This window comes from Jaculus jaculus, chromosome 12, assembly GCF_020740685.1.
Source record: "Jaculus jaculus isolate mJacJac1 chromosome 12, mJacJac1.mat.Y.cur, whole genome shotgun sequence".
Taxonomy (NCBI): Eukaryota; Metazoa; Chordata; class Mammalia; order Rodentia; family Dipodidae; genus Jaculus; species Jaculus jaculus.
In genome coordinates, this window is record NC_059113.1 from 13,401,366 (window position 1) to 13,539,929 (window position 138,564).

At 51.4% G+C, this 138,564-nt stretch overlaps 5 protein-coding genes across 14 annotated transcripts; 3 read left to right on the forward strand and 2 right to left on the reverse strand.

Moving 5' to 3' along the window:
* Positions 1–976: 976 nt before the first annotated feature.
* Pdlim2 (PDZ and LIM domain 2) lies at positions 977–18,115 on the forward strand. 3 transcript variants are annotated; one of them, XM_045131180.1, is made up of 10 exons: positions 977–1,088; positions 2,415–2,509; positions 3,239–3,390; positions 6,338–6,407; positions 6,520–6,668; positions 6,836–6,914; positions 12,677–12,759; positions 12,937–13,061; positions 14,918–15,035; positions 16,989–18,115. In XM_045131180.1, the coding sequence occupies exons 2-10, from the start codon at positions 2,417–2,419 to the stop codon at positions 17,164–17,166; spliced, it is 1,047 nt and encodes a 348-aa protein (XP_044987115.1). In that variant the 5' UTR covers positions 977–1,088; positions 2,415–2,416; the 3' UTR covers positions 17,167–18,115. The 3 variants fall into 3 exon arrangements, with proteins under 3 accessions (XP_044987115.1, XP_004665859.2, XP_044987116.1); XM_004665802.2 differs by having other exon boundaries at positions 978–1,088; positions 12,934–13,061; XM_045131181.1 differs by having other exon boundaries at positions 1,087–1,103; positions 12,934–13,061.
* Positions 18,116–24,020: 5,905 nt separating this feature from the next.
* On the forward strand, positions 24,021–29,475 carry C12H8orf58 (chromosome 12 C8orf58 homolog). Of its 2 annotated transcripts, none has more exons than XM_045131467.1 (7): positions 24,021–24,104; positions 25,591–26,063; positions 26,421–26,561; positions 27,140–27,236; positions 27,375–27,487; positions 27,695–27,801; positions 28,830–29,475. In XM_045131467.1, exons 1-7 carry the CDS (start codon positions 24,056–24,058, stop codon positions 28,936–28,938), a joined length of 1,089 nt encoding a protein of 362 aa, XP_044987402.1. In that variant the 5' UTR covers positions 24,021–24,055; the 3' UTR covers positions 28,939–29,475. The 2 variants fall into 2 exon arrangements, with proteins under 2 accessions (XP_044987402.1, XP_044987403.1); XM_045131468.1 differs by having other exon boundaries at positions 27,698–27,801.
* Positions 29,476–30,397: 922 nt separating this feature from the next.
* On the forward strand, positions 30,398–47,648 carry Ccar2 (cell cycle and apoptosis regulator 2). 3 transcript variants are annotated; one of them, XM_004665807.2, is made up of 21 exons: positions 30,398–30,525; positions 31,486–31,582; positions 31,800–31,891; positions 32,240–32,331; positions 32,524–32,638; positions 32,818–32,947; positions 33,128–33,224; positions 40,008–40,127; positions 42,109–42,331; positions 42,416–42,529; positions 42,813–42,976; positions 43,250–43,421; positions 43,657–43,887; positions 44,049–44,252; positions 44,860–45,001; positions 45,110–45,192; positions 45,502–45,648; positions 45,770–45,881; positions 45,963–46,151; positions 46,280–46,485; positions 46,892–47,648. In XM_004665807.2, the coding sequence occupies exons 2-21, from the start codon at positions 31,525–31,527 to the stop codon at positions 46,934–46,936; spliced, it is 2,736 nt and encodes a 911-aa protein (XP_004665864.2). In that variant the 5' UTR covers positions 30,398–30,525; positions 31,486–31,524; the 3' UTR covers positions 46,937–47,648. The 3 variants fall into 3 exon arrangements, with proteins under 3 accessions (XP_004665864.2, XP_044987077.1, XP_044987078.1); XM_045131142.1 differs by having other exon boundaries at positions 45,113–45,192; XM_045131143.1 differs by having other exon boundaries at positions 44,049–44,210.
* Positions 47,649–47,899: 251 nt separating this feature from the next.
* Positions 47,900–96,346, reverse strand: Bin3 (bridging integrator 3). Of its 3 annotated transcripts, XM_045131219.1 has the most exons (10): positions 96,250–96,346; positions 68,366–68,414; positions 62,123–62,163; positions 61,785–61,846; positions 61,579–61,593; positions 56,832–56,968; positions 56,299–56,339; positions 51,220–51,361; positions 50,960–51,094; positions 47,900–48,658 (listed from the first exon to the last, which is right to left on the reverse strand). In XM_045131219.1, exons 1-10 carry the CDS (start codon positions 96,255–96,257, stop codon positions 48,512–48,514), a joined length of 777 nt encoding a protein of 258 aa, XP_044987154.1. In that variant the 5' UTR covers positions 96,258–96,346; the 3' UTR covers positions 47,900–48,511. The 3 variants fall into 3 exon arrangements, with proteins under 3 accessions (XP_044987154.1, XP_044987156.1, XP_044987157.1); XM_045131221.1 differs by lacking the exon at positions 61,579–61,593 and having other exon boundaries at positions 96,250–96,345; XM_045131222.1 differs by lacking the exons at positions 68,366–68,414; positions 96,250–96,346 and adding an exon at positions 65,660–65,682.
* Positions 96,347–120,121: 23,775 nt separating this feature from the next.
* Positions 120,122–123,181, reverse strand: Egr3 (early growth response 3). 3 transcript variants are annotated; one of them, XM_004665808.3, is made up of 2 exons: positions 122,946–123,181; positions 120,122–121,600 (listed from the first exon to the last, which is right to left on the reverse strand). In XM_004665808.3, the coding sequence occupies exons 1-2, from the start codon at positions 123,097–123,099 to the stop codon at positions 120,591–120,593; spliced, it is 1,164 nt and encodes a 387-aa protein (XP_004665865.1). In that variant the 5' UTR covers positions 123,100–123,181; the 3' UTR covers positions 120,122–120,590. The 3 variants fall into 3 exon arrangements, with proteins under 3 accessions (XP_004665865.1, XP_004665867.1, XP_044987879.1); XM_004665810.3 differs by lacking the exon at positions 122,946–123,181 and adding an exon at positions 122,647–122,720; XM_045131944.1 differs by lacking the exon at positions 122,946–123,181 and adding an exon at positions 122,448–122,538.
* Positions 123,182–138,564: the final 15,383 nt, after the last annotated feature.

Below are 138,564 nucleotides of genomic sequence, written 5' to 3' on the forward strand. Positions count from 1 at the left end.
CCTGGCGATCCTCGCGGAGCCAATGACTCACCCCGAAGGCAGGCAGGTTCCAGCTGGGCTCACAGGTGTGCTCTGCAGAGTGGCAGGTTGGGATACCAACTGAAGAGGCGGGAGGCAGCTGTGTGGACCCGGAGATTTTTTTTTTTTTCTCCCCAGGGCAAGGGTTGCCAGGTACGGGCACCGAGAGAACAGCTGGCCAGATGGCTCCTCTTTCTTTCTTTCCTGAGCCAGCACCTGGGGTCCCCGGCTCTGCTGGCCTGACCTGGAGCCTGGCAGCGTGGCGAGGCAGGCAGGGTGGGGGGGGGCTGGTGGAGGCTGGGGCTGTCCTCACCTGAGGCAAGCCGGGAGGGAGGAGAGGTGCTTGGTGACTCGGCCAAGGGCCCTCCATCTCCTCCGAGCCCTGGCAGGCTTGACTGGCCTCTGAGGCCAGATCACATAGCGCTGCAGACACCAACTCGCTCTGGCCTGGCGGTGCCAAGCCCAACGGCGGGTCGTGCGCCCAGGACGAGTTGAGCAGGGCGGAGGGGCGGCCCCCAGCTTGGGATTTGTGGGTGCATCGGCATCATCGCAGCCAGGAGTGGGCGGAGAAGCCGGGTGGACGGCAGACAGAACAAGCCAGCGGGTGCCAGACCCGGGCCTGGGAGCGGGGGGTGGGCCGCTCCACGGTCCCCTTGGAAGTGAAGGGTGGTTCGCCGAGGTCCCCGCGGGAGGCCGATGTCCTTTGATCGGCACTCCGGTGCTCGCGCAGCCGGGAGGGTGTGGGCACCTCGGGAGGACGACCTGAGCCCCGAGGCGGCTCCAGGGCCAGGCTGTCTTCCCAGCTCCCCCGCAAGGCGCGGGCCAGGTGGCAGCGCCTCGGCTCGGCCGCACGGAGGAGGCGGCTTCCCGGGCCAGGGGCGGCGGCAGGGGCGGCCCCGGGATCACATGGGCGGAGACAGGTCCCGGAGCCCCGGGCGGGCTCTCCCTAGAGTCGGTCGGTCGGTCGGACGGACGGACGGCGGCAGCTGAGCTGCAGCGGCTGCTGGTACCCCGCGCTCCCTTCCTCCTTCCCTCCTTCCCTCCCCGAGCCCGGCCGCCCTGCCCGACAGGTGAGCCGCAGCCAGGTGAGCGCGCGCCCACCTGAGCACCCTCCGCGGGCCAGCTCTCGACTTGGGGAGGGGGGACCCTGCCCTCGGCCCAAAGCCCCTCTCCCTGCAGCCTGTGGGCACCCCACTGTTGGCCCGGATCTCCCCGTGACCCGGCCACTCCTCCTCCTGCAACCTCGGGCAGGGCCGGGGTACTTTGGCCTTGGTGGGAAGAAGGCTCTAGAACCGGGAGAGCCGGGCCTCTGGGGCCGTGCGGCCCGGAGTCCACTGGCCAGCTCAAAGGTCTGGGGACCTCAGGGCGTTCGCGGTCGTCCAGCGCCCAGCCAGGGACGTGGGGAGGGACCGCGGCTGGGCCTGGGTGACAGAGGAAGCCAATGTAGCTGGGGAGACCCGGCAAGCTTCTGGGTCCTGACGTTCTTGAGAAACTGGGCAGGACTTGCAGTCAGTCTCTGGATCTCCCCAGGGGCAGCCCCCCCCTCCCCCGGCATGGGTGCTGGACTGGGTGGTGCCCAGCCTGGCATTGCAGCTTCCTGCCTGGGTTGGCTCCTGGCTCCAGATCTCGAGGCTCAGGAAATCCTAGGAGGGCCTGGTCCGCAAGGACACTCCCTCGTGGGGCAGAGGGGGCTGTGGTCCCGCTGGCAGGCAGCATCTGCTGGCGGGCACTGGGGAGGGGGTGGGTGTGCCCACTGCGGCACATGAACCCTGGCTTCCTGGCTGGTGCTGTTCCGAGGGCAGCAACCCTCCAGAAGAGGTGGGGAGCGGCAGCTTGCCCACCCGCACCCCTTTGTCAGGGCTAGGCAGCCAAGTAGAGCCTCCCTCCGAAAACCTTGACCTGACCCCAGCCAGCCCCCCATCGGGCTAACTCCTTGCACAGTCTAGAAGGGCCACCCCTGTTCCTTGCTGTCCTGCTGTCAATCAGCCACGCTGTTCTCCTCCAGACTGGGGAGGAAGTACCTTGCGCTGTTGGTTTTGAGGACCGGAAGCAAGCCCTTGAGGGCCTTACCCTGGGTGCTGGAGGAGGGGGCTGGGAGAGAGGCGCTGCTCTATCTCCTAACCACCTGCTAGCCCCTTGGCACCCATCCTCCAAGTGCCTGCCTGGCAGCCTGGCATCAGAGACTGCAGCCATGGAATGGGGAGCTCGGTGTCACAGCTTCCCAGGGTTGGGGGGGAAGTGAGACTCTTGAATGAAGGCGGGACTTAATCACTTCCTCTACCGCCCCCACCTCCCAGCCCCTGCTGGGTAGCTCTGGGACCTGTCACCTCCCATCCCCCTTCTTCTTGGAGTACCCTGGGGGAGGCGGGCCCCACCTCTAGCCTTCTTTTCCCCAGGCATGGCACTGACCGTGGATGTCGTGGGCCCGGCGCCCTGGGGCTTCCGCATCACCGGGGGCAGAGATTTCCACTCGCCCATCATAGTGACCAAGGTAAGGGCTGGTTCAAGGAGATAAGGGGCTGCCCTCCGAAATTAAATTCATTACAGTAATTAAGTTCGTCTGCCTTGCTCTTCCTCGTGGATGCCTTTCTGTTTGGTTCTGGATTCCCAGGCCTGCTGCTGGAAATGTTGGCTAGGATACAGCTGGCCCTGTTGCCATGGGGATGTGGGGCACCCCCTCCCCACTTCAGGAAGGCTGTTGGGGTGAAAGGGAGTGGGCCAAAGAAGAACCTACCCTTTGCTTCTCTGGGCCTAGCCCAATACCTCCTGGCAGCCATTTGGGGTGGGTCTGTAGCCCCTGTGAGGTTTTGGCAGTTTCCACTCGACCGAGGCCCAGGCTGGGGAGCAGTCACGGGAAGGGTAGTGTGTAGGCAGCTACCTGCAAGGTGTGATTTGCTCGGGCAGGGTTCTCTACCCAGAAGTATTTCTAAGCTCAGTTCCTGACATCCTGCCATCACATTCCTTGGGAGGCCTCGGTTTGAATGCCAGTGGAGGAGGGGGGGCTGGGGTCCCACTTAAGCTTCAGAGGGATTAGCTAACTGGCTGGCTTGTCCATGGTGAAGGGCCGAGAAGGGGGTGTCAGAGGGTCAGTCCGGCTTCTGTGTTTCCTGGGCAGCAGGAGGAAATCCCTTCTGCTCGGTCTCTCCCAATCTCACCACTGTCTCAGCATGGGCGCTTAGTGCTGAAGCCTTACCGGGTGCTGGCTGCCTCACTCCTGTAGGTGACCGAGAGGGGCAAGGCCGAGGCCGCTGACCTCCGGCCCGGCGACATCATCCTGGCCATCAACGGGGAGCGTGCAGAAGACATGCTCCATGCTGAGGCCCAGAGCAAGATCCGCCAGAGTGCCTCACCCCTGCGACTCCAGCTGGACAGGTAGCTCCTCCACCTCTGCCCGGCCTGCCAACTGCTCCCCTGGCTCTTCCTTCCTCCACCTGCACACTGCCAGCCAGGCAGCCACCCTCGCTCCTGCCCACATCCCAGTGCAGCCCTAACGGGCCCTTCCTGCCAAGGCTCTTCCGGCACATCTTTGGGAAGATCCTGGGCTCTAGGCCGGCAGCAGGAGAGCAGAGGGGTTAGGGAGGGATGAGGGGGTGTCCTTGCGGCCAGCTGAATAAAGGTGGGCTCCAGGTTTGGCACGTAGCCGCAGGCGGGGTGGGGTGAGCTGGCACCAGGCACCTGGAAGCCCGGGTTTGACTGGTTCGCAAGAGTGTGAACAGGGAAGGGTGTGGGTGTAAAGTGGTACAAGACGCACTTCACACTGGGTCTCAGGACACTTGCCTCTGAGAAAGGGCTTTTGTGTAGATTCAAGTACAAACAGGAATTGGGGGCCTCATCATTCACAGGATTCATTATCTCTCTCCCCCCATTACTGTTCCTGATGCGAAGTATGAGTGTCTGCCGTATGAGTGTCGAGTCTGGTGGGTTGTGGGGGGGGGGGAACAGATGGCTCCTTGGGGTGCCAACATCCCAGTGAGTCACAGGTCAGGAATGTTGGGAGATCCCCTGGTCCAAAAGGTCCTCTGGGCAGCTCATCAAACTGAGTCAGATGCTCTCCATCTCTCCCTCTGCCCTGTGCCCTGTGCCCCGTGCCCCACTGTTAGGCTCGCTGCCAGCCCTGTGCCTGCATCTCTCCTCACCCGTGGTCCCACCTGTGGCGCTGCAGGGGCCGGCTCCCATGACCCTGGCTCCCTCCATGCCAGTCTACCCCTGAGTGTTTACAGAAATGGGACCCAGAGGAGGCAGGAACCTCATGGCATGTGGGAATGGGACCAAAATCCACAGGAGGCAGCAATCAGGGCGGGTCCTTCTGACGCCGTCACCACTCGTTCTCAGAGCCTTCTTGAAGGGACCTGGCAGTCAGGGAGGTGGGCCTGGCCAGCTCCGCACCAGGCAAGCCAAGGCTCTGGAAGTCTTCCTTCTTTCGCCCAGTTCCTCCCAGGAGCTCCTCCCTCCGCCCCACCCCCCACCCCAATCCCTCAGGCATTCAGAAGTTTTGGGGCAGGAAGCAGGGCTCTGGGCTGGACCTCCCCTCACTCTTACCCTCATCCTGCTCATCAGGGAGGCAAAGCCTCCCGCTGGCCAACCTCGCTGCAAGTGGCCAGATGTCCAAGAGTGGTGCGGTGTGCAGCCACGGTGCGGTGGTGGCGGAGGACGGTAGGCTTTCTGATGACCCTCCTTCAGCTTCCCCAGTGACCTCCCGTGCTAGGTTCCAGTGGCCCCACTGGGCAGCACTTTGGAAAGGTGTCTCCTGGGGTTAGAGGAGCCCTTTTGGTTAGCTGTCATTTGTTGTAGGCTAGGAGCTGGGCCTACTTGTCATTTTTTTTAAATTTATTTTTATTTATTTATTTGAGACAGAGAAAGGGGGACAGAGCGAGAATGGGTGCGCCAGGGCCTCCAGCACTGCAAACAAACTCCAGACGCATGTGCCACCCTGTGGATCTGGCTTCCATAGGACCTGGGGAATCGAACCTGGGTCCTTATTAGGCTTTGCAGGCATGCGCCTTAACCGCTAAGCCATCTCTCCAGCCCCCATACTTGTGACGTCAGATCTCCAGGACCTCTGGCTATGTGTCTGGAAGGGAAGCACAGGCTGGCTCCACCCTTTCTCTCGCAGTAAGGGTGCCTGGGGAAGGGACCCCAAGTGTCACCCGTAGTTTGACAAGCCCTGTCAGTGGAAGAGTGAACGTCTGGTCCAGCCACTGACAGGCTTCATTGCATTCATTCATCAACTCCCCCTCCCCAGAAGATGAAGAGGTGAGGGGGGCTGGAGATGTGGGTCAATGGGTAGAGTGCGTGTCTAGCAAGCATGAAGCCTTGAGTTCAAACCCCAGCACCTCATAAACCAGACATGGTTTACGGTGGTACATACCTACACTCTCAGCCCTTGGGAGGTATAAACAGAAGAAGCAGACGTTCAAGGTCAGTCTCAGCTACCTAGTGAGTTCAAGGTTACCCTCAGCTATATAGTGAGTTTGAGGTCAGCCTGGGCTACATGAAACTCTATCTCAAAACAAAGTCAAAAAGCACCGCTATCAACAAAGACGATGAAGGGCTTATTTTTTATTTTTATTGTTTGTTTTTCTTTGAGGTAGGGTCTCACTCTAGTCCAGGCTGACTTGGAATTCACTATGTAGTCTCTGGGTGGCCTCAAACTCACAGCAATCCTCTTACCTCTGCCTCCTAGTGCTGGGATTAAAGGCATGCGCCACCACGCCCAGCAATGAAGGGCTATTTCTAAGGAATTAGCCATCTTCACCAAAATTGATCTGCACAGCCATGCCAACCAGGGTCAGCCAAAAAAAAAAAAAAAAAAAAAGGCAGTAATGTGAGGTAATGTGAGACAGTTCTGATAAGGCTGAATTTATTGAACAATTTGCTGAAACTATGTCCTTTCTATGTCATGGAGTTGAACCCACCTCTCATAAGAAACGAAGCTGGCCCAGCGTGGTGGTGCACGTCTTTATTCCCAGCACTCGGGAGGCAGAGGTAGAAGGATCACTGTGAGTTCGAGGCCACCCTGAGACTACAGAGTGAATTCCAGGTCAGCCTGGGCTAGAGTGAGACCCTACCTTGAAAAACCAAAAAAAAAAAAAAAAAAAAAAAGAGAGAGAGAGAGAGAAATGAAGCAGGTCGTTGACAGGAGCTGTTGATTCTGAGCCTGGCAGTTAGAAGCTGGTGACTCCATGTCTAAATGTCCTGGGTACTTGGCTTAGTTGCGAGAGCCAGATCTGGGAATCGAGCTGCAGGATGGAGGGGAGGCCCAGCATGAGGGGAGGCCCAGCACCCTTGTGACGGTTCCCTCCCTTTGTTGTCCCGTCAGGTCTAGAGTTGCTTCTCCTGGGCAGACCAACGGCGATGGCTCCTTGGAAGTGCTGGCAGCTCGCTTCCAGGTAAGCAGGCCCTTCTGCCAGGAGCCCCAGGCCCTCTGAGTCCCCGTCCCCGGAGGGTGTGGCTAGGTGGGGCAGGACGGCACTTCCTCGGCCTCTCTCCATCTCTCCACAGGGCTCCCTGAGGACATGCCGTGACAGCCAGCCCTGTTTGAGGTCTGCCTACGCCAGCCCCACCTCCCTAAGCCCCAGGCCAGGCAGCCCCTTCACCCCACCTCCCACAAGCCCACTCGCCCTCTCTGGAGAGGCCATGATTGGTCGCAGGTGAGAGCAGAGGGTGGCCACCCTGACCACCTTGGCCACCCAGGCTGAGCCAGAGTCTTCAGTAGTTACATTTTGGGGACCCCAAGTTGTCCCCTTCTTCCCTCCTTGGGGCGGGCCATGTGGTGTCCTGCACCTACACCAGTCCCCCCCCCCCCCCGCCATTTCAGTTTCCAGAGTCTGACACACTCACCTGGCCTCGCTACTTCTGACCACTTACCCTATGGGGGCCGCCCTACAAGCCAACAGGTGAGGCTACCTGAGGGAAAGGGTTCTGTTTCCCATCCCACCGACTGCTTGGGGTGCCTCTGGGGTTGCAGGCAGCTTGTGATACCTGTGGGGCCCTTGGGACTATCTCCCAGCGACAAACATACCGCTCCCCTGAGCCAGGGAGGGCCACGCTCACTGTGCTTGAGGTCTTGCCCTGCTGGTGCCCAATCCCCTCTGTGCCCGTGGCCCCTCCTGCCCATGCTGGCCACCCTCCCTCCCACCAGCTTCCTCCCTTCCCAGTGTGTTTCTCTTGGGCTGTGGCTGAAATAGTTTCACTGCTGTTGTTGGGATGCGTCCCTCTCTGAGCTGGCTGTATCTCCCGAAGACATTCCTCCCCATTCCAAGCCCCCAACTCCCACCCCTAGCCCTTGGTTCTCCTCCCACTTGGGCCAGAGAACCCCCATGGGACTGTGTTTCTGCTGTGTGCTGCCCTGGGCCTGTTCTCTGTCTGTTCCCTTCTCTGCTGGGCCTCTCCCCCACCCCTGTCCCCCTGTCCCCGTGTCCACTAGTGACAGCTTGACACCCCCCCCCCAGTGGTATTTCTCCTCCCCGAGGGCAGTGGTGAGGAGGTGAGAGAGACGACAGTCCTGACCTCCTGCTGGGGACATGTCCCAGCCTTTGGGGTGAAAGGGATAAGGCCCAGCTGCTGGACTCTTACCTCTGGGTTGGTTCTGTGTTCTGGAGAACAGAGCCTTTGGGGTTTGCTGGAGCGGGGGAGTGAGGACTCTGGAATTGGAAGGGACAGGGCTGGTGACCAGCTGTGTGTCTGCCCCCTTGGCCAGCTGGGTGGGTCCTATGAGGAGAGGTGTGTTCTACAAGATGCCTGTCTCTAAAGAATTTAAGATGTGGTTGCCGAGATAAGCCAAGCATGCTGAACAATTTTGGAACAATTAAGCCAGCAGCAGTGCGGGATTAATTACAAAAGCAGGAGGCATTCTGGAAGAGGGAAGGAGAAACGGGGGCTGTGTGGCCTGAGAAGGCTTTGTCAGGAATGTTGCTGGACACTGGAGGGAGGATGGAATAGAGTTTCACTTAGAGAAGGAGAAGCAGTGGTCTGACATGGGGGGGGGGGGATGGAGAGGGACAGACATCCCACCCAGCAAGATCTGGCAAGTTTTTTGAGACAAGCCGGAAACGAACTTGGCCTGAGACTGGGAGACACATTCCTCTAGGCCACGCTGTCTCCTGAGGCTATCATCACACCAGGTCCCCGGTTGCTGACTTGCTATGGTGTCCTGGCCCAGGCAAGTAGGAATAAGGGTGGTGGTCCAGGCGAGCGAGCTGAGCTAGCGAGCAGCAGCCCCTGGGAGCTCATTAGAAATGGAGAACTCCCCGCCCCCACCTGGGCCCCAGCCTGCACCCAGGGAAGGAGGGAGGAAGAGGAAGGGTGCAGGACAGTGACCTGTGCTTTGGCTGTTAGAGGAGAGTGGCGAGCGGGTGGCGGGGACCCCTCGGCTCGTACCAGGGCTGCCGGGCTACTCAGAACAGGCGCCTTCCCCCCCTGCGCCTCGGAGCCTGGCTCCACGTCCTGCGCCGCCATCTCTGACCCCGAGATCCCCACCATGCTTCCTCCTTTCGCCAGCTGCTTTGTGCCAGGCATCCTGTGGGCTCTGGGCACAAACTTCTTAACCCCATTGGCCTTGTTCATGGGTGCAGGGGTCCTGGGTCCACGGCTCCCTCTTGCATCACTTCTTTGGGCATCTGAGAGGCTCCAAGTCACAGGAAGGAAGCGCATTTAGACTGGTTAATTTCCTAAGCGTGTTGACACTGCCCTGTCCCCACCCACCCCCACCTGTTGTTCATGACGATGATCTCCCTGGGCCCAAAACCATGCTGGGAGACGCACTCCCGAGGGGCAGGTGACGAGGGAGCCGCTTCCACGACTTGGAGGGGAACTGTGAAGGGTCCCCAGTTAGTGGCCTGGGATGGTGGTGGGAGGCAAGGGCAGGCCTTGCTTTCCAAGTGACAGTATTTGCTCCCCAGGAAAAGTTGTGGGCTGGAGCAGGCATGGGGTTAGGGGGGCCCTGGCTTTGCAGCTGTCTGGTGGCTGACTGAGGCTAGAGAGCTGGGGTGTAAGATGTCACCAGCCGTTTGGCAACTGCAAATGTCCCACTCTGGCCCTACCTTGGTGAGTCAATGACAAGAGACAATGTCACCTCTCCCCTAGGCTGGGAACCAGGATGTGGCTCCTGAAGGAGTCTGGGTAGGAGGGATGTCAGCCCTCCCTCCTCCTGGGCTGGTGTCCTACGTATGAGCTTGCTATCGTGCTTGGTCATGTGACATGGTCTTCTTGAGACTCTGAGGAGCTTTCCTGCAGTTTTCCTCACTATCCTTGGTAGCCATCCTGCCTCTGATGCCCAGGCAGCTTGGACTAACTGTGCCTCAGAGCACTGTAGCGAAGTACCCTGAAGGGGCAGTCGCTTAATTGGTAGAGTACTTGCTAGGCAATCACAAGGTTCAATCCCCAGTACTGCAATGGGGGGGGGGGGATAAAAAAAAGTCAAGAAGCACCAATAAATGCTAAAAATTGATGGATGAAATGTAACCAGGCTTAGTGGCCCACATCTATAATCCTAGTGCTTGTGAGGCAGAGGTAAGAGAATCTCTGCAAGGTGGAGGCCAGCCCCACTGTGATATCCTGTCTCAACACCCAAGACAGGGCTGGAGGGATGGCTTAGCTGTTAAGGCATTCACCTGCAAAGCCAGAGGACCCAGCTTCGATGCCCTAGGACCCACAAAATCCAGATGCACAAGGTGGCACATACATCTGGAGTTTGTGTGCAGTGGCTGAAGGTCCTGGTGTGCCCATTCTCTCTCAATCTCTCTCTCTCCCTCTTTTTCTCTCTCTCAAAAAAGAAAGAAAAAAAGAGCAAAGTAGAGTAGTACCAGCTGCTGCTTCAAGAGGGCTGGCAGGAAAGAGTCCTGGGCTATTTTCTGAAGATAGACTTTTTCACTTTTGGTTTAAGGTTTCATGCAGTGTTTATTTATTTATTTTGTTTTGGTTTCTGTTGTTTTCAGACAGTCTTTAGTCTTTTTTTTTTTTTTTCCAGGTAGGGTCTCTAGCCCAGGCTGACCTGAAATTCACTATGTAGTCTCAGGGTGGCCTCGAACTCATGGCGATCTTCCTACCTCTGCCTCCCGTCGCACCATGCCAGGCTTTTCTTTTTGGGGACAGAATTGATGCGCCAGGGCCTCAACCACTGCAATCAAACTCCAGACTCTTACACCACCCAGTGGGCATGTGTGACCTTGCACTTGCGTCAAGTGCATATGGCTTATGTGGGTTCTGGAGAAAGACTGGACATGGGTCCTTAGCCTTCACAGGCAGGTGCCTAAACCACTAAGCCATCACTCCAGCACATAGCACATGTCTCTTTTAAGCATATATGTATTTTTATTTATTTGTTTGACAGAGAAAAAGGGGCAGATATAGAGAGAATGGATGTGCCAGGGCCTCCAGCCACTGCAAACGAACTCTAGGTGCATGCACCATCTTGTGTATCTGGCTTTTGTGGGTCCTGGGGCATCACATCTGGGTCCCGTGGCTTTCCAGGCAAGTGCCTTAACCACCAAGCAATCTTTGCAGCCCTAGTGTCTCTCTATGTAGCCCAGGTTGGCCTGGGACTCACTATGTAGCGCAGGCTGGTTTTGGACTCAGAGTAAGCCTCCTATCGCAGCCTTTTCAGTGCTGGGATTACAGGCATGAGCCGCTGTGCTCAGGTCATGAAGGTTTTTGTTTTGTTTTTCAAATAAGGCAAAGGAGATTTATTGAGAAAAGGTGGAGAAGTCCCAACGTGCCAGGGAAAGAATGCTTAGGATTTCGGCTCACATCCAAAAAAGGAGAAAGAGAGAGAGAGAGAGAGAGAAAAAAAAAAAAAGGTTTAGCTTTCTGAGTTAGAACTCAGAGAAGCAGGCTGTGCAGTGAAGATCTGTGAACAACTGCCTCATCCAGTTTTGTTATTTTGTATTTTAGTTTATTTTTTATTTTTATTTTTTTAGGTAGGATCTCACTCTAGCTCAGGCTGACCTGGAATTCACTATGTAGTCTCAGGCTGGCCTTGAACTCATGACGATCCCCCTACCTCTGCCTCCCGAGTGCTGGGATCAAAGGCGTGCACCACCATGCCTGGCTCTAGTTTTTTTTTTTTTGATTTCTTTAATTTTGAGTTTATTTTTTTTCAGTGTAAGTCCTCATCTAGACAATCTGGATGAGCTTGGGAAAGGAGTATTGGACAACCATCTCAGGGCAGAGATGGGAGGAAGACAAAGTCAATTCTAAAATTCAGAGCCACAGAGGAAGCCAGCTGTGGTGGTGCACACCTTTAATCCCAGCACTAGGGAGGCTGAGGTAGGAAGATGGCTGTGAGTTTGAGGCCAGCCTGGGCTACAGTGAGATCCTGTCTCAAAAAAAAAAAAAAAGGGGGGGGTGAGGGGGTAGAACTGGAGAAATGGCTCAGCAGTAAAAAGCGCTTGCTTTCAAACCCTAACAACCATGGTTCAATTCCCCTATGTAAGCCAGATGCACAAAGTGGTACATGTGTCTGGTATTCCTTTGCAGTGGCAAGAGGTCCTGGTGCTCCTATTATGTCTACCTCTTTTTCCCTCGCAAATAAATAAATGCATAAAATTTTTAAAAAGCTACAGTGGCATAATGGGTCTAATTTAAAAAAAAAACGAATGAGCCCAGTGTGGTGGTGCATGCCTTTAATCCTAGCACTGGGAAGGCTGAGGTAGGAGGATTGCTGTGATTTCGAGGCCAGTCTGAGTGAATTCCAGATCAGCCTGGGCTAGAACAAGAGCCCACTTCAAAAAACAAACAAACCAAAAAACAAACGAAAATCACCGTGAGTTCAAGTCCACCCTGAGACTACAGAGTGAATTCCAGGTCAGCCTGGGCTAGAATGAGGCCCTATCTTGAAAGACAAAAACAAAACAAAAGAAAAACAAATACTTAAATGACCGCGGTGGTGCACGCCTTTAATCCCCGCACTCGGGAGGCAGAGGTGGGAGGATCACTGAGTGTGAGGCCAGCGTGGGACTAGAGTGAATTCCAATGTGGACGGCAACACGAGGGAAGAGGGTACCTAGGAGCAGGCCAGAAATGGGCCTTCAGGATTGACAGACCAGATTTCCAGGTCGAGAGCAAGTGGGGAAGCCAAGATGGATACGCAGCAGGGAGAGTGAGGAGCTCAGAACCTGGACCTCTTAGAGAGAGAGAGAGAGAGAGAGAGAGAGAGAGAGAGAGAGAGAGAGAGAGCAGCATAAGGCACTGAGAGCTTGTCCACCCCAGACTCTGGCTCCTGGGGGGCTTCTCCTTTTCCACTCCTTGATGTTTCCATGGCCTCCCCACAAAAGGATTGGTGCCCAGGTCTGGTGCCCAGGTCTGCTGCTGCTCCGTTCTGTAGAAGGGGATACTGAGTCCAGAGGGTCACATCTTTGAGGACAAGTACCAGTTGCAAGGACTGTGCCTAAAGGACGTCAGCGTCAGCGCGGAACCCACCCTCTGGTGTCGTTCTTGCCCAGTCCCGTTAGAACCCAGGCGTCTCTGCCCAGCTGGATCCCAGCATCCTTGGTGGTGCGGCTCTGAGAGCCGGGCACGGTGCCCATGGCTCACAGGCGGCCCGTGGGCCGGCGGGGGCCGGGCGCCCCCTGGCGTTGGCTCTGGGGCGCAGCAGCTGGTGGCGCCCGTGTGGCCTTCGCTGGACGCCGCTGACTCCTCCCTGGCTGCTCTCCTCCCACAGGCCGGCCTCGGCCGCGCTGGCGATTCTGCTGTGCGGGTGCTGCCGCCTTCCCCCGGGCCCCGGTCCTGTAGCCCCAGGTTCAGGTACCAGCCGACCCTGCAGGGGTGGGTGGACCCCTGGAGGGGGACAAGTGGTTGTTGGGTTCCCCCCCCCCCCAGAGGGATGGGAATCTCTCCACCCCTGAATCTGCCCATATTCTTCTTCGGGTCATGACACACCCCAGCACTGGGCCCTCATTCTCTCTGACCCCTCTCCAGCAGCGCGGACCTGGAGGAAGACTCCGAGGTATTCAAGATGCTGCAGGAGAACCGAGAGGCACGCGCTGCCCCGCGGCAGTCCAGCTCCTTTCGGCTTTTGCAGGAGGCCCTGGAAGCTGAGGAGAGAGGTGAGGCCCTGGGTTCTGGCAAGGGAAGGAGAGTCCTCTAGACTGCCAGGACTAAATAAGTAGCATTTCTTTTCTTTTCTTTTCTATTTTGGTTTTTCAAGGTGGGGTCTCACTCTAGCCCAGCCTGACCTGGAATTCACTATGGAGTCTCAGGGTGGCCTCGAACTCACAACGGTCCTCCTACCTCTGCCTCCCGAGTGCTGGGATTAAAGGCGAGCGCCGCCATGCCCGGCTAGAAATAGCATTTCTTAAGGGCTCATTTCTGGGCCAGAGACCAGAGGTACCTACTTCAAGCTCTGGTCCCAGTTGCTGCTTTTTTAAGGAGCTCATTAGCTAACGTCAGGGTTACCAGGTATGCACTCAGAAAGTGGTGCGTGGTGCCAGCTCAGCGTGACAAGGGGGGGGGTACTAGGCTGGGTCTCCAGGGAGGGCCTCTCGGAAGAAGAGAGATTTGAGTTGGCCCTTAAAACAACAATTAAGACTTCAACAAATGGGCTTAAGAGACTGTGGCCTGGCTGGAGCACTGTGGAATGTAGGGGCCGGCAGCCAGAGGCCTTTGGGTGTGGGCACGAGAGAACAGCCTGGCCTGGGAGCGAGGATGGTGGCCGAGAGAGCAAGTCATCATGGCAAGGGCTTTAGGAGGCAGGCTGAGGAGCGCCCTTCCCTGAGAGAGTCCCTCAGGCTGTCATGCCAGGCAAGATGCCCAGCAAATAATACAGATCGTGCAGGGTTACTGTCAGCTACCCATTTGCCCCCAAAAAACCACTGACAAGGCCGTCCGTGGAGCAGATATGTGCCCAGTGTGGGGACCAAAGGTAGTCACCTACTGTGACTCTTCTTCTGAGGAGCTCTGTTTATGGGGACAGATGGGACTGGGTGGCTCCCATGCAAGTAGATGCTGTGGTGGGAGGCATCAAAGGATGCTGTTCAGAGCAGCACACGGGGAGCTGCTGCCTCGGTCAGGGGAGGGAGGGAGGGAGAAGAGGGCAGGGCGGGCGGGGCGTTTTGGAATAGCAGCATGGCATGTCCCTGGAGGCTGGTTCCAGTCCTGCCGTGTGGCTCACAGAGCTGTTTGCAGGGACATGGGGAACTGGGCAAGAAGGGTTAGAGCAAATCCTACCTTTCCTGCCTCTGAGGTCTCTGAGGCCAGGGAAGAGGAACGCAGACGCAATTTGACTTTATGGGGTGCCTGAGACTCTTAGCTGAAGTGGTGACAGTAGCTGCCCAGTGCCTCTGGTCTCCATCCTGGCGTTTGGGTCAGCTCAGATGCAATGGCGCACGTACAAGCCCTTTCAAAGCTGTGCGAAGGCACGGTGGTGCTTCTGTGACCTGACATTGTCTGTTCATGTCACCATGACTGGCTTTCAGTAAAGGAAGACCTGCTTTGACTGTCAGACAGACACTTGGCACACATTCTCCCAGGTTGCTTTGGAAGGAGAACAGGCTTCATGCCCTCCCTTCACCTCAGCCAAGAGTCTGTCTTGGTCACTTTCCTCCTGACCTGCTTACAGACACACGTGAAAGCATGCTTTCTTAAAAAAAAAATGATTTGCATGTGTGTGTGGGGGGGGTGGCGGGGTGCATGCCAGGGACTCTTCCCACTGCAAACCAACACTAGATGCTTGTGCCACTTTTAGCATCTGGCTAACCTGGTAGACCGAGAATTGAACCTGGGGTCTGCAGGTTAAAGTTGCCTTTAACCACTGGGCCGTCTCCCCAGCACCTGAAAGTGTGCCTTTTGCGGTCAGGATGGGAGCAGCTGGGGAGAGACTGCGGGGGTCACTAAGTATAACGCAACGCCACCGTGGGCGGATGAATGAACTTTCATAGGTCTGTCCATCATCTGCCTCTCCCAGGTGGCACACCTGTCTGCCTGCCCAGCTCACTGAGTCCCCAGGCCTCCCTGCCCACCTCCAGGGCCCTGGCCACCCCACCGAAGCTCCACACCTGTGAGAAATGCAGTACCAGCATCGCGTGAGTATAGACGTGCCCTGGGGGCATGGGCTGGCAGGCAACACTGGGCGGTCAGTCAGGGGCCCTGGGGGGAAGCCAGCCAAGTGTCTTCATACTCAGAATAAGCGCCGGGTGAGCTGCTTCCTGCCCGTCCCCTCCCCCGTTTCCTCCCCTCTCCCCAGAGAAATGAGAAATGCTACTTTCTTTGGTTTCTCTGCCATATTCTTCCAGCCACTGAAAATCTGCCCCCAGATGAGCCTACCTCCTTCTGGAACCCTTCCTCCCACAACATCCCCGCCCCTCCCCATGAATTTCTCAAATACTGGCATTGAGGGTTGGGCGACTTGGTTTGGGCAAATCATGGTCTCTCCGGCTGCAGTTTTCTCATCTACATAATGCGATGGTGTCCCACCTTGGAGGAAAGTGAGAGAAAACCAGCTTGCCTGAGCGGCTTTCCCTGGAGCCCTCCTCCCAGTCCGTGGAGGGTTTGTGAAGCACAGAGCTCAGTCCAGACCCTGGGTGCCCTCCTCAGGAAGCCACTGGAACCGAGAATGTGCACTTCTGATTTTGTCACCTTTGTGAGGCTGCCAGTCCCGATCTAGGGCCACTTTGAGATTAAAATTCCAGGGGGTATAGATGGGTGTGTTGGTACATGCCTTTAATCCCAGTGCTTGGAAGGCTGAGGTGGAAGGATCACTGTGAGTTCCAGGCCAGCCTGGGCTACAGAGTGAGCTCCAGGTCAACACAGGATGGAGAGAAACACTGCCTCAAAAAAAAAAAAAAATCCGCCCCTGCCTAGGGGATGTCTAGGAATTTTTCCATGTGGGAAGAATGTCTGCCTGTTTGTTTGTTTGTGTCTTTCTTTCTTTCTTTCTTTCTTTCTTTCTTTCTTTCTTTCTTTCTTTCTTTCTTTCTTTCTTTCTTTCTTTCTTCTCCTCCTCCTCCTCCTTCTGTTGTTGTTCCAGGGTCTGCTAAGTAGTCCAAGCTAGCCTCAAATTGATCTGTTCCTGTCTTCCTAATGCTAGGATAACAGCCAAGCACCACCATTCCTGGCCCAAAGAATGACCTTTCTCCTCCTTCTTTTTTTCTTTTTTTTTGGGGGTGGGGTCTCACTCTGGTCCAGGCTGACCTGGAATTCACTATGGAGTCTCAGGGTGGCCTCGAACTCTTGGCGATCCTCCTACCTCTGTCTCCCGAGTGCTGGGATTAAAGGCGTGCGCCACCACGCCCGGCTCTTTCTTCTTCTTCTTCTTCTTCTTCTTCTTCTTTTTTTAAAAGTTATTTTGTTCATTTTTATTTATTTATTTTGAGAGCAACAGACAGAGAGAGAAAGGCAGATAGGGAGAGAGAGAATGGGCGCGCCAGGGCCTCCAGCCACTGCAAATGAACTCCAGACGTGTGCGCCCCCTTGTGCGTCTGGCTAATGTGGGTCCTGGGGAATCGAGCCTCGAACTGGGGTGCTTAGGCTTCACAGGCAACCACTTAGCCACTAAGCCATCTCTCCATCCCTCTTTTTTCTTTTTAAGAAATATTTTATTTATTTATTTGATAGAAAAAGAGGAAGAGAGAGAGAGAATGGGCGTGCCAGGGCGTCCGACACTGTAAACTCCAGATACATGCGCCACCTTATGCATCTGGTTTACATGGGTACTGCTGGGGAATCAAATCCGGGTCCTTAAGCTTTGCAGGCAAGCGCCTTAAGTGCTAAGCCTTCTCTTTCCAGCCCTCTTTTCTGCTCTTGATTAGGATTCCTGGTGGGTGTTTCGGGGTGTTGTTAATGCTAGTGTTAGGGCTGATGAAATGAGCGGCCTGAGGAAAGCTTGGGAGTCCGGCTCCCGAGAAGATTGTTGTGTCCCAGGTCCTGACTGTCTGGGACCCAGGCTCGCTGGGAAAGATGGCCTCATATCTGGTCTTCCTGTCCTCTTGTCGCTCTCCTGAGGTTGATGCCCCTCCCTCTTTCCCCCCTCCCCGCAGGAACCAGGCTGTGCGCATCCAGGAGGGGCGGTACCGACACCCTGGCTGCTACACCTGCGCCGACTGTGGGCTGAACCTGAAGATGCGTGGCCACTTCTGGGTGGGCGACGAGCTGTTCTGCGAGAAGCACGCCCGCCAACGCTACTCGGCGCAGGGCACCCTCAGCTCTCGCGCCTGAGCCCCGTGGCACTCCGCCCATCTCCACTCACAGCATCTGCACGCATGGCCATGTGGAGAGCAAGTTGGCAGGGAAGGGGCAATAGCAGGTGGTGGCTCTTACACGAACTAAGGTTGGGGACCCTGAGGCCCCTTTGTCCTCGCTGGGTGAGGCCAGGGCCTGGGACTCATCTCGGGCTGCGGGTGCCAAGGGCACTGCCACTCTCTTGGGCCTTTCTCCTGCAGGACAGGTGCTACGCTACAGGCTGAAGGGGCCACTGTGTTTGCTACCTTTATAGACAGGGTAGCACACAGGTGGAAGTGTCTAGAAGGAGAGGGGTAGGCCCCTGATTAATGATATTCACTATGCAAGATTTTTGACATATGAGCTCTATAATATAAATATATACACGTGGACAAAAGGACCTGGTGGTGTTCTTTTCCCTTCCCTGGCCCTTGGTAGGAGCTACTTGCCTCTCTTCTGCTCATTTTACCATAAACGGTCCCTGTTCACCTCCCTCAATCCCCTCTGGTACATGCCTTGGTGTAGAGGCTCCTTTCTTCTTTCTCTTTTTATTTTATTATTTGATTTTATTTTTACAGAGAGTAAGAGAGAGAGATAGAGGGAGAATTGGTGAGCAAGGGCTTCAACCACTTTTAAGTGCACTCCGCACGCGTGCGCCACCTAGTGGGCATGTGTGACCTTGCACTCACCTCACCTTTGTGTGTCTGGCCACCGTGGGATCTGGAGGGTCGAACATGGATCCTTAGGCTTCTCAGGCAAGCGCCTTAACTGCTAAGCCATCTCTTCAGCACCCCCTTTTTTTGAGACATGTAACCCAGGCTGGCCTCCAACTTACACCCTTACTGCATCAACCTTTTGTTTCTTGCCACCAGGTGTAATGGCTTGTTTCTTTAAGTTGGGATATGTGATTCTTTGACCCTTTTATAAAGATGCTCATTTATGTGAATGCTCCATCATTCTTGGAGGGGGGCGGGTTTCTTACCTGGATCCTTGGGAAGGAGCAGGAACAGAGGGGCAAGGGAGGGAGGGCTTCTTGGAAAGACAATCTCCCTCAGCCTTAGTAGGCAATGGGCTGGGCCTTCCCCCTCATTCTGTTAAGTGTGGATGTCCCCACACTGACTGAAAATGGACACAGATATACAGAGTGGGAAGGAGAAGGGACCCAGAGGTGGGGCTGGTGGAGGAACATGAGTTATAAAGCTGCATATGCCTCAGGTCATCTGCTCTGTTTAGAACAATCATTGATCACTAATGATAACCTTAGACTACAATACTGCAATGATGACCACTGTTCATCATGGGCCCGTTCTCTGGGCCAGGCGGGTCTGCTCACTCCTGCCCCCTTCCATGGGAAACTGCTGGTTTTGCTCAGTTGAAGAAAATCCTGTGAATGTGACCAGAGCTCTCTGCCCTGAGTATGGTGCATTTGAGAAAGGAGGGCCAAAAAGAGAAAAAAAAAAGGAAAAAGAGAGAGAAAGGAGGGTCAGTGATCTGCAGGCCTCTGCTTGTTATGGTGCTCATGTACATTATGTGTGGTGTTCATGCGAGAGCAAACGTGTGCATGTACTGGTACATGTGCACATATGTTGGTATGCATGTGGAGGCCAGAGGTCAACAGTGGGCGTCTTCCTCAGTTGTTCTCTCCATTTTTTTTTTTTTTTTATTCAAGGTAGGGTCTCATTCAAGCTCATGCTGACCTGGAATTCACTATGTAATCTTAGGGTGGCCTCGAATTTATGATGATCCCATCTGCCTCCTGAGTGCTGGGATTAAAGGCGTGTACCACCACGCCCCACAGCTCTCCCCATTCTTTTTTTTTTTTTTTTTTTTTAGTATTTTATTTATTTGAGAGAGAGAAAAAGAGGCAGACAGAGAGGCATGGAAAAAATGGGCATGCCAGAGCCTGTAGCCACTACAAATGAACTCCAAACACATGCGCCCCCTTGTGCAGCTGGCTTACATGGGTCCTGGTGAATCGAACCAGGGTTCTTAGGCTTTGCAGGCAAATGCCTTAACTGCTAAGCCATTTCCCCAGCCCATCCCCATTCTTATTTAGTTAGTTTGGAGCAAGGTCTCGCTGTAATTCAGGCTGACATGGAACTCACTCTGTAGCCCAGCCTGGCCTTGAACTCATGGCAATCCTGTTACCTCAGCCTCTCACATGCTGGGATTAAAGGCATGCGTCACCACACCTGTAGCCACCTTGTTTTATGAGTCAGGGTCTCCCATTGAATCCAGAGCTCGCTGATCTGGCTGGATAAACTAGACAGCAAACCTGCCAGATTTGACTGTCTCCGCCTCCCTGGGGCTGGGGTTACAGGAACACACCCTTGCCCCCAGCTTTTGTGTGTGTATTGAAGATCTGAACTCAGGTTCTCATGTTTGTTTGGCAAGGGCTTTGTTGCTAATTCATCTCGTAAACCCCTTAAGCCCCTGATTATTTGAGAGAGAAAAAGGGAGGGGGAGAGATAATGGGCATGCCAGGGCATCCAGCTACTGTAAATGAACTCCAAGTGCATGTGCCACCTTGTGCACCTGGCTTATGTGGATTCTGGGGAATTGAACCTGGATCCTTTGGCTTTGTAGGCAAGTGCCTTAACTGCTAAGCCATCTCTCCAGCTCCTGTTTTTTTGTTTTTTTTTTTTTAAACCTCATTCATTAACCACCCCCAGAGAGTTCTAACCCCAGAGAGTATTTCAGAAAGTTCTCCAGGTGTTATTAGATGTTCCAGCCAAGCCCCCTGTCACCCCCCCCACCCCCGTCAGCCTAGGAGGGAAGGCAGCCTGAACTTTATTATAATTTCCAAGGTAGGGTCTCCCTCTAGCCCAGGCTGACTTGGAATTCACTATGTAGTCTCAGGGTGGCCTTGAACTCATGAACTCGAGGCATCTGCCTCCCCAGGCTGGGATTAAAAGGCGTGTGTCACCACACCAAGCTCTGAGCCTTATTTTCACAGGAGATCAAAGCTGGCTTTGGAGGGTGGGGTCTGATGGCAGCCTGGTGCTACCTGGCACTTTGAGAAAAGGATCTTGGCAGAGACTGTTGCCTCCTTGGGCATCTGTGGATATAATTTACACTTTGATATAATCATCTCACCTTTTGTTTGGATGGCTGCCTGAGGATGAGCCTGTGTTTTTATAGAAGAGATCAAGGCAGGTTGATTAGCTGGCAGGCTCAGCAGTCTGGCAGCCAGAATGTCGGGGGTGGGGGGGGTGGGGGGGGGAAAGATGGTCTTTTTGGCACCACCTAGTGTCCAGTGCTGCTCACTCAGGGGGCATGCACACACAAGGAAAACTGGGCTCACTAAGTAATCATTATATTTGGGCTTTGGCATAGTGGGGATGCAAAAAGCTAAAGCAGGGCCGCTGGAAGACAGGGTGACCAATTAATGCTCAGCTTTAGAGAATTGGCTGCTGGGGGTCCTGAGCTAGGACTTGAGCCTTGAATGCCAGGTTCTGTTTGTACTTTGCCTTGAGGTTAAGTGACAGGTTGGGAAAGGTAGGTTGGACCGTTGATAAGGTTAGATTCCCCACCCAGAAAACCATGTGGGCCAGTGGTGGTGGCATAAAGCGTAGAGGAGGACAAGTGGGGCACAGGGACACCTAGGAAGGCTGAATGGACACTAGCTACAGTCTACCGCTGGCCCTTGTCCCTTTCTTATTTATTTTTATTGGTGTGCGCGCGTACACACACATTCATGTCAAGGCACATGCGTGGAGGCTGGAGGGTAACTCTGAGGGGTCTCTGCTCCGCCTTCTTTGAGACAGGGTCTCTTGCTGCTGCAAATGAACTTTGAGAGTGCAAAGGGAACATCAGACTACCTGGCCCATGGGCTCCCCTGGCTGTGCCTCCCATTGTCCTAGGCACATTAAAATCACAGTTGCTTGTCACTTGGCAACTGGCTGAGGAATTGAACCCCATCTGGCAGGCTTTGTAAGCAAGCACCTTTAACCGCTGAGCCATCTTCCCAGCCTCATTCTTTACTTGTATTCCTGCCCTATCTCCACCCCAAGCCAGCCAGCCATGAGTTCCCATTCCTCTGACCCAGGACACCCCATTGGTGCAACTGTACTTTGTACTTCTGCATTAAAAAAAAAAAAAAAAAAAGGCTAGGCGTGGTGGTGCACACCTTTAATCCCAGCACTCGGGAAGCAGAGGTAGGAGGATCACCATGAGTTCGAGGCCACCCTGAGACTACATAGTGAATTCTAGGTCAGCCTGAGCTAGAGTGAGACCCTACCTCGAAAACCCAAAAATAAATAAATAAATAATTTTTTAAAAAAGTAAGTTCAGAGCTGGGCATGATGATATACGCCTTTAATCCCAGCACTTGGGAGGCCGAGGTAGGAGGATCCCTCTGAGTTCAAAGCCAGCCTGAGACTACAGAGTGAGTTAGAGTGAGACCCTATGTTGGAAACAACAACAAAAAAGAGGTCAGATATGAAAGACTTGAGTTAGAAGCGGCCAAAGAAAGTATGTAATGAACCACCCTTCGGACAGCTGGGAGTGATTCTCTCAAAGTTATATGACAATGGCCAACCTAGAGCCCTCTGCAGGTACTAGAGATATTTTAGATGTTCAAATTGCACTGTCACATCTCAGTGACAGGCACTGCTGTCATCCTGTTCTACAGATGGAGGTTAAGTAACTGGCCCTGGGACTCGTAGCTGGTAAGGGGAGAGGTCAGGAATGAAACCACAGCCTGCCTCTAGGTCCTTCCCCAGGGCTGAGCTCAGCACCGAGTTTGCAGGAAGCTGGCTTCCTGAAGCCCGGGCTTCCCCACTGGATGCGGAAGGGCCAAAGGCAGGGATGGCCAGCTTGATGAACGGCTTTCCCGGGGTCATCTTCTGTCCCAGGAATCCAGAGAAGCTCGTCTTTGTGGGCAGTCCTTCAGCATCAGGCAGAGGACTCTCCTGGTGGAGGAGGCAGGAAGACAAAGGCAGCCGGTTATGCAAGGCCTTCGAGCTGAGAGGTGAAGGACTAGCAGGGTTCTGGACTTGAGACAGCCATAGACCATCAGAAGGCGGACGAGGAAGGAAGTCTGGCCCACTTTGTCAGATCAGGAACCCAGGAGAGGTCTATTTACTCTTGAGCTGGCCAAGCTACCACGAAGGGGTGGGGCCCGTGCTGGGAGGGGAGGGAGGGGAGTGTACGTCGGTGTGTGGGGGGGTTCTTTGAGCCACACACAAAGCTTTGTGCTGGGACACAGCATTCCTGCTGGCGTGGTTTCCTGTTTCTAGATGCATTCCTGTCGTCACGGAGAATACTTGGAATCTGGGCCCCACATTCTCCAAATTCACGGCAAGATCTGGCAAAGGCTCCCCCCCCCCCCACCACTTTTATCTCCCTAGCCTCACCTTGAAGGATAGAAGCCATCTGGTCTGGCTGGAGAGCTTCTTGCCCCACATCATCTTGGACAGTTCTGATAGGCCCGACATCCCTCATTGTATTTGGAGGAGGATGGGGGTGGGCAGCCCAAGGGACCCACGGCTACCAGGGAATGGCTTGGGTCCGAACACCAAGGTTTTGAAGACCGCAGGTAACAAGGATTCAGGCATGCTAGGGACTTGGCTGTGGGCGCCTCACTTTCCGGATTAAAAAAAAAAAAGTATATATTTATTTATGAGAGAGAATGCGAGGGCCAGGGCCTCAAGCCACCGCAGACGAACTCCAGATGCATGCGCCCCCTTGTGCATCTGGCTTATGTGGGTCCTGGAGAGTCGAACCGAGATCCTTTGGCTTTGCAGGCAAACGCCTTAACGGCTAAGCCCCAGTTTCCGGATTTTATAAAGTTCTAAAATCCATCACTGGTGCCTCTCTGCTGGCGGCATCAGCGGAGGGTGTTTGAGGATGGGTTCAAGAAGGAGCAAGAATGAAGAGGGTGGGCAGAGGGCTCTTAGCTAAGGACAGCTTCCTCCGGGTCCCCAGGGCCCTCCTCCCGCTACCCAGGTGCTAGTTACCACGTCCGCGAGCTCCTTTATCTGCCTCCGGGGGATTTGGGATCAGCTAAGATCTTCCCAGCCCTATCCCCTCCTACGAGAGGGGATATTTTCTTCCAATCCCCCAGTCCCATCAGGCTGTCACGTCATCGGCAGCTGTCTGGGCTCCTTTAGGATGGGGCGGGATTGGAATCCCATGGGGCCAGGAGGGCTGGTGGCTAGGGACCGGGAAACGGTTAGACTTCCGCCCAGCCTGCAGGCAGTCCCCGGGCTGCAGGCTCACCTCTTGCCCAGACCCTGAAGACTCGGCCATCCCCTAGCTTTCCAGAGGCACCCCGAAGATAAGAAAGGGAATTGGGCCAGGTAGTCCCGGACACCGAGCACCCCCGCAGTAATGTGAAGCACGCGGGACCCTTCCTCCTTTTTTTTTTTTTTCCTTTCCCCCTTTTCTTTCCCAGGCTTCTGACGGTCCCAAGCCACACAGCTGGGAGCGCCGGACGCTGTCCCCATCTGCCTGCACGTGGGGCTCCATTTCCTTCCGGGCTCCTGTCCAGTCCACCTCCTGCACCCGAGGGATCCAAGTCTGCAGCAGGAACCCAGCCCGCGCGTGCAGCCGGAGGGTCTCTGACCCTCGCCCACCAGCCCAGCCGGCCAGCGTCCCCCGCCCCTCCACCCCCACCCCCAACCCCAACCCCAACCCCAACCCCCGGACCGTCTGGACCCAGGGTCTTTGGCTCCGCCCCCAGCCAGGGCGGGGTGGGGGTGTCCCTCGACCCGTGCCCGCGAGGGTCAGCGCCCATCACCTGCGCGCCCCGCCCCCCGCGGGCCGTGTCTGGGGACCGCGCCCAGCTGGGCGGGGACCGGCGGGGCGGAGCCGCCCGGGCGCTGCAGCTGGGGCCGCGCGGGGATCGCCCCGGAGCTGCCGCGAGCGCGGCCCGGAGCGCGCCATGCTGGGTCGGCGGCGTGTCTTTGCGGTGGAGCCTCTTGGCGGCCAGGGTGAGTCGCCCAGCCTCGGGCCTCGTGGCCCCCTTTGCCCCGGAGTCGCTTCCTTCGCTCCCGCTCCGCCCCCCACCCCAGCCCCGTGGGAGGCACCCGCCGGCCGCGCACCCCCGCCTGCTCGCTGATTTCGCTCGGGACGCCTTGCACAGGACAGACTCGCGGGGTTTGCGCGACGCACCGGCCACCGCCCACATCCCACTGGTCACCCGATCCTCTGCTCTCTGCTCGCCAGTGTGGAGCGCCTCCCCCATCCTCCCTCGCGCCATCTGAGCTTTTCTGATTCCTCAGCCCCCCCCGCCTCCGCCAGCAGTCCCCAAAGCCCCTCGGATGGGCGCGAACCCCTTTACTGGTAACGGTGCAGGAGTGGAACTTCCTGACCTGTTTCCTGGTCCAAGGAGACCCGGACTGACATCCTGCTTGCTCCAAGGCAGCCTCATTGCTCCATTTCAGCAGGCACCCCAGACTGTATTACAGGGCCTGACACAGAGGTGACAATAATGGATGCTAGCCAGTGGAACATGGTGACCCAAACCTGTATCCTAACACTTGGGAGGTTGAGGCAGGAGGATTGCATTTGGGAGGTAGGGAGTTCATAGCTAGCCTGGGCTACATAGTGAGTTCCAGGCCAGCCTGAGCTACGGAGTAAGTAAGATAAGTAAGAGCCTGTCTCAAACAAACAAAGCTAACTTTTGTAAGAAGTTTTTTATTGACAATCTCCATGAAAATAGACAATATGCTTTGATTTTTTTTTTTTTTTTTTTGGATTTTCGAAGTAGGGTCTCACTGTAGCTCAGGCTGACCTGGAATTCACTATATAGCCTCAGGGTGGCCTCAAACTCATGGTGATCCTCCTACCTCTGCCTCCCAAGTGCTGGGATTAAAGGTGTGTGCCACCACGCCCGGCCTGATTTTTTTTAATTTATATTTTAAAAGGTTTTTTTTTTTCCCTTAAATGTTACAAAGTCATCGTTTCTTGCTTTAAAAAGATGATGAAAATGATGATTGTAGCCGCTGCTGTCATTTTTGTTTTGTGGTGTTGGGGATGGAACCCAGGGCATGGTGCCTGTATCACTGTCTTTACCAAGGTCCCTTTGAGCTCCAGGAGAGATTTAATCCTGTATCTGGATCCCAGGCTTAACTCTGTTCTTTCTCTCTTGGAGGGAGCCCTGTCAATTTTCCTCTCTTTGGGGGGCTTTTGGCTATCCACTTAGGTCTGGACATCTCAGTTGGACCCTCACAGAGGACTTGATGGGCATGACTTTGCCTATCACATAACCCAAAGTGCGGGTTCCTTCCCACTGACTCCAATCAGAGCTTCTCCCGAGGCGAGTCGGAACCTTATTTCCGTGGGGCTGTGACTGTTCTGTGTCCTTGCTTCATGACTGACCCAGGACACTCTTCCCTAGGGGAATGCTGCCAGCTGTCAGGAATGCTGGGGGTGTCGAGGGTAGCCTGCCCCGGCTGACGGTGACTCTCCTTGCAGATGGGGCCTGTGAGGACCTGGCGTACAGCTGTGTTGTGCCTGGGGTCACCAGCACCTACAGACGGATCCCAGATGAAGCTTACGGATGTTCACTGGACTCCCAGGAGGGAGAGAGCGCGCTGAAAGATCTAGAGAGACAAATGCCACTTCTTAAACTGGCTTCTCAGGACTCAGGTGTAGAGATGGTAGTTGGGGACAGCCCCCTGGCCATCTTGCCAGAACTTTCTCAGGACTATTTGAACCTTGAGCCCATGGGGAATCCTGAGCCTCCTGCTCAGCTAGACCGGCTGCTGGCCAGCCGTAAACTGAAGCAGGTGCTGGAGCGATCTCGAGAGCTCCCCGGTTTGTCTAGAAGGCGCCACCCTCTCTTGCTACCAAGCACGCATGTGTGTGCGACACCTGTGTATGCAGCGGGGTTAGAGCCCACGGAAGCAGAAATGGAGCTAGAGGATGCGCTGGAAGAGGCAGAGGGGGTGAGTGTTCACCTCAGTTGGGTGCAGAACAGGGTGGAGACAGCCCAGCTGTGGGGCTTTCGGGGACCCTCCCCCTCCGTTCTCCCTGGAGCTCTCTCGGGGTGGAGCATTCTTTGTCCCTAATTGACGGTTATGTCACTGCTTCTTGCTACACCCCACACCCAGCGTGTGTAGCCACCCCCACAGAGGAAGTAGGTAGGTATGGGTACCATGCCTAGTCTGGCACTGTAGAATCATGCGGAGTGTATGTTCCTTGGCCTGCCTGCTCTGCTCCCCTTTCCTGGTTCAGCATAGCCCGGCTTCCCAGTATGAGAAGCTGGCTGGGTCCCCAAGTCTCCCCTGCCTTGTGCCCCACAGGTGTCTGAAGTGGGGCCTGGAGCGGCCCCCTGCCTCTCAGGACAGGGTTTTCGCTACCTGGAACACCTGTGCCTGGTGCTGGAGCAGATGGCTAGGCTCCAGCAGCTCTACCTGCAGCTGCAGACCCAAAGGCCCCCTGCGGTGAGTGAGCGAGTGGCAGGGAGGGCAGCCTAGCCTGTCCAGCAAGTAGGGGAGGTAGAGAGGGCACCGGACCCCTGGAACTGCGACTGCCTTCCAAATAGCCTCTGCCTTATGATGAGCTTATTTTTATCTTTCTCTTTAAGAGTGGGAGTGGGAGAGAATGGGCTTGCCAGGACCTTCAGCCTGGTGCTAACCAACTCCAGCCGCGTGCGCCCCCTTGTGTGCATGTGCGATATTGTGCGCTTGCATCACTGTTTGTCTGGCTACATGGGACCTGAGGATTTGAACATGTGTTCTTAGGCTTCGCAGGCAAGCACTTTAACCGCTAGGCCATCTCTCCAGTCCTGGGTTTTTTAAGTATTTAATTTATTTATTGGAAAGAGAGGGGGTTAGATAGAGGCCTCCAGCCTCTGCAAATGAACTCCAGATGCATATGCCACCTTGTGTATCTGGCTTACATGGGTACTGAGGAATTGAACCTGGGTCCTTAAGCAGCCTCACCACCAAGTGCCTTAACTGCTAAGCCATCTCTCCAGCCCTCTAATGAGGTTTTGGTTGTTCCTTCTCTCCTGCCCCAGGATTCTGAAAAAGAGGATTTGGCTCCGCCACCTTCACCTGCCCCATGCGATGGGATGCAGGGGCCTGGAGAGTTGCTCAGCCAGACGAAGGAGATAGGTGAGCGGCAGTTGTGTCTTCTGTGTTCTGCCTTCTTTGTGTGCCTGTTCAGGGTCCCAGCAGCAGACCCCATGAGCTGTAGCTTGATTGGGCTGCTTCCTGATCTTGCCTCTAGGTAATGTGGTTCTCTTTCTGAAGGTGTAGGGGCAGCTGCACCCCCAGAGGTGGGAATGCTGTGCACCAATCCTCTCAAGCTGCAAGAGGTCCTGGTAGAACCAACTCTCAGCGCGCCGTGCTCCCAAGGACATAAGGTAGTGATGGATGTGTGTGGACAGGTGGTAGGATGGGACACCCGTGGGGATTGTTGGTATAGGTATCCAAAATCAGAAACTTTGGGAAAGCGACAAGATTTTGTTTGAAGCTGGATGTTTAGTCCTATGAGTAGTGATGGCTGTTCATTAGGGATGTGTATGTGGGGGCAGGGGTGGCTCGGTGTTGACCCTTTACCCTCTGCTCAGCAGGATCTCTCCCACTGGGACAAGGTCAAGGTCTTGCTCAATCGGATCCGCTGGAGGAGTCCTCAACACCCTGAGCCTCCTGCCCCTCCTGATGGTTCTGGGCCCATGTGAGTCCTGTGCCTCATCTACGTTAGGGCGTTTTAAACTGATGAACCAGGGTGTTACAATGGTCATTCCATTTGTCATCCCCATTCCTGTATTAGTTACTTTCTCCTTGTTGTGGCCAAATACCTGACAAGAAGCAACTTAAGAAAGGAAGGGTTCCTGTTTGAGGTTACAGTCCAACATGGCAGGGAATGGTAGCAGGAATTTGAGCAGCCAGTCACATTCACTGCACAGTCAGGAAGCAGAGGTAAGGAGCGCAGCTGCTGCTCAGGCTGCTTTCTCCTTTTTATGCAGTCCTGGATCAGCTCATGGCATGGTGCCACTGTTAGGGTGAGTCCTCCCACTTCAGTTAACCCAATTTATTTATTTAGTGGTTTTTCGAGGCAGGGTCTTGTTGTAGCCCAGGCTGACCTGGAATTCACTATAGAGTCTCAGGCTAGCCTCAAGCTCATGGCGATCCTCCTACTTCTGCCTTCAGAGTGCTGGGATTAAGGCTTGTGCCACCACGCTTGGCCAGTTAATTCAGATCCCTCACAGATACACCCAGAGATTTGTTTCCATGGTGACTATAAATCCTGTCAGATTGACAACGAGGAATTAACCACTGAAGTCCCTATGGAACTTAAGAGGCAAAGATAGTGTTGGAAGCGATGCTAGAAGAAACAGAAAGTCATTAAAATGTCTCATTCCTGGGTGAGGCTGAAAACTTGACAGGGTTGGAAATTAAAGCCACCAGGTGAGTAGATAACAAAGTCAGAACCAGATTATGAGAAATCGCCTCACGCCCACCCAGCAAGCCCTCCTAAACACTGAGATTTAGACCACTTCTCCTGGCTTGTGGGAGGTGCAAATGGTTTCACTGTGGATGAAGTTCGCCACGCTTGGGGGCCATATTGGCTAATTAGCTGTCCAGGAGGAAGAAGCGCCAGTTTGATCCCCCCCAGCTTCTCCAAGGCTGCTAAACAATGTGAAACAGCTGGGGCTGTTCTTTTCCTCCTCTAGCCTAATACCTCTTTTTGCTTTTCTATAGGACTGAGTCCAAGGACCTCTCTGAAAGTCCCCGGTGCCGTCCTCACCGGAAGACCTTTATTCCATCATTAGTGGTTAAGAAGCCACGAGCGAAAAACTTTTCTGTATGACGTCTTGGTGCACCTGAGGACACAGGATGGAGAGTGGGCATCATGGAAGACCCCCTCACCCCTTGTCTTGTTGCTGCTTTGCTGCACTGCCGGGAAAAGCTGTTGGTGCTTGCCCCTCTCTGAGGTGAGGGCTGAGTGCTTTGCTAAGCAGCCTGGCTGAGGAATCCCGCCTCCCCTGAGGTGCCAAGGTGTGGCAGCTGCAAGGCTCCTCCTCCTCCTCGCCAGAAATCCCTGGGCTTAGGCAATGTGAACTGACTTATTAACCAGGCATCCATAACATGTATATAGCACCTGTGATGTGTTTGGGTCCAGTATGTTGCAGATGTGTGTTTATGCACAGTGAAAGATAAAACTCTGGGACTCTTAGTACTGTCAACTGCCTGGACCCAACCACCATCGTCTGCTGGAATCATGTATCCAGAGGGTTCGTCTGGGTAGAACTGTGGTATGCTGGAGTGGACCCTCATTCCTCAGTGCGCTGTTACTGACGTGGATTTCTGATTTCATCCTCATACCTGACATGGCAGGCCTGGGACAGGGAATCCTGCCACCGCTGCCACTGTATTGAATCCTGCCCCAGAAGCAGGGCCTGCGAAGACTCTTGAGGAAAGGGGAAGACCAGGAAAAACGCGGGGCAGAGCAGAGTAACTTCAGGGTCGATTCTAAGTGGCTCAGTTCTGTACTAGTTTTTAGCATGTCAGAGCAGAAAGAAAAGTCCATACTAGCTTTAAAACCACGACTAGGTCTGTTAACTTCCGAGCCACAGCTTTGTACTTGGGATAACGCCTGCCCCTACCTACCTCACAAGCCTGTTATGAGGATAAAGTAACATTAAACTCTCTCAAAGTGTACCGTGACTGTTACCTGAGTAGCAAAGGGGAGGACGTGGGTGCTGGAGGCAGACTGGACTGGAGCGACGGAGGAGAGGCCACTCTCTCCGGACGCGACTTCGAGTAAGTCATTTCATCGCAGTCTGGTAGGTTTCACCGTTGAGAGTTAAAGCACCGACCCCAGGACCCGCTTCCCCCGCCTCCCCAGGCTGCAAATGGAGGGGCAGGGATAACGACGGGTGTCCCCGGCTTGAGTCCGATGGCACGACGTCTGTTGGAGATGGAACACGGATGCTCGTCTCAGCGTTGGTTCTTGCGGGGGGGGGGGGGGGAGGTTACCGGAGCGACGTCCGCCTGGGCCGCTCCCTCCCTCGCTTGCGTTTCAAGCGTCCAGCCCCGGCCGACTTTAGCCTAGGAACCATGCTCTGAGATCCTCGTTTCCGAGTGGGGGCGCTTACGCGGGGACACCACCGAGGCCTGGCTCCCGATGGCCGTACGTGATCCGGGGAAGGCGTACTTCCGTCGTCTTTCGTGGCCGCGGGGATGGCGGGCGGGTTGCGGGGGGGGGTGGGGTGGAGGGGGAGAGAGGGGGCAGAGAGCGGCCGGCGGAGACGAGGGAGGGACCATATCCGGGAGCAGCGGCAGCTTCCGACCAGTGGTCGCGCTTCCGGAGAGGCGTTTCCGGCGGCGGCGACAGCGGCGGCGGCGGTGGTTCCGGGTGTCTTTGTCCCCCCGGTGTCGCGGCCCTGGCCCGCAGGTGGGTTGGAGGCTTCCCGCCGCCCCGCCGCCTCTCTTTTGTCTCTTTCCCCGTCGGAGAGGCCGCGGGCCCCGGGCGGCGGGCAATGCCGCGGGCGGAGGAGGGGCCGAGCCCCCGGCGGGCCTGCAGGCTCCGTCTCCCTGGCAACGGCCTCGGCCCGGGGGCGGCGGCGGCGGCGGCGGCGGAGGAGGAGGAGAGGCCGCGCGCGCCGGTCCCCCCCGAGCCCCGGCCCCGAAGGGTGGGCGCGGGCGGCTGCCGAGGGCTGCGGGCTGGGCCGGGATCGCGGGAGCCCGAGCGAGGGCCGCTGGGCGCCTGGGCCCGCCGGACAGCTCGCTTCCCACCCGCCGCTCGGCTGAACAACGGGCGGCCTTCCGCGGGGGAGAGAGAGAGAGAGAGAGAGAGAGGGCCTACGCGACATCCCCGGCACCGGACCCTCCATTTCCCCCCCCCCTCCGGATCCTGCGTGGGGATTTTTTTTAAAAAACATATATATATATACATATTTTTATTTCTGGCGGATGTTTTTGAATGAATGAATGTCAGCTGGACCCCTTGCTAGCCCCTCACCCCGCCATCCTCCTTAGGGCTGGCAGGGGCACAGTGAGAGCAGTCGTTCAGTTAGTTGTTGGGAGACCGGGGTGTGTGAGGACCACTACCTGGTGCTGTGGCCTAGGGGCGAGCCCCCCCCCACCCCCCAATCCCTTGACCCCAGATCTGCAGTTTCCTCTTCTAGAAAACAGCGTGTCCCTATCTCCCACCACGGGCTTATTGTGAGGACAAACTGGAGCGACTGTAATTTCCCATTTCCTTTCCTGCTCCTCTGTTCCCTCTCCATTTCTTCATTCTCCAGGACCCAGCTTCCTTTAAGAGCCTGGCTTTCCATAAGACTCTCTACTCTTTCTGGGGATACATGGAAGTCTTCCGAACGAGCTGTTAACACCCGCCTTTTTCTAATTGAAGGTTTTCCCCCCAAGGCGTTGAAAGAAGACAGCATTCCCAATGTCCCAGTTTAAGCGCCAGAGGATCAACCCACTTCCAGGGGGACGCAATTTTTCAGGTGATCACCTTTTTTTTTTTTCCTACCTGACCTCACAATAGAAATTCCATATGCATTTTGGAGTTAGTTTCCAAAAATCTAGCTTTTTGGGGCTTCACTGAATGAGGAGAGGCTCATTGGAGCCATTTTCCCTTCTGGGTTTACCAGATTATCTGGCTTCCTTTAGTACTTAAGGTGGCAGGTGCAGTTCCTGGAGATTGCTTCTCTGTCCCCATAGGCGCAACTTCAACATCTCTTTTGGGCCCTCCTCCTGGCTTGCTTACATCTCCTGTGGCCACAGACCTGTCCCAAAATGCCAGGCACCTTCAGGTAGGTTGGGTGTCCTTTCTAGTGAGCTTATCCCTCGGACTACCCCAGCATGAATGGATGCCTGATGCATGTTATTTTCTTAGAGTGGTCAGCATTCTTATTCCCTGTCCTGGTAGTGGGCCAGTGTGAGGGTGCCTCTTGAGACTATAGAGAACTGAAGATCCCAGTAGTCTGCAAGCTAAGCCTTAGCTCATCCCCCTCCTCATTAGATAGGTTATGGCCTTCTTGCATCCTCCCATGGCAATCTCCATGCGTTACTCTGCTGGGTTCGTGTGACGAGATTGAGGCTGGAGTAGCTGAGTGTGATGGTGTGCTTACTGCTTTTGACTTAACCCTCTCCTCTTGCAGGGCGGGGAGAAGCAGCGCGTCTTCACGGGCATTGTTACCAGCCTGCATGACTACTTTGGGGTGGTCGATGAAGAGGTCTTTTTTCAGCTGAGGTAGGCCTGCTGGAAGTGCTTATGGGGTTCCGTCTGTCTCCATGCTGGTGGGGCTCCCTCTCTGGAGCCCATTGCTTTGTTTGTTATGCAAGGTGTGAGAGATCTTGGTGGAAAGGGTTTCATGGGGGCAGTCATGGGTGGCTTGTTCAGGGTCCCTGTGCTGATGGGGCCTCCTGGCTTGTGTGCTGGCAGTGTGGTGAAGGGCAGACTGCCCCAGCTAGGTGAGAAGGTGCTGGTGAAGGCTGCCTACAACCCAGGTCAGGCAGTGCCCTGGAATGCTGTCAAGGTGCAAACACTTTCTAACCAGGTACTTATTTTTCTTGCCCATGTGCACTGGAAGGGGGAGGGAGGGAAGGAGGGGAGTCCTATGCCTTGACCGATGGAAAAAATCCTTATTTTTGTTCAAGGGGGTAGGAGTGCATCTTTCTAAGGTAGTGAATATGCTAACCTTTGGAGCTGCTGAATTTCCTGGCTACTGTCTTGCAGCCCTTACTGAAGTCTCCAGCACCTCCCCTTCTGCATGTGGCAGCACTGGGCCAGAAGCAAGGGATCCTGGGAGCTCAGCCCCAGTTAATCTTCCAGCCTCACCGGATCCCCCCGCTCTTCCCTCAGAAGCGTGAGTGCTGTTGGCATGCATGTTGGGGTGTGACTCTGGGACATTAAGGGTGAATGGTCTTGTAACTTCCAGGCTGTTGCTCTCAAACTAAAAGTGGGTACATCTGTGCAGTAGGAGAGAAGAAGGGGGTGATGGACAGGTCATTAGATTTTTTTGAGTCTGGCCATTTCTTCCCTGCAGCTCTGAGTCTCTTCCAAACATCCCACACCCTTCACCTGAGCCACCTGAACAGATTTCCTGCTCGCGGCCCTCATGGACGTCTGGATCAGGGCCGAAGGTAAGAGGATGCTCAGAGGTTTCATTTCATTTCTCTCCAGGAGCAGTGTCCCTTTTTTGACACCTACATTCACTTTCTGCAGCTAGATCCTAGTACATTTCCTTTAAAGGCCAGTATGCTAAAATGTATATACCAACATTGTTACTTTATACCTTGGCTCAGCAAACTCTGGGACATTTCAGAATGTCAAACTGAAGTTGTTTGTTTGTTTTCAAGGTGGGACCTCACTCTAGCCAGGCTGACTTGTTACCCTGTAGCCCCAGTCTGGCCTTGAACTCAGAGTTAATTCTCTTACATCAGCCTTCCAAGTGCTTGGGACTAAAGGCATGTGCCACACCTGGCTTTTTTGTTTGGTTGTTTGTTTGTTTAGATAGTCTCATTATGTGGTCCAGGCTGGCCTCAACTCATGGTAATTCCCTTGCCTCAGCTTCCAAAATGCTGGTGTATGCCACCACATCCTACCCAGCTGAGATTGTTTTTCAAAGTAGGGTTTCACTGTAGCCCAGGCTGACCTGGCACTCATTCTGTAGTCCCAGACTGGCCTTGAGCTCACAGTGATCCACCTATGTCTGCCTCCCAAGTACTGGGATTAAAGGTGTGTGCCACCATGCTTGGCTTTTAATTTAATTAAATTTCATTTTCTAAGGTAGGGTCTCACGCTATCTTAGGCAGGCTGACTTAGAATTTACTATGTAGTTTCAGGCTGGCCTGGAACTCACAGCAATCTATCACTCCCTCTAGAGTGATAGGTTTAAAGGTGGGTGCCACCACAGCCTTCTAAATATTTTTATTTATTTATGTACAAATGGAGAGACAGGCAGGCACATGCGCGCGTGCACACACACACACACACACACAGAATGAATGGATGTGCCTGTAAATGAACTCCAGATGCATGTGCCCCTTTGTGCATCTGGCTTTATGGGGGTACTGGGAAACCAGACTTGCGTGGCTTGGTTTTTGCAGGCAGGTGCCTTAACAGCTGAGCCATCTCCCCAAACCTTAATTTTTTTTTTTCCAGGTAGGGTTTTACTCTAGTCCAGATTGACCTGGAATTCACTATGTAGTCATTCATAGGCTGGCCTCGAACTCATGGTGATATTTTTATCTGTCTCATGAGTGTGGACTGCTGGGATTAAAGGCATCACCGTGCCTGAGCTCAGCCTTTAATTTTTAATTTATTTTTTGACAACTTCCCTGAGTGTAAACAATATCTCATGATAATTTCCTCCCTCCCCCCACTCCCCTTTGAAACTCCATTCTCCATCATATCCCCTCCCCCTCTCAGTCTCTTTTTTGATATCATCATCTTTTCCTTCTCTTATGATGATCTTGTGTAGGTAGTATCAGGCACTGTGAGGTCATGGATATCCAGACCCATTTTGTGTCTGGAGGAGCATGTTGTAAGGAGTCCTACCCTTCCTTTGGCTCTTACATTCTTTCTGCCACCTCTTCTGCAATGGACCCTGAGCCTTGGAAGGTGTGATAGAGATATTTCAGTGCTGAGCACTCCTCTGTCACTTCTTCTCAGCACCATGGTGCCTTCTGAGTCATCCCAAGTCATTGCCATCTGAAAAGAGAAGGTTCTCTGACTAAAAGTGAGAGTAGCATTAATAAATGGGTATGAATGTGAAGAGAAGTGCTTACTAGGCAGTTTGGTGAGCATAGTATATACATTTAGCCAGATAGCAGCAGATATTACACCCCTAGGGCTCATGACTACCCCTGTTGTATGTTTTCAATATCAGGGATGTATTCCCTCCCGTGGAGTGGGCCTCCACTCAAATTAGAGGGTGGTTGGTTTCCCCCCAACAGATAGGCCACTATTGCACCTGTTGGCTCATTTGGCCTGGCTGGCCAAATATAAGGCTTGCAGTATCCACTGTTGGGTATCTTCACTGGTGATTTCTCTCTCTCCCATTGAAATGCTTGCGGCATGTCACCCTTAATTAAAAAAAAATATTATGTATGGGAACACCAGGGCTTCTTGCTGCTGCAAATGAACTCCAGAGGCATGCACCACTTTTTGTATCTGGCCTAATATGGGTACTGAGGAATTGAACCCAGGCTGGCAGGCTTTGCAAGCAAGCACCTTTAACTGCTGTGCCATCTCCCTAGCCAGCCCAAGATATACATAAAAAAAATTTTTTTTTGTTCATTTTTATTTATTTAGTTGAGAGCAACAGAGAGAGAAAGAGGCAGGTAGAGGTGGGGTGGGGGAGGGAATGAGAATGGATGCACCAGGGCCTCCAGCCACTGCAAATGAACTCCAGATGCATGTGCCCCCTTGTACAGCTGAATAACGTGGGTCCTTGGGAATTGAGCCTTGAACCGGGGTCCTTAGGCTTCACAGGCAAGTGCTTAACTGCTAAGCCATCTCTCCAGCCCATACTTTACTTTTTTGAGACAGGGTCTCATTTAGTTTAGGCTGGCTTCCAACTCCCTATATAGCCAAGGATGACCTTGAACTTTTTAATTTATTTGTAAGCAGAGAGAGATTGAGTGGGGAGAGAATGAGAATGGGTGTGCCAGTGCCTGTAGCTGCTACCAACAAACTCCAGATATATGTGCCACTGTGCATCTGGCTTTACGTGGGCACTGGGGAGTCAAACTCAAGTCACTAGGTTTTGCAGACAAGCGCCTTAACCTCTGAGCCATCTCTCTACCCCCCCCCCCTTTTCTTTTCCTCAAGGTAGGGTTTTAGTCTAGCCCAGGCTGACCTGGAACTTGCTCTTTAGTTCCAGGCTGGCTTTGAACTCACAGCTATCCTCCTATGTCTGCCTCTTGAGTGCTGGTATTAAAGGTACATGCCACCACACCTGCCTTGCTTTTCTTTTTCTTTTCATTATTTCCTATATTTTTTGGGGGGGGGGGAAATTGTTAAGATTAAGTTTAGATTGAAATGTTAAACAAAAAAAATTTTAAATCAGCGAGAGTGAGAGAAAGAATTGGCCTGCCAGGGCCTTTAGCCACTGTATTTGAACTTCAGATGCATGTGCCACCTAGTGCACATGTGTGACCTTGCACACTTGTGTCATCTTGCATCTGGCTTATGTGAGACCTAGAGAGTCAAACATGAGTCCTTAGACTTCATAGGCAAGTGCCTTAGCTGCTAAGCCATCTCTCCATTCTGAAATGTGCAAATCTTAAGTGCAGCTTTGATTCTCATGTTACCCTGCCCCCAGTAAGATTACTGTAGAAAGTTCTCTCATGTGGTTCTCTTTTGAAATAACTGTACAGAAAAGGGACCACCCTGTCTCTCACATGCCAGTACTTATTACATGGTAAGAGCTGGCAAAGCAGTCTAATGTAAATACTTCAAAGGAATAAGGTATAGCTCTGAGGCAAGGTTATACAGCCATCCCTGTGACCTGGGAAAGATCATTGTAAAGCTAAGTGGAGGCAGTGTTGTCTAGGATTGTTTTTCACACTGTCCACAATTTTTTTATTAAAATTTTTTTATTAATAACTTCCATGATTATAAAAATATCCCATGGTAATACCCTCCCTCCCCCCCCACGTTCCCCTTTGAAACTTCATTCTCCATCATATCCCCTCCCCATCTCAGTCTCTCTCTCTTTTATTTTGATGTCATGATCTTTTCCTCCTGTTATGCTGGTGTAGGTAATGTATGGCACTGTGAGGTCATGGATATCCTTGTGTCTGGGGGGAGCATGTTGTAAGGAGTCCTACCCTTCCTTTGGCTCTTACATTCTTTCTGCCACCACTTCCACAATGGACCCTGAGCCATGGAAGGTGTGATGAGAGATTACAGTACTGAGCACTCCGGTCACTTCTTTCTAGCACCATGATGCCTTCTGAGTCATCCCAAGGTGACTGCCATCTAAAAGAAGATTCTCTACCAGAAGTGAGAGTAGCATTAATATAAGGGTATGAACATTAAGAGACGTGCTTACTGGGCAACTTGATAAGCCTAGTATATACATTTAGCCTCACACTGTCCACTATTGAAACCCATTGTTCTGCTCTCAGTCCACAGGCCATACTTGACTTATATCCTTGTTTGATGTCTCTTTGTGTTCATTTTTTTTTTCCAAGGTAGGGTCTCACTCTAGCCCAGGCTGACCAGGAATTCACTATTTAGTCTCAGGGTGGCCTCAAACTCATGGCGATCCTCCTACATTTGCCTCCGAGTGCTGGGATTAAAGGCATGTGCCACCATGCCTGGCCCTTTATGGTCATTTTGCAAGGCCCTTCCCTCTCATTCTGTGAGCTTCATTACAGAACCACAGCAAGTGGCTTTTGCCATGTGGCCTGAGTACAAATTAGTGCTGCTTTGGGTTCAAATTCAGGTTCCTGTATTAGTTGTGTTTGATTGGCTGACCACCCGTGTTGTGTGACTTTGGCCAGGTACTGTCTCCAGTTAGAATGGGAACATGCAAAGTAGGAAGAGGAGCAGTAGGAATTAATCACTCTGGGAAGAACATCAATTTGTAGAAGATTTGGTCATGTTGTCATTCTGCATGGAGGCTCATAAACCCTTGGCTGTGGGATGCAGGGGATAATGTTGCCATTGGATACTGCTTAGCTGCTGATGTCTTCGATGGGATGGACTTCTGCTGCTGTGGCTAGTGATGTTGTCCACTGGCTCTGCCAGTCACAGCAAGGGTTTGAGCAACCTGGGGCTGCTGAGTCCTGTGTCCAGTGCCAGCAACATACAGTTTAGCTAGAAGTTAACAGCATTTAGTGACAGCTCACTGCAGTCCTGGGTTTGCTGAAGAAAAGGTGTCAGGACATGTTTAAAACTGTGCTTCCGGGCTGGAGAGATGGCTTAGCGGTTAAGCGCTTGCCTGTGAAGCCTAAGGACCCCGGTTCGAGGCTCGATTCCCCAGGTCCCACGTTAGCCAGATGCACAAGGGGGCGCACACGTCTGGAGTTCGTTTGCAGAGGCTGGAAGCCCTGGCGCGCCCATTCTCTCTCTTCCTCTATCTGTCTTTCTCTCTGTGTCTGTCACTCTCAAATAAATAAATAAAAATAAAAATAAATGTAAAACTGTGCTTCCGTTAGAACTGTGGGGCACTCATGCCCCGTAATGGTGAGAGGAGATGGTGCTTTTGGGACATGGATGCTTATGAATAGGAAGTGACAAAGCAGGTGCAAGAGCGCAAAAACTCTGTTACTCTAGCCAGCTCAGCCAGGTGTGATGGACGGGGAAATCGCCCAGGCAGGTTAATGGAAAGGATAGAAGCCTGATACACATAATGGACTATTACCTAGGCATTAGGACTTGCTGGTAGGTTTTCTGTCATGTGACATTGGAAAATTTCCTTTCAATCTGATATTTATTTATCTGTATGCGTATGACATATGTATGTATATGTGTCTGTATATGTGAGCACACGTTTGTACAGGTTCATCTGACATACGTGTGTGCACTGGAATCCTGTGGTTGGTGTTCATCTTCCTTAATGGCTCCCTACTTCACTTACTAAGGTGGGGTCTCATTTCAATGGAGAGGGCTGACTAGGCTAGTATGACTAAACATCCTGCAATCCCATCTCTGTCTTCAAAATGCTGGGACCACAGGCCAGCCACCATGCCCACCTGGCATTTACATGGGCGCTAGGGATCAGAAATCTGGTCTTCATTCTTGCATAGCAAGCCCTTTATTCTCTGAGCCATCTTCTCAGTCCTTTCCCCACCCATTCACTATATACTGATTAAAATACATAGTTTTTTTCCTTTTTATTTCAATACATAAGTTAGCTGTAGATACTTTATAAAGTTTTGAATAATTTATTGAAATTACTCATAAGTATTCATAAGTTTAGTAGTCAGAGGCATCTACTAAAGTATTTTCTTTTCTTTTAGGGTTTTTGTTTTATTTTGTTTTCTTTGGTGAGACAGATTCTCACTTGGTCCATGCTTGTCTGTACTGTGTAGCCCAGGCTGGCCTTGAACACATGGAAGCCCTCTTGTTTCAGCTGAGCAAGGGCTGGGATTACAGGCATGAGCCACTAGCTCTATTTTATTACTTGATTTCCTTTCAGTATTTTAAAGCGTTTTTTCCCTTCATAAATGAAGACTTCTGTATATATGCTATGGCTTTTGCTGAATGTAATGGTTTAAAAACCCATTTCTTTTCTCTTTCTTCCTTTATTTTTAATATATTTTATTTATTTATTTGAGAGAGAGAGAATGGGTGTGCCAGGGCCTCCAGCCACTGCAAACGAACTCCAGATGCATGCGCCCCCTTGGCTTTGCAGGCAAACGCCATAACCGCTAAGCCATCTCTGCAGCCTTTTTTTTTTTTTTTTGGAGGTAGGGTCTCCCTTTAGCCCAAGCTGACCTGGAATTCACTATGTAGTCTCAGGCTGGCCTTGAATTCACAGAGATCCTCCTACCTCGGCTTCCTAAGTGCTGGGATTAAAGGTGTGCACAACTATACCTGGCTGCAAATTCATTTTGAATGTTTCTGATATTCTGTTCTAAGGCATTAGCATGGCTTCCTTGTGTGTGGTTCTGGGAATTGAACCTAGGGTCTCTTGCACACTAGTCAAGTGCTCTATCCTTGAATCAAATGCCCAGCCCCACATGACTTCTTCACTGCTCTCCCTCTTCTCTGCTGTGCTGGGATACAACCCAGGGGCTTGTCCATGCTACGCAAGTGCTCTACCTCGGAGTGACCCTCCCTCCCCCAACCCCTATCCACTTCTTTAATTTTGAGAATTCAGATGTTTTCTAGTTCTTTCTAGACATATGTGTGCTGAATACATATTTCACAATGTGGTTTCTTCTTCCTGGTGATGGATCGACCTCCAGTGATGATTATGATTCCAAGAAGCGCAAGCAGCGGGCTGGTGGAGAGTCTTGGGGTGCTAAGAAGCCAAGGCATGACTTGCCTCCTTACCGGGTTCATCTCACACCCTATACTGTGGACAGGTGAGTGAAGGCTGGAGGGTGGGGCTGAAACTTGCCCTTGGACACAGTTCTGATGTTAATAAGATATGGTCCGTGCAAACATGTACATGTGTGTAATTCTGACAGCCTTTGTTTTATTTTATTATTATTTTTAAATCTAATTTAATTTTTTCTCAAATTTTTGAACATTTTCCACGATTATAAACAATATCCCATGGTAATACCCTCTCTCCCTGCCTTTTCCCTTTTGAAATGCCATTCTCCATCATAACTCCTCCCCATCTCAATAAGTCTGTCTTTTATTTTGATGTCATGATCTTTTCCTCCTCTTATGATGGTCTTGTGTAGGTAGTGTCAGGCACTTAGAGGTCATGGATATCGAGGCCATTTTATGTCTGGAGGGAGCATGTTGTAAGGAGTCCTACCCTTCCTTTGGTTCTTACATTCTTTCCACCACCTCTTCCACATTAGACCTTGAGCCTTGGAAGGTGTGATGGAGATGTTATTCAGTACTCTAGTCACTTCTTTCCAGCACTGACAGCCTTTATTTTAAACTAACCACTCCCAGAGGAAAACTATGGTATATACTATTGGATACCTTGCTTTTTTTCTTACTGTATCTTAGAATTTCTTCTATACTGTATTTAATAGTAGATCAGTCTTAGTCTTTTTTTTTTTTTTTTTTTGAGGTAGGGTCTTACTCAGTCCAGGCTGATCTAGAATTCACATTGTAGTCTCAGGGTGTCCTTGAACATATGCTGATCATCCCGTCTCTGCCTCCTGAGTGCTGGGTTTAAAGGCGTGCACCACTATGCTTGGCCTCATTCTTTTCTTTTAAATGCAAGAGTGAGAGTAGCTAAGAGAGAGAGAATTGGCATAGTACCACAGGCAAGCACAGAGGAGCCTGTCAGAGCTCAGAATTGCCTCTGCACTCTTGGGCTGCAATCAGTGACACCCCTGGTGACACATCCCCTCCAGCAGGATGCTGGTGACTTAAGCAGGAAGTTTAACTTTAATAAAAAAGAACTGAGGCTATTGGGACATACATTCAAAGTACTACACCAGTTCTCATAGGGATGCTGTACCCCTCACTCGGTCACCAGAGCCCACAGTGCGTCTTCCCCATACCTGTGCCAACATTGTCATCGCACCCTTTCAGTTTTGTAATCTCATTGGTAAAAAGTGATATGCTGATTTTCATTTCTTTAGTTAGAAGTGAGTTTGAGCATATTTTCATAGGCTTTTAAAAGTCATACTTACTTCTTTTGTCTAAGTACCTACTGATGTCAATTTCTGAGTTTTCTTTTAAAAATTTGAGATTTTTATTACTGACTTGTGAGGTGTGTATCAAGAAACCATGACCACTTCTTTTTTTTTTTTTTGGTTTTTCGAGGTAGGCTGTCAAATCTAGTTCAGGCTGATCTGAAATTCACTGTGTAGTCGCAGGATGGCCTCAAAAGAATGGTGATCCTCCTACTTCTGCCTCCCAAGTGCTGGCATTAAAGGCGTGCGCCACCACGCTGGGCTTACCATGACCATTTCTGTACCTTGTAGTGTTTCTTTCTTTCCCAATTTGACTATCTTTGCCACAGCAAAGTTATAAATTGCTTGGTCAAAGGGAATCCATCTTTATCTATAGGGAGTTGCTCTATTAGAAAGCCCTTCTTTCTTTTTTTTAATTAAAAAAATATTTATTTATTTGAGAGAGAGAGACAGAGGAAGAGTCAGAGAAAAAGACAGAATGGGTGCCCAGGGCCTCCAGCCACTGCAAATGAACTCCAGAGGCATGTGCCCCCTTGTGTGTCTGGCTTACGTGGGTCTCGGGAAATCGAACCAGGGTCCTTGGGCTTCGCAGACAGATGCCTTAACTACTGAGCCATTTTCCCACCCCCAAAGCCCTTATTTCTTAAACTGAAGAATTAAGTGCTCAATGTTGTTTGCAATTGTTTTTTCATGATTTAAGCCCTTGCTCAATGTGGGTTCCCTTGATGTCTTCCTGCAGCCCTGTCTGTGACTTTCTAGAACTCCAACGCCGTTACCGCAGCCTCCTGGTCCCCTCCGATTTTCTGTCCGTTCACCTGAGTTGGTTGTCGGCTTTCCCTCTGAGCCAGCCCTTTTCCCTCCACCATCCGAGCCGGATCCAGGTCTCTTCGGAGAAGGAGGCAGCTCCAGACACTGGTGCTGAGCCCAGCCCTATGGACAGTGACCCCACATACTGTTCCAAGGTCAGTTGACCTGGCTTCTGTTGGGGACTGTTCTCGTAGGGGGTGGAAGGTGGCTAAGCACGCGTCTCGTTCCCTTCTGCACAGGTACTGCTGCTCTCCTCCCCGGGCCTGGAGGAGCTCTATCGCTGCTGCATGCTCTTTGTGGATGACATGGCTGAGCCACGGGAGGCCCCAGAGCATCCTCTGAAGCAGTTAAAGGTAAGAGCTGTGCTGCAGGGGTCAAGAGGTGGTCCATGGTCATGTCCAGCACCTGCCACATTTTCAGCTTCTCATCTCCTGCGCATTAATATATAGAATTGGTTGGTTTCTGAACTGAAGTGTCTCTCATTTTATACAAGAGTGTAGTTCATAGATGTTCCCATTTGGTAGGAGTTAGTTGTCTGGTTGAAATGACTGGCCAGAGTCCCTCAGCTCCCTCAAGGCAGCCTTGCCTTGCTGGCGGTCTTGTGGATCTTTACTTATCCCCAGTCTCTCTCTGCAGTTTTTGTTGGGCCGGAAAGAAGAGGAGGCAGTGCTGATTGGAGGTGAATGGTCTCCTTCTCTGGATGGCCTCAACCCCCAGACTGACCCGCAGGTGCTGGTGCGCACAGCCATCCGCTGTGCCCAAGCCCAGACCGGCATCGACTTGAGCATTTGCACCAAGTGGTGAGTGGCCCTTTCCATGTGGCCAGCTTGCTGTGGGGTGTCAGGAGGCCTGACCCCTGCCCTCTGGCCCGAGTGCTCTGTTCCCAGTTACAGCTGCTCACAGATGACCCCAACTCATGCTCAGCACTCCTTACTGCCTTAGCACTCTTATAGTTGCTGTCTATTTGCTGTGTCTCCTTCCTACCCGGTCTTGAGGCTGTACGGCATAGGCAGTGCGGCACCCATGTGAGCAAGTCTTACGTGAGGACTCCCTTTTCCCCTTGCTGTGCACAGGTGGCGCTTTGCGGAGTTTCAGTACCTGCAGCCGGGGCCTCCCCGCCGGCTGCACACGGTGGTGGTGTACCTGCCAGACATCTGGACCATCATGCCCACTTTGGAGGAGTGGGAGGCACTATGCCAGCAGAAAGCCACAGAGGCAGCCCCCCCGTCCCAGGAGGCATCAGGGGTAAGGCTGGTCCTTTGAAAGATTCAGGGGAGCCAGGCACAAGTGGTGTATGCCTGTAATCCCTGTACTTGGGAGGTGGAAGTACAAGATCAGGAGTTCAAGGTCATCCTCAGCTACATAGTGAGTTCGCAGCTAGCCTGGGATACGTAATACTGTCTCAAAAAACAAAAAGTGCGGGGGAAGTAGGTGTCATTACCCCCCGACCTGGAGGGTTATAGCTTGGCTGTTTTCATAGGAGGTAGAATCTACTGAGCAGACCCCTGAAACATCGGAGCAAACAGCGGTCACTTCTAAACAGAACTCGGAGACAGCAGAGGCCACCACACAGCAAGACGTGGACACTGATCTTCCAGAGGCCCCTCCACCCCCTCTAGAGCCAGCCATCATGGCACGTCCTGGCTGTGTCAACCTGTCTCTCCACGGGATTGTGGAGGATCGGAGGCCAAAAGAAAGAATCTCTTTTGAGGCAGGTGTAGGAGCCTCCGGGAGCGCGTGGTGGGAGCAGCACAATGGTGGGGGCGGCACAGCGGGGTGGGAGCGGGGTGGGGGCGGCACGGCGGGGGGGGGGGGGGGCGGCACGGCGGTGCTCTCTCCCTGGTGCTCACGGCCCTGTGCGTCTTCTGGCAGGTGGTGGTGCTGGCCGAGCTGTTTCTGGAGATGCTGCAGAGGGATTTTGGATACAGGATTTATAAGATGCTGCTGAGCCTTCCTGAAAAGGTCGTGTCTCCTCCTGAACCTGAAAAGGAGGAGGCGGCCAAGGAGGAAGGGCTCAGAGAGTCCAAGGATGAGGTACAGAATGAGGGCACAGCTGCCGAGTCAGACGCCCCACTGGTGAGCCCCTTTCTCAGCTTCTGGCTGGCCTGTAGCCCACACACCGAGTACTTGGCATGCTTCTGAGCCTCACCTGTGCCAGGCCTTGTTGTTCTGAGCATCGTGCGCATGTGTTGCACTGCCCCCTCCCGTGCTCGCTCCTTGGAAGCCTGGGATGGACAGAGGCCCAGGGACATGAATCTCCTGCACATGGGCACACAGCGAGGAAGTTGTGCACCGGGGGTTAAGGGGAGGGAGGTGGCCCAGAAGAGGGGGAAGCCCAGCTGATAGGCCACGGCAGAACAGTAGTGCTGGCCGATGAGAATGCCTGAAAGTGGGTGCTGGAATTGCATGAGGGTGAGCTAGACAAGCAGGATCTTAACCATTTCTATAACATGAGCTCACTTGGCCAAATATTGTCATATACCATAATTGCTTCTGGGGCTAGTATCTGACTCTTGGGATGCCTAGATGTGTCCCTGGCATGCTCTGAATCTGAAGTGGCTAAATACCTACATAGCACATGGGTCACACTGGCAGCTTGGCACACTACTGATACTCCAATGTTAGCCATTGTTACTTTCAGTATTACCAGACTCAGTTCTTCCTCCTTTGTCTGCTTCTCTAGAAGGATGGGCTTCTGCCCAAACCACCCTCTTGTGGAGGAGACGAGGAGGAGAAGCCCCGTGGTGAGGCAGCAGAGGACCTGTGTGAGATGGCCCTGGGCCCAGACTTGCTGCTTCTGAGGGACGATGGAGAGGAGGAGTTTGGTGTGTCTTGTGGTGACAGGTTGCAGGCTCTGGGTGGTTTTCTGGGGCTGGCTCTTAGGGCTGTGGGTTGTTGTCCCTGCTTCATTGTTTAGCTTGAGATTTCTGTAGCAGGAACAAAGCTGGAGGACTCGGAGGTCCGCTCTGTTGCCTCCAACCAGTCAGAGATGGAATTCTCCTCTCTTCAGGACATGGTGAGACTGTCTGCTTGCTGTGCCTGGTGGTGGGAAGCTTGGCCCCTCTGGGAGAGGGGTACTTACTTACTAGTGACCGCTTCCTTTGGCAAGAGACCAGCTGTAGTTCTTGGCTTATGAGAGGGAGCCATTCAGGGCGTAAACAGGGCTCTTTGGTAAGGGGCTTACAGAGCCTGTAGCCTCTTCCCCAGCGTCCTGCTGTGAGGGTGCTTGTCGCTTTCGGCCCAGAGCTGACTGTAAGGGGCTGTGTGTGTTGTGTCCTTAGCCTACGAACTGTCCATAAAGCCTGTTCCTCTGCTTCCTTTTCAGCCTAAGGAGTTGGACCCCTCAGCTGTGCTCCCTTTGGACTGCCTTTTGGCTTTTGTGTTCTTTGATGCTAACTGGTGTGGCTACTTGCACCGGCGAGACTTGGAGCGGGCCCTCCTCACGCTGGGGATCCGGCTCAGTGCTGAGCAGGTAGCTTCCCTCACCCCACCTGTCCTTGTGCAGGGCATCCCTGAGCTCTTGCTAGGTGATGGGTGCTCCTGGGGCAGGAGTGTGTGCTCCTGAGCCATGGGTGTCCTGGTGTTTTTTGAAGGCCAAGCAGCTGGTCAGCAGGGTGGTGACACAGAACATCTGCCAGTACCGGAGCCTTCAGTACAGCCGCCCGGAAGCAGCGGACGGCGGGCTTCCCGAGGAGGCGCTCTTCGGTACGTGCCATGCTCCATGGCCGTGCGGGGCAGGGCTGGCCTGGGCTGCTCTCTCCTGAGACCTTTGCCTGTCTCTTCTAGGAAACCTGGACCTGTTGCCTCCTCCTGGGAAGAGCGCAAAAGCAGGTGCTGTCCCCACAGAACACAAAGGCCTGGTGCCCCACAATGGCAGCCTGATCAACGTGGGGAGCCTGCTGCAGCGTGCAGAGCAGCAGGACAGCGGCCGCCTCTACCTGGAGAACAAGATTCACACACTGGAACTGAAGCTGGGTGAGTGGCTGAGGAGTATGAGAGCAGGGGTCTAGGTGACACCACTCCTTAGGCCTCAGGCCCTTGTTCCAAGCTCCAGTCCTTGAGTGATTAGCAGTCTTTCTGGAATGCCCTCCTTCATCTTGCAGAGGAGAGCCATAACCGTTTCTCAGCCACTGAAATGACAAACAAGACACTGGCAGCTGAGATGCAGGAGCTGCGGGCCCGGCTGGGAGAGGCCGAGGAGACGGCGCGGACAGCCGAACGGCAGAAGAACCAACTTCAGCGGCTGCTGCAAGACTTCCGTAGGCGCCTGACCCCATTGCAGCTTGAGGTGCAAAGGATGGTCGAAAAGGTAAGGGAGGCTGGGCGTGGCAGCACACGCCTTTAATGCCAGCAGAGGTAGGAGATGGAGTTCAAGGTCTCCCTGGGACCACATAGTGAATTCCAGGTCAGCCTGGGCTAGAGAAAGACCCTACCCTGAAAACCAACCAACCAAAGCTCAAACCAAAACAGCAAAAAGAAAGCACAAGGTAAAGGGAGTAGGCAGGTGAGGGGTGGTTGTAACTCCTTTTAGTGAAGCCTGAGAGCGAGCTATGACCACCACGTGGAAGGCAGCCCAGGGTGAGAGCCAGCAGCCGCCTCTCCCTTGTGTTGGTCCACTCGTCCCTGGTTGCTTAGGGAACTATTGCTACTGCAGCCCTCTGCATCTTAGGCAGGAAGTTGGGAGCCGTCTTCATTTGTAACATGTGCTCACACAGGCCGACAGCTGGGTAGAGAAAGAGGAGCCGGCACCTAGCAACTGAGCACCTGTTCTGTGAGGTCTGTGATGGAGCCCGATGACATTAGAGCCCTTTTGGAACCAGAAAGCAGCTGGAGCAGGGCCTGGGAGCCACAGGCAGGGGTGGCTACGCCCTGTGCTCAGCCTCTGAAGGGGACATCAAGCCATCAGAGTGGGGCCTGTGCTATGTGGACGGATGTGTAAGGAACCCCAGTTCCAGCTACAACTAAATACAACATCTTTTGCACCCCTAGAATGTCATTTTGCCCTCAACCTTGGACTCTCCCAGGGCCCTTGTAGTCTTGTGCTGTCTCCTGTCCGCGTCCAGTGTATAGTATGACGGGAGGGAAAGGCTTTTCCAGCCCATGACAGGCCTGATGCCAGTAACTGAAAGGAACTGAAGTGGAGTCTGGTGGAGGCTGAGAACCCCTTTCCTCTGGACTGCAGAGTCCTGTAGGTTCCAGGAGCAGACTCCTGGGGGCTCTGAGGCCTTTTTGGCGTCGGAGCCCATGCTTGGAAAGCTGTCAGTGTTGGGTCAAGGTAGCCAATAGAACACTGTGTTCCAGCCACCCCAGACTTGCCAGAAGAAACCAGCACCTCTTTCTCTGGCTCTTGTGTTCAGAATGTGGTATTGGCTCTGGCCCAGCCCTTTTTCCTGTTACCCATAATTCTCGCCTCTTTCCATAATCTGTGGTTTCAGTTTGACTTTGTATATAAAGTTGTTGGGTTTTTTTTTTTTTTTGGCTTTTTGTTTTTTTAAATAAACCAAAGTCAAAAACAAACCAAATGTGTCTTTGTAGCTTTCCCTACACCTTCCAAGCTGCCTGTGCCCTCTGTCCTGCTGGCCCCCAGTTCTTTACAGAAGGTTCTAGAAGACAGGTAGGCCATGGGCTGCTACAGGTTGCAACTGAGCTTTCTGCAGAGCTGATGGGACCTTGAGCAAAGCTGTGGTAGCTCATCCCATGGCACATTATGGCATATTAGGTGGATGTTTTATTGAAAACTTTATTTAAAAATAAAATTGCAACAACCAGGTGACGAGCTTGAAAGCCTGTAGATCAACATGTGACATGCTGTGTGGTGGACAGCTGTAGGGTAAATGAACAACTAGGGCTTGACTCTGTACTGATCCAGCCTCTATCAAGCTGGCATGAGCAGCCTGCCGGGACTGGAGAACTAGGGCGTGTCCCAGGGCAGTTTGCTTCATCCAACATGAGTTCAGTACAGAGCCACTAGGGGCCAGTGGGCTCTTGAGGGTGGCTCCTTTGGAGGTAGATGTCCCTATAGTGCAAGCACAGCGAAGACCCAACTTACTGAGGAAGCCTAGGCCTTTCTGAAGGCTGAAGTTCCTTCTGGCCAGAGACCAAGGCATACTCTGGACGGTTCTGGAAGTTAAAAGGCCCCTGGGGTTTTTCTACATGCTTGCCTATGTCTAGGAGTGGGAGACAGCAGAGACACTTGGGTGAGGGCTGGTGAGGTAGAGTAGGGGCCACCTCTGTCCCCAACCTGCTGGCCAGTGAGAGGAGCAAGAGTGCATGCCTACTATGGGCAAAGACTTCAGAGAGGTCTGTGTCCCACGGTGTCTTAGGGATAGGAGGGCTCAGTCATCAGCCACGATGGAGAGGGCTCGGAGCTCGCTCAGTCTGGCCTCATTCTCCCGCTCCCGCTGCTCATCCGAGTAGCCTGGCTGGTCAAGCTGCTGGGTCAAGTCTCCAAAGATCTTATGCATTTCTGAGTAGTACACCACCTGGGCAGAAGGCAAAAGATGTTGGCAGGGACTAGACTCGGGTTCTACAAGGCACCTAGTTAGCACAGCAACTGAGGGGTACAAGCAGGGCCTGGGCCTGGGGGCTCCTGTCAGCTGGCTGAAGAGGTCCGTTTCTAAACAGTCCTGCCCCATCTCCCTGCCCTCATTCATCACTGGGCACCCTAAGAAGGGGTGAGCCACAGTTGAGGCTTTCTGGAATTTCACCTGCCGCGAGGAACACAGGACAGATGTCAGCAGGGCCTTGGGGGTTGGGAGTTGAGGTTCTGTCCTTGGGATCCTGGTTCCTGCTAACCTGGTATGGGCAGGAAGTACTATGCATTTAGGGATGGCCAGATTCATACATGGCCAAAATCCATCTGGAAAAGCAGCTGAGGTGTAAACAGGCACTGTGCCTGGGGTTCCCTACCTCTGCTAAGCTAGGAGAGAAGTCCAGGGCTTCTGTTCATGGGGAGGGAACATGTTAGGTAGTGGTGCTCAGAGGCCTGGCTCAGGTTTGCATGTTGTTAGGTGGGCACCAGCAATGTGTGTGGTGGGGAGGAGGGGGAAAGACACAAGAGTGAGAGGCTAGAAGCAGGCAAGAGACTAGGGTAGATCCACCAGCCATTTCCCCAGACTTGAGCAGGGACTTATCCAGACAGGACAGGGGCCATGTTTGTCTCAGTTCCCATTTTCCATGTGACATGGAAGCCAGCACTCATCAATGTTCTATACTCTTCAAGCACCACAGTGCTACCCTGACTTCAGGACTCCCCTCCCACCTGGAACTGGGAACTGGAAGGATAGCTGTGCAGAGGAGCTGGTGCCAAGTCGTGTCCTAGGAAGTCTCTAGATAACCCAGCTGGGTCCCCTGGACCAAATGCAGGGGCCCCCTAATTCCTTGCCCGGGCTATACTGCCTGGTGAGTCACCAGGAATGCTCACTTCTCCAGTGACTAATAGCAGCAGCAGCAGTGTGTGAGGAGGAGGCTGGCACAGGGGAGGTTGTAAACAGTCCTGGCTACCCTGCTGCTTGGTTACGGGGCACCCCTAAGTCCTCCTAAAGGTTCTGTCATGGGCACCCTGCAGCTGCCTCCATGGAGCAGGGGAGGGGAGGATAGGCACAGGGCAGCGCACGGGTCACTGAGGTTATGGCAAAGGGGGGTAGGCCCAGGTCTCCCTCTACAACCACTCCTCGGCAGAGGATGCAGCAGCCGTGACTTGAGGAACTAGGGGAAAAAAGGCTCCTTTCCTGCCTGCTGCTGCTCAGTCTCTCCAGAAAGCACGGGACTGAGGGCTTGGGCCACTGCACTAGCCAGTCCTAGCTGCGGTCCCAACCTCACTCAGGCTTCCTGGTGCCAAGCAATCAGCTATGGCTTTGGAAGTGATAATCAGGCTTTCTCTTGGGGCAACTGAGACTGTGGATGCGACTGAAATGCTGGCGTCCACTGGAGGGCGCCAGATGCCCAGGCAACTCAGAAACGGTAAGGCAGAAGATGTGGAAAGGAAGCCTTGCTTGGCAACCTGGTGGGAAGGAAGGGTGTTGTGGTCCTGATGCTGTAACTGGGCATCTGTGGTCAGCCAGGGCCCATGTGGAAGAGAAGAGCCCTGCTCCTGGTTCTGATGCCCTACCTCGCCCCACATCTTGCCAGTGGGAGAACCATCTAGTTAAAAGCTTAAAGCTTTTGTTTTGAGACAATGTCATACTCTAGCCCAGGCTGACATGGAACTCATTCTGTAGCCCCAGGCTGGCCTCGAACTCACAGTGATCCTTCAACCTCAGTGATTAATGGAGTGGGGAAGAGAAGGAAATGCATGCTACTCCAGTCTATCCTTTGGCCTGATCTGCCTCCCCTCCAGCTACCCAAGTAGCACCCCCACATCAATGTGCACTTGGCCTACTTGACACTGAGGGGACGGTCATGCCTAGTAGCCTGAACAGGTCTCTCCGGGGCTTAGGGATCCCTCCATGAGGCATTCAGGACGCCCATGGTCGCTGGCTAATACAAGTCTGTTGGGTTCTGAGAGACATTCAGTCTACAGACCCCTGGTTCCCTCATTCCCCACAACCGAGCTGCCAAGTGGCAGTTGAGGATGCTGCTAAGTGTGAGCAGAATTCAAGGAAGAAGGGTTACACACAAAGGAACCCTTATCCATCCGGGGACTGGCAGCAACGGAGGTCAGAGTCCAGGTCAGTGCCTGTGCTAGGGTGCCGGATGGCTTCTCATAGTTCCGGGTGTGGGGAGGTGCTGAAGGGGGACAGGTGCCCTGAGGGTGTGTACGATGACTGTCTCCTTGGTCTCACCTGTGCCCGGATCAAGGACTCAAAGCTGGGCTGGAAGTAGTCGAGGCGGCTGCCATAGAAACGCGGCATCTCGTCCAGGAGCTGTTTGTTCTTGGCTTCAAAGTCCTCCCGCACGGGCCGGAGCTCTTCTCGGGCCTGGGCAAGAGCCTGGATCAGGACTTGCAAGTGCCGGGGCAGGGTGTGGGTGGGACGGCCAGGGTTCTGGTTCTATGGGTCCTCAGGAGAGAACCTTGTAACGGGCTTCCTGCCCACCCTCGTACCTGATAGAGCTTGGCCAGCACCGGGCCCGTCTTCTCCTTCTCCTCGTACTTTTCCACCTTGGCCTGCAGCCTCCTGTAGTCCTGCAGGGCCTGCTCCCGCCGCTTCACTGCCATGTTGAGGCTTGGGAAGACGCTGCCAAACCTGCAGGGCACAGCCTGGTTGGACACAGACCTGTACTGATGGGTGCTTGGGAGCTCATTGCTTAGTTTTCAGAAACACATCGACCTGGGAGGCCCTGGAGCCCGAGCGCTTAGGCTGACGGAATGATGTAGCAAGAGGCACAAAGCTGAGGGCCCCTCCACTGGACCCCCATGGTGGGCTGTGAGGAGTGTGCCGCCTCCTTGCCCACCCTGAGCCTCACCACACTGCAGAGGACGGTAGGACTGGGGCACTCCTGCTCATGTGAAAACCCAAGAGACCCCAAGACCAGGGAGAGGCCGTGTGACTTGCCCAAATCCACAACTGGGCAGGGGGTGGTCCAGAAGACAACTGGAGTGTCCAGTTTCCCTTCCTACCCCACTGTGGTGCCATGGACCAGTAACAAATGAAACTGGAAACTTCTTCTGGAGTAGGGGCTCCTACACACATGGAAAAGGCAGAAATGCCGTGTTTTACCACTGAAAGGGAAATGGAAGACCATGGTTAAGAAAACGACTCAAGACCCTCCACCTATCCCACGTGTCTGTAACAGACCACGGCAGGGAGCACTCAGGAGTGTGCCATTCAGAAATGGCAGTGGTGTTTTCAGAGCCCTGGTCTTTGAGCCCGCCTGTAAGGTCCAGGCAAGGGTGTGCATTCCCCTTGACACACCTGAGGGCAGAAGGCAAAGCAACTGCGGAGGCTGGTTTTCTCTAAGTGAGAACTGGGGCGGCTCCCTTTAAAGCGATGCCCGGAAGTGCAGTAGGTGGCCTTTGTGCCACTGCGCCAGCTGGGAGTCCAAAGAAGCCGGTGCAGACTGGTCATGCTACCCAAAGACACAAAGGTCTGGTCACTTGGGTGGCACAGCTGACCCAGGGCCAGAGTCAGCTCATCCTGGAGGAGCCCAGAGAGGGCGACAGAGCAGGTGAGTAGGAGTCGGAGGCAGGGCTCTTCTCACTGGGACCCCACTCAGTGCCGAGGGGAGCTGGCCACGTGAGTCAGGGCTGAGGAAGGCGTGCTGGCGCACCCTGGCCTGGGAGTGTCTTCAGACGTTTAGACACCACCAGAAGCACTCGCCCAGTCTTCCTCTCACAGGCACAGGACCACAAACTTGGTACCACCTCAACAAATCGGCAGTCCACTGAAGTGAGCGCAATGGATATTTTTGCCAGATAATAGAGAATATAAACTTTGTCTAACTAAGCATTAAGTGCCCCAAGCAAGCCACAGACTCAGGGAGCAGATCACTGAGACAAAGGGCTTCTCCTTAGAGACCCTTCAAACTTGTGCCTGGCACATGACATGCTTACTACTTCCCTGAAAACGCTAAAGGACAGAGATTACTAGGACTTCTTTGGACCCTTATCCTCCAAGTATGCCCTAGGCAATAAAGCAACGTTTGATGACAGGCAGGAGATGCGGGGCTACTCAGCACTGTGTAAACTGGGTGAGGGGACCGGACCCCAGCAGGACACATGGTGTCCCACAGAGTGACGAAGTGATGGAACCGGGAAGAGTCAGTCATACTGCCTTGTCAAGGCAGCTGTGCGATGGAGTTGCAGCTGCTCCGGAGTCCTTCTCCCTTCCTGGGCAGCTGAACTGCGTTTGGCTACGGGGAACAGGTGCCTTGAGCCTGAGAAGGTGCCACACAGCCTCTCCCTCCACCCCAGGCGGGCAAGGGCCCCCAGCAGCTGCCCGATCTTCTTGTCAGAAGCAACCTGCTATTTGGGTGGACCCTGTGCCCGGGTGGTTGAAAGGACAGAGATAGAGCAAGACTGAGAGACGAGGAGGAGGCAGCGGGTGGACAGCTTTCTTGCTTTGGCCATAATCATCACCAGAGCTCTGCTCTCTGGGAAAGACTAACCCAGGAACCCAGCAGCACAGTGTGAGGGGCGCTGTATAGCTGAGGACTGGCCAGATACATGATGGCATCAGCAGCACCCATGCTTTAGCCAGTGGTCCCAGTTTCAGGACCCAAGTCACACCCACCAGGAATGTGAAGGAGAGGGACTTGGCGAGCCCACTAGGACACAGTGGTGCAAAGCACATGGGGAAATGCAGAGCCGAGGCGTTACAGTACTGGGGGGTGTTTGGGTCTTCAGGTCGCTAGCTGACAGCACAGACTCCTCAGCAGACTGTCCGTGAGCCACAGTGGGAACTGGGCTGCTGCTCGGCTAGCGGCACTTGACTCTTGGGGACACCAGGTCTTAGAGAACTTTATCTTTTACAATAGCACCACTCAAACCGAGGTTACAGGAAGCCATTGTAGGTGAATCACTAACAAAAGATCCTCAGGGTGTCCTTGAGCCTGTGGCTGGCATACTCTGAGGCAACGGGCAGGTGTCACGCTCTTCTTCATCTGAGGGGGGCACTGACACCAGTGAGAGGCCGAGTGCAGCCTTCCTGAGGAAGGGGACGGGAGAGCTCCTGGTCACTGCCCTGCTGAGCCTCTGTCTTCCCAATTTCTCCTTCTCAGCCACAGGCGGGTCTCATTAGCCCATGTGGCAGACAGGGCTGCGCTGTGCTGCGACACTGCCCCCCCCCACCGCCCCGTATGTAGATGAGTGAGCAGAGGCTGGTCCCTGTGCCTTGATCCCTTCCAGACTTAGTTGTGAGACCCCCATTAAGGTTCCTGTTGACTTCCCAGCAAGAAGGACGGGGGCTCAGTTCTCAGGACAGGAAGCCCATGCTTTTACTGGCCTGCTCCAAAGTCATGAGGCGGAGAAGTCAGGTCCTCTACTAGTTTCTGTTGTCCCTCAATAACCAGTGGGGAGAGGTGGGTCAGTTTCCCAGTCCTGCTCTGACTGGACCTGCCTGTCCACTCAGCCCATCCAGCCCCGCTGTCTTGCTACTAGGCCCAACTCCACCGCTTCAAGGAGCCAGCTCTCTTTCCACAGGGGGTAGACAGGCCAGTGGGGACGGCTGGGACACTTTCCCTGCTCAGAGCACTAGGGCTCAATCTCCAAGCTGTAAGTGCCTGGGTCTGATTCACAGTTATCCTCAAGGAAGGCGAGGCGGGGCTGGCCCCCAACAGATCCAACAGAACTTGATCCAGGAGGCACCCATTTCTTGCTTGGCCTAAGGTTCAACAACAAGCTAGCTCGCCAGGAAAGCGAAGCGTAGGGTGAAGAGGGAGCGAGGAGGGAAAGAGGCCGGCTGGGAGGTGGGCTGGGAGCAGCCGGCTTGGTGGGGAATGCCTGCCATTCCTCATCTGTGCCCACACAGCCGGGATCGTCCACCCACCAGGAAAGGGAAATTGAAAGCATCCCCATCCGACATGTGAAAGGCCCGGGGACCGGGGGATTAGAGGCCAAGCCCCCTTGGGAGAAGGCTGGGGGCGGCAGGGTGGCCATGTGGCCGTGATCCTCATCAGAGGACAGGAAAGCTGCAGTTTCCTGTTTCCGGTGCTGGGGTCCCTGGGAGCTCCTCTCCTGGCACAAGGAAGCGAGGAGGAAGGAGGCAACAGGCAGTGGTGGTTTATGTGGTCAAGGGGGGTCGCATACTGGCCCTGGCCGAGGGATGCAGCAGCCAGCCAGAGCAGCTAGGGCCAGGGCTCACCAAGAGGTCAGCAGGTCCACGGCGGAGATGGTGGCCGCCCCCTCTGCCACGCCTCCACCTTCCTGGCAGGTGGTGGGCTGTGAGCAGGGTGGGAAGCAGCCGGGGTTTCTCTCCACTTGGCTCCAGAAGCCTGGGATCCGATTTCAATGCCGCCTCGTTGGTTGTGAAATCGAGAAGGAGTCACCCCCCCCCCCCCCCAGTTCTCCGCTCTGGAAGCTCTGGGTGCCTGTGACTGCCTCTGGCCCACCAGAGCCCTCTGTGAGCAAGCGGTCTGCTCTGCCAGGGATCTGAGCCTGTCTTGGAGACCAGGTCTAAAAGCCACCAACAGTGGAGTTCATTCTGTATCCACATCCCCATGGGGCCCTGGCAACATGGGCTGAGCTCTAACTGAGGGTACAGATGATGCCCAAGCTGGGCAGGCTGGCATGGGAGGCAATATGATAGGCAAAAGCACTTCTGGGGCTAGGCTCAGCCTTGTGGCGGGTGCAGGGAAAAAGTACTGGTGAGGTGAGGAAGGCTTTTCCTAACCCCACCCCTGAGCCTGAAAAGGGAAGGAGTAACTGTAATACCCCATCACCAAGGACTGGAGGATCAAAACCTGCTCCCCTCATCTCCCTCTGACCCGAGCGTGGCCTGATGATAGTGAACCAGAGCCTCATTACCCAGCCCTGGCAAGGCAATTGCTAGGGACCACCACAGCAGAGGTAATAAAGCGCAGCTGCTGGGCTGGAGCGAGAGCCTTTGTAGGTCAAAGCCGGTGGGAGAGGCTAGCAGAGGAAGCACTCGGGAGCTTCAAGGCAAGGCTGCGGCCAGCCTCCTCCCCCGGGGACCCAGGGGACGAGCCTGTCTGATCCTTGACCAGGGCCTGCTCCACCAAAGAGGAGCCTCACAGAAGAATTCCTGGCTCTCACAGGTCGTGAGTGAGGGGACCTTCCCAGGCAGGACGCTGCTGCTGCTGCGCCCTTCCCCATGTGCGGCCACCCCCATGGTCCCAAAGCGGAGTCCTGCAGGCAGCTGCGTCCCAGCCTGGCTGCGAGATGAAAGGCCTTGCTCACGTCCGCTGAGGGCTGGCCAGCATCGCCCTGGGTGGGGGGGAGCATGGGGGGATGGGGGCTAGCCAGAAGCAAAGAGGGAGAAAGGGCCAAACGACCACCAGAGCAGTGGCTAGTATCATAGGTGTCCACAGTTTTTGTCCCAACAGTGTGAGCAGTGGCAGTGCCCTGGTACTACCAGGAACCTCAAACCCGGGCCAGGATGTGCAGTCGGTCTTCCTGCTCTTCCCCAACACCAGAAGCCTAGGACAGGCTGCTAGACATGCTCGTTGGTCCCTAAGTAGCCCCATAAGTGCCTTGAGGCCCATGTCCCTGGATGACCTTACTCACTTTTTCAAGGGTTCAATCACCGTCTTTTGGATCTGGTTCACCTGTCAAAAGAAATATCCAATGGTACCAAATCGGGGAGGGAGGGAGATACTCTCCCAAAAGAGGCGGCTCCAGCTTCTTTGAAGACAGTCCCAGTAGGGCCTGAGAGCTGGGGAAGAGGGGTGCAGGGGACATGGCCCTCATTTTGCTGCTGGAGATGGAGAGGACCCTAGGAGGAAGGTCTGAGGGCCTCGTCCTGGCTCAGGCTCGCAACCTGCTTGTTTACTGTGGATGGCTCGGTGGCAGGGAGGCCCTGCACACTGTCCCGCTCCCGTGTAGTCCCAGGTGGTCTGCCTCAGGAGCCATGGGGAGATGGCTGCTCAGCCTGGTTTGGGAAGAGCTGGGAGTGGGCTCAAGGCTAACAAGCCTCAGAAGGCTGAGTGGCCCAACCAGAAGCTGCAGCCTGGGGCAGCCTCAGACCCACAGGTACCACACCCAGCCAGGCCTGGACAGGGTGGAGGAGCACTGTTCACCCCACAGGAAGAGCCAGTCACCTTCTCCTGGTTGAAGGCATCCATCCGCTTCATGGCAGTGTCCAGAGCTGTGACCATGTTCAGAAAGTCCTGGTCCTGCTCACAGAGGGGGTTGGAGAGTAGATCCAGGGATATCTTCACAGCAGATTTGGACATGGCTGGAAGAGGTCAAAAGATTAGCTTTCAGAGGGTCAGGGTCAGCTCAATGCTCCCATCCTTCCCTAGCCCAGAGGCCCGATCCAACTACCTCTGCCCATGCCATGGCCACCACAGTAATGGGGTTCCACAGAACCATGTTTCCTATCATTCCTGGTATCTCACACTGTGCCACACAGATGACAAAACTCCAAACTCTGATGTATACTAGGATTGCCTAGGTGGAAAGCTGGAAACCACAGATTTCTGGCTCCAAAGACACCAATTCTGGAACCCAGAAACCTGCACAGTAGCTGCAGGTGGCCATTTGGGATTCTTGTGTATGAGGACCAGCGCTCTAACTTATGCCAGGGGTGGCCTGCTCTGACTGGAAAGGTACACAAGGCAATGTCTTTAAGCATCATGGGAGTCCAGGAGTCCTAGGTAGCTCCAAGCATGATGGAGATCTGCTGGTAACTTTGAGGTTCTTGGTCTCATACTTGTTTTCAGGTCTCCATCATTTCAACATAAAATTGTTGAGGGATTGGAAAAGGGCCTGGCAAAGGGCCAGTCTGGCTCTATACCATCATACCAGTTTCTGAGCACTTCTGGCTGAATCTTGGAGCAGAGGCAAGATTTTGAATTTTTAAAAAAATATTGTTTATTTATTAACTAGCAGAGAGAGAGATAGTGTGGGGACTGGGGAATGGGCACACTAGGGCCCGCTGCCTCTATAAACAAACTCTAAATGCATGTGCCAACTTGTGCATCTGGCTTCATGTGGGTACTAGGAAACTGAACTTGGGCCTGTAGGCTTTGCAAGCAAGTACATTTAACCACTCCCCAGCCTTGGAAGGGTTTTTTGTTTTTTTTTTTAATTTACGGGGGCTGGAGACATGGCTTAGTAGTTAAGGTTTTTGCCTGCAAAGCCAAAGGACCTCAGTTCGATTCCCAGTACTCACATAAACCAGATGCACAAGGTGGCGCATGCACCTGGAGTTTATCTGCAGTGGCTGGACGTCCTGGTGCACCCATTCTCTCTCTTTTACTCTGCCTCTTTCCCTCTCTCAAACAAATAAATAAAGATAAAATATTAAAAATATTTTTATTATGTATTTTCAAGGGGAGACAACAGGAACACACACCAGGGCCTCTTGCTGCTGCAAAATGAACTCCAGACACGTGTGCCACTTCTTGCATCTTGCTTTACGTGGGTGCTGGGAACTCAAACCCTGGCCATTAGGCGTTGCAAGCAACAGACTTTAACTGCTGGGCCATCTCTTCAGTCCTGCCCCCGCCCAACACTGCACTTTATATCCCAGGCTGGCTTGTATTCACCGTGTATCCTCCGCTGACAGGAAACTTACAGTGCTCCTTCAGTATCAGCCTCCCAAGTGCCGGGATTAAAGGGGTGTATCACCCCACCTGGCTTGAATGTATCTTTTTTATACTTGTGTGTCCCTAGATTTAACGTGCTACTGACTTTAAAACAAACTGTCATTGTATAAATTCTTAAGAAACTAAAAATACTGCCAATCACATCAGGCCATACTAGCAAGTATTAGGAAACTGTAATTTCAAGGATGTTAAATTGAAAACCTATCTTAACTAGGCATAAGAGGTAGGAAGGCCTGCCTCTCAGCTGATGGTGGGTGCCATCCACCCGCTATCCCGTGCGAGGAGCGAGCAGCCCAAGCCCAGTTCTGGCTCCCTGAAGAAGGGCCTGCCCTTTAGTGTGCCTCATCCGGGCACCTCAAGCCAGCCAAATGGGACCCTGCCCGAGGGGCTGCTGGCCTGGTGTGGAGGCTGGGAGAGGGTGCAGTCACCCAGCAAAAAGGGCCAACTATGAGAAAAGACTGGAAAAGCAAACTTGCCAGAAATGTTGAAGCAACAGAGGAAGGAACACTTGTTTAAATCTGTGCAGTGACTTTGTAGGTTTAGGAACAAACGGTATGCATAACTTGATTTGATTATGAAATGATCACATACAACAGTCAAAGATAATAAAAACCACATAAAGCTGGAACCGTTTCTGAAAAATGGCTACTTTTCTTTCAATATTTGATGAAAAAAATCCCAACAGTCATGGATGGGAGAAGGCGTCCTTCCACCTCCTTTCCTCTCCTAACGCCCTCACATCCTCAGGCCTCTGTCTGCTGAAACCACAGGAAGCCCAGAAGCTGTGTCTGCTCAGGCCACCGCCCTCAAGAGTGAGTCTGGAAGCCACCACTTAAGTATGCTGAGAATGTCCTGGGTCTCTATCCTAGGTCACACATTTCCTGCCCTTGTAGGGACTGGGCAGAAAGACATGGCCAGCATAGCATGACCTGAGGCCAGCAGTCTTTAAGCCTTTCAGAAAGTGAGGGTCTTGGGCACCCTTGGGTCTCTGGAGTCCCTCTAAAAGCCATATCATTCTTCTGAATGAAAGATCTCATCTTAGAATATTGGCTGGGAAGATGTAGATCCTGTCCTAGGAGCTCAGGAGAATCTGAGGTCAGAAAAGGTATCATTCAATCCTCCTCAACTACTGGCTCACAGTGTATTCTTGACCTCACTGTACGAGTGTCAACTGGGAACTCAGCAGGCCTTCCTACCTCTTATGCCTAGTTAAGATAGGTTTTCAATTTAATATCCTTGAAATTACAGTTTCCTAATACTTGCTAGTATGGCCTGATGCGATTGGCAGTATTTTTAGTTTCTTAAGAATTTATACAATGACAATTTGTTTTAAAGTCAGCAGGGACACATTTCCAAGCCTCATTCTAGACCCAATGAATCAGAAAGCTACCGTTAAGCCTGGCATCCGGCACTGTCACCAGCCCACCAGTGACCCAGGCCACCCATGTGCAAGACCCCCGGGCACACTCTCTCCCAGGGAAGCTCTCCTGCCAAAAAGCTTTCTCCAACTTTGCTCTGCTCTTCAATCTGTGGCTAGTGACTATGAGTCATCCTCAGTCCCCATTTTCCTGTTAGGCAACCAGGTTTTCTGCAGTTCAGGCCTCCTCAAAGACCCCCGATGTCTAATTGGTTCCAGCCACCCACTATGAAGACAAAAGCCGTGCTTCATTCCCACTCTGACAGCACAGCTGTCTGAGAAGGAGGAAGTAGCAGGTCACAGCGACTCCCTTGCTGAAAGGCAGGGAAAAGTGATACGATGCCAGGCAACTCAGACCTGAAATGCGTTCAATACATCAGTTCCTAACCCTGACCGTGGCTTGGGACGTGCCTACTTTGAAGACATGAGGGGTCAGAGTGTGGTGCAGGATGTCTGGGCCAGCGCATGTCCTCAAGGTTGGCCATGGCATAAAGCTCTAGGGCACAGGCCGAGCATGGGTAGGCAGCTCTGTTGGGCTGCACAGATGTGTGGCTGCTCCCAGCAAAGGTATGTCTCCTGAGCATCAGCTTTTCCAAGTGCCCTTTACAGGAAAGATACGTGTGTGCATGAAGAACTGGCTGAGCCTTAATATCTGGACCCAGATGGGGGCAAACCCCTCTTTGTGGCATCTACCAAGTGTTTGCTTTTACACTGCATACCAAGTGGGACCAAGATGGGCCTTCACTTCCAGCCCTGTGTTGCCTACTATCCTGGGGCTTTCTGGTTAGCAGGTGGAGACCACGGCCCTGCCCCCGTGCGGCTCCAGTCAAGAGGCAGCCAAGCGAAACTGGGCTGGGCTGGGCTTCTGTGGTGAGCCTTTGCCCGAGTCCTGCTAGTTTAGAGTAGGCCGAGGACCAAGTGAGGCATGGGCAAGTCCTTCTGCCCAAGACAAGTGACGGAACAAAGTAACTGCCTCCTTCATAAGATGGACTCCCGCCAATCTCAAGTTCAGAAGACGTGTGGGAAGTGGAATTTCTCTGTGTCGTCGTGTGTGGTGTGGCTCAATGAACTTGGGATGGAGCCTCAGCCCTACTATGGCCCTTTACGTTTTTGGTAAGCACGGGCAGTGGGACAAAGCTCAGCTCTCAGCCCTCGCTGATCTCTGCTGAAGGCCCCGTTTCCCCGGATGCCCCTGCAAGCAGCGCTCCTTCATCTCTTCAGACACAAGGGCACCTCCCGAAGGAGGCTGCTCTGTCCTACCCACCTAAAGCAGCAGCTTGGTGCTCTCTATTCTTTTATTTTTCTTCATAGCACACACAGTTACATGCTGTCACAATACATGTTTGCTGACTTTTTTTTTTTTCTGGATTTTCAAGGTAGTATCTCACTCTAGCTCAGGCTGACCTGGAATTCACTGTAGTCTCAGGGTGGCCTCAAACTCATGGTGATCCTCCTACCTCTGTCTCCCCAGTGTTGGGACTAAAGGCGTGTGCCACCACACCCGGCTCTTCCTCCTTTCAAACAAAAACAAGATCTCTCCATTCATGAACCCTCCCTAAAGCCTGGTTATTTCTTGGCACCTGCTGGCCTCTCAACAGACTTTCTGTGCCCTCTGTAATGATGGGGTAACCATGAGGTTTTCCTGGTTCTATAGTATACGTCAGGCTCCCACTGAGATGTGCACAACCCTTTCAGCTGCTGTCTCCATGGGAAGGCCATGCTGTCTTTCCCTCTGGTCCTGATGTAAGGCACGGAAGACTCTTGCAACTCGAAGCTTCTCATGACTGTAGTACTGTCCCAACAGGAGCCCAGGAGTACCTGCTTGTACACCCGCTGTGGAGGAGGAAGAGGGGGACAGGAGCATTGTGGGAACCGATCTAGACAGGAATGTTGACGTAAGCAAGCTACTTCCTAGGGACGGTGCTTAGTGTTCTCTAAGTGTGGTGACTTCAACTCAGCTCCTGACGGTGGAGGAAGAGGCCCCCGACCCAGCAAGCACGGAGGGCGCGGGCAGCGCCGCCTACCCAGGTCAGCATCGGTGCTCTTCTTCATGTCCTTCTGCAGCCGCTTGGTCTGCTCTTCCAGCCTGCAAGGCAGGGGCGAGGGTGGACACGTGGCCTCACGGCACTGACCCCTTCACCTCAGCTAAGCCCTTCAGGGAGGACGGGCCTTCAGCGTCTACAACCCAAGGCCAAGCACCCAGAGGCTACATATTAATGCCACTCTACAGCCAGCCATCTGCTGGGGGAGAGCTGGCGGCTGGGTGACCCGGGCTGCTCTCAGCTCTCAGGTGCTGGTGCGTGCAGGCCTGGTGGGAGACCCCCAAGCCCCTCCCCCTCATCCTTCTGGAGCTGACACTCACTGCTGGAGTTTTCCATACTCCCTTTCGAAGTCTCTCTCCACCTGTAAGGAGAAAGACAGCTCCATCAACGGGGCAGGGACAGCACGATGGAAAAAGTCTCCCAGCTTACTGCAACTTGCTCAACACCCTCCCCAGCCGGCGGAGAACAGCACCGTCCAGTTCCCACAAGCCCCAGCAGATCATTAACAACACAGTGTCCCTGTGTTCCCAAATTAATTAAGTGTTTGATTTGGGGAGAAGGCTTCTCTTTCCAGAGGGGCCCACTGGGCAAGTCACTACATATTGTACCCCTGCTGTTACTGTGGGGAGAGAGGTGCCAGGCCAGTGCCCTTTCCTCACCACAGCTCTGGTGGCAATCAAGGTGCTCTGTGCCTGGACCCCACCCAAGGAGGCAGCAGGACACAGAGGAAGGGTGGCTCTGGAGCAGGACGGTCGTGCCATGCACTTGCTGTGAGGCCTGAGTGCACGCCCTCTCTCCGCCTTCCTCACAGGCCCTGCTTGCTTGGTATGGGTTGTGGGTAGATCCAACAAGACGGAGGTGGGAAGTTTGTTTTAGAGTGCAGGGTCTTGTTTGGCCCTTCAAAATCTTTTCTTGAATTTTTAAATATTTTCTAAATGTATTTATTTATTTGACAGAGAAAGAGAGAGAGGGAATATGAGAATGGGCACGCCAGGGCCTCCAGCTACTGCAAACGAACACCAGATGCGTGTGTTCCCTTGTGTAGCTGGCTAACATGGGTCCTGGGGAATTGAACCTGGGTCCTTTGGGTTTGCAGGCAAATGCCTTAACCGCTAAGCAATCCCTCCAGCCCAAGAATCTTGAAGTCAGTCTAGTCCTCCCCCAGCAGGCAGTGGAGGAAGGGGGCTCAGAGCTGGAATGAGAACAGACGGGGGGAATATGGACTCTGATAGCAGTGTCAGAACCTGAAAAAAAAACAGCTCATAGCACATGTCAATCTCACTTTCTTTTCTGGCAACATGGAGTAATTTCACTTGATGCTCCTGTGGCCTCGGTGGCTTGCTTGCTTAGGGGCAGGTGCCTGGCTCAGGTGGCACCTCACAGTGAGTCTTCACATTCCTCTCCTGTTCATCACAGTGGTCTAGGGATGCAGACTGGCTGCCAACCCATCAGTAGAGAGCAACAGCTCAAAGAAGCTGGGAAGTGGCAGCCAGGTCAGCCTTGATGTGGCTAAGTGAGGTGTCCCACGCCTGTGCACTGCCGCACTACTGTGGCCCCTTCACACCTCAGAGGTCATGGTGGTGGAGTGGTGTTTTCCCATGTTAAACGCACTTATTTCCAGAAGGATGAAACAAAAACTAAGCAGCTCTTAGTTTCTGGCTGAAGCTAAGCTCTCCCAGAGACGCCCACTGGTGCTTGCCCCTTTGGAGTGTGTGTGGAGGGGTGCTTAGCCCTGTGCTGCTGCCTTTGGCTCCCAGCCCTCTCTTTTGCAATGCCCAAGTGTGCTGCTGTGTGGGATGCCAGAGAACACCTGCCTGGCTGGGGACTGCTTGGACTTGCACGGAGAGGGCCCTCAGGTTCCCGGCCAGGTGGGATCCTTCTGCGGGCTGAGAAACCTGCAGTCTCACGCTGGAATCAGAAGTGCACTGGGGCGGGCGTGGGGTCCTCCTGCCTAGGCCACTCAGTGCTGTTTGACACTAAGAAGAGACACGCCAGGAGCCAGATGTGGGCTGCTCATGCAGCTCGCAGGTCCCGTATATTTCTCTATAGGCGACAGACCCACTGGGGACAGGACCACAATTCCAGACCCTCAGATCAAGGCCAAAGAAATAAAAGGAGGGCTGGGGAGATGGCTGAGTGGTTAAGGTGTTTGCCTGCAAAGCCTAAGGACCCTGGTTCGATTCCCTAGGACTCACATAAGCCAGCTGCACAACGGGGTACGTGTATCTGGAATTCGTTTGCAGTGGCTGGAGGCTCTGGCGCACTCTTTCTCTCTTCCTCTATCTCTCTCTCACTCTCAAATAAATAAATAAAAGTAAAATAAAGTAAAAAAGAAACAAAAGGACACACTGAAGTCACATTCTGAGGTGTATGTCTTTGAGGGAAAGAGCCAAGTGGAAAAGATCTGAACATCTTTGAATGCTTGATGCCTTTGCCAAAAAGGCAACTGGAGCCCAGTCAACAATACAAGTGTAAACACATGTGCACGGACTGTCACGGGGCCGGGCCGGGCCGGGTGGGGCCAGACTGTTGAGGTTAGCCCAGGGAGAATCAAGCCCCAGACGACTGCCCTCAGCAGTACCCTGCATTCTCTGGGGCTCAGGGTGCAAGGGAGGGGTAGTGCCTAAGCCGGTCTTGGCACACAGCAAGAGCTCAGCATTTGCTAAATGAGTGAACAGACTGAGTCCCCTCCAAACTTCAATTCCTGATGAAGGTAAAAAGGAGGCTGTAGGAAGGGCTGGGGCTCTGATGCCATGGACCAGGCATGTTAGGTCACGCAGAGGTGGAGGGAGCGTCTGAGACCATGCTGGGGGAGGCGCTGGTGGACAGACCCTTCCCCTGCACCATACTCCCGGGTGAGGGAGGAGGGAAGCTGAGGTCTGGGAAACGTTCTCCCAGTATGGCCACTTGTACTTGTCCTGCCTTTGCAGAGTGACCACCTGGCTAGGACTCTTGGCATATGCTTCCCTTTGTCACAAGACCCTGGGAATCATTCTTTGCAGGACCACCACAAGCAACGTTTCCAACAGCTCTTCTGCACTACAGGGGTGCGTATGTGTGTGTGTCTGTGTCCGTGTCCGTGTGTGCCGTGTGTGCCGTGTGTCCTTCCTCCATGCTAAGGCGCTCCAGCCACTTTATGGGGCCTGAGGGTCCAGGGAGCACTGGCAGAAGGTGCACATCAGGAGATGGGGTGCTTCTTTCCTTCTGACTCAGTGCCACTGGTCAGCCCCCAAAGAAAACATGCCATTCCCACCCCAGCCTTGACAATCCCAGAACGCATGTTGGTAACCTGGGCACAGGCTGGCAATGAGAACCAAGACAATACTTTCTTTGTGGCTGGCAGGTGGGTGCCTTGAGCCAAAAACCTCCTGAAACTCTCTGAAGATTAACATGAGCATTTCTTCCCATGACAAGAGTGCCATGACTTCCAGTTATCCAGGTGGTCATAGCTGCTTCCCTCCCTGTGTGCGTCACCGCTATCTGGTGGCAGCTGCCAGAGACATCAAGTCAGCTGCACAGCCCAGGCCTGTTCTGGGACCGGAGGCGAAGAGTTGACCGGGAAGATGCAGGTTCCTGATACCTAGGCTTCAGCACTCTGGGAGCTGAGCAGGCAAACAACTTCATTTCAAGCCCTACCTTGGCTCTGGCTTCTGGTGAGAGATCAAAGGCCTAGCCCACAACTTCACTGTATTGAGGAATGAAGTTATTGGCCCAGGGGATGCTTAATGGCTTTAGCTTAAGCCAAATCAGTTGATCTCCCAAGGCAGGGGCTGCCTCTGGGGGCTTCTTACGGATCAGGAACTGGATGAAGAAACTTCTATGCACATATGTGACATGAGTCCTGGGGTCATGCTCACCTTATACACAAGGAACTGATGGCGCAGAGAGGCTAAGGCTTGTTCCCAAGGTCCAAACAGTGTGCCTCCTAAGCTGTGATCACTACTGGATGTCTGCTTGGTGCTGGGGAGAGGGACAGGCAGAGAAGAGAAAGGAAGCCAAGGGACCGTGCTCTTCCTGGGAGTCTTTGCTACTTCTCATAGTAAAGGACCCATGAACCCTCCCATGATGAACTTGTGTCTATGAAGCCATGAGCTAAGACAGTTATTCTAAACAAAAAAAAAGGACCCAACACCTTTCCAACAATGGACTCTGTGGGGAAGCAAAGGCCATGTGATGAGGGTTGTGGTAGCAGGAGGGATTTAAAAAACTAAAAAAGGGCTGGAGAGATGGTTTAGTGGTTAATCGCTTGCCTGTGAAGCCTAAGGACCCCGGTTCGAGGCTCGGTTCCCCAGGTCCCACGTTAGCCAAATGCACAAGGGGGCGCACGCGTCTGGAGTTCGTTTGCAGAGGCTGGAAGCCCTGGCGCGCCCATTCTCTCTCTCTCCCTCTATCTATCTTTCTCTCTGTGTCTGTCACTCTCAAATAAATAAATTTAAAAAAAAATTTTTAAAAAAAAGTAAAATAAAAATTTTTTTTGACACCTTCATACATATATTTGGTACATTTTGATCTTTTCCCCAATATTACTTTCTCTCTTCTGCTTTTCACTAAAACCTTCCTTCCTCCCATTAGATTCCTATGCTCCTTTCATGTTTTTTAAAAAGAAATATTTAATTTTATTTATTTGAGAGACAGAGGCCAATAAAGAGAGAGACAGACAGATAGACAGACAATGAATGAATATGGGCACACCAGGGCTTCTAGCCACTGCATACAAATTCCAGATGCATACATCACTTTGTGTGTCTGGCTTACATGGGTACTGGGAAATCACACCTGGGTCCTTAGACTTAGTGGGCAAGCGCCTTAACTGCTGCTAAGCCATCTCTCCAGCCTTTTTTGTTTTTTAAATCCACTAAGTTAAATTAAGGTTGCTTGCATGATATTGGTGTGTTATTTACTGGTGGGTGGGCAGCCCACCAGTGGCTGTATCACTAAGAGATGTGACTTTCTTCCAGCAACCATCAGTTGCCACTACTTATTCTGGGAGGTGTGGGTCTCACAGACCAGATGGAAAGACTTTTGTCTGTTTTGGGTAGTGAGTGATGGGAATATAAGGCCCTTCCTAAAACCATTTCTCTTTTAGATGTGCCATAGATTACACTCTAGAGACTCAAAGCCATATTTCCCCACTCCTTGGAGCTGGCTAGAGCCTGGCCTTTGCACACCAGGATTCTCTGAGTTTCAGCTGAGAGTCTTCACAGATGGTCAGCCCTGGCCTGGAGGTGACACGGAGTCTGTGTGGGACCTGCCTTTGCATATGGTAGAAGAGGACTCTTTTAAGTCGAGCCCAGTTCCATTCATGTGACCTCACTTTGGTCTTCCCAAAGATGGAGGTACTGGTCACATGTGTACTGAGCTTCCTGCCAAATGAAAGGAGGACCTTTGCTGTAATTCCAGAGCTGGGCCAAGGAGGGAAGAAGGAAGACAAGGAGGAATGTCAGGGGACCAGGGGATGGGACAAGGGTCTCTACTGTGTGGACAGTGCTGGACTTACTTGGAGCTGTCCTGGGAGAGGCTCTTTCTCTACATGACTACTCACATTAAACCCAGGGCCTTGCTCAGAATTGTGGGTGAAGGGCTAAAGAGGCTGTTCTGTACTGGATCTTTTTGGAGGTCAGCATAGCCAGAGCAGGTAGAGGACTAACTAGAGCCTCAGACTGCAGCTCTAACTCCAGCCCTGCAAGAGAGGGTGTGTAGACATACCAACATCCTCACTGCTCTATGGTCTGATTTTCCTCATCAGGCAAGATCCAGTAGTGGGACCAGATGAGCTCCACGGGCTCAGTTCTAAGCTTCTAGGAATCTGCAGCTCTTCTTCTCCCATCGCAGAGGTAAGAGGGATGAGTACTATGTACTGAGTGCCCAAAGGCAGGTGGGAGTTACCACCCCTTTCTCATGGAAGAGATTATACTTGGTCATGAAGACAAAGGTACCTGGGCCACCTGACAGGCTGCCTAGTCATTTATGCAGCTAAAGTGATCAGAAATAATGATGTGGGCCTGTCCTGGGGGTGGGGTTATGTTCTAGGACCCCTCAAGAATAGGAATGCTCTGACACCAAGCTTCCTCCATACCTTTGTAAACCATGTCCTTTTCCACTTGCCCTTGGGTAGGGAAGCAGCCAACAGGACCCAGGTCAGGAGGCCCCTATGGGTCTCACAGTACTGACCTCCCAGCCTCAAGGGGGTGCTCAGTCAAAACTCAGGTTCTGGGCTGGAGGGATGGCTTAGTGGATGAGGTGCTTGCCTGCAAAGCCAAAGGACCCACGTCAGCCAGATGCACAAGGAGTACATATGTCTGGAGTTTGTTTGCAGTGGCTGAAAGGCCCTGGCGTGCCCATTCTCTCTCTCTCAATCTCCCTCTTTCTGTGTCAAACAAATAAATAAAAATAAAATATTAAAAAAAAAACCTTAGGTTCTGGGCTAGGAATGTAGCTCAGTGGTAGAGCACTTGCTTAAGCATGCATAAGGCCCCAAGTTCAAGTCCCAGTACTGAAGAGAGGGGTGGGCTGGGAGTTCAGAAGGTAGAATTGAGATTCAGAGAGAGAATCAGGTTACTCACTGTTTTGGGAACAATCTGTTTCTTTGGCTGCCCAATTTTGAAAGGAATCCTGTAAGAAGGGGAAAGAAAGGGACGCTGTGAGAAACAAGGAAGGAGGGGATGAAGGGTGGCCTTTCTGCCACACCTGCCTTGATTCTGGAATCATGTTCCACATAGGCTCTTGGATACCACCTCCTGCCTAGAACATCTTTTCTATTAATGGTCTGTCACTTAAATACACTCAAAAAGGGAGGACAGGAACGGTAGGCTCCCAGAGGAACAATCACTCTAAACACAGAGCTGCAAAGTGAGAAATTACAGTCGATATGACAGTTGTCATTCTTGCAACTATGCCTTTAAAAACCCTGTAAGAGGCTGGGCGTGGTGGCACATACCTTTAATCCCAGCACTTGGAGGCAGAGGTAGGAGGTTCACTGTGTGTTTGAGTCCACCCTGAGACTACATAGTGAATTTCGGGTTAGCCTGGGCTAAAGTGAAGACCCTACCTTGAAAACAACATAACAGGGCTGGAGAGATGGTGTAGTGGTTAAGCACTTGCCTGTAAAGCCTAAGGACACCGGTTCAAGGCTCGATTCCCCAGGACCCACGTTAGCCAGATACACAAGGGGGTGCATGCGTCTGGAGTTTGTTTGCAGTGGCTGGAAGCCCTGGCGTGCCCACTCATTCTCTTTCTCTCTCTGCCTCTTTCTCTGTCTGTAGCTCTCAAATAAATAAATAAAATAAACAAATAAATTAAAAAAAAGAAAACAATGTAACAAAACAAAAATCTCCCACAAGGCCACTTATCCCTGTAAGAGGTATTCCAGCTTCCCTATGGTAGCACACTGTGGCTCTGCAAGTTTCTTGGAATGCTGGGGAGAAGTGATAATTTATAGGGATATTTGTGAATGGCTGAAAGTCAACAAGATCTCAATATGGCTAATGTGGTGAAGAGTCTGCCATGCAGCCCAGGTCTACCTTGAACTTGCTGAGCTCTGCCTACCAGATTCCCCTTTGGTAAGCTCTTGTCATGGTAAGTTCTGCCTACCAAACTGCCCAGTCTAACACAGGGAGATCAAGGGACCAGGGCCTGGAAGCGGAGTACCAGTGCAACCTCTGCCCCTGGAGCAGGCTGTCCCATGGTGACAGCTATTGCCCTGTGACTGGCTGGCTTTCCTACTCTGATGAGTGGATTAACCAGGCAATTTAGAGGCTTCCTTCAAGGCCTGACAATCCTATGAGCCTAAGTTCCTAAGAAGAACTGCATGGTGGCCAGGTGAGAAAGCCACCAACCCAGCGGTGACAGAGATGGTAGTCTATGCCTCCCTACACCTGCCTTGTACGCAGGCAGGCAGGGAGCGAGTGACTCTGGGGTTAGCTCAGCAAAGGGTCTTGAAGCCAGTCCCACTCGGCACTCTCCTCTTGGCTCTTGGACGTGGGCAGAGGTTCTTCATTCAACTCTTTCTACCCATGCTGCCCTCCACTCCCCCCTTCTCCTAAGCCTGCTTCCATCTGGCCCAAGCTGACCAACACCGCCGCTAACCCCAACAGTATAATTAACCACCGATAATAACCCTGGACAGTGATCTGGTGGAGGGGATGGGCCAGCCTGAGTCACAGTAGTTTAAATTTAATTTCTGGAGGACATCCTGTTTGTTGTTAACCCAGCCCCATAATTTGGGGAGAGTTAACCCTTTGGGGCTGGCTGATTCACGTGGCTTCTGTAAACAAAGCATCTCAGGCTGCATAATTACCAGGCAGAGGTATGCTATGGACCTGGAAAGGGGAGAGAGAAATGAAACTGCTGCTACCCTTTCTCAGATCTGAAAAGGAAGCCTCAGGGGGGCTGGGTCTTCTACCCAGACCCCATCATGTTCCCCAAGATTGGGGATGGGGGCTGATGGTCGGTGGTAAGTTGGAGACACTGCAGGCAGCCCGAGCTCTGCAGTGCGCAAAGCTCTCAGCAGCAGAAAGCCTGGTCTCTGCCCCACTGGCCTTGTCGTTTGAGTAAGTCAACCTCCTTGGAGCATAGTTTCTTCAACTATGAAACCAAAGATGAGGAAGAACGAGCCCTTCTGCTGATCTATAAGGAATCTCCACCCCAAGAATGTGGAGAACAGGATGTGAACCCTAAGGAACCCTCAAAGCGGCCTTGCTGAGTCTGGCATGACAGACCACAAACCAAGGAGACGGGAATTTGGGGTCCACTGTCTGCAGGGCCACAGCTTCCCTAAGCAGTATCTTAAAATCACAGAACTGTGGAAACTTCAAGTTGCTGTATTTTATTTCAGTTCAACCCTCTCATCACACAAACAAGGAGGCAGACTCTAAGCAGTTCAGTGACTGGCCCGGCTTCACTGCGCTGCCTCCCATGCCACCAGGGGCCCCATCTTCTGGCCCAGCTTCTCTCTGCCATTCACAATTCAGTGTTCTTTTCACATGGATTTGTTAGGTATTTGATCAAAATGCTCAGTGTGGATCAGAAGGGGATCATGGTTAAGGCTCTGAAAACAGAGTTGGGAATATAGCCCAGTTGGCTAGAGTTCTTGCACAACTCTGTTTGATCTCTACCACCACATAATCCCAGCACCTAGGAGGTAGGAGGAGGAGGACCAGGAGTTCAAGGCTATCCTTGACTACACAGTGAACTGGAGGCCAGTCTGAGCTACATGAGACCTTGTTGCAAACAACCCAAAAAGTCTGGAAGGTGTCGTTCAGGTTGTGTGCTTGGGCGGAGACAGCCTGGCGATGCGGAATATGCACACGGACCTGGGACTCTTGGGTGTCTACTCCAGCTATCTATGATTACAAGTAACCTTTCCATATTTTTTCAACTGGCTAGCTCAAAAGCTATGTCTGGGCTGGAGAGATAGCTTAGCGGTTAAGGTACTTGCCTAGGAAACCTAAGGATCCAGATTTGATTCCCCAATACCCACGTAAGCCAGATGCACAAAGGTGATACATATGTCTGGAGTCCATTTATAGTGGCTACAAACCTGACATGCCTACTTGTTCTCTCTCTCAAATAAATAAATAAATATTAAGCCAGGTGTGGTGGCGCACACCTTTAATCCCAGCGCTCGGGAGGCAGAGGTAGGAGGATCGCCATAAGTTCAAGTCCACCCTGAGACTACATAGTGAATTCCAGATCAGCTTGGACTAGAGTAAGACCCTATCTTGAAATACATAAATAAAAAGCTATGTCTACCTGCTAATACACCTTTTAAGACTTTTATTTTAAAAACCCATAGATATACAGAAAAATTGTGAATTATAATTCCTATGTCCCTATGCTGTTTCCCCTTTTATTAGCATATTGTATTAGTATGGAACATTAGTCATGATCATGAACCATGTGATATATTAACGTCTGATTACATTTGAGTTCTTAGTTCCCCACATCCTTTCTCAGTGCTAGAAGTCCACTCCGGTCTTAATATTACACTTAACCCTTAAGTCCCCTTAGGTACTTCTTGGCTGCAGCAGTTTCTAGACTTTCCTTGATTCTGATAATGAGTTTTTGTTTGGTTGCTGTACTTTATTTCCGAGGCAGGGTCTCACTCTAGCCCAGAGTGACCTGGAACTCACTCTGTAGCCCAGGCTGGCCTCAAAGTCACAGCGATCCTCCTACCTCTGCCTCGGCCTCTGCGATTAAAGGTGTGAACCAGCATGCCCTGTGCTAACTTAAGTCTTAAGGAGCTCCTCAGATGTTTTACAGGCTCCTCCCACTGGGATTTGCCAGTGTTTCCCTTCCACCTAGATGGGGTCATGGGCTTGGGGAAGGAATACCAGAGAATAAAGAGCCCTTCTCATCACAGACACATGCTATGGACATGGTCTTCTCACATGGCCCTGGAGCCCTAGGCTGAGGCAATGCAGTCACTTCCCTCGCACAATAGGAGGGCTGATTCCCGAGTTACTCAGCCCCCCACTACATCAGTGTGAACCATGGGTGCTGATTTCATGCTCTGGGGTACTGGCAGTTAGCTCCTATGACCTTGCACTTGGCTTCTGTGACCTTCTGACATATTCCCATCAGTGGTGAGTGTTGTTTATCACTTTATTTATATATTTTATTTCTTTGAGAGAGAATGTGTGCACACTGCAAACGAACTCCAGATGCATGTGCCATGTATGTGCCTTGTGCATCTGGCTTACATGTGCTGGTGAACGGAACCTGGGTTCTTAGGCTTTGCAGGCAAGCTACCTCCCCAGCCCATTTATCACTTTCTGAATTTAGCTACAAGACGTGCTGGGCTCACCTTGGCCCCTTCCTGCCCCAAGTTTCATGGTGGAACTTAGGTTAGCTTCCAGCATGTCTTATGACTTGGTCCAAATCTTTTCTTGGTCTTCTTTCTCCCTCACCCTAAGCAGCGACCTGGCTTCAGTCATGTGGCCACTTCTTAATTTCTTGTACCTACTCTCCTTATCATTCCCTGCCCCAAACTGGGACGTCTCCCACTGCGTCACCAGAGCACCAGAGCAACTTGGACTGGGCAGGGAACTGGGACATATGGCCACACCTCCCTCCTTCTGGCTTACTGTGAATTGTTCTCCAGTCTCCAGTTGTCTACCCTTAAAGAGCACTTGAAGGGAAAAGGACTCCCTCTCAGCCATTAGCTCATACCTGAGCCATGGCCAAGGTTAATGTCTTTGTGGTGGTAATCATATTTTTTTAAATATATTTGCAGATAGAAAAACAACTGAGGCAAACAGGCAAATGTTACAGTGGTCAGTTTTGGGTGGTAAGAATAGGATGTTTTCTTCTTTGCACTTGCCATATATTTTTTTTTTTCAAATAAGCTAAAAACAACTCTTCATTTTTTTCCCCTCAACTACAAAAATAGCACTTGATCAGTGTTACAAACCTGGAAGACATGGAAAAACACAAATGGCAAAACACACCCAAATACACATGTATCTCAAAGTAAGAATCAACAGGAGCACACAGAATTACATGTATGTAGCTGGGTGTGGTGGCGCACGCCTTTAATCCCAGCACTCAGGAGGCAGAGGTAGGAGGATCACTGTGAGTTCAAGGCCACCCTGAGACTCCATAGTGAACTCCAGGTCAGCCTGGGCTAGAGACCCTATCTCAAAAAAACAAACAAATAAAAAAAAAATTACATGTATGTGCAGAGGGGCATATATACATATGCAGCTGTATTTCTAGAACTTTCCAAAAGTGAAAGAAGCAGGTAACAGGAATGTTTTCTATATGTTTTACATTCTGAGGTCAGCATACAAAGGAGTAGGGTTCATTGTGTCTCCTTCATACTGTCGCTGATTTGTTCTCACTTGTTCCGCTCCCTGGGCTGCCCCGCAGCTGGGTCCCTTTCTTCCCTCACTTACGTATTTCATTACCTTCTGTATTCCCGCCACCTCCCTTCAGACCTTTTCTCCCCCCTCACGAGTTTCATGACCTACAAACACACATATATAGACAAACATAATTTCAAGTTTAGGTTTTGCATGACAGAAAACATTTAACATTTGTCTGAGCCTGGCTTGTTTCATTTAACATCCATTTTTCTGAAAATGTCATGATTTCATTTTTCTTTATGGTTGTATAAAACTTCACTGTGAATATGTACCACATTTTCCTTTTTTTGTTTGGTTTTTAGAGGTAGGGTCTCACTCTAGCCTAGGCTGACCTAAGAATTCACTATGTATTTTCAGGGTGGCCTTGAACTCACAGCTGATCCTTCTACCTCTGCCTCCTGAGTTCTAGGATAAAGGTGTCTGCCAGCATGCCCACCCGACAGAGAGAGAGAATGGGTGCACCAGGGCCTCCAGCCACTTCAAATGAACAACACCTTGTGTGTCTGCTTTACATGTATACTGGGGAACTGAACTAGGGTCATTAGGCTTCTCAGGCAAGTGCCTTAACTGTTGAGCCATCCCTCTAGCCCACAATAATTTTTTTTTATTTGCAATGTGAGGGGGGGGACTAGAGCTAGAGTAGGGGTGCACTGGGGCCTCTTGCCACTGTGAGCAAACCCCAAATCCACGTGTCACTTTGCGTACTTGGCTTTGCGCAGGTACTAGGGAATTGAACCTGGCCAGCAGACTTTGTAAGAGGTGCCTTTAACAGCTGAGCCATCTCCCCAGCTCTGTACTGCATTTTTAAAAAATTTAATTTTTGCCAGGCATGGTGGTACACGTCTGTAATCCCAGTACTCGGGAGGCAGAGGTAGGAGGATTACCGTAAACTCAAGGCTACCTGAGACTACAGTAAATTCTGGGTTGGTCTGGGCTAGCATGAGGCTATTTTGAAAAAAAAATTAATTTTAGCCAGGTATGGTGACACATGCCTTTAATCCCTGCACTTGGGAGGCAGAGGTAGGAGGATCATTGTGCGTTTGAGGCTACCCTGAGAGTTCTGAGTGAATTCAAGGACAATCTGGGCTAGAGTGATACCCTACCTCAAAAACAAAACAAATAACAAACAAATGTATTTTGATTTTTTTATATAACAGGTTGTGCACTTGTATCCCCTCACCCTGGGAACTCTCTGTGGGGTTATGGAAATCACTGTGGGGTCATGAAGGCCTCAGTTACATACTGCATTTTTAATCCATTTGTCTGTTGGTAGACATTTAAGTTGGCTCCATTCCCTGGTTATAGTGTAGAGCTAGTAACTTGGATGTGTGTTTCTGTGGTATGGTGACTTATAGCCCTTCAAACATGTACCCAGGAGTGGTATAGCTGGATAATACAGCAGGTCTATTTTCAGATCTCTGTGCTGTTTTCTACAGTGGCCGCACCAGTTTACAGTCCCACCAGCAGTGAATAAGGGTTCCTATCTTCCCACATTTTTGCCAACATTTGCTGTCATTTGCTTACTTGTGATACACAAATACACTTTCATTATCCAGACTTAATTTTTCTTTTTTGTATTTTCAGATAGGGTCTTGCTCTAGTTCAGGCTGTCCTGAAACTCACTTGGTAGACCAGGCTGGCCTCAAACTCATGATGATCCTTCTACCTGGGCCATAGCCAGTCCTTCTTACCTTTGAGACAGGTTCTTGCCATGTGACCAGACCGCATGACCTTCCAGCTACCCAAGTGCTGGGATTCGGGTTTCTCCTCCTTTCTCTTTCTCTCTCTGACTCCCCCACCCCCACCCCGTCTGCTTCCTTCTCTGTCTTCTGAGATACGCTTTGTCTTGTCTTGAGCTTCTGGGCTCAAGCGATCCTCCTCAACCTCCCAGAGCTGCAACCAGGGGTACATGCTGCCATGTCTGGCCTTCACCCTGCTGGAGGCAGAGGCATATGGTGAGAATGGAATACTAATTTCATTTCTTTCCTACATAACTCACTATTGGCCATTTCAACTCTCTCTTCTAAACGTGTGTCACTCTCATGCACTCTTTATTATTATCTCCTCTTCCGTTCTTACTACAGCCTTTGCCCTGATCCAATCTGGACTGGATGCCTCTTACCCTTACTGTGCAGACTTTACATATAAAACTTAAAAAGCTACTTATTTAAAGAGAATGAATGTGTATAAAAGTTGCCTCTTGACTCTTCAAATGAGCTCCAGTCTCATGCATCACTCTGTGCATCTGGTTTTATGTGGATACTGGGGAATCAAACCTGGGTTGGTAGGCTTTGCAAACAAGTGCCTTTTTTTTTTTTTTAAAAATTTATTTATTTATTTGAGAGTGACAGACACAGACAGAAAGACAGATAGAGGGAGAGAGAGAGAATGGGCGCGCCAGGGCTTCCAGCCTCTGCAAACGAACTCCAGACGCATGTGCCCCCTTGTGCATCTGGCTAACGTGGGACCTGGGGAACCGAGCCTCGAACCAGGGTCCTTAGGCTTCACAGGCAAGCACTTAACCGCTAAGCCATCTCTCCAGCCCGCAAACAAGTGCCTTTAACTGCAGAACCATCTCCCCAGGCCTAAATATAAAAGTTTAAATTCTACCCAAAGGCTAGTTTGACTAAGTATAAAATTACAGACTAGGGCTGGAGAGATGACTTAGTGGTTAAGGCGCTTGCCTGTGAAGCCTCAGGACTCATGTTCAACTCTCCAGGTCCCACGTAAACCAGACGCAGTGATGCAAACATGCAAGGATGCACATGCACACAAGGGGGCGCATGCGTCTGGAATTTGATTGCAGTGGCTGGAGGCCTGGCGTGCCAATTCTCTCTCTCACATAAAAAAAGGCAGGGCTGGAGAGATGGCTCAGCAGTTAAGCGCTTGCCTGTGAAGCCTAAGGACCCCGGTTCGAGGCTTGGTTCCCCAGGTCCCACGTTAGCCAGACGCACAAGGGGGCGCACGCGTCTGGAGTTCGTTTGCAGAGGCTGGAAGCCCTGGTGCGCCCATTCTCTCTCTCTCCCTCTATCTGTCTTTCTCCCTGTGTCTGTCGCTCTCAAATAAATAAATAAATAAAAATTAAAAAAAAAAAAAAGGCAGTCTGGCCAGGCGTGGTGGTGCATGCCTTTAATCCCAGCACTTGGGAGGCAGAGGTAGGAGGATCACGATGAGTTTGAGGTCACCCTGAGAGTACACAGTGAATTCCAGGTCAGCCTGGGATAGAGTAAGATCCTACCTTGAAAAACAAAAAACAAAACAAAACAACAACAAAAAGCAATCTGTTGGGCTTGCCTCAAAAAAAAAAAAAAAAAAAAAGACAAAGAAAGAGAGAATGCAGACTAGACATAATTTATTGAGTGTGTATACACCCATATATATGCATGTGTATATGCATGCACATGCATGTGGAGATTGAAGGATAATGTCATCACCTCTTTTTGACACAGACCTAGAGTTCACCAATTAGGGTAAACTGGCTGCGCAGAAAGCCCCAGGGGTCCTCTTGTCTTCACCACAGTACTGGGATTACAGGCATGCATGGCCACGTCTGGAATTTTACATAGTTATGAGGGACTGAACTCATGGCCTCAGGCTTGCAAAGCCAACACTTTACTGACTGAATTACCTCCCTTCCCCAGTTCTCTACCTTTTTTTTTGGAGATAGTTTCTCTATGTATCCTAGGCTCTCTTAACTCATGGTGATTCTCCTGTCTTAGCTCCTGAGTGCTGGGATTACAGGTGTGAGCCAGTATGTCTAACCATAGTTTCAAAGGCATTACTTTGTTGATTTCTAACACCCAGTACTAAGTCCCAGTGAAACTGATAAAGCACTCTGATTTCTATTTTTCATGTGACCTATTTCTCATTTTCTTTATGTAAGCTGATAGAGTCATATGTTTGTCTTGGTGGTTAATTTCATTCTTATTTTTTTCTTAAATATTTCATTTATTTATGAGAGAAGGGGAAGCAGATGACAGAGAAAGAATAGGCACACCAGGACCACTAGCTCCTGCAAACAAACTCCAGATGCATTGCCACCTTGTGGATCTAGTTCTATGTGAGTACTGGGAAAATGAACCTGGGGCCTTAGGTTTCACAGCCAAGACACTTAACCGCTATCTCTCCAGCCCCTGATGTATAATTTTATAACAAGCCTTCCAAGTCTGTTTTCATCCACTGTGCTGTGTGTTACAGGGCAGTTTCAACTGGGCCAAAATACTTTATTGTATTAATTTTTCTTCCATGTTCAGTTTCTTTCTGCTGCTACTGCTGTAATTTGTTTTCCCAAGGTAGAGTCCCACTCTAGCCCAGGCTGATCTGGAGCTCACTCTGTAGTCCTAGGCTGGCCTCAAACTAACTGCGATCCTCCTACCCCTGCCTCCTGAGTGCTGAGATTAAAGGTGTGTGCCACCAACCCGGGCTTCATTTTCTTTCTTTCATTTTAAACATATCTTATTTTTATTTATTTGAGAAAAAGGAGGGAAGAGGGAGGAAGAAAATGGGCATGGGCATTTCAGAGCCTTTAGCCACTTGCATACAAACTCCAGATGCATGCACCACCTTGTGCACCTGGCTTACACAGGTCCTGGGGAATTAACTTTTGGCTTTGCAGGCAAGTGCTTTAACCACTAAGCCATAGCTTCAGCCCTTCATTTTCTTAATTTAATCTTCTAACACTTGAAAGAAGTTTGTTCATTTATATTTTTCTTAAATTTCATAACTTTAATCCTGATGAGATGGCTTGAATTTAGTGTGTTTTGCAAAATGAAATCCAAATGTCTATAAAAGTACCTGCCACTCTTTCCTTACACTGTCATTTCCCTCTGAACCTTACTCTGCCTTCATGCACAGATGCCAAGGCGGAAGTCCACACAGTTTCTCTTGCACATATATTTATTTATTTTGCTGTGTATTTTTATTTCTACGAGCTCTACTTCATTTTCAGGATGTTCCTTTTTTATGGTGTCCTGCTTTTATTCCACAGATGTCCTCTCTCTCAGGATCCTGTGAGGGCTTAAATTTCTTCTCCTTTATAGTCCCAGTGGCTTCTTTTCTGTCCTTTTTTTTTTCTTTTTTTTTTTAGTGCTTTCCTTGGTGGTGTGGTAATGCTTGCTTGCCTGTTCACATATATAAATATATGACTAGGGGACAAAAGAAAGCCCACTAGAAGTTCTCAGGACGTGGGTTGAATATGACCACTGTGTGGATCTGACTGAATATTTTCCCTGTGTTAGTTACTTCACCATTGCTGTGAATAAAAATACCTGACCAGAAGCTACATAAGGAAGGAAAGGGCTTAATTTCTTTACGTTTCGAGGGGCATGGTTGATTACGGCAGGAAGGCATGGCTGCTCAGCTTCTCACATTGTAGCCAGAATTAGGAAGCAGAAAACAAACAGGAAGTAAAGTCAAGCTATAAAATCTTTTCTGTTTTTTTTTCTAATTTTTAAACTTTTTGTTTGTTTGTTTGTTTTTTTGTTTTTCGAGGTAGGGTCTCACTCTGGCTCAGGTTGACCTGGAATTCACTATGTAGTCTCAGGGTGGCCTCGAGCTTTCAGCGATCCTCCTACCTCTGCCTCCCGAGTGCTGGGATTAAAGGTGTGCACCACCATGCCTGGCTTTTTAAACATTGTTTTTTTCGAGGTAGGGTTTCACTCTAGTTCAGTCTGACCTGGAATTCACTATGTAGTCTCAGGGTGGCCTCGAACTCATGGCAATCCTCCCACCTCTGCCTCTCGAATGTAGGGATTAAAGGCGTGCGCCACCATACCCAGCTTTTTTTTTTTTTAAATGAGAAAGAGAATATGAATTGGAATGCCAGGACCTCCAGCCACTGTAATCAAACTCCAAATATGTGCCATCTACCTTGTGTGCATGTGAGAGACCTTGCTCATGCGCCACCTTTTGCGTCTGACTCATGTGGAATCTGTGGAGTTGAACATGGGTACTTAGGCTTTTCAGACAAGCACCTTAACCTCTAAGCCAGCTCTCTAGCACCCAAAATCTTTCTTAAAAAATTTTATTTAAGAGAAAGGGACAAGAAAGAATATGGCATGCCAGGGCCTCTTGCCACTGCAAACAAATTCCAGAAGCATGTGTCACGTTGTGCATGTGGCTTCATGTAGATACTGGGCATTAGAACCCAGGCCATTAGGCTCTGCAAGCAAGTGCCTTTAACAACTGAGCCATCTCTTCAGTCCCAGGCTACAAAATCTTTTGACCTCCTGCCCCCCACCCCTGTGGCTTTCCTCCAGCAAGACTCCACCTCCTAAAAGTTCAACAGTCTTCCCAAACAGCCCCACTAGCTGGAGACCAAGTATTCAGACACACAAGCCTATGGAGAACATTTCACATTCATCCACAATGCTCCCTGGTGTCAGTATTGTTCTAGTCTTCTCTTCTACAGAAGAATCTACCTGTCTACCACACTGGAAATAAAGGACCAGCGCAGCATTCTGGGAATTCAGAGAGTGGAACACATGTGTGTGCACGTGAGTATGCGCACATGGAGGAGAGGCCGAGTCTTGGCACGCCACCTGTGGATAGACACGTTAACCTCCTGAGTTCACTATGGTGCTCCTACCCTTGAGTATGTTAATCGTCTCTGAGGTAGGATGGGGATTTGTGAGCCAAAGCTCACAGAATTTTGCAGCATCTTTAAAGAAAAGCACAAAATTCCAAATAGAAAAATAGGCATGAAAGTAAAATTTATGTTTTCTTATGTGGGGGGGGGGGAAGGAGAGGGAGAGAATTAGTACACAGGGCCTCTAGCCACTGCAATCAAACTCCAGACACATGCACCACCTTGTGCGCATGCATGACCTTGTGCGTCTGGCTTACATGGGTTCTGGGGAGTCCAGCCTGGGTCCTTAAGCTTTGCAGGCAAGCACTTTAACTGCTAAGCCATCTCTGCAGCCTGAAAGTGAAATTTAAATTTAGAAAAGAGCTTAAAAGATAAGTTTTAAAAGCAGACAAGTGATACAAACACCAGGAAATTAAGAATAACCTTGTATTGTATGAACGCACAGCTTGACCCAGCTCTATTTTATCCTGACTTTGGTGGCTGCAGTCTGTGATTGGCTCTTCATGTGACAGAGCTGGGAACAGAATTTTCTCAAAGTGAAGAGAGATACTTCAGTTTTTCTTCTACTATGGCTGACTGAAGTTTGTTTTCTACTACTGACATTTAGAAAAGCTCCCCCACCCCCCAGCTTATTGGTTACACATAAATATAAATTTTAGGATTACTATAAAATTTAAGAAGATATCATGTTTCTTTCACAAACAAAGATTTCCAGGCACATTTTAAGATTTCTTGGACAGTGACTAATCTTCAATGCTCTTTGAATTAGTGACACTAACCAGTTTCTCACTGATGTCCCTGTAGGAGTGCGTATCATGAATTCTATTATCTTTGTTGTGCCTTTCATGCTAAATCTACCAGAAATTTCAATGTCCTAGCAATGTGCTCAGATGATTTTTCTCCTTTTTCATGAAATGGATTACCAACCATCATTCCTATTTAAAACTGATTTCATCCCTTTACTAATTATTTTTTAAAATATTTATTTACTTACTTACTTAAGAGAAAAGAGGCAAATAGATAGGGAGAGAGAATGGGCGTGCCACTCATTGCAAATGAACTCCAGATGCATGTCCATGTTGTGCTTCTATCTTTACATGGGTATTGGAGTATCAAATATGACTGTCAGCCTTTGCAAGCAAGTGCCTGTAACTGCTAATCTCTCTCTTCAGGCCTTCTATTTGTTTTTAGAACCAATTGTCTTGTTTGTGTGTGAGTGGCACGCATATACATGTTCACAGGCATATATGCACATGTATGTGTGTGTGTGTGTGCACGTGTGTGGAGGACAAAGGTTGACACTGGCTGTCTTCTTTGATTCTACTTTACCTGTTGAGGCAGGATCACTTATTTGAACCCAGAGCTTGTCAATTCAGTCCAGTCTAGCCAGCCAGCTTGCCCTGGGAAACCTGTCTTTGCCTCCCAAATGCTGGGATTGCAAGCATGCCATCATATCCACTTTTTTATGCAGGTGCTGGGGATCTGAGCTCCAGCCTCACGCTGTGTGGCGAGCCTTCTGTCCATGGAATCATCTCCCATCACCACCCCCCCGGGTTTGTTTGCTATACTAGGATTACACCCAGGGCTCCAGCACTCAGCGATGTTCCCAAGTCTTCCCCTTTAGATTTTAGATAAACTAAAGATGACTTCAAAGATACTGTTTGTATACTTCTTCCAACTCAAAGTCGGTGATTTCTCACTTATTAAAAAATTCCAAAAATGGCCAGGCACAGTGGTGAACACCTTTAGTCCCAGCATTTGGGAAGCAGAGGTCGGGGGATCACCGTGAGTTCAAGGCCAGCTTGAGACTACACAGTAAATTCCAGGTCAGCCTGGACTAGAGTGAAACCCTACCTTGAAAAACAAAAATCCAAAAATAGTCTTTACAAATGTCAGCTAAAATAGTATACTTTTTTTTTTTTTTTTTTTTTTTTTTGAGGTAGGGTCTCACTCTAGCCCAGGCTGACATGGAATTCACTATGTAGCCTCAGGGTGGCCTCGAACACACGGCGATACTCCTACCTCTGCCTCCCGAGTGCTGGCATTAAAGGCGTGCGCCACCATGCCTGGCTATAAAATAGGATACTCTCAACTCCCCACTTCTACCCCAGGAAAGTCCAGGCAACTCTGAAGCTGACCATTTTACACCCTGGTCACAAGCCCCTAAATAGATGTATAACTAGCAAACATTTCCCTCATCTATGGGTTCATTAATTTTCATTTTCTTTTATTATTTATTTTCAAGGAGAGAGGGAGGGAGAAAAAAAGAGAAATGGGCATCCGGAGCCTCTTGCCACTGTGACTTAATTCCAGATACATGTGCCGCTCTGCCTCTGGCTTCATGCGAGTACTGGGCAATCAAACCCTAGCCATCAGATCTTGCAGACAAGCATCCTTAACCACTGAGCCATCTCTCCAGCCTTAATTTTCATTTTCTAATTGAACGAGATCTTTATGAAAGTTTTTTGTCCTCAAAATTTACTTAGTTGAAAGAGTACGTTAGTGAGTATAGGCGACCAAGGTCTCTTGCCACTGCAAATGAACTCTAGATGCATGTCCTATTTTGTGTGTCTGGCTTTATGTAGGAACTGGGGAATCGAACCTTGGCCAGCAAGCTTTGCAAGTCCCTTTAACCACTGAGCCATCTCTCCAGGCCACTTCATGAAAGTTTTAATATTTAAAGATATTTATTTTGTGAGTGTGTAGTATATGCGGTGTGTACAGTGTACGCATGTGTGTGCGGATGTGCGTGCCCCACATGCACCTGTGAAAAGGTCAAAGCAGAACACAGGGTGTCTTCTTCCAGCGCTCTTCCACTGTTTCCTTGAGACAGTCGCTCACTGATCCAGGAACTGCTGTTTTCAGCCACACTGGCTGACAAGTGAGCCCAGTGGTTCTCCCGTGTCAGCGGCACTGGACACACAGGCATGCATGCTCACCCCAGCTTTTTGTTTTTGCTGTTTTTGTTTTCCAACGTAGGGTCTCGCTCTAGCCCAGGCTGACCTGGAATTCACTATGTAGTCTCAGGGTGGCCTTGAACTCACGGTAATCCTCCTAGCTCTGCCTCTCGAGTGCTAGGATTAAAGGTGTGCGCCCCCACGGCCAGCTCTGTACAGCTTTTTATGTGGGTGCTGGGGACTGAACACAGGCCACCATGCTTGTGTGGCAAGCACTCTTACCTGCTGAGCCAGTCCCCATCCCAAGTTTAATTTTTTTTTAGATTTATTTTTATTTATTTATTTGAGACAGAGAGAGATAGAATGCATGTGCCAGGGCATCCAGCCACTACAAACAAACTCCAGATGCATGCGTGCATCTGGCTTATGTGGGACGTGGAGAATCAAGCCTGGGTCTCTTGGTTTTGTAGGCAAGTGCCTTAACTGCCAACCCACCTCTCCAGCCCCCAAGTTTTAGATTTTGATGAAGTAGTAATTTACCTGTTTTTATGTGTGTATCATATTTAAGAATCCTTTGCCAATAAAGATTTATCTCTATATTTTCTTCAAAGATATTTATAGTTGGGCCCTTCCATCTAGGGCTTTGATCAATTTTGAGTTGTTTATTTATCAAGGTAGGGTCTCACTCTAGCCCAAAGTGACCTGGAATTCACTATGTAGTTTCAGGGTGGCCTCAAACTCATACCTCTGCCTCCAAGTGCTGGGATTAAAGAAATGCACCACCAAGCTTGGCCTTGAGTTAATTTTTATTTATATATTTGAGGGGGGGAGAGAGGAGAGGCGGGGGGGGGAGAGAGAGAGAGAGAGAAAGAGAGAGAGAGAGAGAGAGAGAGAGAGAATGGGCATGCCAGGGCCTCTAGCCACTGCAAACCAATTCCAGACACATGTACCACCTTGTGCATCTAGCTTACACGGGTACTGGGTAATCGAACCTGGGTCGTTAGCTTCGCAGGCAAGTGCCTTAACCATGAAGCCAGCTCTCCAGCCCTTGAGTTAATTTTTGTACATGGTGTTATAAAATAAAGTTCCAACTCATTCTTCTGCAAATGGCCATCTATCTCGACAGGTTAAAAAAACACAAACTCATTTTTCCATCAGATTATTTTGACATCCTTGTGGAAATATCAACTGATCATATATGTAAAGTGTGTTCTGGGGAGCTGAGGAACTCAGTGGTTAAAGGCACTTGTGATATGGTTTGATTCCTTAGTATCAATGAAGCCAGATGCAGAGGGGCACATGCATTTGGAGTTCGCCTGGCATGCCCATATTCTTTCTCTGTGCTCACAAATAAATAAAAATATGTAAAAAATGTTTGAACACTCAACTCTATCCCATTAATCTGCATGTCTACCTTTATGGCAGAGCCGCGTTACCTCACTGACTGTAGCATTGGAGTAAGCTGTAAGACTTGGGATGCGTGTCCTCCAACTTTGTTCTTTTTGGTTAAGATTATTTCGATTATTCTGTGTTCCTTTCAGTTCCATGAGAACTTTAAGGCTGGGTAAATGGCCCAGCAAGTTAAAGGTGTTTGCTTCCATGTGACTTAAGTGGTTTATTTTTTATTCTTCAATCTTTCCTGCGCTTAGATTGCAGGTGTGTGGCCAGTGAGTCACTGAAGTGTTCTGGCAAAAAGAGCAGGCTATTTAGCTGTGATGTGTCCACATCTTGCTTTCTGATCATGACATGATCGTGACATGATTACCCTGGTAAGTATTGTTCTAGGTTATCCCCAGATTTTCAGTGAATGAATGTTTAATACATCATTACTAAGGGCCACCTTTTCTGCCAAGCACTACTCTAGGCTCTGGGGATATCAGGATGAACAAGACAGACTCATTCCATGATCTCATGGAGCTTAGAGTAGAATTTCATCCCCACAGGAAGCACTGGATGAATGATGAAATGAATGAATAAAGGCCCTGGACAATACCTACTGTGATTCAAAGATAAAACAAACAACCCCTCAACCCTACTCTTAGACAAAGCTATATAAAGAACAAAGGGGCTGGGGAGATGGCTCAGGCGTTTGCTTGCAAAGCCTGCTGGTCCTGGCTTAATTCCCTGCACCCATGTAAACCCAGATGTACAATGTGGTGCATGTATCTGGAGTTCGTTTACAAAGGCAAGAAGCCCTGGCACACCCATTTTTTTTTTTTTTTTGTCTTTCAGTATTTTTTTTTTTTAAAGAACAATGAAAGATAACAAGTCTCTGAGCTCTTAATCCAGTGTGATCAAAACTAAATGATGAGAAATGTCACCAGTCAGTTGGGGTCCACAGTTGGCTTCTGGACCCAGAAGCAGAGAATTGTGCTGTTATTGTTTGTTTGTTTTCCAAGGCAGAGTCTCACTCTGGCCCAGGCTGACCTGGAATTCATTATGTAGTCTCAGGGTGGCCTCCAACTCATGTCATGCCTCCCAAATACTGGGAGTAAAGGTATGCGCCACCACATCCGGCAAAAGAAATATTTCACTCGCTTTTTATGGATTCTAATTGATTCATAGGTGTCCAGTAAAGATTTTTCCCCTTTGAAATAAAAAAAGAAAACAAGAAGAAATATTTCAAAGAACCTGAGGTTGAAGGGAGAGAAGGCTCTTGAGTTTATTCCAGATGTGACCCCACTTGGCCAGACACCTGGAGCAGGTGCTGTATGGAAGGGTAAGATACTCCCTGACGCCAAATGGAGCCTTCTTCCAGGAAGGCCGAGGAGGGGAGTGAGAGAAAGACAACAGTAGCCCAGCGGCCCTTCACCAGGCTCTTCTGCCTCTCCCTCCCTCTCTGTGGCGCTAGTCACCGCTGGCACGAGGGGCGTCCTCAGGAGAAACAGCTGCTCTGGGGGGGGGGGGGCAAGGGCTCAGTGACAGCATCGCCCATGTCCGCTGCAGTAGCTACAGGGCACTGCTAGGTCCCCCGGTGCTGGCAGTGACGGGCACTGGGCTCCAGGGCTCCTCTCCTCCTCTAGCTCCCCCTGGGGAGCAGAGGAAGAGTTCTGGAGAAAAGGCAGGGCTTGCTCCCCAGAGAGCCTCTGCGTTCTAGAAGGAACAGGAGGCCCGGAGCTCTCTGCCTTTGGAGCAGGCGTCCCTGGACGTGGTCCTGCTTGCCATTCCACAAACACGAGCGCCAGAGGGCAGGAGAAGGGATATTTTGGTTTCAGCAACAAAATGGAGAGAACAGGCCTCTGCCCCCAACAGGCCCCACCTCAGGAGAGAAAAAACTTCTGTGTGGACAGAGGGGCTGGGAGGGGAGGGTTCTATTTTCTTTCACAATAAAGGAAAGTCAACAGGATGTTCCTCTGAAGCTACAAATACACTTTTGAAAACAGCAAATATCTCCATTAGCAGCACACTGCCAGTTGGCTAATTCTGTCTGTCTCAGTAAAACCTTTCCAAAAAAGCTCCTGTTCTTGTGTAACGTCTATTTACAAAAACAGCGTTTTTGCATTTTTGATTTGCTAGATTTCTCAATTTTTTTGTTTCCTCACCCTCTCTACTGCAGGGGCAGAGACAAGAGGCAGGCCCAGATGGCAGTGGGTGGGGATCCCCTGGTCACCCCGGTACATCTCATCGCTCCATCCCTGCCTGCCTTGGGAATGTCCACCAGTCTCATGATACAGAGGAAGGGAAAGACGTTCCCCTGCCTTTCACATTGGGTTTCTGGTCACTGGAGTCTGGGCTTAGCTTTGGGTGGAGAAAACCCCCAAATGATTCGGGCTACCTTGTCCTGTACCTTTCTGGTATCTCCTGCTTGGCAAGAGATACATACCCTGGTCTTGAGGGGAGGGGGGTGAGAAGGAAGGAGGGCTGAGCAGAGTAGGCGGTGGTTGATAGTGGCTGAAACCCTGGCTCCCCAGGGAGTGGTCTGGGCCTGAGTCACTGTCTCGGCAAGAGCGGGAAGGTGGGCGAGAGGCAGCAGCTTCCGCAGCCTGCGCGGCCCTTCTCCCACCCTTCTGTGACCGTCCTCGGTGGCGCCTGCTCTGGTCTGAGGCCCACAGGCCACCACCACCTTAACAATCACAGAGGGCCAAGGCAGGCGTGGTGGTGTCATGAGACCCTGCAGAACAGCTTCTCTGTGCAACCATCAGCCACTGTGCTGAAGGCCAGGGAGAGTTCAGCCTCAGGGGAACAGGAGAGACCCCCTCAGAGGGTGAAGACCTGGGTGGAAATGCTCCGCCTCAACGCCTTTGATGGCAGCCTTGGGCCCCAGCTGTCCTTCCCCAGCATTAGCTGTCTCCCAGACTAGAGCACACAAGGCACAATCCTTGACTCGCCATCAGTCCAGAGGCATGCATGTGATTAAAAATAGAGGGGGGCTGGAGAGATGGCTCAGTGGTTAAGGTGCTCACGTGCAAAGCCCAAGGACCATGTTCGACTCACCAGATCCCACATAAGCCAGATGCACAGGGTGACACAAGCGTGCAAGGCCGCACATGTGCACAAGGTGGTGCACGCATCTGTCTGGAGTTCGATTGCAGTGGCTGGAGGCCCTGGGGTGCCAATTCTCTCTCGTGTTCTTTCTCTCATAAAGGCCTGATTGTGTACTTGGCTCATTTGTTAGTGGTCAATCTGCTGGTTCAGCTGCGATCCTTCCTTCCCTACAGCTCCCCAGGGTGCCCTCTGAAGAGGAGTCAGCGAATGACAGCATTAAGTCATATGCACCAGGAGACCATGTGACTAAAGTGACCATTCATCAAGTACTTGATCTGCCAGATTCTGGCCCCTTAGCTCACTGGAAGTGCTCTTCCTGAACTTCACAGGATGGGCATCGCTGGAGGGGGATGGATGCCACAGCCAGAGAGCTGGGGTTCGAGTCCTGGCTAAGCCCACCACCAGCTCTGGCACTTCACCTGTCTCCCCAGCTTCCTCATCTACAAAGTAGGCAATCATCTACTTACCCTGTCGGGCCACTGAGGGCTAAGCACGTTTAAACAGATTCTGACATGGGGTGGGTGACCTGGAAAGATTCGCTGTGAGGGTGGTGGCAGTGGTATTCTGATGATGAAGACCAAAGGGAGGCCCCGAGTGGGAACTGCCTGAAGTGACCCACATGTAAGAAGACCTTGAGGAGTGGTTGGGAACCCTAAATTGCTTGCTTGTTTATTTGGAGGTAAACAGCTGCCCCATATAGTAATGTACCACAACCAGGCCCAAGGCATCCAACAGAGCACCAATTTCTTCCTAATTAGGAGGAGTTAGGACAGAAGTTTGGAGGCAAATGTAGCACCTGCAGGTTGAGAAGAGAAGATCCAAGGAGGCATTTCATTATTATTCTAGCTCTAAGAAGCTCCTAGTGCCGGGGCTGGGGAGATGGCTCAGTAGGTAACGTGCCTGCCACGCAAGCATGAGGACCTGAATTTGATTCCTAGCACCCACATAAAAAGCCAGGCGTGGCCACGCCCACCTGTAAACCCAGTCCGGTGGTGGTCACAGACATGAGGCGAATCACGGAAGCTCACTGGTCAGCTAGTGTAACCTGCGGGGTGGGGGACACCCAGCAGCTCCAGGTTCAGTGAGAGACGCCATCTCAAGCAAACACTGCGGTAGGAGAGGACACCTGACATTCTCCTCAGGCCTTCACATGTGTGAGCACAGGACGTGTGCACCCGCGCGCACACACACACACACACACACACACACACACACAGAACTAGTGTCTGACAGACAAATGAATTTTCGTTCTACTCTGTAAGTCAGGAGGTACAGGCAATGGCCTTCCTAGCTGATAAAGAGGGAGAGAAGGGCCGCTGAGGACAGGCTCACCCTGTGCGCACACCGGCTTTCCCTGCCGCCTAGCAGTGCTCGGAGCAGACGCTGGGGAGCGCCAGAGCAGCTCTGGGCCTTCGAGGCACTCTGAGACACTTCTGCTTCTGTCTCCTACTCTTGAGAAATCCCAAATGGCCACTTTTCAGTTTGTCTGCTGAACGCTTGGCCCTGGAAGGCAGCGGTAGAAGGAACAGGTCTGAGAATGGAATCCGAATTCCAGACCTCTTCCTAGGTCATCCCTCCCTACTAGCCACCAGGGCACCCTTTCTCAAGCTGTGGAAAGTGAGGTCTGTATTTGCCTAGATTAAAGACCGAAAGTATCATGCAAGGTTGCAAACACTCAAAACACTGTACAAAACTACTCATGTGAGTACCACCTAGCTTTGTTAAATTCTTTTTTTTTGTAATCTTTGTGTGTGCATGTGTGAGTGTGCTCATACCATGGTGTGTGTGTGCACGTGGAGGTCAGAGGACCTCCCCCTTGCTTGAGGCAGGATCTCCTGCTCAGCGTCCTGGGAGTGGGTGTGTGCACGCCATCTCGCTGCAGGCCTTCCGTGGGTTCTGAACTCAGGCTACCCTGCTAGTGCACAGGCACTTTTGCCCGCTGCCTCAGGCTAGCTTTGTCAAATTCCAATACTCAGTCACTCTCCTTCAGACCTTCCTCTTTTTCAAGACAGGGCCTAAGGTAACCCAGGCTGACCTAGTACTAGACAGGTAGCTCAAGGTGACCTTGAACCTCTGATCCTCCGGCTTCCACCTCCCAAGTGCTGGCAGTGCGGAGACTACAGGCTTGTGCAGCCACATGGGCTCCCTCACTCGCTTCAACTGGGTTCAGGGGTACAGGCAGTGGTTGCCCACTCTCCAGCTGCTGCTGGGCATCTGTAGTGACGCTGTGTGTGTGTGTGTGGGGGGTGTCTCTGGGAGCTGGTGGCTGTGGTTTGTGGTTCCAACCGCCTAGGCGCTGCACAGCATCCAGTTTGCCTCTTCCACACCCCACATCACGGCACGCTTCCAGTCTGATGGACAAAATGGTATCTGTGGCTGGTTTAATCTGCTCTTTGTCATGACTAGTAAGACTGAACATCTTTGTATAACCATTTGAGTCTTCTTTCCTGGAAAGTGACGGAAAGCTGCACAACTTTCGCTCTGTACTGGGGACTGAATCCAGAGCCTTGGGGATGCTAGGCAAGTGCTCTACCACTTAAGTCACATCCCCAGCCTTATTTAAAAAAAAATTATTCTGAGGTAGACTCTTATTATAGCCCAGCAAAAACAGCCAAACAAGCAACCTATCTTTAGCTGCTGGAATCAAAATGTTAGATCGTAGTCTGGACGTCTGAAACCATATTCCTGGCTATTGGTATCCATACAAAATACCTTTCACTTTTTGTGTGTGTGGTTCTAGAGTTCCAACCCATGGCAAATAGATCAGTTTAAACTACATACATATGTCAAAGCAGCCATAAACCAGCTGAGATGAGTCATTCTTTAAACCATGGAAAAGAACAAAATAGAAAATACTGGAGGGCTGGAGAAATGGCTCAGTGATTAAGACCATTTCCTGTGCAAGCACAAGGGCCTGAGGAGGCCAGAGACTGCTCAAGTTCAGTCCTCAAGGACCCCCATAGACATGGGCATGTCCATGGGTGTTTATAGCCCTAGTCCCACATGAGGAGAAACTCGAAAATTGCCAGAGCTTGCAAAAAACAAACAAACGAAAAACCCCAACCAGGATCACTAGGACTCTGGCTCAAGAAAGATCACTAGGACGAAGAGCAATAGAGCTGGATATGTGACAATATATGGTTCCACTATGGCCACCGTGGGGGAGTATACCCTACCACAGGTGGGTGCCACATGGGCACATATATATGCATACCCCACACACAGAGAAAATATTAGAGTATTTTGCATATATACTATGTGAAACTTCTATTTCAAGTATAAATATGTGTGTTGTCAAAAATATTTCTACAGCTGGAGAGATGGCTTAGTACTTAAGGCACTTGTCTGCAAAGCTTAAGGACCCAGGTCTGACTCCCTAGAACCCACATAAGCCAGATGCACAAAGTGACTCATGCACAGGATTCACATGTGCACAAGGTAGTGCATTCGTCTGGAGTTTGCAGTGGCTAAGGCCCTGGCCTGCCAATTCTCTCTCTCATATAAAAAAAAATGTAAAAAAAATAGAAAAAAATATTTCTAACTGCAAGATGTAGTTAAAATTTTTGGAAGTCTTCATCCATGGGCCTCCATGGCTTCCTTCAGTCTCTTTTCTGAGCTGTCCTGTAGGCTAATGCCAAAACAATCTAAATCATTGCTTTTTCCATGCCATTTCCCTGCTCAAAAGCCTTCAATTTTCCAAAGGCCAGGCTCAATGTCAATTTCTTAGCATGGCATTGAAAGCGCTACAGAAAGCGGTCCCAATCTAGAGTGCCAATTCTCACCAATGGAACCTCTGCCCAGCTGTTATTTATTGTGAATTAGCCTCTTGAATACTGTTCCCACCAAATACTCCCCATGCCTCCTCTCTCTACTTACCCTTTCTATGCCATCCTTCTAACTTCAATCTATCCCTCTCGCTTTCTCTCTCTCTCCCTCCCTCCCCCTTGCATTTCCACCATGGAAACAGCAGGCACTTGCTAGGTCAAAGTTCAATTAAAATTACATTTCCCATTTGAAGTCTTTAGTGATTCCATGCTGACATCTAATCCTCAGTACTTTCTAGACACCAATTAAAGACAAACTGACTCTCAGAGCCTTCCTAATGTATATTGTCAATGCTTAATAAGCATTAAATCAATAAATATTTGTTAAGTATTTCATACTACACAAGTGCTCTTCAACTTTTGACAACTTTTGACTTTTGTTATGTACCTGTCAACACATCTCAAGTTAAAAAAAGCCTAAGGACTGGGGACATTTGCTCTGCAATTTGGATCCCTGACACCCACATCAAAAGCCAGGCATGGATAGGTTGATACTGTATATATGTAAGTACAATGATTGTGATGGGGAGGTAATATGATGGAGAATGGAATTTCAAAGGGGAAAGTGTGTGTGGGGGGGAAGGAATTAACATGGGATTTTTTTTATAATCACAGAAAATGCTAATAAAAATTTAAAAATTAAAAAAAAAAAGCCAGGCATGGAAGCACACGCTTATAACCCCAGCACTAAAGGAGTTGGAGTCAAGAGGATTTTTGGGGCTACTTGTCAGCAAGTCTAGCTGAAAAATGCCAAGCACCAGGTTCAGTGAGAGACCCTGTCTCAGGGAAATAAGGAGAGTGACTGAGGCCCCTTGATGTTCTCCTCTGATTTCTGCATGCATACATGCATGCCCGCACACACGAGATCTTGAGTGGCAAAGGCATTTCTAAACCTCATCCCCCACAGGACATCTTGCCTACTGCACATGAGCTGCTGACCTTTTAGACCACAGGGCTGACTGGGACCTGCAAACTGAGCCTGAGGAGTACCAACATTTAAGGGCTGGATTGAGCAGAAGAGCCTAGAATGTCAGAAGAAGGTTGCCTCTGCAGTCAGACTCCACGCTTCCCAGCACATGTGGCGACAGCATCTGCGGGGTTGTCCACTCGGGGAGCAATGACCTGGGCTTGAATACAGTGCTCCACTTCCTAGTTAGTCCAACTTACCTGCACTGCCTCTAATTTCCTTCCTTCCTTCTCACACATCTGGACATCTGGGTGTCCAAGGATTTCCTCTACTGTCCTCCACATCACTTATAAGACTGTGAAGTTAAGTGGACACAAGGACAGTTACAATTCCTGGAGAAGACAGCTGAGCTAGACTAAAGTCAACATCCACCTACTTCCCATTCCTTCCTTCTTTTTTGACGTGTAGTGTACTATGCACAGTGTATGCACATGCCTGCCCTGGATGCACACACATGTAGAGATGGTAAGTGCTCTCCTCTATTGCTTATTGCTTTTTTTTTAAGGGCCTCCAGATGCATGTGCCTCCTGGTGCGCACGTGCCTCCTGGTGCGCACGTGCCTCCTGGTGTGCACGTGCGGCCTTGCACTGGCACCACTGTGCATCTGGCTCATGTGGAACCTGGAGAGTTGAACATGAGCCCTTAGGCTTTGCAGGCAAGTGCCTTAACCAGTAAGCTATCCCTCCAGCCCTTGCCTTCCTTCTTCCTTTGTAAACTATTTTTATTGAGTTGAGAGAGGATGCCAGGGCCTCTTGCCACTGCAGATGAACTCCACACACATGCACCACTCTGTGCATCTGGCTTGATGTGGGTACTGGGGCACTGAACCCTAGATAGCAGGCTTCACAATCAGGTGCTTTTAACTGCTGAGCACCTCCCCAGCCTTCTGCTTTAGGTCAGTGTGAGAAACCCTAAGTCAGTCTGGAGCTTGCTGTTTATTGGTTACCCTCCAGCTCATGGTCCCCTCAGGGTTGTGTCACAGCTATGCATGATGATGCCTGGCTTTTTTTTCTTTTTTCTTTTTTCTTTTTTTTTTTTAACATGGGTGTCAGGGATTGAACTCAAGTTCTCATGATAGCTCAGCAAGCACTCTTACCCATGTAACCCCTGAAGTCATTATTCTTTTGTTTTCGAGACAGAGAGAGAAAGATGTGTCAGGGTCTCTAGCTACTGCAAACAAATTCCAGATGCATGTGCCACCGTGTGTATCTATCTGGCTTACGTGGGTTCTGGGGAATCGAGCCTGGGTCCTTAGGCTTCATAGGCAAGTGCCTTAACCGCTAAGCCATCTCTCCAGCCCCTGAAGTCAATATTCTTAGTTCTACTTAGGTCTCTCTCTGAACCATACTAAAAGCATACATACACAGGAAGAGAGTAGACAAAGGAAGAGAGAGGAATGAAAGGAGGGAGAGAAGAGACAAGTAGATCTGGTTTGGAGGCAAAGAGATGAGTGATCTGCGAGGGGAATAATGAACGCTTTTTTTCCCATAAGAGATCACTGGGTGACTTTGATGAAAGGCAAATGGGTGGGTGGGTGGTAGTTGGTAGTGCAGGTACCCACTAAATAAACGGGAGTGGGCAGGCTGCCTGCAAGGAGGAAGCAGAGAACAAAGACCTCGCACTCTTCACGCAAAGTCCACAGTGTGCAAAGGGCATCAATATTGGACATTTCTCACTGTGACATTTTGAAAGCCCAGCCTAGCCGGGAACAATGGGTACCCTTTGGAGACCATGGGCCATGTACCCTGAGGCCTTATTTAACGATGCCTGGCATAGTCCGTGGACTTGGTGAACTTGACCTTGGACATCAGCCTCCCATGATGGCTCTACGTCACTCTGGTCTCTTCCCCTACTGAGAATTCCAGTCTTAGATGAATGGATGGATTCATTTTGGGAGCAGGAAAACCACTCTGGGAGTGAATCAGAAGGACCCAACCCTGCTGCCCTTGCCAGCCATTGAGCTAGGAACTGAGTGCGATTGTGTGCCCAGGCGCCCATGTTGGTCCCCTCTCAGAGAGTGAGGGTCAGGGTCCACGCAAAAGATGACGTTGAAGACCTCTAAGGAGGAAGAGAAAGGACTCTCAGCTTTTGGGGACAAAGCTACTCTTTTGGTTGTGACCCGAAGCAGTCTAAGGAGGTACCAAGATACATATGTATGTACTAGGAAATTAGTTCTTCAAAATCTCAGCCCCGACAGACAGCTGCAAATTTCAATTCTCTCCACCCTGATGGACTTCAGGAAATGGATGGCTTGGTTTTCAGTAGAGAAACTTTCTGAAAGACAGGTGGAAACAACTTGTCTCCGATCACCCTCAGAACCATTTACTGCTCTACTCTCCTTCCAGCGAGGGATGGAAAGATCAATTCTGCTTTGAGAAGCATACGTACCAGCCTAAAGAGAAAGCATCTGTAACCCTCTACTTTTCACTTTGAAAAATTAGGCAAGAGAAGTCCAAAGATTCAAGATGTAGCAGGCAAAGAACACATCTCCATCACAAAGCTGAAGGCTAATGCTTAAAAGAGAAAGGGAATTAGAGAACTGCCACTTTTCCCATCACTGGCTAGGTTAACACGAGACACAAAAGTTAGTTATTTTTCGGGCTCCAGTCCCTTGCTGACCTTCTGGAGCAAAAGGAGGTAGGATGAGCCATTCCGGCTTCATCTTATTTGGGCTGACGGTGGTCCATCGATCAATCTTGGGGTAAGCAGCAGGTGGAGAAAGGGACAGAAAGGGTTTACATCATCCATTAGACAGCTAGCTACCAGTGGCAATGACTGACATCAGATATTTGTGGCCAGAACTTAGGCTCCATTGGTGGTCAAGTGTGAGAACCTTCCAGGAGGATGCCCTATTAGTTTCACTCTCAACTGATTAGCATGCACTTGACTTGCGTAACAAGCTAGATCCTGAGGACACCCAGGCAAACATGCTCCCTACGTGAACAGAACTTGGGCTCTAAAAAGGTTGACTCATTTTGTTCACTTCTGGGGGTCAAGTTCTCCATACAAGGGATTCACACATAGTCTGAACTTGTGGGTTTGGGTTGTGCGTGTACAGGCTCGTGAGCCTGATGGTGAGGCATTGTCCTTGACTCGGGGAGTCTCGAGGGAAGCCCAAGGCAAGCAGGCCATGGCTCTTGCCCGTCAACATGAATAGTTTTGTCTTTTGGGCGGAGAGACTTATAGAATCCACCAACAATTAAACATTATGAAGTACCCAACATAAACCAAGTATCCCAGAGCCCCGCATCACCTGTAGGTGTGGCACTGCGACCCTAAGGCTCCTTGGTTTCTTTTCTCATGGCATGACAGTTCCCATAGCGGTTAAGCTTAACTATGTCCACTTCTGGAGGAAGAGCAGTGGGTCACAGCGTGGACATAATTCAACTAGGCCAATCCTACATTCAAAGGGTGTGTGTGTGTGAGGGGGAATTCCTTCCATGGAGATGCAACCTCTTTCTTCAAAACCCAGTGCTGGTGGTGCACAAGCCGGTTATCTGAAGGCGGATGTGTTCTGCTCACTGAACTGGGCCAGGACTGGCTGGCACTGGGAGACCACAGCTCTGCAGCCGACCGGCACGCTGGACGATAAAACCCACGGGAGCGAAGCGGGTCCCCGGCTCGAGCTCGGGGTGGGGGTGGGGGTCTTTGAAAAAGAGGAGGGAAGAGAGAATTCGCTGGCAGGAAACGGGGTCCGGCGCAATGGAAGAGCAGGTAGGGAAAGAGGCAGGCTAAGGGCTCCTCCGCCTCCCCGCAACGAGAACGGCCCCGGGGCCCCGGGGGGGCCGCGGAGCGGGGCGGAGCGCGGCGCGGGGCTCACTCACCAGCTCATGGTCGCGGCCCAGCGCCGGCCGCCGCGCTCCTCCGCCGCCTCCCGGTGCTCGCGGGTCACTTCCGGATTCAGCGAGTCTCCAGGAAGTGCCGTCGGCCCCGCCCCCTCCGACCGGAAGGGGCGGGGCGGGGCGATCGGGGGCGGGGCCTGCGAGTTAACCCTTCGGCCGCTGGGTGCTGGGAGCGGAGTATCCCCCGCAGCCTTTCTGTCCGACGGGAGGTTTCCGACCCAGAGACCCTAACCCCGGGGGATGGGGCGTGGGAGACGTGGTGGGAGAGACCTGACGTGTGCCTTTTAGATGTCGTATGCTGCACGTGCATCGCAGCTTTACAAATGGGTCTCTCTCCTTTTTTTTTTTTTTTTTTTCTTCCCCTCTGTCAAGATGGCTCAGGGCTCAAATAGAAGCAAAATGGGCGCTTTTCTGGATGGAATATTCCGTGGATTTATTTAAACGAGAAGACTCAGAGATTCGGGCGTGGTGACACATGCCTGGATTCCCAAGCTTCTTGAGGGCTGGGGTTGGGGAACCGTGAGTTAAAAAAAAAAAGGGTAGTCTGGGCTACATAGCAAGTTCAAGGCCAGATTCTGCCTCAAACAAAACAGAAATCACCCAGAAGCTATCAAACCAAACGAAAACAAAAGTCAAAGGACGAGGAGGAAGAGGAAGAGGAGGAGGAGGAGACAGCACCCTGGCTTCCCTCTGTGGTCTTCTCTACAAAGCCTAATGACAGGAATGGTCCCATTTTCTATGCCTTCATTTAATGAATACTAGATGAATTTCTACATTGTGCCAGGTACTTAACAAACCCATGAAGAAATACTGATCCTGCCCCTACACTCTCCCAGAGCTGTATTTCTTTAGGGAGGGGTAAGCAACCAATATTTCTCCTCCTCCTACTAGATGGGACAAAACCAGGTACTGAGGCAACCTGTAAGAGACCCCTGAGCTTGCACATGGGGTATCAGTGAAGATGTCAAGATCTAGAGAGCCAATGAGGACACCAAATCCTGCAGAAAACGAGGTCAAACCAGATGAACTGGGTTTGAGGCTTAAGAAGGGCCCAGGAGAAGGAAACTTAGCTAAGAAGAAAACTGAGGCCCAGGCAGGCAGTTAATTGCCTCTGGTCTCTCCAAGTCAGATGTGATTCATTCAGGGCTATAGTCTCTCATCAGCTGTCTGGGGTGAATTATATTCCACAACCCAAGTAGCTTCCCGTCTTTGGAAACAGAACAGTGGGCAGTGGGGGCTGACACCCCTACCACAAAACAAACAAACAAACAAACAAAACCCTCCAGGAATTGTCTTTCTTCAAATGTACCTCAAGTATTTCAGGAGCTGTCTGGGGAGCAGCCAAGCCCCTGAACTAGGGGGGAAGACATGTATTCTGTGTTCTGAACGCCTGGGATGCAGGCCTCAGATGAGGAGGAGGAGTAGAGGGTGGCTACAGGAGGCAGTCTGTCATCTGTGTTTGCTGTTTCCATTCCTGGGGAACTGTGGTTTAATTTTAAAAGGTTTTCCAATGGGTGGTGGGTCGCAAGCACATCACACAGATGAGCTTTTCCACCATCTATTCCTTAGGAAATAGACACACATACACCAGAGAGCAACCTTGGAGACGGCAGACACATGAAGTCCCTAATGGGCCGCTCAGGCATTAGGCATGGATGCATAGACAGTTGGTCCCTGCTGCCTTGTAGAGGGTGAGATGGATGGAAGGGGGTGCTGGGTATTTATGAGTTTTCCTGGCATTTCAGCACCTGGATGACTCTGCCACCTGTTTCCTTCTTTCCTCGTATTCAGCTTCCCTCGGATATTGTCTAGAGTGATAAATATTTCCAAAAGTATTAGCTTAGGCCACTGCCATACTCCAATGGAGCTCTGTTTGGAGCCTGTAGGTTGCTGTATCAGATGCATCTTGTAAGAAAAAAATGGGTGAGTTCTGGATTAGTAGAGTTGGAATTCAGCATCCTGTTGTCTCTTTGGCACCATGACTGATTTCGGACAAATCATATCCTTTCCCTGGGCCTTGGTCCTGTCATGTATAAGATAGGTGGTGGATACCACCGCTGAGGTCTCCCCGCATTCAATTTCCAAATCTACTGTTACGTTAACTGTTGTGAAGGGGGAGAATGAAAAAGCAGGCGAGGAGGGTCCTGAACAGAGAGGCCAGCCTGGAGAAGTGAGCAGGTCTGAGATATGGAAGATTTCTGGAAATGAGGCTATGTATGAGTCTTCCAGAAGGGAAGCATTCAGCTGAGGCCCAGGGGCTGTCTGTTTACTGTCTACCTCAGCCCTTTAAAACTGTTTTAATTTAATTAATTTATTTGAAAGACAGAGGCAGATAGATAGATAGACAGACAGACAGACAGATAGATAGATAGAGCAAGCAACATGGCCTCTATTCACTGCAAACGAATATGCACCACCTTGTGCATCTGGCTTCCATGGAAGACGTGTGTTCTGTGTTCTGAATGCCTGGGATGCAGGCCTCAGATGAGGAGGAGGAGTAGAGGGTGGGCTACAGGAGGCAGTCTGTCATCTGTGTTTGCAGTTTCCATTCCTGAGGGATTGTGGTTTCATTTTAAAAGGTTTTCCAATGGGAGGTGGGCCGCAAGCATATCACACAGATCAGCTTGTCCACCATGCTATTCTTTTTTTTTTTTTTGAGGTAGGCTTTCACTATGTAGTCTCAGGGTGGCCTCGAACTCACAGCAATCCTCCTACCTCAGCCTCCCGAGTTCTGGGATTAAAGGCATGCTCCACTGTGCTATTCTTTAGGGAACAGACACACATGCACAAGAGAGCAACCTTGGAGATGGTAGAAGATATGAGTCCTGGGGAATCGAACCTGGGTCCTTAGGCTTTGCAGGCAAGCGCCTTGACTGCTAAGCCATCTCTCAAGCCCTACCTCAGACTTTTAACACAATCAGTAAGCCCTTCTAGGTGACTGGGGAGGGTGCTGGCATCCCAGAGTCTTCATGGGAAGCGTCTATTCTGATCTGTGCTTGCCTTTCCCGCCCCTCAGCAGGAGAAGTACTAGGTTGAGAATGGACAGTAAGGCTTCCCGCTGTCCTGTGCACCCTGAGCTTCCCTCTGTGAACATGTCTGTGAGTAGTGTTGATCCCTGGGGAGCTGTGCACAGGAACAAGTACAAACCTCCCACTGTTGTGACAGGCTTGGCCTGAGCTAGGTATGTTGGTGCACACCTTTGATCCCAGCACTCAGTAGGCACAGGTGGATCACTGTGAGTTCAAGGCCAGCCTGAGAGTACATAGTGAATTCCAGGTCAGCTTGGGCTTGAGTGAGACCCTACCTAAAAAAAAAAAAAAAAAAAAAAAGGAAAGAAAAAGCTTGGCCTGTAGGCTTAGGAGCTAGGTCTTGCCTTTCTATAACCAAAGGACAGCACAATATAGGTTGACCCTGCCCCTACAGGGGAGGGCTGGGAAGAAGCCAAGTGGCTTCATAGATAACGCTTCCTCCCCAAATGTCTGGGTTTAAGGAGTGTTCAATTGGCAGAGTTCTACTTCATGAGCAAACCTGCCATCACACTACCTGATTTCTCTTTAGAGATCTGTGTGTGTGTGTGTGTGTGTGTGTGTGTGTGTGTGTGTGTGTGTGTGTTCTACTAGAGGAGACCATTGGTGTCCAACTCCATTACTTACTCCATTGTTTCCTTTTTTGGGGGGAAGTTTCAAGATAGGGTTTCACTCTAGTCCCGGCTGACCTGGAATTCACTATGTAGTCTCAGGGTGGCCTGCAACTCACGGTGATCCTCCTTCCTCTGCCTCTCCAGTGATGGGATTAAAGGTGTGCACCACCATCTTTTCTTTTTTTCCTCCCTCCCTCCCTCCCTCTCTCTCTTTCTTTCTTTCATTGTTTCCTTGAGTTGGAGTCTCTTCACTAGTTCTCGAGCTTTTGGCCCCAGTGATCGTCTAATCTCTGGGGCTGTGGTTACAGATATGCATGGCCACAACCAATTATTTACATGGGCTCTGGGGAATCAAACTCAGTGGTCTCAAGCTCTCTTAGGCCCCGCTGATGCTCTTCTTGAAGCACTGTTAATTGCTGAGCCATCTCGCAGGAAACTTTTAACCTGGGAATGTAAATGCTGGTGCTCCCCACGGAGCCTCCTCTTGGGTGTGCCCTAGCCTGCTCGCTTCCTTGAAGTCTAGGCCTAGGCCGACTCTTTTACCATGCCAGCACCAAAGAGCCTCCCTGTAGCCAATTAAGACCCAGGCCCATGGGTATCTCCATGGGTTCCCTTCCCTGCTCAGCAAGGAACAGTGAATCACAATTCCCTATGCAGCCGGGACCAAGGACAAGGGAGGAAGAGCCAAGATAAGAATGTCAAAGTGAAAGCCGGGCGTGGTGGCGCACGCCTTTAATCCCAGCACTTGGGAGGCAGAGGTAGGTGGATCTCCTTGAGTTCGAGGCCACCCTGAAATTACATAGTGAATTCCAGGTCAGCCTGGGCTGGAATGAGACCCTACCTCAAAAAAAAAAAAAAAAAAATCATTGTGAAAGTGTATGGGAGATGAGACGTCCACATTGACTGTCAAGGTGAAGGTTAGTGTCATATCTAAAGCCAGGGTGGCAGGCAGAGACCAGGGCTAAGAATACCTGTCTAGATCTTGGCTCTGCCTCCAAGTGGCTTGAACGTTCCTTCCCCAGGGCCTCATTTTTCTTGACTATAGTATGAAGGATCTGGGATAAGTCTGAGGTGGCAAATGGGTGTTATTTCCATTATTACTGTCCATTATTCACTGCCTAGAGTGCTCTGTGAGGATTTTGGGGTGATGGGGAAGTGTGACTGGTTAGCAATGTCTGTCTTGAAATGAATAAAAGGGATGTAATGCTACATATACTACTTTTTAATTTTGCTATATTTATTTATTTATTTTACAGGATAAGGTCTCACTCTAGCTCAGGCTGACCTGGCAGTTGCTCTGGAGTCCCAGGCCGGCTTCAAACTCACAACGATCTTCCTAAATGCTGCGATTAAAAGTGTGCGCCACCATGCCCAGTATGTGTGTTTGGACACATGTGGTTGTCAGTGTAGGACAGAGGATAACTTTCCAAGCTTGGCACTTGCTTCTTCGTTTGAGGTGGCACCACTGTTGTTCAATGTTGTGCTGGTCTACAAGCTTCTGGGAAATCCTCCTGTCTCTGCCTCACTTCTCTCTGTCAACATGCTGGCATCACAGAAGCCCACCATGGCTTCTGGTTTTTACATGGGAATTGGGGATACGAACTCAGACACTCAAGCTTGTGTCCCAAGCACTTTATCTACTTAGCAAAACTCCCCAGTCCCAAATGTGATTATCTTGATAATGATTTCATTGAGCATGCATAACATGCTAAGTAAATTCTAGGCAATTGATACTCGATCCTTACAACAATCCTATGAGTTAGATATTACTAATATTACCATTTTACAGGGGCTAAAACACAGTTATAGAGTAATGGAGCAGATTCCAACCTGGGCAGCCTGGCTCTGAGTCTTTTGGTTCTAATTAATTTATTTATTTGCCACAAGGATCTATCTATCACCTCTCATTGATGATTCCAGAAATGCCTGCCACCTCTGATCACCTGTGGCTCTATGGCTCTGTCAGGGCAGAGTGAGGTCTCCAGCCAGTGAGTCAATAAAGACAGAAATATTAGGGTGACATGGGGGGAGGGGCAGCATGTGACCAGGCACCTAACAAGATCTCCTCCCCCCCCCCATTTTTATTGTTGGGTTTTTTTGGGTTTTCAAGGTAGGGTCTCACTCTAGCCCAGACTGACCTGGAATTCACTATGTAGTCTCAGGGTGGCCTTGAACTCACAGCTATCCTCCTACCTCTGCCTCCAAATGCTGGGATTAAAGGCGTGTGCCACCACACCCCACTTTTTTTGTTGAAATTTTTATTTATTTATTTGAGAGCAACAAAGAGAAAGAGGGAGAGAGAGAGAGAGAGAGAGAGAGAGAGAGAAAGAGAGAGAGAGAGAATGGGCGCTCCAGGGCCTCCAGCCACTGCAAATGAACTCCAGACGCGTGCGCCCCCTTGTGCATCTGGCTAACATAGGTCCTGGGGAATCGAGCCTCGAACTGGGGTCCTTAGGCTTCACAGGCAAGCGCTTAACCGCTAAGCCATCTCTCCAGCCCTGAGAACCACTTTTTAATACCCGTCCTTCCGTTTGGAAAGCTGGGGCCAGCAGGCTGGGAGCAAAGAGCAGCTCCTGATTTGGCCTGGAAGACCTTTCAGAGAGCCCACAGCCCAGCTGGCAAGCAAAGCAGGGCCAAACAAAGGTGTGGAGGGTGTGAGCCAAGCGCCCCAGGCGGGAAGGGCCCTACCTCAGACCCACAGGGTGCTGCCAGGACCAGCCTTGGTTCCTCCCAGCAGCCGGAGCCTCTCAGCTTGCATTTCATGGTGGTGCCTACTGTGGGCTTTTTTTTTTTTTTTTTTTTTTTTTTTCCCACTCTGGGAGAATGACTAACTTTAAGGACTAAAAAAAAAGTGTTTTGATTACACTGCCTTTTTACCAACTGGGAGCATTAGTCACCGTGGATTGCTGCAGATAACGGGGAAGGCAAGCAGCATTCCCCCTCCTCCTCCTCCTTCTCTCTGATTAGCTCACAGGCCCAGGGAGGAGTGAGAGGGAGTGGGTACTGGGAGGGAAAACAAGACCCCCCCCCACTACAATGTATTCCCTAGGCATCACGGTGGGGTATGAGGTGCTAGGTTGGAGCCAACAGCCCTCTGAAGTAGGCGCCCGTCCACAGTAGCAGGCTTATTGGGGACATCAAGCAGAAGGGCCACTGAGCCATGGTCAGGTGGCTCTGGGTGGCCCATTTTCTCCCTCTCCTGTTCGGTCCAGGACAGATGAGGAAAGGAAAAGTGGGCAGGAGTCACTGAAGACAGGGGTTGCTGAGATGGGACTTGTGGGATCTGTGCTATGAGGCTGATGCTAAGATCATATTGTGGTTAGCAGCTGCTGCCTTGGGTGAGGGTCCTCAGGCCTCTGGCTAGAATTGAAAAGTTCTTGGCAGGGCAAGCTGGTGCCCACACCCCCTTTCCCACATTGCAGCATCCTCCTTTCTCTGGTCCTAAAAGGCAGTCACTATTTGATATGTTGGTCTGGTCTTCTCACCTATACTGCTTTCTCTGCTCCCACCTTGGTGCCCTGGGATGCGAGGGCTAAGGTGGATCTGCTTGACCCTTTGGCCCAGGGTGTCAGTTCTGGGATCTTGCGGGGACAGCCCCACTTCAGGGCCATGCCAACTCTGTCTGAGTTTGAAGCAGATTCGCAGCCCATTCTCCCTGCTCTGAAAGGAAGCACTTCACGTGAGTGACCCTTCATATAGCTGGGCCATGGGTATTTGTGTGAAGGATTCCAAGTGCCAGGATCAAACTGTGTATTTTTCTCTACCAGTGAAGAAAAAGGCAGAAACATGGCTTTAGTTCAACCCCCCCCCCCGCACCCCCAGTGGCAGGGTGTTGGCTGCACTTGGTCGTCGCTGTTGAGGCTTTACTTCTCAGAAAACATCCACAGGTGTTTAGTATTCTCTGGTCTCCAAAAACTTTGGGACACATGGGGTTCTCCTGGAGAGAAGATGCCTTTGTAAGATGCTCCCCAACCCCAGGGACACAGCTGCTAGGGTGTGTCCAGGCTCCAAGGTCATCTGTGTCTTGTCCCCCCTCCCCCAGCCTTGGAGTCTCTCTAGCTTTGTTTCCTGAGTAGCTTTGTGGCTGGTATACGGAGCTGCCCCCATCCCCACTCTGCCCTTTGCAGTGTTCCCAATAACCATAAATACCATCAGGGAGTCTGGATAGCACCAGGCAAAGAAATCATTCTACACATACTAGATAATGCATTCTGCTTAGCAACTGAGTGAGGCAGCTCCTTCACTGTCTTCCTTTCTACAGATGAGGAGGTTGAGACCAAACTAATTGTCCAAGGCCATAGATTTGGCCATGAGAAAGGCCAGGCACTTAAATCCAAGCTGTGTTAGAGTGGAAAAGAAAGTAGCAACAGGTGTTTATGGAAGCCCACCTTCACACATCACTCCCCGCTTGCTGCCTCCCTGGAGAAGGTGGGTAGAAGGTCAAAACAAACCCCCTTTTGCTTGGCGACTGCAGCACCCTTGGGTGAGCTTGCAGCTGGAGTTTCCTCCAATGTAGGAAGACAGAGTTTGGGCCGGCTGTTGGGAAGTAGAGTATTTCAAGTCTCTTGTCTCCGGTTAGGATAGCCATCCACCCCCAGCTGAAGCCATTGGATGCCCCAGGGTTGCACAGCTCCCAGAAGTGGTTCTTTCCTAGGGAATCCTTGAAGGTTCTCCCCCCACCCCACCGCATGGTGAGCTGACCAGGATGTGGGCATGACTGCCCTAGCCTGACCTTGCTCCAGGCCTGGCTGCCCAGTGTCTGTCCCCTGTCGCTGTGGGCGAGACAGCCCCCAGACACCGGCAGGACAGGTGGCAATTATCCCCGGGCACTGATTACACCACAGGGCCGGCAGTGCCTCAAATAGCCCAGAAACCCAGCCTGGTACAGCTGGTGGGGGAGGAGAAGGGTCCTACTAAGAAGGAAGGGGAAGGACTGAGGTGCATAGAACGTAGATGTGTTGGGAAGGGATAAGAGGGTAGGAGAGGATTTCGTGTCAAGGATTTCTATCTTCTGGGTAGTCTAGAATGCTGAGAGAAAGAGAGAGAGAGAGGGAGAGAGAGAGAGAGAGAGAGAGAGAGAGAGAGAGGGAGAGAGAGAGAGAGAGAGAGAGAGAGAGAGAGAGAGAGAGAAATGAGATCCCAGCAAAGCAGACTAACCCACAGTGATTGGACAAGACACATGCCATTCAATCAGGCCACCGTGAAAAGGTGGTGTCCAGCATGATGGGCATGTGGAGAGGGTCTCACTGGTGTAGACAAGGAGCCAGTTGTACCACTGAGGCAGGCTATCCTCTAGCCCTAGGCTACAAGGCTGATTTGGGAAGGAGGCAGCTACAGGGAAGGAGGATCCCCCAGTCTGGGAATGCCAGGTGAAACCATGGCTGTCCTCAGACCTTCTTCCATCCTCAATCACCCTTGACTTGGCACAGGAGTATAAGCACCCAGCCCCAGGGTCTTCCCTCAAGGTCTCCTTCAGCCAGAGGCAAAGCCGGGCAGCTGTAGGCTCCAATGGCAGGGACCTGTTGCTAAGACCAGAGCGTGTAGATTGAGGGTCTTGTTGTAGGACTGCTTAGGGCAAGGAGTCACTCCTCCAGCCCATTCTGCTCCCTCCACTCTGAAAGTGTACTTGTTCCTGCAACCCTGACCAATCACAGAGACCCAGAACCCTGGTGACTGGCCAACAACAATACAGAGGGCCAAGAAGGAAGGAGCGCTCATTTTATTTTATTTTATTTATTTATTCATTTGGTTTTTTCGAGGTAGGGTCTTACTGTAGCCCAGGCTGACATGGAATTCACTATGTAGTCTCAGGGTAGCCTCGAACTCATGGCGATCCTCCTATCTTCCTCCCGAGTGCTGGGATTAAAGGCTCGCCTGGCGAGAGCTCATTTTCTTTAAAAATTTTTATTAACAACTTCCATGATTATAAAAAAAATTCCATGGTAATGCCCTCCCTTCCCCCCACTCTCCTCTTTGAAACTCCATTCTCCATCATATCCCCTCCCCATCTTAATCAGTCTCTCTTTTATTTTGATGTCATCATCTTTTATCTATTATGATGGTCTTGTGTAGGTAGTGTCAGGCACTGTGAGGTCATGGATATCCAGGCCATTTTGTGTCTGGAGGGAGCACGTGAGAGCTCTTTTTTTTTTTTTTTTTTTTTTTTTTTTTTTGGTTTTCGAGATAGGGTCTCACTCTAGCCCAGGCTGACCTGGAATTCACTATGGAGTCTCAGGGTGGCCTCGAACTCACAGCAATCCTCCTACCTCTGCCTCCCGAGTGCTGGGATTAAAGGCATGTGCCACCACGCCCGGCAGAGAGCTCATTTTTTTGTAGCAAGTGGTGAGGTTCTGTGGACTGGCCCTGAAGGTCACTCAGGTAGGGAGAGAGATAGGTTCCTTTGGGGATCCATCCTGAGGATGGCTTCTTATGAGGCCTGCTTCCCTGTGAGCAGCACGGATATCCAAAGCGGCAGCAGGAAGGGGACATCAGCTGAGGCAAAAATGGAAAAAGAAGCTGCCTTCCCAGAATGCTTTGCTTTGCTCCTTGTTTAAGTGCAGATTCCCATGCAGTGACTCCTCCCTTTCCACTGGGAGGTTTTGTGGCAGCTTTTGTGGCAGCTTCCTCGGGGCCTGTCTGCGGAGAGAGGGGCTGAGCTGCTGCCCCTCATCCCAAGCTCCAGCTGGGGGGATATCGGGACAGGGCTTTCCGTAGTATTCACCAACGTGGGTAATAGGAAGGGCTGTGACTCCAGGTCTCCAGATATGTCTAATTGAGAAGGTGGCAGTGACCCATGGTGCACTCCAGCCCTCCATCTGAGGGACTCCACCCAGCAGGTGCACCTGCTGGAAAGCCACCTGTGAGTTATGGGGCCCAAGGCCAGAACAGGAGGCTGGCAGTGGTGCCCAACCACCCCTCCCAGCAGCTCTGCTAATCCAAATAAGATGGGGAAAAGGCAGTGGGAGGAAATGATAGTTTCATGGTTATTTTCAGAAAGGAAACAAAAAAAAAAAAAAAAAAAAAAGCAAACAGGAGCACACCCTGCATTTTGGTACAAAATCTAGGAGTCTCAGGGAAAAGAACCCACAGTTCTTCCTTCTTCTCATCCCTCTTACCAGATGCTGGGGAGGGGCATCCTGGGTTGTAGGGGGCCCCAGGATGCACCCCCTCTTTGCAAGTAAAGGGAGGTGAGGGGCTACGGGAGACATGTGTGGGAGAAGTCAGCAAAGACCCTTCTGACAAAGGCCTCTGGAGAAAGCAGGCATCTTTGTCTGGTGGGCTTCCAGGGGCCACCCTTTGGGGTGGGGGGATCTGGTGGCAGGTTCTAGAGCTGCGGTTTGTAGAGCTTGGTGCAGGGGTGCGGTTGGTGGGTTGAGAGGGTGTGTCTCGGTGGCACAGTGCAGGGAGAGGAGAGAGAGGAGGAGGGGTGAGCTGGAGTGTGGGTGCTCATGTGAGAATGGAGTAGAGCTGCTGCGTACATGGGTGTGTGTGCGCATGTGTGCTCAGGGTGTGAGCAAAGATTGGGGCCTGTACAGCCTGGGATGCACACAGAGGGGTTTGTGGAAGGCCCTACCCACTCCAGGACTGTGTGAACAGAAGGTGGAGTCTGGTTTCTTGTCTATAGGATGGAATCTGGGCTTTTCTCTCTAACCTTTGGATTTTCTTGGGACGCGCAGGATGGGGTGGGAAAAAAGCAGTGACCTGAACTCATGGGAGTTTTGTTTGCAGGCCTGGTTGGTGTGTGTTTTATTTGTTGAGATTTCTATAGAGAAGTGTGCAGGGACTCTGAGAATAGGAGGCTGTGTATGGTAGAGAGATATTGGCAGTATGGATAATAGGGATGTAGTGGGTAAAGAACCCCAAGTGTTTGTGAATGAGATGGTGTGTGTGTGTGTGTGTGTGTGTGTGTGTGTGTGAGAGAGAGAGAGAGAGAGAGAGAGAGAGAGAGAGAGACATGCTGTGAGGTCAGGAGACCTACAGGAACTGGGAAAGAACCCTGGGAACTTACTGGCCTAGTGTCCTGCCTTGAGGCAGGAGAGGTACCATTATCCCTATTTTACAGATGTGTCATCTGAGGCCAAGAGAGGTTCATGGCTTTGTCTAAGTTTCCATGACTGGTCAGAGAAGGATGTGGGCGTGGAGATGGAGAGTGAGCAAACTCAGGCTTACTGTTGGGTGGTCTGGAGGGTGACAGGGCCCATTTCAGGGGAAATCAGGGTGGGACTGACACTCAAGAAAGTGCTGGTCCTGAGGCCCATGGGTTTTTGGAGCTTGTATACATGGGAAGGATGGAGCCTGCTGAACCTGCCCAGCCCTGGGACCTGGAAGGGCTGGAAGGAGAAGGAGGTAATGACTCAACCTGTCCGACACTGGCTTGACCTAGGGGAGGTTGGGTAATGCGGCAGACGCCACAGTGGGGTAAGGCTGGAAGAAGTGGCAGATGCTGGAGATAAGGTTGTGAGGGCGTGCCAGCAGGGAGGGGCCACGGGCTCTGGCAGCTGCGTTTGGGAACAGCACATTTGGGCTTTGGGGATAAGGAGAGCAGTGAGGTTCCCAGCACTTGGGAGAGGCAAAGGCTTGGATGGTGGGTTGGGGTTAACATCCAAACTGTGGGGCTCCCAGTGGTAAAACTTCTCAGGTGAACCCTAGGCAGAGTGTCTGAGCCTTCCAGGGCCCTGCTGTTCCCATACCATTGTAGTCCAAGGTCATGAGGCTGATCTGGGCACTGTTGGCCACTGCTGGGCATTTCCAGCCTAGGGTTGAATGGGACCTCAAACTACAGACTTCACTACATGTCATTTTCTATAACCTTTTCCAGGAAATATGATAGAGGATGGGTTTAAAAACATATTCCAAGAAGCAAGCACAGATCAGAACATTCCCTCATGAGCTCAGGGCAAAAAGAACATGAGTCAAAGAGTGAGGTGCAAAGACTCAGAGCCCCAGGAAGCCAGGGGAGCCCCTGAGATACCCATGGAGGACATAGTGGTGGCTCTGAGCCGCAGAAAGTGGGATATTTGAGTCTGGGCTTTGCATGGTATTTCTGAGTCTGAGCTCAATCCCAGCTGTGAGGTGGAGAGACAGAACTTCTGGTGATAGTGCTGGATGGGCCCACTACCAAGGTGGCTTGCTTTTCTGATAGGGACTTCAAGAGCCAGAGAGGGCCTGGGACTTTTCAGATGTCACACATCTTTGTCCTAGTGTTTGAGCCAGGATGAGAAGCCAGGTTTCCTAATTTCTGAGGCAGTGGAGCCCAGAGGTAAACACCTATTGCATGATATACCTTTTCATTGGATGGAGATTTCAGTGCCCTAAAACCCAGAAGATTCGATTTCCACAGAGAAGCTGGGATTGTTCTTTGGTTTGTCACCTCTGAGCCATCTGGAATCTATGTGGTTTGCTCACCTGACCTGCTGAGAGAAGTGACTGTGTTCAGACCTGGTGCCTGGCTCCACCTAGAAAGTCTTCTCAGAGTATTCACCCGCAGAAATGCCCCTGCCTGCTTCTCTCAATGGTCTTTGGGTTTCAGGGTTAGGATAGCTCATTTCATAATTTTACATTCTAGTGGATCCTTTCCATAAACAACGGCTATTACAGATGGGGATCTAGGCTTAGCCACGTGAAGAGATTGACTTCAGGTCCATACATAGGGACTGAAGAAACGGCTTTGTCTTTGATGGCGAGGCCTGTTCTCTGTCACCAGCAGTGGCAAAGGAGAAGCAGGGGGGAAGGCCGAGGAACGGCAACACAGACTAGAAGTGCTCTGATGAAGATTGTCCCACCTCAGGTCCCATATCCTAGAGGTTGGCTCTGCTTGGTTCAAGCAAATCTGAAGATGGAGGCTCCTTCCTCAGCTCTCCTGTGGCTCCTTTGCCCCGTAGTCACAAGTAGCCACCAGAGCGTAGCACAGGGTTATGCCGTCTGGGTTGGACAACCTCCACTGAGCCAGATGGGTACATGCTAAAGATGTCACGCTGTGTGTTGTTTCTTGGGGCCCAGAACCAGTAGGATCTTTCTCTTCCTTTTTCAAAAAAGGAACAAAAGAATGAGCATCCCACAGGGCAGCAGGTCAGGATCCTGGTGGCTCTGCCTGGGGTGAAGTGGGACAGTTCACCCAGCAGCCCCAGCATAGCATCCCGCATGTAGGAAACAGTGTGATAGTGGTTTTCTGACTGTGGGGGACTTGGAGGAGGACTTTCCAAGATATTCCAGGAACTCCTCTCTCCTCCCTACCTTCCTCACCCTTTGCCTTCACACCTCTCACCAGACCTTGATTCTGATACCTTCCTATCAAGAACAATGCTCATCACCATTCCACCCCAATGTATTGAAACCATCTGCATATATGTCATGCCTATTGTCCATCCCAGGTCCTCAAGGGCAGAGGTGTCTTGTTCATCTAGTGTGGCCACCTTCCTCCCTGGGTGCTAAACACTGTATCTGGCTTAATGCGTTTTCATAAATGGATGGATGGATGGATGGATGGATGGATGGATGAGCTCTCAAGCAGTTCTGGATTGCCACATTGCCAGGGAAAGGTGGAGCCCCTGCGGAGCTTTTGAAGAGACATGAAATCGAAGGCCCAAAACAACTAGGGATGAAAATGCTTAGACAAGGCTATAGAAATAAATCCACTACATTGAGATTCATAAGAATCTAGGGATATGGCAAGGAATACATTGTAAACTAAGTTATTTTAGGGGTGTCCCATTTTGCGTGTTCAGGACTCAAAGTACGGGTAGGGAGATGATCATCTTGGGCACCTGCCAGCTTTGTGCCAAGGCAGGAAACTCAACCACTGTAGCCACAAATAGGCAAAGGAGAGAACTGGCTTTGCAGGAGGCATTTCTGGAAGAGGAGGCCAAGGGACAGTCCCACTCCTAGGTTGGGCAGCAGGAAGAAACATCTATCTCCCTAGGAACTTGGCACCTAGGCAAATGTCAACAGGATGATGGAAGGTTCGCGGGCTGTGGCTCTTGGAGGTAGCTGTTCTGGTTTTCTATGACCAAGCTGGAGTTTAGGAATCACCAGGCATCTCTGGCAAATCAGACCTGAATGTGAGGCTAAGAGGGTCACAGTCAGAGGGCTGGGGGAAGCAAGCAGAGGGATGTGGGCTATGGAGGTGGGAAGGGGAGAGCCTGGGAAGAAAGGCAAGGGAACCTAGGGACAGGCTGGGGCTTTGCCCAGAGGTCCTGAGGCTTCCTCTAACCATTTGTCTTCGATGTTTGTCGGCTTCTCCCTCTTTCCTTCCTCCCTCACTTCTTCCTCCCTCCCTCTTTCCCCCCTCTCTCCTTCCTCCTTTTCTCCTTCCTCCCTCTCTCCTTCCTCTCTCCTTTGCTGTACATGTCTGTGAGTGCATGTGCACACCCCACGTGAGCTCTTCCTGGTGCCCCCCTCTATCACTCTTCCTTCCACCTGACCCCCTTGAGACACTGTCTCTCACTGGACCTGGAGCCTGTGTCATTGTTCGGTTAGGTTGGCTGACCAGTGATCCTTCTGTATTTACCCTCTACGGTGCTTGGGATTACAGGTGTGTGCGGCTGTGCCCAACCTTTTTACACTCGCGCGGGGGATCGAACTCAGGTCCTCATATTTGCACAGCAAGTGTTCTCAGGGGCCAAGCGCCCTCCTCGGCCCTGGGTGGGTTTCTTGTAAAGAGCTGCCATGAATTGGCCCCACACTACCGCTCTGACTTTACCTCCTGTGGCGGACTTTCTGTCCAACCACGCTGGCTCCCAGAATTCCTTTGAGCCAAGATACCATCTCCTTGGGACCTTTGCACTTTGTCTGCAGGCCTGGGTCTGTGTGCACACTCTCTTACTTCCTGGGCCTGTGCTCACAGGCCCCCTCCCTGGGAGGCCTCCCTGGACCACCCATAGTGAGTGGTAAATCCCTCCCTCCAGCACTCCCCATTCTTCCCGCTGCTTTTTCTCCAGCGCTCCTATCTCAGCCAGCCACAACACATATTTGCTTGTTTGTGTTTTACCTGCTTCTGCCCTGGAGAAGTTAAGTATTGAGAAGACAAGGCCCTTTGGTTTCCAGCTGGAGCGCTGGTGCCTATAAGCATGGGAAGCACCTGATGGGCCTTCAACAGAGATTTACCAGTTAAGCCAGACAACCGGGCCCTTTCCCTGGGAGGCCCCAGCGATTGGAAGAGGGTCTGAAATCTCAGCTTTGCTCTTAGATGTGTTCATGTGGACAAACTATGAACCTCTGTGACCTCCTTCCTCATCTAAAAAGGAGTATGTTGGACCAAATGACTATAAATCTTGGGAGACATGCCCAAGGAAGTAGGGTGAGAGAAGGGTCCTGACATCTTGGTTCTCTTAGAGAATATCATGTCATTAAATCTCCAGATCTGGGCTGGGGAGATGGCTGAGCGGTTAAGGTGCTTGCCTGCAAAGCCAAAGGACTCAGGTTCGACTCCCAAGACCCATGTAAGCCAGATGCACAAGGGGGCGCACACATCTGGAGTTCATTTGCAGTAGCTGGAGGCCCTGGCCTGCCCATTCTCTCTCTACCTGTCTATTTCTGTATCTCTTTCTCAAATAAATCAAATATTAAAAAATCAAATATTAATCAAATATTTCAAAAAATCAAATATTTAAAAAAAAAATCCCCAGATCTTATTCTGCTCCTAAACTAGGCTAAGAGCCAGCCAGAGGGCTGAGGTCAAGGATGGATGACTAAGAGCTAGCCTGGTATCAAGAGAGGGGGATGGCCAGAGCAGAAGTGGGGCGGGCTGGGTTTTATTCAAATCCCTGATAAGGATCAGGAAATAGGCAATAGCTCAATGACACATTAATTAACTTTGCAGGTGATACTGGATCAGGAAGGTATTAAATCCACCCATCTTGGTGAGAGAGAGAGAGAGAGAGACAGGACAAAAGGATCTGGGAAGGAATCAAGAACCAGGCAGGAAATGACAATCATGAATCTCTACTATGGCCTAGAAGGGGAGGGATCCACACTCTCTCTGGATGGTGAACATGTGCAGCGACCCATCTTTGGAATGCTGATCTCCAGTGGCTGGAGCTGCCGAGGACTGTGTGGTCCTTTGGCTGTGAACTGAATTGATGTACGGATCTCTAGTGAAGACCAGGTTCTTTTATTCACAGCCATGTTTAGCAAGTGGGACAGAAGGCAGGAAGAAGGAATGAGACTAACGTACCTGATGAGGTACTTACAATGAGCCAGGCACCATATTCATGACCTTGTTTGAACTTTTTAACAGCCTTGAAAAGACGAGAAGAATCCAAATCTCAGTGAGACAAAGAAACTGAGCTGGGGAAGAGCACTTGTTTAGAATGTGTGAGACCCCGGATTTGATTTCTAGCATTACAGAAGCCTGCCACAGCTTCTGACTTTTTACCGGGGGTCTGGGAACTGAACTAAGGTACTCTGCTTGAGGATTCCTAACACTGCAACATAAGTCGATGAAGTAAGCAAGAGGAAAAAAAGAAAGAAAGGAAGAAACAACCCCACTGACAATCACACTATGAGGGGGTGTTTGAGTAGAGATTCAGATCTGGGCTGGAGGTCATGATTCCAAAATGGGTTGAGCCCAGAGGAACAAGTGGAGTAGCTGTTGGGTTATCAAATCACTTCTTAATTTCAGAACTGAGATCTAAGTAAGTAACAAGTGCCCTAAAGGAGGCTTTCTTTAGGATCCCTGGGTTTCTAAGTTTTTGGTCCTCTCATTCAAAGAACCTCACCTTCCCGAGTGAACAGGGAGCCACGGAGGCGTGTCAGCATCTGTAGCTTGTAGGCAGATAAAACACTAAGAGTGGAATGGCCAAGCGCTTTTAGCCCGTCCCGAGGAGATGGAGGTCACTTGCCTGCCTCTTTGGTAGGGACATTAAACTGACAAATTTGGGTTGATAGGGTGAGCCATTCAGAGAACACAGGCCCAGGGACAAGGGGAATATTCCCTGAGGGAGGGTGTGAGGCAGGCCCAGGCTCAAAGACAGCAGACTCCTCTTTTCCTTCAGGGAGCTGAGAGGTGGGAGGAAGCATCCCGAGACTGTAGCCAGGAAGTCAGTGGGCACTGCAAAGAAACACTCTAGTCTGCAGGTGAGCAGTGTGTCTCGGAGTGGGTCACAATACCAAAGATGAGAGACCCAAGGCATGGGTGCTACCAGCACCCAGGCAGAGAGGGCATGGAAAACCAGTCGGAAGCACTAGCAACCGTGCTTTGCGTGAGACAAGCAGGGCCCTGAGAAAACTACAGGAGCAGTAAGAGAATGGGAAAATAAATGGCAGAGTTCCAGGGGGAAAGAAATGACTTTTGGGAGGCCCGAGGTCTGGAGAGGCATTGCTTAGATCCACAGAAAGGTCCGTTTTCATCCAGGGACCTTGGGACCACAGCAGGCTCTCACTAACCAGGGAAACCATGTATCCTGACCTTAAGAGAATGTTCTGGAGACCTCCCCAAGGGAAAGCCAGGAAGCAGGTTAGACAATGATGAAGAAACCATCTGGGGGGTCTGATTCCCACCCGGCCCAGCAATTAGAACTTTTGGTTGGCGTTTTTCTTGTTTGCAGCTTTGTGGCCATGCTCTGTTTGCATTAGTGCCTTAGTAAGATTGCTCAGGAAACTTTTTCAGTGTGTGTTGGCTAGTTGGGAAGAAATGCTGTCAACCCTGGAGTCACAGGATTCTGGTGGCCAGGAGAGTGAGTGTCAGAGACTTGTCTCAGTTCCATACCAGAGAAACCAGCTGTGATGGGAATGAATACTCTTCTGGGACAAGAATAGTCAAGGCCTGGCCCACTCCTGGCCAGGCACGGACACATCAGAGACCTTATTGCAAATGTCAGCCTCATCACACTGAATCCTGCTCTCGCAGGCTCTTATGACACACAGCTGTGAAAATGACCACTCTGGGGCTGGAGGGAAGGCTTACCAGTTAAGGAGTTTGCTTGCAAAGCCAAAGGACCCAGGTTCCATTCCCCAGGTCCCACATTAGCCAGATGCACAAGGGGGCGCACGCGTCTGGAGTTCGTTTGAAGTGTTGCAGTGGTTGGAGGCCCTGGCGTGCCCATTCATTCATTCATTCATTCATTCTCTCTCCCTCCCCTCTTTCTCTGTCAAATAAATAAATAGAAATAAAATATTTTAAAAAAATGACCACTCTGGAAAGCAGTGGAGACGAGAGTGATGGAAATCTTTACGCAGAAGGAATAATTAAGTTTCAAAAGCTGGGACACTGGGAGATGCTACCAGGTCCAGATAGCCTCGTGGTCTCTGTGCCCAACGGACAGCTAAGACTGTGCCCTCAAGGCTATCCCAGGAACTGGTCTTGTTATCTTTCTCTGAGATTCACTCAGATCTTCCCTCTCCCTCTGGAGGGCTCACTCCTCATTGTACAAAGACTACATTTGCTGAAAAGAACTCTTTGGAAGAGATCCAAGGTGGCATCTTATCTTGAAAACCCCATATAACTTTTTAGGAAGCCATATATTATACCTCCTAGCATTGGCTAGTATGATTTCTAGTCCTTGGGACCCAAAGACGCCATAAAGCTCATTACTCCAACACCAGACAACTCCATCAGAGCCAGGAAAAGACAGCTTACAATCCTTTCATCTATGGTAGGCAAGTCCTGAACTAGCAAAAGGGGAACAGTGATGACGAGCCACACACTATGGCCTCCATTCTCCAGAACCCGCCCAACAATTCCTTTTTATATACTTGTGAACATACACACACACACACACACACACGCTGCCTGCATCTCTGCCACAGGCAAACATGTTGCTCCTTGCCTCGCATTCTTAAAAACGATTTCATTTATACTCAATCCCAGTTCACCGACTATAAATTTGCAGAGTCATCACTTTCAGCATGCCACTCCCGAGATGGTGTTATGCGTGTACGTGCGAGGCGTCCCCCAAACACCTCAAGTGTTGTTAGGAACCAACTATTCCCTCAACTTCATCTATTTTATGCTTGCTTTTGCTTCAGGGCCTCTTTTTGTGCAACGCCCCCACATCAATTACCCTTCATTGAAGCCCCAGCCAGACCTTGCCTCCACCATGACTCCACTATATCTCTCTTTCAGGTTGAGTCTTTTCTCCCTGTATTTACAAAACCCAGGCAGGTTGGGTAGTTGGTATGATGATATCTGGGGCAGCCTTATCTAGCTACAAAGTGTGAATCAGTGATTACACCACACGGGGTTGGTGCCAGCCAGGCGGGCTGCCATATTGCCAAGTAACCCAGTGGTTGAACCAGGTTGGGTTGAGTAATATCCACCAATAGGAAGTGAGTTTATTAATCATGCAGCATAGTACACTGTTGACGAAAGTATAACTGAAGGCCTGATTTGGTTGGAGAAGGTGCAGGTGGGGCAGGATGCTAGCTATGAAGACACCCAGTGATCATATCTTCCGCTCTGATAATATCCACTTGAAAAACCACACAGAAATCTGGAAGGAAACATGTAGTTTAGCAAAGAGCTGGGTTACACATTCGATCATTCGGACTATTCGACCGTCTCTGTGTCTGTCCATAAAGCTACAATGTGGAATTCTTAAGTTTCATGGGGTGAGGGAAAGGAATTCAAGATGGCAGCCAGTGACCTAGAATTGTGTGGGTGTGAGAATTTAAGATTCCATACTACATTCTCTCTATTCATCTCTCACTTCAGAAACATTCTTTTCTAAGGTGACAGCCCACCACCCCCTCTTCCCAGATCTGACCTCAACTTCTTGGTAACTCTAGCCAGCAAGAAATACCACCCATACTTCTCCCTGTGATAGGCCTGCACTGGGCAAGCAGGAGCAGACTCTGAACATTTCTGTGACTTTTGGCTGGCCTGGTGGGGTTACTCTGAGATACTGACTCCCCATAACAATGTGGTGCTAAATTTATACAACCCAGTGCTATGTACCAAACCCCAAATTGGTGAGGTGGATTGTGTCAAATGCACAGCAGAGATCTCCAGGTAAGTTTTCCATGGGCAGGGAAGGAAAATGGGACTGACTTGTCCAAAGTGCTCTGGAGCAAGCCTCACAGCGAAAAAGGATTCTAAAGATTCCAGCATAAAGGGGAGGGGAGAAGATGCAGACACAAAAAGCATAGGACACGTTTCCTCAAAAGCAACGGAGAAAGCTCTAGACTAGCCAGTAGCATCAGGTAAGGGTGAGGAAGATCGCTTGCAGGGTAGGAGAAGCACTGTTTTCACAGGAGATAGACATCATTAAGATGTGACAGGCTGATGCTACACAGACTTTCCCAGCTTGTTCTCCAAATCCCAAATGTCCTTTCTTCCCTTTAAAAGCACCAAGTCTTTGAGTCATTCATAAGAACTACTTTCTAAATAGGACCAACTTTCCTAGACATCCCCAAAGAAGCAAGGCCTAGGAGAAAAGAAAGAGAAAAAAAATCCAAGTGGGATTAAAGTTGTAGAACTTTAAAACCTGATCCCCTCCCATTATCTGACCACAAAAGAGTTGCCAATCTCTTTGGTTATCTTTCCAACCCTGAGGAACCCCTGTCAAGTCTCTACTTGTCTTTCAGGCTTCATAAGCTTAAAAAAGAGGACTACCCCATGTGGTTGTAGAGGCCTTCTCTGGTCCTGCTTGAGAATTCTCTAAGATCAACAGAGAAATAGTACACAAACCAGGAGAATGATCTACTGGGAATCAGACAGAAGGTTCTAGAAGACTCCCCTGAATTTAGTTTATCTGACCTGTTCACCTAATCTGTTAGTTATGAGACTCCTAGAAGGGTAGAGTGGAGAGCCAGCACTCTAAATTGAATTCGAAACACCAGAACCCATACAAAATCCGGATTTACTTCCAGGGAACGCCAGCTTCCTCATTTCTACTCTGTTTCAGAGCAAGAGCTGCAAACACCAGCACAGAAACCTAACAAACAATCCACCAGCCACAAACAAACCAAGACAAAAACCAGGCCAACCCAAAACTTTATGCTGTGAAAACAAGACATAAAATAAGGAGCTGGAAAGGCCGGCTGATTGTCAGCAAACACAATATATTTACTGTATTGGCATTTGCTCACAGTGCAAATGGTACAACATTACACCATTTCAATATCTCTGTTTTTAAAAATGCTGTTTTCATGAACTATATTATGTGGCATAACAATGTGACAAGGAGCAAATGAAATGTTGGTGAAGAATTTCACCTTTTCACAATATCAAGCATTTTAACCTTAGTATAAGGTACTATAAATCCAAGAAATAAAAACATCCACAAAATATATTACATCTGGTTTGTCTTTTTTCTAAGTACTCAACTTTATACAAAAGTCTTTCAAAAAATATCATTCCCTATAGGTTTTCCTGTTTAAAACCTGATTTTTTAAATCCTCTCAGTTCACATAAGTTAAGAGTGCATTTTCTTTTGTTGTTGTTGTTTTAAACATGCAGACATATAAAAAAAAATCTGGATAGCACAACCCTTTTGGCAACAAAGTTATTTTTCTCTTATTTTAGCTTAAATGTCTGAGAACAGTTTTATTAAAACAAAGGAAAACTCAAGAGTTATCATGCAGTGACATGCATATTCCAGAAGGAGCAAGGAAAAAATATTAAAGGATATTTGATTCCTCCTTCCAGCTTTGAACTGACCAATTTTTTTGTATTTTAAATAATTATCACATTATAAAAAAAGTATTCAGCAAAATACTGTCTCTGCAAAGAAAGATTTTACCCTTCAGCTGAAAAAATATGGGCCCTTTTGGCAAACTTCATCTTCTTTTTTTCTCCTTCTACAAAAAGCCCGAGTACCTGGAAATTCACAACCCCCTGCTCTTTGAGGTTTTCCTCCCCCTTCACTAGAGTCCTTTTAGTATTATTTATCCACCACCAAATGACGGTGCTTTTTTTATTTAAAAAAAAAAAGTGGGAAACGAATAAAGTGACTTTAAAAACAGACACTCTGTAAACTCCAGACCCTTGTTCCTTCTCTCTGGGCAACTTACTGGCCACAGGAGAAATAACGCTAATAGGGAACAGTACATTCAGTCAGGACCACGCTGGAAGCTGTGTCACAGAGCACCCTTCCCTACTTCTCCACTTCAAAGGGGCCACCCTGTGTAAGGAAGGGCTGGGTCAGGACCGCTGGGGAAGAGGGGCGCCTGAGAAGACGTGAGGTAGGGCAGGGGGGGTGTGACTGGGGCATGGAACAGATATGCCTCATTCAGCAATGTGGATTAATGCAAAAGTCCTCAAATACCTCTGAGGAAATTTTGGACAGACATGTGTATGCCTATATACACGTGTGTACATGTATCACACATACATATGTAGATATCAGTTAATATTTTCATAAAAATAAATCATTTAAAGCTGTATATGCCTACAAATTTTTATTCCAGTGCACTGCGCTGGATAGCCAAGTACCTTAAGGATCTGTCTTTGTAAGGAATACATAGTGTGTGTGTTATGTATATGCATGTGTTTACAAAGAGACACATACATCTACAGGCATACACACACACACACACACAACCATATACACATATTTAACTTCTGTTGTGTTGGTGATGAAAAAGGGCAAAAGAATAAAGCCAGCTCTCCCAGGAAAGAGGAGTGAGGAGAAATGGATATGAGAGAAGTCAGGTGGCTGATTGAGGCCTGCCTTTCTGGGAGAAGATTTTTCGAGACATGGGAAGAACCTGGGAGGGGAGAAGAGAGGAGGAGATGAGGTGTGTGTGGGGGGGGGGGGAGGAAGCACGGGGGACTGGACAAAGAGCAAACTCAAGAACACAAACTTTTGAGAAGTGGGGCTGAGAAAATGCTTGTTTTTAAAAAGGCAGGTTCAGTGAGGGCGGCTCTTTCTCCCCGCAGATCAAACTGCCCTGAGGCCTAAGAGGGAAGCACTTGGAAAGGGAGGGGCTCTGAGGGTCCAAACCCGGACGGCGGCGGCGGCAGCACCGTGCTGGCGGTGTGTCCGAGGCATTTCTCTAAGAAACATTAGTTCGGAACAGATGGAAGACCATCTCCTCCGGTCACGTGCAGGTCCCCAGCCTGGGACATCTCCCAGCTCTAGAGGACCCAATGTGGAGAAGAGTTTGGGGTCGACACAGCCCAGTTCTGCTCGAGCCTCACTCACATGTGCGCGCGCGCGCACACACACACACACACACACACGCACACACGCACACACACACACACACACACACACGCGAGCACGCACACTCGCGCGCATCCCCGCACGCAGGCGCGCGTGCGTGCGGCGGGCCGCAAGCTCTACGCTTTGGTGCGCTCCTTACCCCCTCCCCCTCGCTCGGGTGTTCGAGGGGGAACATAGGGAGACACGGGGGAAACAGTGAGGTGCTTGGGTCCGGCGAGGGTTAGGTGGGCCCGGCCTTCAGTCCCCCCTGGCAGGTCCTAGGCGCGGCCCAGCGGCCCCTGGATCAAGGCGATCCTAACTGAACAAAGCGGGCTAGACGCCACCTTTCCGCCCCCACGCCTTGGCTAAGAGGCGGACAGCCGCCCAGAGAAGGGGCCTCCAGCCCTAGCCCCCCGACAGCAGGCCGGCGTGAAAGGGTGGGAATAGGAGGAGCATCGAAGGGGAGCGAGGGACCGCACGTCCATGGAGAGGCCAGGGCGCGGCCCCTGCGCCTCGGTGGCTGGCTTTCCCGCTGCTTCCAAGGCGAGCAGCCGGGAGGCACTAGAAGGAAAAAAATGAGGGGATCTGGGGACCCCCGAGCCTCAGGCGCAGGTGGTGACCACGGGGGCCAGAGACACGGTGGGCGCCGAGGATGCAGAGGGCGCGCCCCCCTTCTCCGCCTTCTTCTCCTTTTGCTTGAGGTGGATCTTGGCGTGGCGCTTGCGCTCGTCGCTGCGCGCAAACTTGCGCCCACAGAACTCGCAGGCAAAGGGCTTCTCCCCGGTGTGCGTGCGGATGTGCGTGGTGAGGTGGTCGCTGCGACTGAAGCTCCGCATGCAGATCCGGCACTGGAAGGGCTTGTGGCCCGTGTGGATGCGCAGATGCCGGGTCAGCTCGTCCGAGCGGCTGAAACGGCGGTCACAGCCCTCCGCCGGGCACGCGTGGGGCCGCTCGTGGAGCGGGGTCTTGCTAGGTCGGTTGGGGTACTTGCGGGGCCGGATGGGCTTGAGCGTGAGCGGTGGCTGAGGCAGACTGCCGAAACCCGGGTGGATCTGCTTGTCTTTGAAAGCCTTGATGGTCTCCAGAGGGGTAATAGGCGGCGGGTTGACCCGGATGGGGTCCATGCCCTGGAAGGGCTTGTGCTCCGGAATGGAGCCCATGTCGTTGGGGTGGTGGTACAGATTGTAGTCCGGGATCATGGGGAAAAGATTGCTGTCCAAAGCCGGCTTGGCCGATTGGTAATCCTGGGGGGAATAGGCGAGCCCAGGGTTGCCCTGGGGGTCGTGGAAAGACACGGGCTCCGAGTAGAGATCACCGCAGTTGGAATAGGGGGGCAGCGCCGGATACATGGCCTCCACGTCGCCCTGCGGAGGCTGCACCATGCTAGCCGTGGACGTCTGCGTACTGAGGGCCCCTGAGGCCGGGGGCACCCCCAAGATGCCGGCGCTCATGAGGCTAATGATGTTGTCCTGGCACCAGTTGGAAGGGGAGTCAAAAGCGAACTTTCCCAAGTAGGTCACGGTCTTGTTGCCGGGGGCTGGCTGGAAAGAGCCCGAATAAGAGAGTTCCGGGTTGGGCTTCTCGTTGGTCAGGCCGATGTCCATCACATTCTCTGCGGAGAGCGAGGGAGAGAGGGGAGGGGTGAGTGAAGTGGAGCCGGCTCCGGGCCGCGGCGCCCAGGTCCTCGCCCAGGTGCGGAGGGTGCGGTCGGCTGGAGTGCGCAGCGCATGGGGGAAGAGGAACGCCGAGCCTGGCGCAAAGCGGGCGGTGCCGCGCTCCACGGCGCAACCTGGATACAGCAAAATACTACGGATCGGGGTGTGGAGTGGCTCCGGCACACACACCGCACACGCAGCGCACACACTCACGTACCACAGGCACACGCGCACGCGCGCGCGCGGTGGAAGCATTGTTGTCCTTCCCAAGGTGGGGCGGGCAGGTAGCTGCAGCTACAGGTAGTTTCAGACCCGGAGCGCGCCGGGCTCTGGCGCCTCCAGCGCACACACACCTCGCCCTCTGCCCCCTTAGTCCCATCTACACCCAGACGCCGCGCCTCCACCGCTCCAGCTATGCCCCCTACGCGCTCTGCGCCCGGGTGGCCAACCCTGAGCGCTTCCACGCTTTGTCCTCAGAGCGCAGAAGGGTGCCGCCCGCAAAGGGAGCTCTCCCATCGCCTCTCCGGGCCCCAGCCTCCTCCTGGTTTGAAGAAGCTTTCAGCTCTTGCTGGAGGGGGAAAGCCTAGCCCTAGCTGAGGAAGGGTGGAGGGCGGCGGAAAAAAAAAAAAACACAACGGCCGGGGTCTCCAAGGAGGGAGCAACAATCTTTCCCAAGCTCCGAGGTCCCGGGATCGCCCCCCATGGCAACCCCCACACGCCCGGCGGGTGAGCCCCCTCCCTTTCCCCGCCGTCCCCACACCCCACAGCTTTGCTGAACGCCCCGGAAAGGCAGCGTCGCAGTACCTCTCCCACCGCGGGGACTCCACGCCGCACATGGCTCCATCCCGGGTGGGAGGCTGAGGGAGTAAGGGGGAGAGCGCGGGTGTAAAAGACGCTGGGCTCCTCCCGAGAAAAGGGGGCTACAGCACCACGCCTTGCGCGCAGCCCAGCGATCGGGCCCCCTGCGTGAGGAGGGAGAACCCTGGAGCTGCTGAACACCTACCTCCCTCCGGTCGGCGTCTGCCCCCACCCGGGAGAACCGAAGCCTCTACCGTGGCGTCGCCAACCAAGCCTTCCCGATCGCGGAGGGCGGGAGGAGTGGGTGGGAAAAGCAACTCGCCCCCCGGGAAATTCTCAGCGCGCCCCCAATCTTTCCATCCGTCTCTCCATCCATCCTTGTCTCCATCCATCCATCCATCCATCCGTCCATCCACCCACCCATCTATCCGATATCCACGCTAGCTCGTTCTCTCCTCCTCTTCCTTCCCTGCTCCTTTCTCGCAATCTCCCTGTCGCCCTTACCTGTAGCCATCTGATTGTAATGGGCTACCGAGTCGCTGCTGCCGGAGAAGAGATTGAGCGCGCTGGGGATCTCCTCGGGGTACAGATTGTCAGGCAGTTGGTTTAGCAAACTGCTCATGGTCACCGGCAGCTTCTCGGCGAGTTTGCCGGTCATAGCACTCCCGAGCTGCCGCCGCCGCCACCGCCGCCACCGCCGCCGCTCGCTCCTAACGCAGCTTCCCGGCAAGCGGCATCGGAGAGGCGAGCCGCGGTGCAGGGGAAAATCATGCGAGAGGGAAAGTTCGAGGGGGGGGGGAGGGGGGAGGGGAGCGGGGAGAAGAGGGGAAGGGGTGGGCCAGGGGAGGGGATCTTGTCTTTTGGGGGAGGGTGGGTAGGAACGGGGCAAAAGGGGGTAACCCTCTGGGGTGCCTCCGCTGGTGCTGCGCGAGGCTGGGTCGTGGGGGTGGGGTGGGGCGTGTGCGGGGAGGGGGGGGCTGGGCTGGGGGGGGGACCAAATCTGGGTTCCAGGGAGTCGGACGCAGCTTCAGTATTGATCTCACAAACAGACACGCGCCCGCCGCCCCCCCGCCCCCCGGGCTGCCACCACCACCGCCGCCGCCGCTGCCGCCGCCGCCGCCGCTGCCGCCGCCGTTGCCGCCGCTGCTAACCTCCACCAACCAGCCCCGCTGCTTCCTAGCTAGCTCACTGCTGCCCAAAAGCTCTCAGCCAGGGAACTCCACCAGTCTATTTATCTGAGCCCCGGGAAAGCTCCGTGACGTAGCTGCCCATATATGGACAGACAAAGCCCAGCCGAAGGGGCGCGACGTCACAATGGAAGCTCCTCACAATGGAACATTAGAAAGCAGGAAGCGGGCCGCAGCCAACGTGCAGCGACCGCACCGCTCGCCGCCTTTGTAAAAAAAAAAAAAAAGAGAGAGAGAGGGGAAAAAAGAGCCTATTTAGAAGAGAAAAGGAAGGAAAACGAGAGAGGAGATAGGAAAAGAGGGATGCAGCCGAACGCGCAGCGCGCGGCGCGCAGCGCGCAGTCGAGAACCAAGTAACCAAACGTGTGTGCAGTTCAGAACGCGTTTTTTTGGGCGGGGGGGGGAAGGTGGGATGGAATTGTTTGTAACTGGCTTCCAACACCCCCAAGTGGAAGAAAGAATTGAGTACACCAGGCGACACGTCCCTTAGCAGCCTGGGAACCGTTGGGGCCAGCCGAAGGAGTGCGCTCCGACCCCCCCCCCTGCTCCAGAGGCACCCAACCCTCCGGACTCCGGACAAAGCCAGCGCTGCCCTTTACCGGGGACCTGGGGGTTCAGTGTGTCGGGGCTCCCGAGTCTATCACACTGGGAACTTTTTGTGCGGACTTCATTCTGATTCTCCGCCCACACCCCTTGACCCTCCCGGGGCTCCTGACCCCGAGCTGACTCCCAGCTGGGCGCAGTGGCCCGGTGGCGTGCAGCGGCGGAGCAGTTGCGCAGAAGGCTGGAGCCACACGTTTGAGGTCGAGAACAAGTGGTTTTTGTGGTGATGGGCAAGAAATGAAGTTTAGGGGTTAGAAAACACGTGCACTAAATAAATCTGAAATTCCCTGTCTGTTCTAAAGCACCCCCTTTGGCCACAGGATGGCAGGAGGGGCCAGCAGGCCGGTCCCCAGCAGCCTGAGAAGGGTTCTCCGGAGTTGCTGCCAGAGGCCTCGGAACCCACGGTTCTAAACCACTGGGGCTGCCTCCCCTAGTCTTTCTACCCCCCCCCAAGTCTTTCACCGGGCTGCCCTCCCTGCTGCCTGCCGGCGCCCTGCAGTCAAGGACTGCCTGCCTGTGTCGACCCGGGGCGCTGTCACCTCCTGGAGCGGCAGCGGATCCTGGGGGCGGGTGATGTGTTCCCCGAGGCCTGCTCCGGAGGCACGCACGGCCGGGCCACTAGCGAGGGGGACGAGAGGGAGGGAGCTTGGAGACGCGACCCCGAATCACACCGGCTTGGCGGGAGGCGGGGGAGGGGGAGGATTCCCTCCTCAGTGGCCGTGTGGGCGCGGTGAATCCCGCGTCCCCCGCTGGAGAATCAGGGTTGGGGGAACGTGCATTTCTCGCGGGGGAGAGGGGAGTGGGAGTGTTGACAAGGAGGAAGAGAGGATCCCCGGGCCTCACGCCGTGGGAGGTCCATGCGGCCCGGGGACGTGTGGGAGGAACTCCCGAGCTGCGCATGGTGGTGGGGGTGGATGACAACCTTGCTCCCCTCCCCTTCACTCGGTAGAGAGCCGAGCATGGGAGGGCCTCCCTCGGATCTTCTCCGGTTCTTAGGAAAGGAGGGATTCCCGCCGCCCGTGAGCGCCCCCTCCCCCCGCCATCCCCACCGCCTTTCCAGCCGGGCTCCTCATTTCTGTGCCTGGGAGGCACTGCGCCCCCGGGCTCTCCTCCGCCCGCGCGGCGCGGGGAGCTGCGCGCTGCAGCGGTCCCGGGCTCCGGCCGGAATCAGGGCATGCAGCGCCTCCCGCCCCCGGCTGCCTCCCGGGGTGGGGTTGGGGGGGAGGAGCGGCCGGTTGGAATGGGGGGGGGCGTGGGCGGCGGTGTGAGCCGGGCTGGCTTGCGGGAGGGGCCTCGGCGGCTGCAGGGAGGGTCTTGGGGCGATGGGCCAAGCCGGGAAGAACCATACAAGGAGCGGATCCGGTGACGCGCCGGCCGCGCCCCTTCTTCTTCTCTATTTGGCTGCAGATTCCGGTCCCCGGATTTGCATATTTTGGCATCCAGTGGAAAAGGCACGGAAAGAGAACGGAACCCGCAGCCTTTAAAGGAACCGCACAGGCTGTAGCGTCACCTGGGAAGGCGGTCTGGGAGGGAGGGGGCGCGCGTGAAAAATTAGCCAGCGGCTCTGGCCTTTGGCGGCTGTCCCTGGCGGTAGGGGCGGGGCAGGGGGCGGAGGGGACCCGCCAGCTGTAGGCGCGCCAAGTCTTAGCTCGGTCCCTTCTGGGGCGCTTCCTGCTGAGCGTCCCTGGAGAAGACTGGAAAGCGTGCGTGTGCATGTGTGTGTGTGCGTGCGTGTGTGTGTTGGGCGGGGGGGGGGTGAGGTTGTCTGCGCGGGTTCCTGCTCGCAGCAGGGACAGTCCTCGAGGTTCGCAGCCCTGGGTGAACCGACCGCTAGACAGAGTGCAGTGCCCAAGTTTCCCCGCTCGAGGCAGAGCTCAGCCTGCGGGGGTGGTGGGAAGGAAGTGCCAGGCCTCCGGTCGCCCAACTCCACTAGCAAGGACCCCCAAAGCGCACTTTCCACCTGTCGGAATCTCTCTCTCTCTAGGAAGGGATGCTGAGCGGGGAGGAGCTGGAAGCCCTATTCCTGTTCAATAGGAGCCTTTGGGATATTCAAAGCCATTCAGGGCAGCGGATGCCCCTCCAAAGATGGCCCGGAGCTTCACTTTGAGTCTAGCTGCAGTCGCTGCTCCCAGAAGAGAGAACTTAGCTGGGTCTGCTGGCTGGCGATTGACTAGGGCCTTCTTGCCTGCTGGGCGAGACTGAGGAGGAGTCTTTGGAGCAAGATGCTGTAGGCCTCCTTCCTACTACCTTCACACAGAACGGGACCCTTCAGTTAAAATATGTATTCGAACTTCAGTGTGACTTGTGGCAAACTCTGAATTTCTGTTAATTGAGATAACTACCTATCATATGGGAAAAATTAAATCAGTGAATTTTCAGAATACTTATACCAGACCCCTAGCAAGCACTCAATAAAGAGCAATTATTAAACTATATTCTCTGCTCCCCCCATGCCAAGGAAAGTGAAAAGCTCTTTCCCTTGTGTGTCCCAGGAATTTGATTACATGTAAAATAAATAAAAAGAGCCTGGTATGGAATTCCAGCATGGCTATATAAGAAATATTAACTTTTGTTATTAACAGAGAAAAAGTAATTGCTATTTGGGTGCCTGGTACCTACTGGGCACTGTGCCAATGTAGGGATGCTTAAGGAATGGCCCGCTTTCTGCAGGAGTTCAGACTCCAAGTAAGACCTTACCAGCTGGTCGTAGCATGAGGCAGGGCACAAAGAAGCCACTTGATTGCACTTTAACACCCTGGTTTTTATAGGTAGGATCTCAGTGTAGCCCAGGCTGACCTAGAATTTACTATATTACTATAGAGTCTCAGAGTGGCCTGGAACTCTCAGCAGTCCTCTTGCCTCTGCCTCCCAAGTGCTGGGATTAAAGGCGTGCGCCACCATGCCTGGCTCTGCCTTTTAGGCTTTTTAAAGAGAGGACTGGCTCTGGCTCCCAGGATGGGGTGTAGGATTTTGGGGCCTTAGCTTTGCTTCTCTTGCCACGAAAAGGCCTGCAAACCTAGGCCCTCACTGCCAGCTTCCGGTTCAGATTGCAGAGCCAACGGGTGCCCACTTACCCTGAATGATGGTAGGCATAGAGAAGCAGTTATAATGGTGGAGTAGTGTGAAGCAATCATGGTGGTGGAGTAGTGTGTGTGTGTGTGTGTGTGTGTGTGTGTGTTTGGAATAAACACTTTGAAGATTACTACCATTCTCCCCATGGTTGGCAAGACTGGAATCCAGTATAGAAACAAAGTGTCTCTTCTTCCCTCCCTCTCTTTCTGTGCGCTTTCTCACTCTCTCATGGGCTGAAGGTGTTTGTTTCTGTTTTATTGGCGGGCTCCAGTGAGATTGCCAAGGGCCTAATTACCTGAACTCTAAGCCCTGAACTTGTTGGGGAGCGAGTAGACACTGGTTCAGGGCGTCCTTGGGAGCTGCTGAAAGGCAAGGCAGCCCCTGTGCCACAGAGTTTAAGCAGCTAGGTCCTGGCCGAGAATGGCTGTGTTTGCATCTGTGGAAGGGTAAAGGAGATGTGGCTCTCAAAATCCTCTGTAGAAAAAAGTAAAATCACAACTCTATTTTGGTCTTTTGTTCCACTCGCCTTTGCCCTTGGAGCTTTAGCTCTTTTTCTTCTCTCTCTCTCTCTCTCTCTCTCTCTCCTCTCTCTCTCTCTCTCTCTCTCTTTGTTTTTTCAAGGTAGGGTCTCGCTCTGGCTCAGGCTGACCTGGAACTCACTATGTGATCTCAGGGTGGCCTTGAACTCACGGCAATCCTCCTACCTCTGCCTTCCGAGTGCTGGGATTAAAGGCGTGAGCCACCACACCCGGCAGCTCTTTTTTCTTAAACATAGCTAGTTCTTCCCCATCTCCTGAGAAAGAGTTCCTGCCCTCCTCCCCAATGAGAGCCAATTCAACATGGGACATTAATCGTGTAAGATACTGCCCTTCTTAGAGGGCACTTGCAATTTAAAAGAAAATGTTTAGTCCTGGCGATGAGGACTTGTCTAGCGTGCCCAAGGCCTTAGGATCCGTCCCCAGCACTTTTGTTGGAGACAGGATCTCACCTACTCCAGGCTGGCCTTGAACTTTGATCCTCTTGTCTCTACCTCCCAAGTGTTGGGATTACTGATGTGTACCATTACCCCCGGCGCTATCGCAGCCACCCAAAAGAAATTGCTTCGAGAGGGTAACTGCCATAAAACAGAAAGCAATGAAGCCCAGTACTTAGCGAGTCATCTGGAAAATGGGATGTGCTGGCTTGAGATGTAGTTGGGAGACCCGAGCTCAGGAACAGGATGGGGGAGGCTTGGGGATTAGTAGGTTGTTCAAGCAGTTGTTCCTGAGTAGTGTTCTCTTGAGGTTCCTCAGTACTGTTCTGCTCTTGGGTGTCACATGGGAGGGTCACTGGACACTGTCACTCAGTGGTGAAATCTCCCTGGCCAGTCCTCTCTATAGTTCTGGAGGTCATTGCCTCCTTCCTTCCTTCCTTCCTTCCTTCCTTCCTTCCTTCCTTCCTTCCTTCCCTCCCTCCTTCCCTCCCTCCCTCTTTCTTTCTCTCTCTCTCTCTCTCTCTCTCTCTCTCTCTCTTTCTTTCTAGAGTGAGAGAGTGAATGAATTGGTGCACCAGGGCCTCCATCCACTGCAGTCAAACTCCAGACGCATGTACCACCTTGTGCTCATGTGTGACTTTGCACATGTGCCACCTTGTGCCTCTGGCTTACATGGGATCTGGGGAGTTGAACAAGAGACTTCACAGGCAAGCACCTTAACTGTTAAGCCATCTCTTCAGCACCCCTCCTCCCCCCATTTTTTTTTTTTTTTTTTTGGTAAGGGTGGCCAGCTTAGAGGTTAGGTGAGTTTTTATTTATTTATTTATTTATTTATTTATTTATTTATTTATTTATTTATTTATTTATTTGAGAGCGACAGACACAGTGAGAAAGACAGATAGAGGGAGAGAGAGAGAATGGGCGCGCCAGGGCTTCCAGCCTCTGCAAACAAACTCCAGACGCTTGCGCCCCCTTGTGCATCTGGCTAACGTGGGACCGGGGGAACCGAGCCTCGAACCAGGGTCCTTAGGCTTCTCAGGCAAGCGCTTAACCGCTAAGCCATCTCTCCAGCCCGGTTAGGTGAGTTTTGCCTAGAATTTTGCAGGACAGTATTGTTGGTGGCACAGTAGGGCCAGGCAGGCTTCACAGAGAACATGAGGCAGGTGCCTCTGGCTGGCACGGAATTGCAGGAGACTCTGGCTCACATAGCTTCTGGGCTGTGGCCCCAGAAGCCAGGACCACTGAAAACTCACACCTACCTTACCCAAACCCTGTGTATGCATCATTTTCCACTCTTTTTTCTCAATATTTTATTATTTAATATTGAGGAAGACACAGGGGGAGAGAGAGAGAGAATGGGCACGTCAGGGCCTTCATCCACTGCAAACGAACTCCTGACGCATGCACCAACTTGTACATCTGGCTTACGTGGGTCCTGGGGAATCAAACTGAGGTCCTTGGCTTTGCAGGCAGACACCTTAACCACGAAGCCATCTCTCCAGCCCCCCGTTTTTTTACTCTTTACAACAGCCCAATAAGAAAGATTTTGGGACCACCTTCCATATTTACCTTTTTTAATTAATTAAGTTTTTATTAACAACTTCCATGATTGTAAACAATATTCCATGGTAACGCCCCCCCTATTTACTATTAAAATGAAGACACCTTGCTGGGGTTATCTGCCTACAAAGTGGCTAAGTTGACATTTGAACTCTCCCTGTGTTACTCCAAAAAGAATGCTCTCTTTTTTTTTGTTTATTTGTTTATTTTTACTTGAGACAGAGAGAGAGGAGAGAGAAAGAGAAAGAGAGAGAGGGAGAGAGAGAGAGAGAGAGAGAGAGTGGGTGCGCCAGGGCCTCTGAGCACATGAGCACAAGGTGGCTCATGCATCTGGGGAAAAAAAAATGAGGACCAATCAGTGAGGACTAGAAAGGCAAGCTTGAATGTGGCACCCTAATGTCTTTTGGACCCAGATGGAAGAACCCCAACTGAGAGGTCAGAAAAGAAGATCTCTCTTCGTAGGAGTAAAGGTGACGGTACTTCTCAGAGCTGGAGTCCTACTTCCTTGGGCTGTCTCATACAGTTCCTTTTTTTTTTTTTTTTTTATTTTTTGAGGTATGGTCTCACTCTGGCCCAGGGTGACCTGGAATTCACTATGTAGTCTCAGGATGGCCTCAAACTCATGATGACTCTCCTACCTCTGCCTCCCGAGTGCTGGGATTAAAGACGTGTGCCACCATGCCCGGCTACACTTCCCTTTTTATAACAATATTTTAATTTTTTTTGAATAGATGTTTAATCACTGATTGGCGGGTGGTGAGTGAATTCACCCTTTAGACCAGAACAGGAAGAGTAGTTCTTTGAGTTCCCTGCGAGAGGGCAGTGGGCTGGGCTGAAACTTAAGTACCACTTGTAGCACACACATCCCTTTAAACCCAGTTGGTTTGAATTCTGATTTATTATACTCATGTGGAAGCAGGAAGTTTTGGATCACTCTTTAGGTTAAGTTCAGGGAGAGTCTGGTGACTAAAGAGAAAAAAAGGATATCACATAGTAAAATTGAGAGCTGGGGAGATGGCTCAGCCGTTAAAAGCACTTGCTTACAAAGTAAAATTCGCTGGCAGAGGGATGTGCATAAGGGCCATGCTCCAAATCTCCAAGGGGACTTGCACTAGGGAACCCTCCCAAGACCAAGTCCTCAGCGCTGATTGGCACAGGCTGAGTATGCAAGGCCTGGCAGAGAGGACAGGGAAGGTTTACAACATGAGACTTGAGTCAAGGGCTCCTTGGCAGGCGGGGGGCGGGGTGTGAGTGTCAAACACCAACCCCGGCCTGGGAACCAGGAGTTCTATGGCTGGACTGACTGACCTCCCTCTGTTCATCCTAGCTCCTAGTTCTGTTAACCCACAGGTGTCTTATAATTGCAGGCACAGTAATTATATTCTGGGGTTGCAGAAGGCCGGGTGGAGGTCCCGATGTGGGAGAGGAGTGGGTCAGGAGATGAAGGCTTTTAATGAGAACTTTGTTGTCTTAGCTCAGAATGTCACGGAGGATAAATGGAGTCATGTGTTTGGAGAGCCTGACACTCCCCTGGGGCCTGCTGTGGGACAGTCCCGCCTCAGCTGGGAAGGATGATGCCTCTACAGAAAGGACCCTCAGGGGATGGGGCTTTTTGGAAAGAGGAACTTTATGATTCGAAATGTACCAGAAAAGGTGTGAGTGTGGGGGGCTCAGAGGAGGCAGTCAGGGGGAGCAAAAAGGAGGTGATAGAAAAGAAGGGGGAAGGGAGAAAAGAGACCAGGGCAAATCCTCACCTCCATGGCATGCCGTACGTCTATCTCAGGGTGCAGGCTTTATTCCTGGGGCAGATGCTGCCTCCTTACCTCCCATCATAAAGGGAAAAACCTCTAGCGAGCCTAGGGAGATGGCTCACTCATAAAAGGTGCTTGCTTGCCAAGCCTGTCAACCCCGGTTCAGTTCCCCAGCCACCCACGTAAAACGGAACAGTCATTTGTTTGCAATATCTCGAGACCCCGGTGTGCTCATACATGTGTGTACACGCATACACCATGAGCAAATAAAAACCTCTGGGTTCTAGAGAAGGTTGCAGACGCTGAGCCCTGGCCTGTTCCCCAGCCTCAGCATGCTGCTTAGCCTCAAACTAAGCAGGCCTTTCGCCTCATCTACCCCAAAGGAGTGAGAGGCGTACTTCTGGCCTCTGCTGTTCTCTGTAGTCAGTCAAGTAGGATCCAGGGAGGCAGTTAATTTTTCTTTGGGGTCCAGACCTTTGCTTCCTACCTCACCAGAGGCCGGAGGGAAGGAAGACCAGAGACAGGGTCTTACTAAGCCCAGGCTGACCTTGAACTTTTTTTATTTGGTTGTTGTTTTTGGTTTCTCAAGGTAGGGTCTCACTCTAGCCCAGGCTGACCTGGAATTCACTATGGAGTCTCAGGGTGGCCTTGAACTCATGGCGATCCTCCTAACCTCTGCTGGTGGACCACCACACCTAGCTTTGCCTTGAACTTTTAAAAAACTTAAAAAAAATATTTTTAGAGAGAGAGAGAGTTATGGTTGTCTTGGGGGCCTCTTGCTGCTGCAAATGAACACTGTGCTTCGGGCTTTATGTGGGCACTGGGGAATCAAATCCTCTGTGTCAGCCTCCTGCGTGCTGGGATTACAGGTGTGGGCCACCATGCCTGACACTTAAAGACATTGAAGCCCAGGACCAAGGTTTCCCCAGTTCTATCTTATACAAACAGGAAAGATTTTGGCTGTTCCTTAGCTAGGAAGCTCTGATGGTCTGGGCTTCCCCCTCAGTGTTCACAGTAGCAGGCCATAGGGAAAGGATGTGATTTCTCTTCTCTCTCCTTCCCCTCTCTTCCCTTCTCCCTCACCCCCACCAAATTATTAGATTCTTCTTTTTTTATTACTATTCTTTGACTCAGAATCACCCAGGAAGCTGCTGAGAATCAAGAGAGAGCACTAGGACTTAGCATGGTCCTGCACATGTTCCCAAGAGGTGTTCAGTAAGAGCCTCTCAACCCAAGTCAAGCGTGCCTACTGGCAATTCTGAAACATGGATTTGAGGAGGAGCCAGATAAGTTTTGCCCTTCTTGTCTGGTCCTTCTATGTATAGCCTCATCCCTCCACTGCCCCCTCCCTCTCTTCTTGTAGTAGTTACTTCCGTGTTGCTGGGACAAAACAGACCAGGTGCAGCTTCAAAGGGGTTTATTTAGGCTTACTATCTCAAGGGGGAAATTGATCATGGTGGGGAAAGCCTGGCAGAGCAGACAACTGGACGTCACGTTTTGTCACATCAGCTGGTGGGCAGCAGCAAGAGTGAGCTAACCTGCACTGGCAGGGGTTGGGGGGACTGGATTATAAAATCCCAAGGCCCACTTCAGTGACGTACCTCCTCAAGCAATGCTCTCCCACCCCATGGCCCCAAAGCTTTCTCAAATTGCTGCCAGCTGGGGACCAAGTACTCAAAACACACGAGCCAATGGGGGACACTTCATTCACTCCAGCATAGTCCACCGAAGTTTCATTTTGGGGGTGAGGCTGGGGCTGGGATTTTGTGCCTTCATGGCAATTGAGACCCACATGTATAGCTCACTTCCTGTCACTGGTTACGGAAGGAGACAAACGAGACTAGGCTCATGCTGTCCAGGGACATGCAATTTAGTGTGAAACAGGGCCCGAGGCTCTGGTGGAGGTGATCGCATACAAGACATGATGAGTATTTCATAGGAGGTCGAAGGCAGCTATTCAAAGCATGTGGTGGTCTTATGGAGGAGGAAGGGCTTGGCCAAGGCCTAAAGGAGGCCCTAAGACCCCAAGTAAAGAGGGAAGGGAAAGAGATTGGAAGGGGAAGAGGGTAGTGCTTGCTAGGAGCTATGATATTTTCCCTTCTCTTTGTGTTAAGTTCATTATGCTTTAATATATATATTTTAAATTCATTTATTTATATGAGAGAGAGAGAGAGAGAGAGAGAGAGGAAGGGAGGGAGGGAGGGAGGGAGGGAGAGAAAGAATGGGTTTCCAGGCTCTCTAGCCATGGCAAATGAACTCCAGATGCATGTGCCACCATGTGCATCTGGGTTATGTGTGTTCTTGGGAGTTGAATCTGGGCCCTTAGGCTTCGTAGGCAAGTACCTTAACCTCTAAGCCATCTCTCCAGCCCCCAACTTCATTATTTTTATCTCTAAACTGGAGTCTATTAGCACTGTCCTTCCTGGACTTGTCTCCAGGAATGCCTGGCCTAGGGCTGATCGTTGTTAAGCAGCCTGGATGAGTGAGGAGTCCTAGAAGGGATCCCATTCAGACATGTGAACAGCTACCAGACCTTGAGTGCAAGGCCCTGGCTCTGTAACCCTTACCATTACAGCCCAGCCACTAGTGCCTAGCTCAAGAGAGGCTCAGTAACCCTTGTTGAGTGTGAAATGTGCCAAATACTCCAAGGGCTTCCATTGTTTGAAAGGGGGCTGATTTCCAGTGCAGAAACCAGGGAAGAGAAAGGAGCCTGGGTGAGGGGCACCAGGGAACAATTGTGGAATCCCACGTTGGGGGCAGGGGTGGGGTAGGATTAATCAGACATAAACTCAAGAGGTAATAGCCCCGTTAATTGAGTGGTAATGATCTTCTGCATTTTCATCTTCAAAGCCAGGAACAAACTGTAATTAATGCTCCCAACCCCTGGAGGCAGGGTGTGTGTGTGTGTGTGTGTGTGTGTGTGTGTGTGTGTGTGTGTGTGTGTGTATGTGTGATCTTGAGCTACTGCTACTGGGTCAGGGAAACTGAGGCACTGGTAGAGAAAGTGCGTGGGAGGCGCTGGGGCCAAGCACAGCTGAGGCTCTTTTGGAACACATCAGAGCATGGCTTCTTCCAAAACCCAGGACGGGGTGTGTGGGGGGGTGGTGGGGGAGAAGGTCGGGGAGCCAAGGTCATATGTAGGGAGGAGGGCCGCTGACATACATAGACGGGCAGGCCTCAGTGGCCCTGGGACTTGCTGGTGGTTTGCCGTGCGGTGTTTCCTAGGGCGGGGTTCGGGGTTCTGGTCCGCGGGCTCCGTGCGCTCCGAGGATGGAGCGCCCCGGCAAACGAGGGCGGCGGGGCGGCGGGGCGGCGGGGGCTCCGTTCGCGCCCGGCGTGACTCACACGGCCACTCCGAAATGCCTCCCGCTTTCCTCATCGCCGTCTGGCTGCCCCGGGCCCCGAGGGAGTTTTTCATTAGAGTGATTACCCTGCCCTCATTAAAAGCTGGTAAATCGCACCCTGGGATCGAGGCAACGAGGCCGCCTCTGAACTGCAGTTCGGGTTCATGGGTTCCAACCCCGCCCCCTCTCCACCCCCGCCATCGGCAGCCACGGCCAGGCGCCGCGAGGGCCGCCAGTTCGAATCCCAATGCGGAGAGAGGCCCCCCTTCCCCCTCCCGCGATCTAGCCTTCGCAGAGCCCAGGATGGCCTTCCTCCAACTCACCCAAGGGCTTAGGGTTCGCTCCTCTCCTCCAGTAGAGGCTGGGTCTTCATAGCACCCTTCACCCACGTAAAGCGGCACAGGCATTCGTTCGCAGCAGCAAGGGATCCTGGCAACCCTCCCCCCCCCAACACACGCAGCACACATAAATAAAAGAGAAAAAAAGCCACTATTACTCAAAGAGCCTTCCCGCTAGCATCTCCTCCAAGCCCTGTGGGAACGCCTCCTCTAAGTTACCCCAGGCTTCCTGCTTAGATTTTTCACATTTATTTGGTAAATGTTACCCTCCCCCCACCCCTGTCTGCCAGGAGCAGTTACTTTCTAATTCTACGTATGCCCTCTCTCCCCCACCTTGCCCCACGGCGCCCTCCACCTGGCACCCATGACTGGTACATAGCAGACCTCAGTCTTGTTTTGAATTAACCAGACCTCCCGCCTCCCAGTTGTTCAGCGTTTAGCGCACGGCATTGTCACACACTAGGATATGTTGATGACAGCAGACCGAGTCTGCGTTGTGAGGACAAGCAGATCCCTGGACGCTTAAGGGTGGGGACAAACAATAAACAAATACTTATGAATACTTATTCATGAGAGGTACAAGGGAAAGCAAATTTCGATGAGAAGGTGGAAAGTGACGGCACTGGCCCTGCTAGTTTATCTTTCAAAGGAACTAAAACTCATCGTACAGGGCCTCGTTCTAGCCCAGGCTGACCTGGAATTCACTATATAGTCTCAGGGTGGCCTCAAACTCATAGCAATCCTCCTACCTCGGCCTCCAGAGTGCTGGGATTAAAGGCGTCTCTGGGCATGGGTTTGATTTTTATTTTATTTATTTTTTGTTTTTCGAGGTAGGGTCTCGCTTTAGCCCAGACTGATCTGGAATTCACTCTGTAGTCCGAGGGTGGCCTCGAACTCATGGTGAACCTCCTACCTCTGCCTCCCAAGAGCTGGGACTAAAGGCGTGCACCACCACACCTGGCTGCATGGGTTTGAATTTTAATCCAGCTATGACTTCACTTACTGGATGCTCTGAGGAGTTGCAAGAGACCAGGATCTTTTCTTTTTTCTTTTAAAAATCTATTTTGTTTACTTATTTCTTTGAGAGAGAGGGAGAGAGAGAGAACACCAGGGCTTCCAGCCACTGCAAACAAACTCCAGACACATGTGCCTCCTTGTGCATCTGGCTTACGTGGGTCCTGGGGAATCGAACCAAGGTCCTTTGGCTTTGCAGGCTTCTCCAGCCCCCCTTTTTTTCCTTTTTTAAATTACATCTAAGTCCTTTAGGGAAAGGAAAGCCAGACTCTTCAGAAAGGGATAGATAGTCACCTGCCATCTTGGCCCTTTGCCAACCAGCCCCTCTTCTCCAGAGTCAGCTTCCTGCCCTGCCACCTGGTGGCCCAAGACAGAATTCTGACAGTGTGGGAGTGCAGGGTTGGCCTTTCCAGAGGTCTTCTTGGGCAAGGGGGGCAGCAGATCAGAGTTGATTGTGGCTTCAGGTCCCCCGGCCCCAGATCTTGGAGTCACACTTCCCTCTCCCTCTCTCAGAGGGTTGGGAAAGCTTTCTCTAGACCCCCAAATGAAAGAAAAAGTCACCACAGTGGAAACTCGAAAGAATCCTCCCCTGTTGCCCTACTTCCCTCCCGTGGTCACACTTCCGGCTGCCACCACCACAGGGTATTTTAGGCTCAAAAACAAAGCGTCACATCTATTTGAGCAACTTTTGTTCCATTGGAGTAGAAGCCCAGGGACCTGTGGCCACCCTGGGCTCGGCCACTTCCCCAGGGAGCTGACGCGTTTCCCTTTCTCTGCCAAGGTCCAATTTAGCAACTCAGACTGGCCACTTTTGGCTTCTCTTTTCCTTGACTTGGCCAGGGGTGGGGCCGCTGGGGAGGATGGGCATGTGTCTGGGTATCTTCCTTATGAACTTCAAGGCCCAGCCTGGTTCCCCTGCTCTGCCAGGACGTTCCCCCCTCCCCTACCTTTCCCCAGCAATATACAAGAAACCTCCAGTGCAGTCACCAAAAATCCACTTGCAGTATCAGGAGACTGCCAAGTGAGAGTTGTGGTTAGGCCATGTCCGGTCCGCTGTCTGATAAAGACAGAGGCATCTCTCTGTGCTAATGGCGGGCTGGTGTGTCTTCACATTGTAAGTGCACTGGGTGGACATGGATGGAGATTAAACGCGCATGCAGGTCCCAACGTGTGAATTTGCCGAGGCTGCATGATATACCCGTGAACACGGCTTGTGTGGATATCTAGAAAGAACTTGGCAGGGCCCATACCCTGGAGTGTCTAGCGGGCGCGTGTACCACGTGATTTTGTGTGGGCTGCTGTGTTTACAGTGTGTGTGCGCAGGTTGCATACAGTCGAGGTGTGTGTACGTGTGTGTGGGTGCTTGCTTGATACGTGTGGATGCACAGGGCGTGACTGTCAGGAAACAGGGAGATGAATGTGAGCTGCGGAGAACGGTGGCCAACGTTCACACGGGCAAAGGCTGGACAGAGGTGCTATGTGTGCATCCGGGCTTCCGGGCAGGTTGGCAAAAATATTTTTGTGCCCTTGTGGAGTTTGGACTAACTGCAAGGATGCCTGATTCGCCAGCTTCTGTCTTCAAGCCACTTCCTTCCTTCCAGTGTGGCTGTCCCTCCTCCTATTAGTTGCTCTTCTCCGAGGGTCAACTCTCACAGTCACACGACGGGACCCACCGTCTTTGCGGTATCGCCACTCCTTCAGAGCCTGGCACACAGCTGGCGTTGTAGCCATAGCTGTCCATAGGTGTTGGTTTCCTTAGCTCTGATTTGAATGTGCACGTGGGCGGGAGGGGATTCTGGGGAGCACAGGGAATGCAGGCTCCCCGGCTGCTACTGAGGCCCCACAGGAAGTGTGCTTACCTGCTTGGAATCATGAGGCTGGGAAAGAAAGTGGGAAACCCTTAGCGGACCTGCTGCTGCCTTTCTGCTGGGCTGGTCTCTTTCTTTAACCCTCTGCCCGGTTGACTTATGCCAGTGGGGCAAACTCTAGTTCATGTGGCTGTGTGCTCCCTTGGGTCCCTGGGTGGGGGAAGAGAAGCAGGGTCTTGTCTCTGTCTTTCTCCTCTCTACTAGGCGCTAAGGGTTCCTGCCTGGGTTTTGTCTAGCTTGAATCTGGACTGAATCTGCTGCCTCTGGGAAATCTCAGGGTCCCAAGCTCCCTACATCTGTAAACTTTAGTTTATTTAGTTTTTAAATTTTTATTTACATATTTGAAAGAGAGAAAGAGGGAGAGAGAGAGAATGAGCATGAGCATGCCAGGGCCTCCAGCCACTGCAAATGAA

Coding starts and splice junctions, on each gene's coding strand:
- Egr3 (XM_004665808.3), bottom strand. CDS start 123,099: ATGACCGGCAAACTCGCCGAGAAGCTGCCGGTGACCATGAGCAGTTTG. Junction 121,601..122,945: donor TTACAATCAGATGGCTACAG/GTAAGGGCGACA, acceptor CGCTCTCCGCAG/AGAATGTGATGGACATCGGC.
- C12H8orf58 (XM_045131467.1), top strand. CDS start 24,056: ATGCTGGGTCGGCGGCGTGTCTTTGCGGTGGAGCCTCTTGGCGGCCAG. Junction 27,237..27,374: donor CAGCCAGACGAAGGAGATAG/GTGAGCGGCAGT, acceptor CTCTTTCTGAAG/GTGTAGGGGCAGCTGCACCC. Junction 27,488..27,694: donor CGTGCTCCCAAGGACATAAG/GTAGTGATGGAT, acceptor CCCTCTGCTCAG/CAGGATCTCTCCCACTGGGA.
- Pdlim2 (XM_004665802.2), top strand. CDS start 2,417: ATGGCACTGACCGTGGATGTCGTGGGCCCGGCGCCCTGGGGCTTCCGC. Junction 3,391..6,337: donor CTGCGACTCCAGCTGGACAG/GTAGCTCCTCCA, acceptor TTGTCCCGTCAG/GTCTAGAGTTGCTTCTCCTG. Junction 12,760..12,933: donor TCCTGTAGCCCCAGGTTCAG/GTACCAGCCGAC, acceptor ACCCCTCTCCAG/CAGCGCGGACCTGGAGGAAG.
- Ccar2 (XM_004665807.2), top strand. CDS start 31,525: ATGTCCCAGTTTAAGCGCCAGAGGATCAACCCACTTCCAGGGGGACGC. Junction 42,530..42,812: donor ATCCTCTGAAGCAGTTAAAG/GTAAGAGCTGTG, acceptor CTCTCTCTGCAG/TTTTTGTTGGGCCGGAAAGA. Junction 45,649..45,769: donor TCCGGCTCAGTGCTGAGCAG/GTAGCTTCCCTC, acceptor TGTTTTTTGAAG/GCCAAGCAGCTGGTCAGCAG.
- Bin3 (XM_045131219.1), bottom strand. Junction 61,847..62,122: donor GAGTATGGAAAACTCCAGCA/GTGAGTGTCAGC, acceptor CCTGCCTTGCAG/GCTGGAAGAGCAGACCAAGC. Junction 51,362..56,298: donor GTGATTGAACCCTTGAAAAA/GTGAGTAAGGTC, acceptor TGTGCCCTGCAG/GTTTGGCAGCGTCTTCCCAA.